The 143,513-nt window shown below is 41.4% G+C and overlaps 6 protein-coding genes and 3 long non-coding RNA genes across 16 annotated transcripts; 3 read left to right on the top strand and 6 right to left on the bottom strand.

The window, feature by feature from the left end:
• Window positions 1-9,043: 9,043 nt before the first annotated feature.
• LOC148394273 (SLAM family member 5-like) lies at window positions 9,044-42,514 on the bottom strand. Of its 3 annotated transcripts, XM_088384006.1 has the most exons (12): window positions 42,372-42,514; window positions 20,511-20,816; window positions 19,949-20,197; window positions 15,731-15,787; window positions 15,150-15,440; window positions 14,607-14,849; window positions 11,281-11,571; window positions 10,877-11,125; window positions 10,676-10,786; window positions 10,504-10,557; window positions 10,253-10,399; window positions 9,044-10,166 (listed from the first exon to the last, which is right to left on the bottom strand). In XM_088384006.1, the coding sequence occupies exons 1-12, from the start codon at window positions 42,421-42,423 to the stop codon at window positions 9,688-9,690; spliced, it is 2,529 nt and encodes an 842-aa protein (XP_088240132.1). In that variant the 5' UTR covers window positions 42,424-42,514; the 3' UTR covers window positions 9,044-9,687. The 3 variants fall into 3 exon arrangements, with proteins under 3 accessions (XP_088240132.1, XP_088240130.1, XP_088240131.1); XM_088384004.1 differs by lacking the exons at window positions 14,607-14,849; window positions 15,150-15,440; window positions 15,731-15,787; ... (1 more) ...; window positions 20,511-20,816; window positions 42,372-42,514 and adding exons at window positions 34,851-35,093; window positions 35,395-35,685; window positions 37,098-37,226; XM_088384005.1 differs by lacking the exons at window positions 14,607-14,849; window positions 15,150-15,440; window positions 15,731-15,787; ... (1 more) ...; window positions 20,511-20,816; window positions 42,372-42,514 and adding an exon at window positions 12,293-12,516.
• LOC148394275 (cell adhesion molecule CEACAM1-like) lies at window positions 13,183-31,322 on the bottom strand. 2 transcript variants are annotated; one of them, XM_088384003.1, is made up of 11 exons: window positions 31,135-31,320; window positions 30,876-30,944; window positions 29,466-29,777; window positions 28,914-29,162; window positions 28,482-28,538; window positions 27,633-27,923; window positions 27,068-27,310; window positions 14,366-14,494; window positions 14,184-14,236; window positions 13,992-14,063; window positions 13,183-13,878 (listed from the first exon to the last, which is right to left on the bottom strand). In XM_088384003.1, exons 1-11 carry the CDS (start codon window positions 31,181-31,183, stop codon window positions 13,807-13,809), a joined length of 1,596 nt encoding a protein of 531 aa, XP_088240129.1. In that variant the 5' UTR covers window positions 31,184-31,320; the 3' UTR covers window positions 13,183-13,806. The 2 variants fall into 2 exon arrangements, with proteins under 2 accessions (XP_088240129.1, XP_088240128.1); XM_088384002.1 differs by lacking the exons at window positions 13,183-13,878; window positions 13,992-14,063; window positions 14,184-14,236; window positions 14,366-14,494 and adding exons at window positions 23,517-25,427; window positions 26,445-26,529; window positions 26,650-26,702; window positions 26,826-26,948 and having other exon boundaries at window positions 31,135-31,322.
• LOC148394274 (uncharacterized) lies at window positions 32,811-34,602 on the bottom strand. The gene is made up of 2 exons (XR_015860128.1): window positions 34,427-34,602; window positions 32,811-34,306 (listed from the first exon to the last, which is right to left on the bottom strand). It is a non-coding gene; the product is annotated as an uncharacterized LOC148394274 (long non-coding RNA).
• Window positions 42,515-43,014: 500 nt separating the features above from the next.
• klhl6 (kelch-like family member 6) lies at window positions 43,015-46,600 on the bottom strand. Its single transcript, XM_088384007.1, has 7 exons — window positions 46,205-46,600; window positions 45,675-45,840; window positions 44,822-45,271; window positions 44,488-44,725; window positions 43,924-44,126; window positions 43,601-43,814; window positions 43,015-43,326 (listed from the first exon to the last, which is right to left on the bottom strand). The coding sequence occupies exons 1-7, from the start codon at window positions 46,444-46,446 to the stop codon at window positions 43,022-43,024; spliced, it is 1,818 nt and encodes a 605-aa protein (XP_088240133.1). The 5' UTR covers window positions 46,447-46,600; the 3' UTR covers window positions 43,015-43,021.
• Window positions 46,601-47,408: 808 nt separating this feature from the next.
• Window positions 47,409-55,003, top strand: LOC148394271 (immunoglobulin superfamily member 2-like). Its single transcript, XM_088384001.1, has 10 exons — window positions 47,409-47,841; window positions 48,584-48,949; window positions 49,023-49,442; window positions 49,935-50,339; window positions 50,834-51,199; window positions 51,406-51,780; window positions 52,672-53,052; window positions 53,122-53,529; window positions 54,061-54,456; window positions 54,547-55,003. The coding sequence occupies exons 1-10, from the start codon at window positions 47,772-47,774 to the stop codon at window positions 54,768-54,770; spliced, it is 3,411 nt and encodes a 1,136-aa protein (XP_088240127.1). The 5' UTR covers window positions 47,409-47,771; the 3' UTR covers window positions 54,771-55,003.
• Window positions 55,004-64,999: 9,996 nt separating this feature from the next.
• On the top strand, window positions 65,000-129,443 carry igsf3 (immunoglobulin superfamily, member 3). 4 transcript variants are annotated; one of them, XM_088383378.1, is made up of 10 exons: window positions 79,563-79,631; window positions 80,852-80,858; window positions 82,923-83,300; window positions 101,964-102,383; window positions 106,624-107,010; window positions 108,106-108,513; window positions 111,151-111,576; window positions 122,171-122,584; window positions 124,709-125,146; window positions 126,080-129,443. In XM_088383378.1, the coding sequence occupies exons 1-10, from the start codon at window positions 79,593-79,595 to the stop codon at window positions 126,328-126,330; spliced, it is 3,168 nt and encodes a 1,055-aa protein (XP_088239504.1). In that variant the 5' UTR covers window positions 79,563-79,592; the 3' UTR covers window positions 126,331-129,443. The 4 variants fall into 4 exon arrangements, with proteins under 4 accessions (XP_088239503.1, XP_088239502.1, XP_088239500.1 ...); XM_088383377.1 differs by lacking the exons at window positions 79,563-79,631; window positions 80,852-80,858; window positions 126,080-129,443 and adding exons at window positions 65,000-65,689; window positions 125,180-125,659 and having other exon boundaries at window positions 82,920-83,300; window positions 124,709-125,090; XM_088383376.1 differs by lacking the exons at window positions 79,563-79,631; window positions 80,852-80,858 and adding an exon at window positions 65,008-65,689.
• On the bottom strand, window positions 77,747-82,823 carry LOC148394270 (uncharacterized). Its single transcript, XR_015859927.1, has 3 exons — window positions 82,788-82,823; window positions 80,543-80,629; window positions 77,747-79,913 (listed from the first exon to the last, which is right to left on the bottom strand). It is a non-coding gene; the product is annotated as an uncharacterized LOC148394270 (long non-coding RNA).
• Window positions 129,444-130,615: 1,172 nt separating the features above from the next.
• On the top strand, window positions 130,616-141,043 carry LOC148394268 (uncharacterized). Of its 2 annotated transcripts, XR_015860078.1 has the most exons (4): window positions 130,616-130,804; window positions 130,893-130,996; window positions 138,144-138,227; window positions 138,304-141,043. It is a non-coding gene; the product is annotated as an uncharacterized LOC148394268 (long non-coding RNA). The 2 variants fall into 2 exon arrangements; XR_015860077.1 differs by having other exon boundaries at window positions 130,616-130,996.
• rpe (ribulose-5-phosphate-3-epimerase) lies at window positions 139,857-141,651 on the bottom strand. Its single transcript, XM_088383775.1, has 6 exons — window positions 141,472-141,651; window positions 141,124-141,203; window positions 140,903-141,042; window positions 140,468-140,602; window positions 140,284-140,370; window positions 139,857-140,209 (listed from the first exon to the last, which is right to left on the bottom strand). The coding sequence occupies exons 1-6, from the start codon at window positions 141,591-141,593 to the stop codon at window positions 140,087-140,089; spliced, it is 687 nt and encodes a 228-aa protein (XP_088239901.1). The 5' UTR covers window positions 141,594-141,651; the 3' UTR covers window positions 139,857-140,086.
• Between the last annotated feature and the right edge of the window lie 1,862 nt (window positions 141,652-143,513).

The raw sequence follows: 143,513 nt of genomic DNA, 5'->3' as shown, positions 1-143,513 counted from the left end.
CCTATACATGGACCAATATGGATTCGTGGATGAGAACTAATTTATTAAAGTAAGCTTTACGTGTTTATTTTGTGTGTTGTGTGATATTAACATTTGAGCAACATTGAGTTATTGATATATTGTTATTGTTTTCACTATTTCGAGTGTTACTATGTATATTGTGATTGCATTAACGTTTGAGCAACGTTGAGTTATTTATTCTATGCGCCTTATAATCCGGTGCGCCTTATGTATGGGCAAAGTTTTAAAATGGGCCATTCATTGAAAGTGCGCCTTATAATCCGGTGCGCCTTATAGTGCGGAAAATACGGTAGATATTTTTTGAATTTTTTTAATTTGTTCAAAATGTCTGTGTCTTTCCATTAAATCTTGTATTTTATTTTTTAACTATGTGAAGCACAGCACACTGTATGAAATGTGCTCGATTAAAAAGAAGCTACCTTGCCTTTTGTGGACATGCACCTTTATGTATTGATTCACGTCTTGACTATTTTAGGACAACTGCTAACAAATGTTGAAATGCTGTGATTGATTATCCGTGATGGCGGTTGCTATGATTGTAGAAGTCACAATAAAGGAAAGTTTGCTGCTGCTTCACACAATAGCTTCTCACAATGTCTTGGAGTCTGTTTGACCAGAAAATAAGGCAAAGTATTATTTTGCAAAACATTTTTATTCATGCAAGTTTTCCCATCAAAACTGTGTGTTGAAACCCACAGACTTTAGTCAAGTTTTTCTTTAGTGTTTGTTCCAAATTCTTTGTGTTCCTTTGCTGTCATCTTTGCGAGCAACTGAGATGGTTCACACTTTGGTTTTGAGGCGCAGAAATGTAGCGTTCAAAAATCTGCTGCTTCACACGAAAGCAACTTTGCGTCATTCCCTAGAGTGTTTCTAGTTGCGGTAAGCGCACATCAAACTTCTTTTCGCGTTACCTTCATGGATTTGTTACGGTCCACGTTCAATTTGCAAGTGTTGAAAACCTCGATGGCTCGCGGCCCGGCTAATATGAGCCGCAAACGCGTATCGTTTGCGTATCGGGAGCACGGCCCTGATCGCTGCCATGTGCCTCTGAAACTGCTGCCTAAAAGTTACCGGGTCTTCCCGTGAGCTCAAAACCCTCCGGCAAGTCTTAGACTTTCCACGTTGATGAAGAAAGAGCAACACATGACCTCATTTCTATCTCCTAGCTTCTACTACATGTAATTTATCATCACTCTTCCAGCCGTCATGTAACTGGATTACCTACAGCCATTATTGAACTATAGCATGTCCTCAAAGTGTCCGATATCCAACCTCGTCATTCAAAACATGCCAGTGTCACACCTTCATGCTTGCACATGTGTGTTCTTGCGCACACGTCATCAGAATATGGAAAATTCTTTTCAGCACTGACCATACACGGCTTTCAACACCGCAGGCATCATAAATGTAGCATTTGCTTTGCACCATTGTATGATGGAAGAAAAATGTTATCCAGCTCTTTGGAGAAGACTTTGTTCTTTGGTATGACAGCGAACAAATTGGCAAAGATGCTAGCAAGTGCCTTGACAATACACACGCTTAAAAAAAAAAAAAAAGTTGAACATAAGGAATTATTCATGTTTGAGTTTTAGTTTCGCAAGTGGGAACTGCAGACTGATCTTAGATATCTTTGGATGGAAAGGAAGATTACAATACCCAGGATTGGTCATCGACCGATCTGTCATAGGGCCACCCACAGAAATATAATATGTTAATTTTGTTTTCCCCTATACATTTTGGCATTTTATCCAAACACAAACTCAATTTGAGTTCTTTGAATAGACTTATTGGATAACTCCAAACAGAGTTTCTTGTGCATAGTTTGGATAAGGGATGATGATGTGTTTTTAACTTGTCTCCTTAAATTACATTTTCTTGTTTTTGTTTCATTTATGTTATTTTATACAAAAGGGCAAACTGACACTAGGCCAGCTTTGTCACATCGTGCTTTGGCACAGTGACTCACTCGCTTTCAAACTTTGCTGCTCTCATCTGTGCTGCAGCACATTTATATTGACAAAGCTGATTTTAGATTATTTTGTTCTCCCACAACATTGACATCAAAACATTTTAAATTTGAAATATTATAATTACTTTGTGACTCTGCATGACTTTATTTTTTCTGGTTTGACTAAAATTGGTGGATGTAGGTCAGACAAATTAATATGAATGTATTAAAATACATTACCTAATGATGGAAAAGCAAAGTAAAGAAAGCAATTATAGCAACAATAACCTGTGTGGGTGACTGAAAATTAAGCCAGCCACTTTGCTCATGTCTGAAACAGTTATAAATCTATTATAATTAGGACATAAAAGGAATTAAAAATGAGTGGAGATGTTTGTAGAAGATTCAGGAAGCGGATATTGCTGACAAGACCATTATGGAGAAGTCCCTACAAATGATCTCTGGTTGTCAAAACAGCTACACTGTTAAGCAGAACTTCAAATTCACACACCAGCACATGGGCGGGGAGCTATTTGGCAAAATAGTGTCGTAAACGTTAGTGTCTCTAGAAGCAACCCCCCTCCAACCCCTTAATTTTACGATCTTCGATGATTCATAAGATTTTGTGGGAGTGCGTGTAATAAAAAGCACCGGCTGATATCCTTTCACCCCCAAAACTTCACTGTATCATGTAAAAAGTCCGAGAACAATGTAGTACTGATTTGTGGAGACTGTTTCAGCAGATTTTTTGAGCATGGTTAAAATCTGGCCCAAGTTTGCATTTGTTCTTTGGCATGGGTCAACCCTCCCCACAGGAACTGGTTGCTGTCATTCCATCAACGGAATGTCCACCGCAATTACTCCATTTCTACCACTACAACAATCAGTTAGCCAGCTAAAACTAGCTATGCTAAAACAATAGCATTCCCTGAAGTGTTGTGTGAATAAATTGTATGGTGTCTCGTGTGACGGTCGGTGGTGAAGCCACATCCGCACAACAGAGACTTCAGTTGTTGTTTTTTCACTCTCCTCTTTTGATATTCTTTTTGCGAGCTCTGAGTGATGATTTTGCTTCCTTTCTAGTAAGGGACCCTATTAGGAGATTTCTGTCATGACTTCTCACCGCAGTGGTTCCTTTTGTGTGGTTGATATGGACCAATTGGGATCTCACTTTGGCTGCACCTACTGTATTTTCTGTACTTTAAGGCCCACCTAAAAACCTCCAATTTTCTCAAAAGCCGACAGTGCGCCTTATAATCCAGTGCGCCTTATATATGGACAAATGTTGAGCCACTACAGCAGGGGTGTCCAAAGTCTGGCCCGTGGGCCAAATGTATATATCTTATATATGGACAAAGTTTTAAAATGGGCCATTCATTGAAGGTGCGCCTTATAATCCGGTGCGCCTTATAGTGCGGAAAATACGGTACTCTCTATTGCAGTTGAGTATGCTCAGTTCTATCCTGGGCCACTATTTGAGCAAATACGGTAGGTTCTCTGTGAGACCTCTTTCTGCCTTGGCAATTGGACAGAGGCCAATGGCTGATGTAGTAAAGAGATTAACAACCTTGGTCACACAGTACATTCACACTAGATGGATGACAGCATTTTATCAGAACATCTGTTCAGCGCCGCAGTCGGACAGTTGGAATTGTGCTCTGTTTGCACGACCAAATAAAGCCATGAACTGTTTCTAACACTGCGCAGTGACTGTCATCCAAAAATACCACATAAAACAAAAATCATTCTAATAAAGATCTGCTGTCCCCAAGGCTGGAGTTGGGGCTTCAGCTCTTATAAAGGGAATACTTAAAACCCCTTTAAGAGATCTGTGGCCTTCAGGTTAGGGTAACAGCTAATTGTTCCGTGTGAGTCCTCGATAAAATCACGCTGAGCTCATGAATCAAGCATGTAACCTATGCATCCAGGCCCATTCGCTCCTTGCAGCACGTGGACGTATGATTTATGGCTGGACAGTGGCCTGAAAAAGGTGTTGGATTCAATCAAATTCATGGGAGAACATCTGGAAAAGCCTATTAGCTCCAAATCCCAGCGTGGACTCGTTTGATAGCAATGGCTGACGCAAACCCTCGTTCGGCACGCTCACCATCTGATTTTGGAACCTGGCTTTTGGGAATTTCTAATGATCCTCCCTTAAAGTGCCAGGTGAGCAAACAAAAGCTTCCAAACAAGTCTCCTCCCAGTGTCCTAATGCTCCACATGGAAGCTAGAGTAACTCCTACCTAGGAAAATGAATAAAAGGCCGTGATAAGACCAAAACTGAGTGATGCTGCCCATGTGACAGTCATTTCTATCCCGAATAATTGGGGGAGAGAGGGCATCGGCAGGGGAGCGTCTGAACAAGATACCGCCGGCTCTCCTCATTTCAGCCCCATAATAAGCACATGGGAAGGTGGGAAAATATAACCCTGTCACTATTCATACTCACCCTGTTGATGCAACAATGACTAGCATGCGGTCTGCTTTTCATTTAATGGAATTACCTTGGGGAGGCCGGCAGACATCTCCTGAGTCGCTCTGTGTGTGTTCCCCCCTCATCCCTGCAGAGCTGTCTCATTAACATGGAGTCCAGCAGCCTTGCTAAGACCTAGTCACAGCTCTGCATCCAGCTTTCTGCAAAGGAGCTGAAACTATAGACTAAGGCATTACAAAGTCATTGTTGCCACCTTGCTGGTTAATGCAGCCACAGAAGATCTCCAAGTCAAATCAATTTACGACAAAGAGCCAGAGAACAAGCGGCAAGGCTGCTGAGTGTTAAGTGAAACAAGAAGGTCTAATCTATGACTTTCACAGGAGAGCTTGTTAAAAGTTTTTGTTTTTGATGACGTTTTCAAAACATGGCGTGACTATTCAGTCATAGGTAGGGTAGCTACTACTTTTAGCACGATCCCATTATTGATTTCTCAGCAACGAAGCAGTTTCTGTGATGCAACGTCATGGGTGTGGTTTTGGGGGAGGAGCAGTAGATGTGTCACCCATCAGGAGCTGTCAGAAGACAGGATCCAGACCCTCGGCCAGGGGAGGCCAGGCCAGCCAGCTGTCACCTCTCTGACACATGGCTGAGACCATCCATCTGGCTGAGAGAGGCCCACCAAGGGTGGAACGCTAGATCCTAAAGTACATGCAGACACAAATGTTCCGTAGCACACCAAGACTCATACTGTAAACATTCAAGCGTGTATAAAATCTCACCTAGGGTTTTTTTTTTTTTTTTTGCGTTGATTGGTGGCCCAGTCCGCATTGCTGTCAACATGAATCACTCACTCACCACCAGAGTGTGGAAACAGAAGTGACAACGCTGTCGAGCTGAGAAGATGCAAACCATTTGGCGGTGTCACCCTCAAACTTTAAGGGGATGGGTTAACGCTTTCAACTAAAAACTGATTCAAACAATGTTTTGGGAGAAAGGACCTGCGTACGATTGAAGACTAACTCAAGATCCACTTGGTATGAATCCAGCTCACCAGTGTCCCTGATGAGGACAAGCAGAAAATGGATGAGTAGGTGGAAAGATGAAAACACGTGCCAATGTTAGCCTGCTATAGGACCTTAACTCCGGACACTCACTCATTAGTATCCTCATTCTCCAATTGGTCTGATGCTTCGTTTTCTTACTGCCTTCATCTTCTCTGCACAAAATTTCTTTCCTCATCTTCAGCAATCAGGTGCATGCCAAGAAATAAAAACAAGATTAGCATTGTTCTCCTCCGTTTTGTTCTTTGCGAGTGTTCCACCAGGAGAGTTAGTTATTATTTTGAAAACCTGGTCTAAGCTGAATGACAAGACAGCTTTAGCAACAAGGATATGTGTCTCTTATCAAAGTGGCATCGCCACCTACTGGTCATGCTTGCATATTACACTGCTTCTGTTTCCTCTGCATGTGTATTGTGAAGACTATCCAGATAGTTTTGACAACACAGCCCTCCATGCGGCTATCTTTTGCCTGTGACATTCCAACCGTATTTTTGTCGTCAAACTCTTAGAGAGGAAATATTTAAGAGCAGCTGTGCTTTCTTCATGAAACACCATTCTAAGTCTTCTGTTGGCAGTAACGCTGAAGTCTTCCGAGATGCTCATCTCTCCGTCTCGGTTCTGCATGCGACCTTCCTGTTGTGATACTGTAAATAAAACGCTCTATCTACCCCAGCCTGTTGAAATCAGAGGGGTCAAGGGAGATGCCAGACATATGGAGAACATTTGGTGGTTCAAACTGAACCACCAGCACAACAGAGTACATCTTGTTTTGGTAACGTTTCGCTTTCATGTTAATGGTGTTGTACATTGTGTTTTGGTAACATTGGATTGGCATGAAAATCTGAAGCAGACACATCTGCATCCTGACTTTAGCGATCTATTTTTGGAAAGTATCATCTTTTTGACGGAAGAACTTGTTTAATGTTTGGACATGTGTTCTTTGACATGATTATGAGATAAAATATCATTTAGGATAAAATCCTTAGTTTCATTCCATTTGGTTCCAGAAGAATCGACATGGCAGTCTAAAAGTAAAACATTAAAGGATTCCCGCTAGCTCGTTACCTTGTCAAATATCCAGCTAGGAGGAGAATGGGCATTTATTTCTTTATTATTTATTTCTGCATTTGGACATGCCTGCTGTAGTGGCTCAATATTGGTCCATATATAAGGCGCACTTGATTATAAGGCGCACTGTCGGCTTTTGAGAAAATTGGAGGTTTTTCGGTGCGCCTTATAGTGCGGAAAATACGGTATATATAACAACTTTGGTGTTATCTTTGTAAAACAAGAACCTTTGACACGGCTCCTTCTATTGGATGTCGTTAAAAACAGTTTCAGTCAAACCATTCTACTTCCTGCACTCGCTTTTTTTCCACCCTGTCGAGATATTCCAATGTTTATGGCAGTGGATGGATTTAATTAATTTGATGACCCGCTGGAAGAGGAAACATCATACAGTACACAATGAGCTGGGTCATAAAAAGTCAACAGCCAGGAGGGGAGACTTAATGCTGTGTTATAATGATGAAAATGACAAACATTTACTGCATTACTCCTGCAGCCCAGGCACATAATGTATTTTAACAGCGCACCTTTATTGACACAGAAAGGGATATTATTCCGTTATATAGTTTCTCCACCTTACTAGTTTGTCCACATAATTACAGTGGGCGCCTTGCGTGCCGTGTCGCATGTTAGTGGGGGCCCCCACGGAAGAACAGTATTCGGTTGTTACTCATTGATTTGTCCGGCCTCCCGAGGCTTCCTCGGTGGAGCAATGCCAAGGCTCCGCCTGAACGTGGCATAAAAATAAATGAGAAGTTAGGCCAAGCATATTGTTCGATTTCACGTTAGCACCCCAGGGGAGGCAATTTAAACGAGGCAGGATGCTAATCAAAATGGTATAAAATAGGCATGGATGGTGGCCCATTTTTCTTCATTTCCTGACACTATATTTGTGCAACAAGGCCATTAAGGACTTCAACTATCAGAAGGGGGAACCTGTAATTGGACCCGCTACATGAAGACTTATTACTTTACCGCCACTACTATATAGCCGCATGATGACGAGAGGCTAATAAGGCTGCTCATTATAACTCAATTTTAATGTCTAAATAATTGCAAGTCAGTAGTTGCATTCCCGCTGTGCTGTTTTAAAGGATTCTTGATTGTAATCATTTTGATTTGTAAACCCATGAATTGTCAGTTAGCAAATAAGTCTAAGCAAGTATAGCAAGTATAAACTACTGTTAGATTACTGTGGTGTGGCCTAAGGATTGCTTGCCCCACATACCTCACTTATTCCTTTTATTTTAAGGACCAAAACCAGTCGTCCTCACTTGACTTTAATAAACCGACTATTAATATTGAGTGACGTGTTTCAATAATGACATTTAGAGATGAAAGGTGTATGGTACCTTAAGTTTATAAGAGAGGACCATGTATGGCCCACAAGTGTCTGCTGTAGGAAGCCATTATTAAATGTACACGTACTTCGTCGTAACATCCATCCATCCATTTTCCGAACCGCTTATCCTCACGAGGGTTGCGGGTGTGCTGCAGCCTATCCCAGCAGTCTCGGCGGGGCACATCCTGAACTGGTTGCCAGGCCAATCTCAGGGCGCAGACTCATAACAGTGTTTTGAAGTTCTTAGAGTGTACTGTACACCAATGTCACCAGACAGTGACGATATATTGGGACAAAAAAAGGTTCTGCTGATGGAATCAGTCCCAACCTTCCTGCTGGGTCTCAGTTGAACCACATTGTGACTCTCAACTGAAGAGCCACAACTAATTCAATCTAATATCTCCGTGGTATTTGTTTTGACCACGGAAACATGATAGTCTTCATTGTGCGCTTGTGCCCTGATCCCTCAGGTCAGCTGGTAGCAGATCACAGACTCCTCGGTGACTCAAAGGTTAAGCTAATCATGCGTGACTTTTCCCACACGGGGCGGGCCTATCTTGAAGAATCTGTAGAGGCTTGTCAGACAGCAGTGTGTGCAACCCAACTGCTTCTTTATTTACAAATACAGATCACATTGTTGATCTGACTTGCACTTACAGTTGAGAAGAGGAGGTAACCTCCCTTCGGACATGATGAAACATGTCAGTGGCACCAAGTACTGTGAGCCAGGGTGCTCTATAGCAATGCTGACTAGATATCACACATTTACAGGCAACTTAACTAGCAATGTTCTTTAACTCCGACTTGTTTATAACTTGAAGTTGATAAAGATTGCCCCCTCTTGATAAAATTTTGGAATTACACTTGTTGGCTCTATTGGAAGATTTTTGGCTCTCAGAAAGCAGAGTACTCATTCAGTATGCCTATATAAGTATATATATATGTATATTTTTAATGTAGCAGGCTTAAAACTCGGAAAATGTCTGCTCACTAAAATGAATTTTATGAGCTCCGGTCATTCTCCAAACAAAAAACATACTGTGGTTAATCAATGACAACGTTGAAACACACAAATTCAGGAAAACATCATTGTTGCCAGAATGCTCACTGGACACAAAATGGATTGAACCGTTTTAAAAATGATTATTTATAAAGTATTGAGCCTCTGATTTCAGTCTCTGTTTTCTTTTATTAGTAATCCACGACCAAGTCACCACCGTTATACTCAGGGGTCAGCGTGCAAATGTCACATGACTACCAAGAGAGGTGTGGCGGTTGTCACCAGAGCCCAAAGGCACGATGATCTCATTTTCAGTCGACAGTGTTAATACGAGCCAAAATGGTCGTCCACATTTGGATGTCCCTGCTTAATTCATATTCCACAAACACAATTCAAATCACAACACTGTGTAAACTAGTGGGGGGTGTCCAGAATATATTATAAAGAAAATGTTTGACTTTCCCTCTAAAATTTAAATGTACAGTATCTGATGCAGCACAAGTGTCAGGTCCTGGCTGGTCAATGACAAAACATTACTCCCACTTGGCAAATATTTTGTAGAAAAATAAGTATTTACAATTCAAAAACGTTGGTATTCAAACGCATTTTTTTTAATGTTAGCAAATTTTACGCAGCTACTTAACATCAGTCCAATGAGGCAGTTTGGATTATTGAGTATGTTAAATTGTATATAAATCTTAATTATATTGCATTTGTTTATGTGATCATCTCTACATTAATATTAGACAGTCAGTTCATTTAGATGATGTTTCTTTTTCCAATTTTACAACCACAAACTTGCTTAAAAAAAAGTTATGAGCCCTGAGTTTCAGTTGTATTTGTGTTCCTATGGTGTGGTGCCTCAGTCAGAGATTGTTGTGGTTCAGTCTCACTCTGTTCCTCATCTGCAATCGTCTCATCTTCACTATCTGACTGTGTTTCGTCCTCAGAGGCCGATGTGCTCGAGTCCCGTTGGTCCTCACCGCCACTCGTCGACTCTCCTTGTGCAATGGCTGAAAATGGCTCCTGCCCATCATCTTCTCTTTCTTCTTGTGAATCTATCTCCTCCCTTGAGGTGGTGGAGTGCTGATCAACTCCAGGTGAGTCAACATCACTCATGCTTTCCACTGAAATGTCACCCGAGACCTGCTGAGATGAGTTATCTTCATGGTCAGTCGTAGTGTTCAGGTCAGAAGAGGTCAACGGGGCATGAGGTGGATTGGAGGAAATGGTGATGGCAGTGGCCGCATCAGACTCCACCCCTTCATCCCCAGTGATCTCCTTGTTAGACCCTAAAAAAATCCAAATCCTCCAAATTAATAGCAGATTAAAACACAAAAACAAGATGGACCGTAAAACAGAGCATGATCATCTTTACCATTAATTGCGTCGTGCTTGTCTTCGTTGCCATAAGCAGAATCGATCCAATCACTTGGAAGAAAAGGCCGCAGCCTCTGATTGGATGGAAGCGTAGGTGAGCCCCCCAGGAAGTACATGGTCTCGTCGCCTTGACTGGACCCCGAAACTTGTAAAGACAACATTAACTTTAACGGATGTGAATCGAAACAACAGCCAATTCGATTAAGTCACTCACAATAATAAAAACAAGTTACAACAGTTCAGTCATACCTTCCGTTGTAGTCCGTCTTTTAAAAACACCTTTCTTCGTATTTTCAAAACATGCTGAAAGAACATAAAAAAAAAATAATTATCACTCTGTCACTACAGAAGCTAAGGTTGTAATTTGAATATACAAGCTTTCTCATGAGATAGTATGTCAGGTTCTGTTTTTTTTTTCTACCTGTACCTCGAAGTTTTCTGCGGAATACACAGGCCAACATGATGAGTAAAATGAAGAGGACAGCAAAAATGACGGGTAGGATGATGGCAAGTCGAGCAGAAGATTTTTGGTCTGCACAGAAATACGTACAAAGATGGTAGAACTCGAATGATGTTCGAACACCATGTGAATATTTCAATTTCACAATTGGATCATAATTACCTAGGAAGCAGTTCTTGGCAGCAAACGTGGCCGTTTCATTGGTCAGAGGGTTGCTCACGTCACAACGGTAAACTCGATCATCGTGTTCATCCTCGAGGGTTATTGTCAAATTGGGACCCGGCTGCTTTTTTCCACCTGAGCTCCACTTAAATTCAACTAAGCGGGGATATTTGGAATCAGTTGAGCACACAAGCGTCGCCAGGTTTGCGTCGGCCATTTTGCAGGATATGCTTGGTTTGGTTACTTTGTCTGGGAACAAATGCATACCGTATTTAGTGAATGAGTACTCACTGCAAAGCGTCAAGGCAGACTTATTATTCTGTTGATCAACTCTAGTACAAACTATTTATTCATCAAGATGGAATGCAAGTGCTCAATATTTGTGTTAAAATGCGCAAACTGACCTATAACCTGCCATTTATAATTTGAACGATGCACCTCCTTGTATATGTCGACTTCCAGTTCATAGTCTCCACTGTCTTCGTATGAGACGTCTTTGATTGTGAGTTCTGCTGAGGCCCAGTCCAGAGTGAGCCTGTTCTCGTAGGGAGGGAACACAAACTCCTCCATGCCGTCAAACAAAACCACTTTCTTGCTGTTGTGTATCCAGAGAATTCCATCAGGTTGTTTGAAAATGGACGGCACCAAGTTGATCGTTTCACCTTGTAGTGCATAATTTGTAATTTGTGCACAAACTGTGAGAAGAGGGGAGGAAATAAATACCAGGATAAAAATATGTACACTCGTGAAAAATCTTTTATCACATTTACATGGCATCTATTTCTTCCTGACCGCTTACTTCCTTTCTTTATTTGAATCTACTTTTCATCATTTCTCCTCTACTTCCACCACACTTGTTTTTATTAGTGCATGTTTATATCATGCTATCATTGCTTAAAATGACTAATTTTCTTTCCAACCGCTTTCTATTCATACAACTTTACATCACACCTGTTTTTTTTTTTTTTACCCACGCATCCATAAATCTATTAATTTACAGAAAACACACACACAAAAAAACCCAACCTACATATTTTAATAATTTCATTTCAGGGTAGGATTTAATGATCTATTTAACTAAGGATTTAGCAGAGGTGTCGTCCATTTTTTCCCAAATATAACTAATGTAAAATATAACTAATGCCAATACCTTTGTCCGATCCTTTATTCAAAACGGTATGGTCAAGTTTGAGCTGTGAAGCCTTGATACTGTCATACAGTGGTAATGAACTTTTGTACTATTACTTTGGACTCCACGTATTACATATTAATGGAGGAAGACAACATTTTGCAAACACCTGACAGTAAAAACAATTGTTTGCACACTCAACAAAATTTCAACACACTACATAGCTAATGCAATACTAACCTGTTATATTTTTCTATTTGATTATCACAAATCACGACGGAACTTACCGAAACTGTAAGCACTCGTGAAAAAGAAATAACCCAGAAGGCGTTGGTGGTCCATGAGTAAACACAAAATGAACTTTCACCGTTCCCTCAAAACTATTCCATTGTAACTCGATGTTTATTTTTTCTTTGTAGGCGCGATCAAAACCATTAAGTGTGTGTTAAAAAAACGCTAAGGTGTATTTCCCCCCCCAAGTTGTGCAGCCCAGGTAATAGGACACCTGAATTCGGGCGCAGTCGATTTTCACAATAAGAGCACCTATCGGAATGTTAATAACTGAAAAACGTCAAATATGATACACAGGTGTGGTATATGAAGGAAATCAAAAAATGGATACTATTTTTGCTTCGTTTAATAATTTCTTAAAGCCTATTTATTAATATACACACCTTAGGCTTATGTTCATGTCAATAGGCAGATAACTACTGCCCCCTACTGACAACAGAATACCACTAGTTTTGGATATTTTGAATGGCATTTCCACAAACAGCAGAAACGTACTTGTCAATTTGAAAGAGTATAAATAGTCGAATAAAATAAAAATCAAGTAAAAGTCATCACTGTTTCATTGTTAATGCCTTTTTTCCCATAATTCAATTAATGGTGCCACGATAAACATAAACAATTAACAAGCACAGTTTAACCTGCTCATCGCTTCACAGGTTACCGTGTAAACTTCCAGTCTTTTTTCTTTTTCTTTTTTATGTAATTGTGCCTAACTTCAAGTCTTTTTTTTTTATGAATAATTGTGCCTAATGTACTAATATGTAATTTTTTTACTGTGTGTAGTTGTTCAAACCGGACCGATTGAAGTGGGATACCTTTGTGATTATCATTTAAACACACCAAAAAATGACATTGCAGTCATATACAAAGCAAAAGAAAAACTGGATTATCATTCACTTCGGACACTTTATTGTTCACTTGTCATACCATATTTGTATTACTGTGCTGAGGTTTGGGGAAATACTTAAAAAACTTTACAACAGCCAATTATCATCCTGCAGAAAAGAGCAACAAGGACTACTCATAAAGTCAACTATTTGAACACAAAAATCCACTTTTCATACAGTCCAAACTATTGAAGTGCACTGACATAGTATCTTCTCAAACAGCTATCATCATGGATAAGGCAAAATCAAAACAACTACCAGAAAATATCCAAAACTTATTTTCGATATAATATAATACAATATAAACAATATATCTATTCATATTTATTTTCTTATTTATTTAAATAAATGAGAATGTTTCTACAAGTAAGTTTGACTTTAAAAAATTTACAAGTGTTTCAAAATACAAAAAAAGTGTTTAAAAAAACAAACAAGCGAATAAATATTATATCTTATATTGCACACATGTGAATTATATGAGATCGTTTTTTGAGATTGATAGTAGGTCACATATTTAGCTTTCCTCTAAGAGTATATAGTCATCCAGTTCTGGACAGTTTCCACAGCATTCTGTAATCTCACTCCGTTTCTTTGCTTGGCCCGACCCCCTCACGTTTTTGGTCTTAAACGTCGCAGTCTTTATTAACTAAATAGTTCTTGCGTCTGGGAGAGTTGTTTATCCCTAGCGTCCTCGCCTGTGGATTAAACACACCAGGAAGCAATGAGGCTAAAGACGCCATCTGTGGCTAGCTTTCATTCATCATCTCATCCTTGCTAGATCCCAAAAACACCAGAATGGTCATTTTACCTTGTCACTGGTGGCATTGGTATTGGGTTGCAGTAAGGGTTTCATTTCTTTGGCCCCACTGGGACTTGCGACCTAAAATGGCAACACAAGAAATAAAAAAAAAGTCGAGAGAAAGAACACTTTGATGGAATTAGGAGTCTGGAGTCCCACATATTAGAATGCAGCTTTACAAACAGGACAGATGAAACATACCTCTGTGTTTTTTTGTCTTTCAAAACGTTTTGTTCGTATAGTTTTAAAACGTACTGCAAAAATGAGAGAAATTGTGAATATATTTTAATGAAAGGTAAAAGGCAGTAAATTGTACTATGATCATTTGAAGTACTAGTCAACATTACTGTGGCCTGTGCCTTTGTGTTTCATGTTTTCTTTACCTGAACATTGAAATTTTCTGCGAAAACTGCATCCTAGAATGAAGCCCAACACAACGCCCATAATGCCAATTACTACTGTTAGTGATGTCATATCAGTAGAGTTTGGAATTTCAGCTTTCGGTATGTTGTCTGCACGGAAAACAAAAATCCATAGCAGTTCACGGTAATGTCAAAATATCATTCCAATTCAATCCAAACACTGCTTGACCATTCTAGTTGCATTTATGTTGATCGTACTTACTAAGGAAGCAGTCCTTAGTGAGGAATGAAGCCGTTTCATTGGTCAAGGGGTTGCTCACATCACAGTGATAAACATCTTTTTCATTGCTGACATTTATTTTCAAAATTGGGCCCATTTGCTCGTATCCCTGTGAGCGCCACTTAAATTTTATTAAAGGATCACTTTTACCCTCTGTTAAGCACTCAAGGAATGCCTGCTTTTGGTTGACCATTTCACAGGATATGTTGGGTTTGGTTACTTTGTCTGCAAACAAACACATCATGTAAAACTTATGAGCTACACATACAAATGTAAAGTTCAGTAAAACTGGCACAGCGCTAGTTCTTCCAAGACAAAATTTTGAACCAAAGGTCACATTTCAAGTTGTGCGTGACTGTGGACAAAAGGACGTTAAAACGAGTTTGGGGATGAAATGCTCGTCCACTACCTGGCTACTTAAAGTCCCCAACTTAAAAGGTGTTGGCCAGAATACACAAAATGTAAGGAAAAAAGTAACAATTCACAGTAACTATCAACCGATTATGAATGCAAAGATTTACTTACCTATAACCTCAACTGGGTACTTTAAGAGATGATCCTCTTTGTTTATGTTCCATCTTAAGATATAACTTCCGCTGTCTTCATATGTGACGTTGTAGATGGTGAGTTCCGCAGTATTGTGATCCAGAATGATCCTGTCCTCGTATGAGGAAAACTTGAATTCACCCTTGTCGTCAAATAATACCACATTTTGTTTATCGTCATGGATCCAGATAATTCGATCAGGTTTTTTGGGGATGCATGGCTTAAGGTTTATCTCATGACCCTTGAGTGCATACTTCAGATCCTGGGATGCTGGATGGATAGACAGAGAAAGACAGGCATTCATGGATTCCTCCCATGAAACGATCAGCCAGTTGCAGGATAGTAAAAAAACAACTAGTATTTATATCTTATTTTGCAAAGAGTGTGTTGATCATTTGGTAATTGAATCTAAGCAGTGATCCTGAGCTGCAGCTTTTTGATGCTCTTTCGAGGGATTTCCATAAGAAAAGTGTTACAATCATCGAATCGACCGTAAATGAACTTCATTGCTACTTGAATGGATGTAGTCATTGTTTTTAACTCTACAACAAGTGACATACCGTCAGGCGTGTAACATTGACTTCTTGGAATCCTTTCTTCTGTATTTTCAAAAGACTCTGCAAGAAACCAGAGACATGTTTTCATTTCTTGGTGGAAAAAATGTTTGTCTTTTTAAAAATATGAATAACTTGTTTTTTTTTCTGTATGTACGTATGTATAGTGTTTCTTTGGCTATCGTTACAAGAGTGCCCAATATAAGTGAAAGTAGAGGTTGAATTATTATTATTATTACTATTATTATTGTTATTATTATCATTATTATTATTATTGTTATTATTATAGATTTGGGGGAGATTTAGGGCTTTACTCCGACGTTACGAGCCCCTTGCAACCACCCAACAGTTCTTTACCTAAATGTTTGGTACAGTTAAGAAATTTAATTTTTAAAATGTAAAATGAATAAATACGAGGTGCCGGCTATGAGTGGACTGTGTTCTGCCCCCAGAAGGGAAGGAGCATGATAGAACAATGGCTAAAAAGTCATTTTGCCATTTATCATTCCTAAGAAATAAATTAAATCAAAGCAAAAATATCGATGAAACAGCAGAGCCACGAAAGATGAAGCGCAATTATAGCGAGGGAACAGTATACGTCCGGAAAGCCAGGACCCTAATGATGATCATGGGGACAATGACATTTCTGATGATGACAACAACTAGTAAAACTCCTGTTTTGCCTTCTCTCTATTATTATTGTTAATCAGTCTCAAAGTTGCGGGGGCGTGCTACTGTGAGCGGATTGTGCGTGAGCTACGATACTTTTTTCTGTCATTAAACACGCATGACCTCTCCGGGCATTTCTGCCTCGCCACCAAGTGCATCTGAAAATTAGGTTTCATAAAGTGGATTAAATTTTAGATGGGATAAGAGTAGGTCTATTTTGCAGCGCAGGTGGTCTAATGTAATGTTGGTATATTTGATCAAATTCATGTCATTCAATCATGGTATTATATTCAGTCATTATAATTTTGATAAAGATCCGGTCACTATTTTCGGCACAATTTTAGAAACACCCCCTTACATAAGTTAAACTGTGCATTTTCGACAATGTTTAGATTATTAACATCGCAAAAGGTTTTATTCTAGTAGAAAACATTGAGAAATAAGAAAACTTACCCAAAACGAAACTGCGGAACAAAAATATCCATAGATATCTGTGATTCATTGTGCCCAATGAACTTTCACCTGGAATGAGTACAAAAAGTTTTCAAAAGTAAAACTTCCCCTTCACTAAACAGGTGATTTCACTCGTAAAATTCAAATCACAGTCTCTTGCAATAAGAAGGGATTTCTTTTATATGTGCGGATTGAGATAAAATCAGGGAATGTCGAGAATAAATGTCAGCTGTGGGCACGTGAAGCCCTTTGAAACTAAATAAACTAAATAAATAGACTTGAGACTTTTCCGTGATTAAGGGCTAAATAAATAGACTTGACTTGATTTAAGAATATCGCACCGGAGAAGTTGTAATCCAACTTCAATCCAACCCAGCGGCGCCTGGAAAGCGGACTTTAAACCGATGATGATGATGATGATGAGAAGTTGTAATACAAATAGAAAACATTAAATAACTGTACTTACCCAAAGTGAGAAAAAGCAAAAAATAAACCTATGGCCAACGGTGAACTATCACATGGGGTGACATCAAGTTCAAAGTTTAACCTGAAATAGAACTGCAATAAACCTTTGCCTCTTATTTATCAGTGCAAGTCTTTATGTCTTTATTATTTTGACGGAGCACAATCTACACCCCTGATGTAATGATTAGCCAGCCATTGTGTGCAAGTGGCCAAACTGGATCAACTTATCAACAACTGAGATGGTTTTTTGATTAGCCCAGAAAAATACCCCAAATACAATGTAATATGACCCATGAAACTCATTTGAACACATTTTGATGATAATCGATCATAGCATGTTGGTAGACCATCTTAGAATATTCAAAAGCGAATCACTGATCAGCTCTTGTCCCTCTTAAAGTATGTGATACAAATGACGTGATGCTCCACTGACAGTGTGACAGCAAACGAGCGAGGGTGTGGTTTGAAAGTGAAAGAATTTCTCGCTGGTGCCTGAGCTTAGATTCTCAAACCATGAGCGGGAGGATATGATTTTCAAAAAACAGTAGATGATTTAAATATGTGTCAATAGCATGTTTATTCCGCTTGACATCGTTTTGTGTCTTAATGTTTACAAAAGGAAGTTTACAACTGTTTTTCTTTTTGTCTTATGAGAGTCAAGCTTGCAAAAAACAAATCAGGTGCATTTCAGCCAGCAGAGCAGGCTTGGGCCCCTTCCAATGAAGACAGATCGGCAAAGACCAGGAAAAGGAGTCACACAACATTCTAGAGGTGTTCTTTTATTTTTTTTTATAATACAGGCGACAACATCTGGGTGATTTGTGTCAACCCTCTCTAGAAACAAGTCGGGGTGAGGGAAGAGCATGTAACACAGTATGGAAAGGACATTGTAGCAAGTATGATTATTTACATTTCAAGCTACTTTTGGACCAGACAGCAACAGTGTTACCTCATAAAATACATGCATTGTGCAAACAAATCCAACTCACGCCTTTGCATGGTAACTTCACACCACCAAGTAGAATTGAAACTATTTTTTCCTGTGCTTCATGTAGAACCTCATGCACAATAGGCGAAACAAGTGAACTGAAATAGCTACACTTTTATTGCTCTCACTGGACTAGTCGTCTGTTTTGTTTTACTTTTTTTTTCTTTTTCCTGATTTCCCTGTTCTGTTGTGATTTGTGGCATCTGCTGTGGTATTTTATTCAGCAACTCATTTCTTAATTTTCCAAACAGTTCTGCTGCTGCCTCTTCATTCTCTAGTTCATTCCATCCATTTTCAGCCATAATGAGCCTGCAGCGCTCATAAACTGGTTCATTTTCGGGGTTCTGTACTTCAGGAATAAACTTCTGCTTGCACCTGTTGACAATCTTTTTCGAGACGAGCCGGAGTTTGTCTTTTGTAGCTTCTTGCGCCAGCTGTGAGTTCCATTCTCTTAAAAGCCTATTCAGCTTATCCTAAATGAAGAGAAAAACTCGATTAAAAAAAATCACATTAATATCAATATGGTAGGTTATTATAATTCAAATATGCAAATGTTCTTTTTAAAAGTCATTTGAAAGTATATCATATTGTCTATCAGGATATGTAAAGCCATCCATTTACCTGGATGGGTTTGAGGAAGCAGAACTTTATGAGCTTCTTGTCCATTTCACTCCCTGTGAAAAGTCCCTTTTCTTTGAGATTTTGGAAAACCTTTGTCCAATTCTCAAAGCTCTTCTCACATAAGATCAGCAACCATGACTCCTTCTGCTCATTGGTCGTGTTACATTCATCAATGTAGTTCTGTTGGTCTTTCTGTTTTCTACGTAAGAAACATTGCACTTTTCTGACGCACGTGTTCTCCGGGTGTGGGTCAGCCAGCAGTTGTTGTGGACATCCTCCAATACCTTTTACAGTGTCTAAGAAGTTGTTGGCAATGACTTCAGGAGCGTTCGAGGCGTTGTCTGCCTTCAACCAAAATATGTGTTGGCTAACTGCATCGATGCAGCCGTGATTTGTGATGCCGTACGGCTTCAGTGCATCACATAAATCCAGATGCCATACAGCGTTTGGACGCTTGATGTTGTCCAGTTGACGTTTCAGGATGTCTTTCACTTTCTGTCGTAAGTTTATGTCTGGTCGCAGCAGTCCTATGAAGAAAGATGAAGCCTATCTGTTAGCGTAATCACAATAATCAAGTCGACTGGAAATGAACTTCGACTCGAACATACCTTCAGACGTAGAACTTTGTCTTCTCAAAACACAGCTCTTTAATCTCTCAAGACGTGCTGCAAGAAACCACAGACAGGTTTTCACTTCTTGGTGAAATAAAAAACATGTTTTAAGACCAGAATATTTTTTTTTATGTTGTTGTTTTTTCTTTCTGTTTGCATATAAGCACCTTTACCTTTCCTTCGCAAACCTACGACCGTAATGATGATCACAGTGATGATGATCAATATGATGATGACGCCAACGAATAAAGCTGTTGTTTTACTTTTGCGGATGTCATATGGACCATCTGATGGCTTATCTGCACAGAAGTACAAAAATTCGAAATATTCCAACATCTCAGCATACATTTGTTCAAAATGTCATTCAAATAAACATTGTTGGAATCTTCCGGTTGCACGAATATTGATGACGATTACCCAGGAAGCAGTCGCCGGCAGTGAAAGTGGCCGTTTCTTTGGTCAGAGGGTTGCTCACGTCACAACGATAAACTCGATCATCATGTTTGCCCCTCACATTTATTTGCAAGTTTGGTCCTGGATGCTCCTTTCCATTTGCCCTCCACTTAAACTCCAATAAGTCGGGATGTTTGGATTCTGTTGAGCAAACTAGCAACACTCTGTTTGGGCTGGTCAGCCTACACGATATGTCCGGTTGGTCTACTTTGTCTGTAAACAAACAAGCAAAGAAGCAACATTTAATGTGACTGTCAAAAGAAAGCACAGTCAGTTCATTGAAGACTCTAAATCGTCCAAAGGTGTGATTGTGAGTATGAATGTTTGTCGATAGTGCCCTCTGATCAACTGATAAGCGGCCTAAGGTCAGTCACCTCTTGCCCAAAATCAAATAAAATAGGCTCAAGCCCATGAAATTTGTGCTTTCCCTATATGTTTGGGGTCATCATCACACAGTAATGAAAGAAATTGAAAGAAAGAAAAATTGCTGCATATTTAGTACACAGAGATGGAAAAATAGACTTACCTATAACCTCAATTCTGTATTTCAAACGATGATGCTGGCCATTTATCATCAACTTTAAGTCGTAGTTTCCGCTGTCTTCATATGTGGCATCTTTGATGGTGAGCCTTGCAGATTCTTGCTCCAGAGTGATCCTGTCCTCGTATGGAGGAAAAACATATTCCTCGAGCAGATCGAACCACACCACATCTATACCATCATGTATCCACCCGACTAGATTGGGTTTTCCGGGGATAGACGGCAGAAAGTTTATCTCTTGGCCCTTGAGCACATATTCCAGATGCCGTGCAGAATCTGGGGAAGGGGTAACTGGAGAGATGGACAGAGATAGATAGATGAAAGTTACTACTGACGGCAAAGAGGACAAATGTAGACTCAAAAAATCTGGTACATGCAGGTAGGATGAAAAAAAAGTACTTCTGTGAGGCGAAATGCACATTTTCTATGTTTGAGGACTGTTCCTATCTCTCTGTCATGAATGTTAATCACCAGGAGTGTCAAAGTTGCGGTCTGCGTTGGCATGCTAATAAGAGGGGAATATTTGCGTGTGAGCTACGATACTTGATTCTGTCATTAGACACCAATGAGCTCATTGGGCATTTCTGCCTCACCACCAAGTGCATCTGGAAATTTGATTTTATGCAGTAGATTAAATTTTAGACAAAATAAAAGGAGGTTTATTTTGCAGCGCAGTTGGTCTAATGTATTTGATCAAGGCGCAGGCAGGGAAATTCATGTCATCCAGTTAGAGTATTTTTTTTTTTTTTACAGAAATATGACACTAACGTGGGACAAATAGAAAACATTAAGAATTATTAGAACTTACTCAAAACAAAACTGCTGAACAAATACATCCATAGATATCTGTGATTCATTCCGTGCGATTAACTTAACCTGATTAACCTAACGAGTGACTAGTGAGCAAAGTTTAAAAGCGAAACCTACCTTTCATTTAACAGTTGATGTCACTGGTAAATTTCCAGACACAATCACTTTCAATAGGAATGGAATTATTTTATATGTGCAAAAGGGTCAGGCATGTTTTCCGAGCCTTTGGTACTAAAGGACATTTCTTGTTTTTTTCTAAAAGATATTTCCATGATTGTCATCTTAGTAGCCAAGCATTCAAACAGCATGTAATACTTCAGAAAGGCCTTGTGTGAACTGGTAGACCAGGGGTCCTCAAGCTACAGGGGCCAAAACACGAAAACTGGATTTTCAGATTGCCTTTTTAGAAATGTTTTAATGCACATTTCTGGGCAACAGGACATCAGTCCCCAAGGATCTCATGAGTAGCTCGTGAGCATGATCTAAAAAACAGCTCACCATTGAAGTTACACAGTGATTTCCTAGGAATGGTGTGGATTAGGTTGAAATTTGTTGAAATGAAGTGTTGAATGTCGATATTTACATTTCCTACTATGTTAAATCATTGTTGAGAATAGAGTCTCTACGCATTTGGGGTACAGAGGTGTGCTAACTTTCGGTCGCTTGGTTAACACACAAAGATAACTAATTTCAAAATCACCTCACTGTCTGCTGGCATGAAATCATGTTCCTTTCAGCGCAAAAAAGACAAGAACTTTTTCAGTTGTCCAAGTTAAAAGTTAAAGTCCCAATGATCGTCACACACACATCTGGGTGTGGTGAAATTTGTCCTCTGCATTTAACCCATCCCCGTGTGATTTTGATCTATCCCCTGGGGGAGAGGGGAGCAGTGAGCAGCAGTGGTGCCGCGCTCGGGAATCATTTGGTGATCAACAAAGCGATCAAAATCTATATGTGATTTTGAGCAGCAGTGGTGCCGCGCTCGGGAATCATTTGGTGATCAACAAAGCGATCAAAATCTATATGTGATTTTGGAGAACATTTGCAGTTTTACAATAATAATGTAAAAAAAGGTAAACATTAAGAAATGACAGAACTTACCCAAAGTGAGGACAAGGAAAAGAAGACTAGCCAAACTATATTGGCGAACCATGATGGGATTTTGAGCTTTCGAGTTGACGTCCAGATCAAGTTTTATCCTTCTTTGCTGGCAAATTTTGGTGAGGCTTTCAACCTGGTCCTTGTGGACTGGCACTGACAGGTGTTCAAGACAACCAGAAATTGAAATGCAATGCTTTCGTTTATGCAGACCGGTAGAACCGGTTGCAATTACAGGACATTTTAAGGTTTCCAGGTTCTAGGTTGCAAATTGTTTTTTTATTATTATTGTTATTATTATTACTTTTTGATATGGGTGGTAGAGAGTGAATCTTGCCGTGAGTAAGACTGGGGGTGCATATCAGTGAAGACCTCTCCTGGACTGCCAACACTGCATCACTGGCGAAGAAAGCTCAGCGCTGCCTGTACTTCCTGCAGAAACTCAGGCGAGCAAGTGCTCCACCGGCCATCATGACCACATTCTACTAAGGGACCATTGAGCTGCACTGAATACAACAGGAAGGCCCTGCAGCGCATAGTGAACACAGTTGGAAGGATTATTGGTGCTTCACTCCCCTCCCTGCAGGACATTTACACCTCCCATCTCAGCCGCAAGGCGACCACGATTGTGAGTGATGTGAGTCACCCCGCTCGCACTTTGTTTGATCTGCTGCCCTCTGGGAAAGGTACAGAAGCCTGCGCTCCTGCACCACCAGACTCACCAACCGCTTCAGATTCCAGGCTGTTAGGATCCTGAACTCTCTCCGCTCTCTCCCCCCTCCACCCTCGGCTACATAACGTCCTGGCCTTTTGGGTCACGATGGTTGCCTTGCACAACCTGACTGTCTGCTGTATGCACGATTGCACCATTTTCAACCAAGTTGCTCTTATACATTCATTGCTCTTATTTATTCATTGTATGTGCCTTCTTATTTTTACTTTTTGTATTGTTTGCTCCAATGTTTTGTTTGTCTGTGGACCAATTGGGTGTAATATGTCTTATCACCGTGGGATATTAGGAAACGCAACATCTTGATGAATTGTGTTTAAAACAAAAGACTTGAACACAAATGTGGCAAAAAATTAAATTCACAACATGAAAAAATATTTTTTTATTTTTAAAGTTGACAGCATTGGATCTGTCACCTACAATTTATCAAAAGCACTTGTTGAAATTCTCAAACCCCTCCTCAGCACCAGAACACCAATTCAAAATAGCTTGCACAAAGACTAGACTATATAACTGTACAGAAAGATGAAATCTTCATTTTTCATGATGTACTTTTATTATTCAGTATATAAAGCCCCCGTTGACGGCATACTACTCATCGTACAGGAACGCCTCAAGGAAAACCGTACCCTCAAGAGACGCACAAACCTGACAGTCAGTGACATCAAAACACTACTAAGCTTTGTTGCCAAATCCACCTATTTTCAATTCAAAGACACAATATAAAGATAGAAAGAAGGCCTTGCAATGGGAGACCCACTATCCTAAATAATGAGCAGTTTTTCCATGGAGTACCTGGAAATCAAAGCCATCCACGCAGCACTCACTCTCTGTCAACCTACACTCTGGAAAACATAAGGCGATGACATCCTAGAAGAAATGAAAACCGGACACACAAGAACTCAATAACCACCTTAACACCATGGACAACACTGGCAACATACAATTCCCACACGAAGAGGAAATAAACTGGACCGTATCTTTCCTGGACTTGATCATCCACCTCAGCGACGACAGCAGGGCAAAGATCACAGTTTACAGAAAACTCACTCACATGAACCATTACCTCCTCTGGAGATCAGAACATCCCACAGCTTACAAACTCTCAGTGGTCAGAACATTATACGAACGGTCCATTATCATAACAGAAGAAAAAGACAAGACAGAAGGAGAAAAGAACATTTAACATGCACTCACACTCTGCCAGTATCCAAGATGGGCCATAAACAAAGAAAAACAACAATACGTAGAAGTTAATTACACCTCAGTGGAAATTACGTTGTCAGAGAGTAGTGGACGTTGGAAGGAGTCACTTTTGACCTCCAATATGCTCACAATTTTTAGTTGATTTTTTTTGTTCTTTTGTTTACATTTGTGCAGTAAATATAATGAATATATCAATAAATATATCAATGAATAAAGTGACACCACACTTGAGGCCAGAGATGACCTCCATCTGCCTGCAATCTCGAACCAGTTCTTAAGAAAAACCAAGAACAGAAGCAACACTTTCAGTGCAAACGGACCGAGACCCACTTTTTCAAGTGGTCTTGGTTTGCTTCCAAACAAACACTGGTGCAGTTCGCTTCAGGTGTGAATACCAACAGTCCCAGTCGGGCTCTGGTTCTCATCCAGCACCCGGGAGTCCTCCTAGAGCAGATAGTGGCCCCCTTCCTCAGCCACCATCTGGTCCACGCACTCCATCAAGTGAACCACTTGCTTTTGGTCCTCCAAAACGCAGTTGTTGACCAGTATGTAGCGCCGCCGGCACTTGTCCAGCACGCATTGCAGCTCTGCGCCCTCACGGTGGATGTAACGCTCAAGCGACATGTTCTGCAGCACATCTGCCCAGGTGAACACCACCAGGACGTGCCGCCACACTCGCTCCCCGAACAGACCCACGTGCTCCTCGATGCGAATGCGGTCCATCACTGTGAACATGCCCACAGGGATTACTAGCAGGAAGGCATGCGGGCCTGGGGGGCACAAGGTGGCGCCACGGGCAATCTCCATCTTGTACAAGAGTGGTGTGTCCTGTGACGAGTACCAGCCGGGCGTGTCCACCACGGTCACTCGGCGCCCCGCCACCACCGTGTGCCGCGTCATGCTAAATCCGGCGCCGCGCTCCAGCCGGAACTCCTCACGGCCCAAGATGGTGTTGGCCGTCAAGCTCTTGCCGGGCCAGCGCCAGCCGAGGACAACCAGGCGCATCGGGGACAGTGTCTGCTCGGGGCCGTAACTCTTGCCGGACGCCGTCGACGCCGCTGAAACATGATAGAACGACTCTCTTTATTTACACAACATTCAGAATCAAGCTAGCATTGTGTGTGTGTTTTGTCACAATATAGGCAAAATCTTATTAGTGAGCAGAGCTTTTTAAGCCGGTGAGGGTGTCAAAAATGGATACATGTCCCCAACCTACCCGAAGATGTTTCTTTAAATTTTCCTGTCATAATGTTTGAATTTAAGTCCTGCTAACTTTGGCGTTTGTAGTTGCCTCGGCGAAAGTACGGTAGCGCTTTTGCTTCTTCCAGCTTCGTGACCTCACTGTCAGAAACACTCACTTCACTCATTATGCATAAAAGTCACACAAGGCAACAGTTAACAAAATGACAACGGCGATAGGGCTCAAATAACATTGCAAAGTTTGACGTTGAAAAGTTAAAACAACGGAAACGGAGTTCAGTGAGGGATTATGCTAAAAGCTCGTTGTAGGGTTAACAATGGTCAATAATATCAAAAGCATTTCTAAGATTAGTGTGGGAAGACACTCGGGGGTCTTGGAAGATTTTCAACATTTTGATAAAAACAAACTCCATTGTCGAAGATATGATCAGAATAATTGACAAAGATAAAGTAAAAAGCCAGAAGGAGTAGTCTGACTAGTCTTTCCGAGCTTGTTGATTAGAGCAATTGATTAGGATAAAATTATTGCTGCATGCTCCCCCATAACACAGTCGGCCTCTCGTACCGAAATACACTAAGATTTTACGAAAAACTTAATTGACGAGAATATCTAAACGAGAAGGGTTACTTTTAGGATTCAATATTTGCCTGCTCACTTCCACATTAAATTTGCTTGCTGTGCTTTCCACAGCATTCTGTAATCTCACTCCATTTCTTTGCTTGGCCCGACCCCCCACACGTTCTTCGTGTTAAAAGTCGTAGTCTTTATTAACTTTTTTGGTGTTCCTTCCTAGCGTCTATACTTGTGGATTAAGCACACCAGGAAGCAATGAGGCTATAGACTCCATCTGTGGCTAAATTACAGTTTAGAGTACCTGAGCCAAGGTTTTGTTTTCTTGTCGGATTGGTGCCGAGTGTCACTAAGGGTGGCATTTCGACGGCCGCACTGGGACTTTCGACCTAAAACAGCAACACAAGAAATATCCAAAAAGTATGGAGAAAGAACACTTTGATGGAATTAGGAGTCTGGAGTCCCACATGTTAGAATGCAGCTTTACAATCAAGACAGGTGAAACATACCTCTGTGGTTTCTTGTCTTTCAAAATGTTTTGCTTGTATAATTTTAAAAAGTTCTGCAAAAATGAGAGAATATATATTTTTATGAAAGGTAAAAGGCAGTAAATTGTACTATGATCATTTGAAATACTAGTCAACATTGCTGTGGCTTGTGCGTTTATGTGTCATATTTTCTTTACCTGAACATGAGAATTTTCTGCAAACAATGTATCCTAGAATGGTTACAAGGCACCCAACGGCTCCAACGATTACATAATATATCCAATCAGTAGAGTTGGGAATTTCAACTTTCAGTATGTTGTCTGCGCAGAAAACAAAAAGTACATTTCCATTGCAGTTCACGGTAATGTCAAAATATCATTCAAATTCAATCCAAACACTGCTTGACCATTCCATTTGCTTTCATGTTGATCATACTTACTACGGAAGCAGTCCTTAGCAAGGAATGACGCCGTTTCATTGGTCAGGGGGTTGCTCACATCACAGTGATAAACATCTTGTTCATCGCTGAGATTTATTTCCAAAATTGAGCCCGTTTGCTCGTATCCCTGTGAGCGCCACTTAAATTTTATCAAAGGATCGCTTTCGCCCTCTGTCAAGCACGCAAGGACTGCCTGGTTTAGGTTGACCATTTCACAGGATATGTTGGGTTTGGTTACTTTGTCTGCAAACATATCATGTAAAACTGATGAGCTACACATACAAATGTAAAGTTTAGTAAAACTGACAGCGCTAGTTCATCCAAGACAAAACTGTGACCCAAGGGTCAAATTTTAAGTCGCGCATGACTGTGGACAAGGGGACGTTCAAACTAGTGTGGGGATGAAATGCTAGTCTACTCCCTGGCCACAATTGATGTACCCTTGAGCAAGGCATCAAAAGTCTCCAACTTAAAAAGTGTTGTCCAGAATACACAAAATGTAATGGAAGAAAAATAACAATTCACAGTAACTATCAACCAAATAGGAATGCAAAGATTTACTTACCTATAACCTCAACTGCGTACTTTAAGTGACATCCCTCATTGTTTATGTTCCACCTTAAGATATAACTTCCACTGTCTTCATATGTGGCGTTGTTGATGGTGAGTTCCGCAGTATTGTGATCCAGAATGATCCTGTCCTTGTATGAGGGAAAATTGAATTCACCCTTGTCGTCAAATAATACCACACCTCGGCCATCATGATAGAACCAGATAATTTGATCAGGTTTTTCGGGGATGGATGGCTTAAAGTTTATCTCTTGACCCTTGAGTACATATTTCAGATCCTGGGATACTGTATGGATAGACAGAGACAGACAGACATTAATGGCAAAGAAGAAAAATGTGCTCCCTCACTTGTTTTTGAGTCTTTGAAGCATTTCTTCAATCGTACATTTGCTAAAACTCAAGTTTTCTGCATTCTATAGTCTAAACAAAACAAAATGGCAGACGGAGCGTGGTTCCTCATCTCCACCACATCTTCTTCCTCTGTCTCCTCTAAATCTCACTTTGCCCTCCCTCCATTGTCCTCCAAACCGAAATCATCCTGTTATTTCTTCTACTCAGTGCAAAGTGATATGAAATGGATTCCTCCCGTGAAAGTGTGGCCAACCAGTTGCAGGATAGTAAAAAAACAAACAAAAAACTATACGTATCTAATTTGCAAAGAGCGTGTTGATCATTTAGAAATTGAATCTAAGCAGTGAACCTGAGCTGCAGCATTTTGATGCTCTTTTGAGGGATTTCCATAAGAAAAGTGTTACAATCATTAACTCGACTGGAAATGAACTTCATTGCTCCTTAAATGGATGCAGACGGTGCTTTTAATTCTTCAAGTGTTGACAGATCATACCGTTAGGGGTGTTACATGGACTTCTTCGAATCCTTTTCTTTGTCTTTTCAAAAGGTTCTGCAAGAAACCAGAGACATGTTTTCATTTCTTGGTGGAAAAAACGTGTTTGTTTGAAAATAAGAATAACTGTTGTTTTGTTTCTTTCTGTATGTATACAGCGGCTCTACACCTAAGAAATTAAACTTTTAAAATGTAAATGAAGAGCAGCGAAAGGTGAAGCGCAATTATAGCGAGGTAACACTTTATATGCATCTTTAAATTTTGTCCGGAAAGCCAGGACCCTAATGATAATCACGAGAACAATGACAATTTTGATGATGACAACAATTAGTAAAACTCCTATTTTGCCTTCATGGGTGTCATTTGGACCACCTGATGGCTTGTCAAAAATCGTTGTAATCTTCCAATTGCATGAATATTGATGATGATTACCTAGGAAGCAGTCGCCAGCAGTGAAATTGGCCGTTTCCTTGGTCAGAGGGTTGCTCACATCACAACGATAAACTCGATCATCATGTTTCCCCCTCACATTTATTTGCAAGTTTGGGCCTGAATGCTCCTTTCCATCTGAGCTCCACTTAAACTCCAATAAATGAGGATGTTTGGAGTCTGTTGAGCAAACGAGTAACGCTCTGTTTGGGCTGGTCAACACACACGATATGTGTGGTTGGTCTACTTTGTCTGTAAACAAACAAGCAAAGAAGCAACATTTAATGTGACCGTAAATGGAAAGCACAGTCAGCTGTTCATTGAAGACGCCAAATAGTCCAAAGGTGTGATTGTGAGTATGAATGTTTGTCGATAGTGCCCTCTGATCAACTGATAAGCGGCCTAAGGTCAGTCACCTCTCTCCTAAAATAGGCTCAAGCCCATGAAATTTGAGCTTTCCTTATATCGCGGTCATCATCACGCAATAATGAAAGAAATTGAAAGGAAGAAAAATTGCTGCATATTTAGTGCACAGCGATGGAAAAATAGACTTACCTATAACCTCAATTCTGTATTTCAAACGATGATGCTGGTCATTTATCATCAACTTTAAGTCATAGTTTCCGCTGTCTTCATATGTGGCATCTTTGATGGTGAGCCTTGCAGATTCTTGCTCCAGAGTGATCCTGTCCTTGTAGGAAGGAGAAACATCCCCTTTGCCTGTCTGCGGATTGAACCACACCACATCTCTACCCTCATGTATCCAACCTACTCGATCGGGTTTTCCGGGGATAGATGGCAAAAAGTTAATCTCTTGACCCTTGAGCACATATTGGGGATCCTGTAAAGAATCTGGGGAAGATGCAACTGGAGAGATGGACAGAGACAGATAGGTGAAAGTTAAGAGGAGCAATGTTGACTAAAAAAAAGTGATACATGCAATTGTGATGAATAAAAAAGCACTTCTGTGAGGTGAGGAGAGATGTACATTTTCTATGTTTGCAGCGTTCTCCTATCTCTCTATCATGATTGTTAATCAGTCTCAGAGTTGCGGTCTGCAGGGGCATGCTAATGTGAGATATTATTATTACCATTATTATTTTTATCATAGATTTGGGGGGGATTTACGGTTGTACTCTGATGTTACGAGCTCCTTGCAGCCCCCAAACACTTATTTTCCTAAATGTTTGGTACACTTAAGAAATTCAACTTTTAAAATGTAAAATGAATAAATACGAGGTGCTATACGAGCTATGAGAGGAACGTGCTCTGGCCCCAGAAGGGGACGAGCGTGACAATGGCTAAAAAGTCATTTTGCCATTCATCATTCCTATGAAATCAATTAAATCAAAGCAAAAATAATTGGTGAAACTGCAGGGCCACGAAATGTGAACCGCAATTATAGCAAGGGAACACTGTACATGCGTCTTTAAATTTTGTCCGGAAAGCCAGGACCCTAATGATGATCACGAGGACAATGACTATTCTGATGATGACAACAATGAGTAAAACTCCTGTTTTGCCTTCTGTTCCTATCCCTCTATCATGATTGTTAATTGTTAATCAGTCTCGTGCTAATGTGAGCAAATCGTGCGTGAGCTACGATACTTATTTCTGTCGTTAAACGCGCATGACCTCACTGGGCATTTTGGCCTCGCCACCAAGTGCATCTGGAAATGAGGTTTCATAAAGTGGATTACATTTTAGATGGGATAAGAGTAGGTCTATTTTGCAGCAGAGGTGGTCTAATGTAATGTTTTTGTATTTGATCGTACAAGCAGGCAGGCAAATTCTTTTCATTCAGTCTTATTCAATCATCATAATTTTGATAAAGCATCCCGTCACTATTTTAGGCTCAATTTTAGAAACACCCACTTAAACTGTCCATTTTAGACAATGTTAAGAATATTAACACCGCAAAAGCTTTCATTCAAGTAGAAAACATTGAGAAATAAGAGAACTTACCCGAAACGAAACTGCTGAATAAAAACATCCATAGATAGCTGTGATTCATTGCGCCCGATGAACTTATACCTGGAATGAGTACACAAGGTGTAGATGGCCTCAACACCCAAGTGTTGAAATTGCAGTTGAAGGAGGACGGCATTTTAGAATCACCCGCTTACAGTACAAACATGACTCACTGGACATTATATAAAGAACATTGACATCCACAGGAGTTGTAATTAAAGAAATAAGAAAAATAACTATAGACCGAACTTACCGAGATCAACATGACCCAATGAATACAGCAACAGGACGACTGACACCATCCAGTATTAGAAGTCAATCTAATGCTTGCCTTTGGTGCCAATAGTTGTAAAACTAAACCTTTGCCTCTTATTTATCAGGGTAAAGTGCAAGTCTTTATTTTTTTATTATTTTGACGGAGCACAATCCACACCCTTGACGTAATGATTAGCCAGCCATTGTGTGGTTTGAAAGTGAAAGAATTTCTCGATGGTGCCCGACCTTGGATTTTCAAACCATGAGCGGGAGGACATAATTTTCAAAAGTCAGTAGATGATCTAAATATGTGTCAATAGCATGTTTATTCCCCTCAGTCTGACTGAGGGGTGTAGCAATGTATGCTGTGCATGGCGCCACCTGTGGGGACAAAGAGTAGGACAAACCTTCATTGAATGAGCCTTTTACGGCCTTTTCTGTAAATTCCAATTTCGGTACAATGTTATTTTGTTTAAAACAAGATGACTTTGAAATGATATTTAAGTGTTTTGGGATCATAGTTTGGGGCATATTTCGATTTGAAACCTTTCATAAAGGCAATACCCCAGAAATGTGTACCACAGGGCTCCGTCCCTGTCCCACATAAATTGCAGTGGTCTAATGTTTACACATAGGCTCAAAACTTGCCAACTAAATAGATGCAATTCTTGAAGCTGACAGCATTGGTGCACTTGGTTTCGATGGGAATTGAGCCTAAAATTGTGAAAATTTCAAATAGGTGGTGATGTTTGGTTTGAGAATGGGCCTGCTTGCTTTCTATGTTTTCTGGTTTTGTGCAAGTTCTGCCACACCATGTTTTATTTGGACCTTACTCTGCATTGGGAACACGAAAGAGCCTTCTTCCTCTGTCTCTAAATCTCACTCCGCCTTCCCTCCATTTTCCTCCATACCGAAATCATACCTGTGCCTGATATTTCTTCTACTCAATGCAAAGTGATATGAAATGGATTCCTCCCGTGAAAGTGTGGTCAGCCAGATGCAGGATAGTAAAAAAACAAACAAATTATATGTATCTAATTTGCAAAGAGCGTGTTGATCATTTTAGAAATTGAATCTAAGCAGTGAACCCGAGCTGGTATATAAAATCAAAACATGGATACTATTTTTGCTTCGTTTAATAATTTCTTAAATCCTATTTATTAATATACACAGGTTAGGCTTATGTTCATGTCAATAGGCAGATAACTACTGCCCCCTACTGACAACAGAATACCACTAGTTTGGGATATTTTGAATGGCATTTCCACAAACAGCAGAAACGTACTTGTCAATTTGAAAGAGTATAAATAGTTGAATAAAACAAAAATCAAGTAAAAGTACTCACCGATTCATTGTTAATGCCTATTTTCCCATAATTCAATTAATGGTGCCACGATGAACATAAGCTATCAACACGCAGAGTTTAACGTGTTCTTCGCTTCACAGGTTACCTTGTAAACTTCCAGTCTTTTCTTTTTCTTTTTTATGTAATTGTGCCTAACTTCAAGTCTTCTTTTTTTTTTATGAATAATTGTGCCTAATGTGCTAATGTCATTTTTTACTGTGTGTAGTTGTTCAAACCGGACCGATTGAAGTGGGATACCTTTGTGATTATCATTTAAACACACCAAAAAATGATATTGCAGTCATATGCAAAGCAAAACAAAAACTGGATTATCATTCACTTCGGACACTTTATTGTTCACTTGTCATACCATATTTGTATTACTGTGCTGAGGTTTGGGGAAATACTTACAAAACTTTACAACAGCCAATTATCATCCTGCAGAAAATAGCAACAAGGACTACTCATAAAGTCAACTATTTGAACACAAAAATCCACTTTTCATACAGTCCAAACTATTGAAATGCACTGACATAGTGTCTTCTCAAACAGCAATCATCATGTATAAGGCGAAATCAAAACAGCTACCAGAAAATATCCAAAACGTATTTTCGATATAATATAATATAAACAATATATGTATTCATATTTATTTTCTTATTTATTTAAATAAAAGAGAATGCTTCTGCAAGTAAGTTTGACTTTAAAAAATTTACAAAAGTGTTTCAAAATACAAAAAAAGTGTTTAAAAAAAAACAAAAAAGCGAATAAATATAAATATATCTTATATTGCACACATGTGAATTATAGGAGATAGTTTTTTGAGATTGATAGTAGGTCACATATTTAGCTTTCCTCTAAGAGTATATAGTCATCCAGTTCTGGACAGTTTCCACAGCATTCTGTAATCTCACTCCGTTTCTTTGCTTGGCCCGACCCCCTCACGTTCTTACTGTTAAAAGTCGTAGTCTTTATTAACTATTGAGTTCTCGTGTCTGGGAGAGGTGTTCATCACTAGTCCTCGCCTGTGGATTAAGCACACCGGTAAGCAATGAGGCTAAAGACGCCATCTGTATCTAGCTTTCATTCATCATCTCATCCTTGCTAGATCCCCCTTGCCTTTCTCCTTCAGATGCCTTTTTCAACAAAATTACACAGACAACTCGGAGCCAATAAATGTTGACTCTCTTCACTCAACTATCGGAGGCCCCACAAGCTATTGTATGTCAAATTAGGTGCAGCAACACCTTGCCTATCTCCTTCAGATGCCTTTTTTTCAACAAAACTCCCCATTTGACCCCTAGACGCATTGGTTGATAGCAAATCTAGCGCAGTTGTATCACTTCTTTGGTTTGTTTCACAAAAATGGTTGCAAATCTATTTCATCAATGTTTGTTAGAAAATCTGACTCTGCTGACGTGAGGTTAGAATGACCCATTATATTTATTTTTTACAAAACACAACGGAAGCAACACGGAATAGTAAAACGTAAACTCAAACTACAGGACGGACCCCACTAACTATTGAATGTCAAATTAGATACACCAACATCCGTTGAATGTCAAATTAGATACACTAACATCCGGCTGCCATAATACAGGCCCCATACATGCCCTTACATGTCCCCATCTAAAATGGCGCCAGCAAACCAAAATGGCATCAGCCAAAGATAAACATCGAAGGTTTATACATTGTTATATTGTTGTCTGGTGGCATTGGTGGCATTGGTGGCATTGGTGGTGAGGTTCACTAAGGTGGCATTGGTGGCATTGGTGGTGAGTTTCACTAAGGGTATCATTTCTTTGGGCGCACTGGGACTTGCGACCTAAAACGGCAACACAAGAAATTTAAAAAAAGTATAGAGAAAGAACACTTTAATGGAATTAGGAGTCTGGAGTCCCACATGTTAGAATGCAGCTTTACAATCAAGACAGGTGAAACATACCTCTGTGGTGTCTTATCTTTCAAAACGTTTTGCTCGTATAATTTTAAAACGTTCTGCAAAAATGAGAGAAATTGTGAATATATTTTCATGAAAGGTAAAAGGCAGTAATTTGTACTATGATCATTTGAAGTACTAGTACACATTGCTGTGGCTTGTGCCTTTATGTGTCATGTTTTCTTTACCTGAACATCGGGATTTTCTGCAAACAATGTATCTTAGAATGAATACAAGGTACCCAACGGATAAAACGATTACGTAATTTATCCAATCGGTAGAGTTGGGAATTTCAACTTTCGCTCTGTTGTCTGCACAGAAAACAAAAAGCACATTTCCATTGCAGTTCGCGGTAATGTCAACATATCATTCAAATTCAATCCAAACACTGCTTGACCATTCCATTTGCATTCATGTTGATCATGCTTACTACGGAAGCAGTCCTTAGCGAGGAATGACGCCGTTTCATTGGTCAGGGGGTTGCTCACATCACAGTGATAAACATCTTTTTCATCGCTGAGATTTATTTTCAAAATTGGACCCGTTTGCTCAGTTCCCTGTGAGCGCCACTTAAATTTTATTAAAGGATCACTTTTGCCCTCTGTTAAGCACACAAGGAATGCCTGCTTTTGGTTGACCATTTCACAGGATATGTTGGGTTTGGTTACTTTGTCTGCAAACAAACACATCATGTAAAACTTATGAGCTACACATACAAATGGAAAGTTCAGTAAAACTGGCACAACGCTAGTTCTTCCAAGACAAAATTGTGAACCAAAGGTCACATTTCAAGTTGTGCATGACTGTGGACAAAAGGACGTTAAAACTAGTTTGGGGATGAAATGCTAGTCTACTACCTGGCCTCTAAAAGTCCCCAATTTAAAAGGTGTTGGCCAGAATACACAAAATGTAATGAAAAAAATTAACAATTCACAGTAACTATCAACCGATTATGAATGCAAAGATTTACTTACCTATAACCTCAACTGGGTACTTTAAGCGATAATCCTCATTGTTTATGTTGCAGGATAATATATAATTTCCACTGTCTTCATATTTGGCATTGTTGATGGTGAGTTCCGCAGTATTGTGATCCAGAATGATCCTGTCCTCGTATGAGGAAAACTTGAATTCACCCTTGTCGTCAAATAATACCACATTTTGTTTATCGTCATGGATCCAGATAATTCGATCAGGTTTTTTGGGGATGCATGGCTTAAAGTTTATCTCATGACCCTTGAGTGCATACTTCAAATCCTGGGATGCTGGATGGAAAGACAGAGAAAGACAGGCATTAATGGATTCCTCCCGTGAAACGACCAGCCAGTTGCAGGATAGTGAAAAAACAACAACTAGTATTTATACCTTATTTTGCAAAGAGTGTGTTGATCATTTGGTAATTGAATCTAAGCAGTGAATCTGAGCTGCACCTTTTTAATGCTCTTTCGAAGGATTTCCATAAGAAAAGTGTTACAATCATCAACTGGACTGGAAATGAACTTCATTGCTATTCATTGCTGGATGCAGTCATTGCTTTTAACTCTACAAGTGTTGACAGATCATACCATCAGGTGTGTTACATGGACTTCTTGGAATCCTTTTTTCTGTATTTTCAAAAGATTCTGCAAGAAACCAGAGACATAGTTTCATTTCTTGGTGGAAAAATGCGTTTGTATTAAGATAATAACTGTTGTTTTGTTTCTTTCTTTATGTATACAGTGTTCCTTTGACTATTGTGGGGATTACGTTTCAAAACGTGCCCAATATAAGTGAAAGTAGAGTTGACTTTGATACTATTATTACTATTATTATTTTTATTATAGGTTTGGGGAGGGATTTACGGTTGTACTCCGATGTTACGAGCTCCTTGCAGCCCCCAAACACTTATTTTCCTAAATGTTTGGTACATTTAAGAAATTCAACTTTTAAAATGTAAAATGAATAAATACGAGGTGCTATACGAGCTATGAGAGGAGCGTGCTCTGGCCCCAGAAGGAGATGAGCATGACAATGGCTAAAAAGTAATTTTGCCATTCATCATTCCTATGAAATCAATTAAATCAAAGCAAAAAAATTGGTGAAACAGCAGGGCCACGAGATGTGAACCGCAATTATAGCAAGGGAACACTGTACATGCGTCTTTAAATTTTCTCCGGAAAGCCAGGACCCTAATGATGATCACGAGGACAATGACCATTCTGATGACGACAACAATTAGTAAAACTCCTGTTTTGCCTTTTGTTCCTATCCCTCTATCATGATTGTTAATCGTTAATCAGTCTCGTGCTAATGTGAGCAAATCGTGCGTGAGCTACGACACTTATTTCTGTCGTTAAACACGCATGACCTCACTGGGCATTTTGGCCTCGCCACCAAGTGCATCCGGAAATGAGGTTTCATAAAGTGGATTACATTTTAGATGGGATAAGAGTAGGTCTATTTTGCAGCAGAGGTGGTCTAATGTAATGTTTTTGTATTTGATCGTAGAAGCAGGCAGGCAAATTCTTTTCATCCAGTCTTATTCAGTCATCCTAATTGTGATAAAGCATCCCGTCACTATTTTAGGCTCAATTTTAGAAACACCCACTTAAACTGTCCATTTTAGACAATGTTAAGAATATTAACACCGCAAAAGCTTTCATTCAAGTAGAAAACATTGAGAAATAAGAGAACTTACCCGAAACAAAACTGCTGAATAAAAACATCCATAGAAATTTGTGATTCATTGCGCCCGATGAACTTATACCTGGAATGAGTACACAGAGTGTTCATGCCCTCAACACGCAAGTGTTCATACTTCATACTTTCATATATGCAGACCGGTTGGACTTGTTTTTCTGACTGCAATTATTTTCTGGTTTCTTGTTGTGTTTCAATTGATGAACGCACACAAAAAAAGATGCGAGGCCCATCTTGGGTCTCATTATTGCATTTTTTATGGCAACTCTTAATTGAGATGCTCATTCCTGACCAAGATTACAAAATTTTTCTACAACATGATGGTTCCTTGCCCAGTGGGACATAATTCTCGACATTGACTTTCAAAAACAACACAACAGGAAGTTGTTCATGAAGGAGGACATCATTTTAGAATCACCCGCTTACACTGGCACCTTCCAGTATTAGAAGTCAATCTAATGTTTGCCTTTGGCACCATCCAGTAGTAGATATGAAACTAAACCTGTGCCTCTTATTTATCAGTGCAAGTCTTTATGTCTTTATTATTTTGACGGAGCACAATCCACACCCCTGATGTAATGATTAGCCAGCCATTGTGTGGAAGTGGCCAAACTGGATCAACTTATCAACAACTGAGATGGCTTTTTGATTAGCCCAGAGAAATACCCCAAATACAATGTATTATGGCCCATGAATCTTATTTGAACACATTTTGATGATAATCGATCATAGCATGTTGGTAGACCATCTTAGAATATTCAAAAGCGAATCACCGATCAGCTCTTGTCCCTCTTAAAGTATGTGATACAAATGACGTGTTGCTCCTCTGACAGTGTGACAGCAAACGACCGAGGGTGTGGTTTGAAAGTGAAAGAATTTCTCGCTGGTGCCCGAGCTTAGATTTTCAAACCATGAGCGGGAGGACATAATTTTCAAAAGTCAGTAGATGAGCTAAATATGTGTCAATAGCATGTTTATTCCCCTTGACATCGTTTTGTGTCTTAATGTTTACAACGGGAAGCTTGCAACTGTTTTTCTTTTTGCCTTATGAGAGTCAAGCTTGCAAAAAACAAAACAGGTGCATTTCAGCCAGCAGAGCAGGCTTGGGCTCCTTTCAATGAAGACAGATCAGCAAAGACCAGGAAAAGGAGTCACACAACATTCTCGAGGTTTTCTTTTATTTTTTTTTTTCATAATTCCGGCCATTACCAGTGGAATTATTTACGTTTCAAGCTGCTTTTGGACCAGACGGCAACAGTGTTACCTCATACAATACATGCATTGTAGTCACAAATCCAACTCACGGCTTTACACGGTAACTTTACGCAACCAAGTAGAAATTAGACTATTTTTACTTGTGGTTATTCTTAACATCATAGGCTGCAAAACATGTCAGTCCTAAAACTAACATTTAGTGACAATGAAATAAATATACATGCAAATACAAAATCCTTCATATTAATTTAACACTGTTGAAGCAGAGCAGCACAATCATGTTCGGGTAACTAAAGAAAGAAAATAGGAAAATCAGCAGCATCCTGCACCTCACCAGAAGGCGCTCAAGCAGCGATTTCCAAAGAAGTCTTTTGCTGCTCTCATACTTTAATAATATCCAAAGACTGCTTTGCCTTCATGGTGACCTAATTTCTTTTCCCTCCAAATAATGTCAAATGAATCTTTGTCCAATCATTTTCATGCCTTGAGAGATCATCGGGATGGTGCAGGAAATGTATCACATTTCACATATAATTTAAGCAAAAGTTATTTCATAGTTAGCATAATACGTCCCACCTGTTACTATTTATAAAAGAATGTAGAACTACTAGTCAGGCTAAACAAGCTCATACTTCAAACGTGAGTGACTTTGTTTGTGTTCTGACTAGTTGCCTGTGTTTTGTTTTCCTTCTCCCCCTGTGCTCTTGCCTTCCCTATTCTATTGTCAGCGTGCACGTCTCTGGCTTCAAATGTTTCTGTTTGCATCTCAATTTTCATTTTTTTATACAATTTTGCTGCTGCCCCTTCATTCTCTGGTTCATTCCATCCATTTTCAGCCATAATGAGTCTGCAGCGCTCATAAGATGGTTCATTATTGGGGTTCTGTGCTTTAAAATGATACTTCTCCTTGCACAGGTTGGCAGCCTTTCTTGAGACATTCAGGAGTTTGTGTTTTGCAGCTTCTAGCATCCGCTGTGAGTTCCAGTCTCTTAAAAGCCCATTCAGCTTATCCTAAATGAAAAGAAAAACAATCATATACAATATAAATATGATAGGTTATTATAATTCAAATATGCGAATGTTCTTTTTAAAAGTAAATAAAAGTCATTTGAAAATATCATGTCTATCATATTTGAATGATGACAGGATATGTAAAGCCATCCATTTACCTGGATGGGTTTGAGGAAGCAGAACTGTACGAGCTCCTTGTCCGTGTCACTCCCTGTGAAATGTCCATTTTCTTTGAGATTTTGGAAAACCTTTGTCCAATTCTCAACACTTTGCTCACATAGGATCAGCAACCATGAGTCCATCTGTTCATTGGTTGTGTTACATTTGTCAATGTAGTTCTGTTTCCCACGCAAGAAACGTTTCACTTCTCTGATGTATATGTTCTCCGAGTGTGGGTCAGCCAGCGGCTGTTGTGGACACCCCTCAATAACTTTGACAGTATCTAAGACATGGTTGGCAATGACTTCAGGAGCATTGGAGGCGCTGTCTGCCTTCAGCCAAAATACAAGTTGAGTAAGTACATCGATGCAGCCGTGAATTATGATGCCGTATGGCTTCAGTGCATCACATAAATCCAGATCCCATAAAGCGTTTGGACGCTTGATGTTTTCATCTGAATCCAGCAGTCCTATGAAGAAAGATGAAACTTATTTGTTAGCGTAATCACAATAATCAAGTCGATTGGAAATGAACTTCGACTCGAACATACCTTCAGACGTAGAACTTTTTCTTCTCAAAACACAGCTCTTTAATCTCTCAAGACGTGCTGCAAGAAACCACAGACAGGTTTTCACTTCTTGGTGAAATAAAAAACATAGTTTAAGACCAGAATATTTTTTTTGTGTTGTTTTTTTTTCTGTTTGCATATAAGCACCTTTACCTTTTTTTCGCAAACCTACGACCGTAATGACGATCACAATGATGATGATCAATATGATGATGACGCCAATGAATAAAGCTGTTGTTTTACTTTTGAGGATGTCATTTGGACCATCTGATGGCTTATCTGCACAGAAGTACAAAGATTCGAAATATTCCAACATCTCAGCATACATTCGTTCAAAATGGCATTCAAATAAACATTGTTGGAATCTTCCGGTTGCACGAATATTGATGATGATTACCCAGGAAGCAGTCGCCGGCAGTGAAAGTGGCCGTTTCCTTGGTCAGAGGGTTGCTCACGTCACAACGATAAACTCGATCATCATGTTTGCCCCTCACATTTATTTGCAAGTTTGGTCCTGGATGCTCCTTTCCATTTGCGCTCCACTTAAACTCCAATAAATCAGGATGTTTGGAGTCTGTTGAGCAAACGAGCAACACTCTGTTTGGGCTGGTCAACACACACGATATGTGTGGTTGGTCTACTTTGTCTGTAATCAAACAAGCAAAGAAGCAACGTTTAATGTGATCGTAAATGGAAAGCATAGTCAGCTCTTCATTGAAGACACTAAATCGTCTATAGGTGTGATTGTGAGTATGAATGTTTGGCGATAGTTCCCTCTGATCAACTGACAAGTCAGCTAAAGTAGGCAAGCCCATGCAATTTGAGCTTCCCTTATATTGGGGTCATCATCACACAATAATGAAAGAAATTGAAAGAAAGAAATTTCTGCATATTTTGTGCACACAGATGTAAAAATAGACTTACCTATAACCTCAATTCTGTATTTCAAACGATGATGCTGGTCATTTATCATCAACTTTAAGTCATAGTTTCCGCTGTCTTCATATGTGGCATCTTTGATGGTGAGCCTTGCAGATTCTTGCTCCAGAGTGATCCTGTCCTCGTAGGGAGGAAAAACATCTTTGCCCATCTGCAGATCGAACCACACCACATCTCTACCATCATGTATCCACCCGAGTAGATCAGGTTTCCCGGGGATAGACGGCAGAAAGTTTATCTCTTGGCCCTTGAGCACATATTCCAGATGCCGTGCAGAATCTGGGGAAGGGGCAACTGGAGAGATGGACAGAGATAGGTAGATGAAAGTTACTACTGATGGCAAAGAGGACAAATGTAGACTCAAAAACTCTAGTACATGCAGGTACGATGAAAAAAAAGTACTTCTGTGAGGCGAAATGCACATTTTCTATGTTTGAGGACTGTTCCTATCTCTCTATCATGAATGTTAATCACCAGGAGTGTCAAAGTTGCGGTTTGCGTTGGCATGCTAATAAGAGGGGAACATTCGTGTGTGAGCTACAAAACTTGATTCTGTCATTAGACACCAATGAGCTCATTGGGCGTTTCTACCTCACCTCCAAGTGCATCTGGAAATTTGATTTTATACAGTAGATTCAATTTTAGACAGAATAAAAGGAGGTCTATTTTGTAGCGCAGTTGGTCTAATGTATTTGATCAAGGCGCAGGCAGGGAAGTTCATGTCATCCAGTTGTAGTATATATATTTTTTTTACAGAAATATGACACTAACGTGGGACAAATAGAAAACACTGAGAATTATTAGAACTTACTCAAAACAAAACTGCTGAACAAATACATCCATAGATATCTGTGATTCATTCCATGTGATTAACTTAACCTGATTAACCTGACATCAAATTAGTGAGCAGAGTTTAAAAGTGAAACCTACCCTTCACTTAACAGGTGATGTCACTGATAAACAATCACTTGCAATAGGAATGGAATTTGGTTGGGGATGTTTACCGAGCCTTTGGCGGTAAAGGACATTTCTTGATTTCTTCTAAAGGATATTTCCATGATTGTCATCAAGCATTCAAACATGTAATACTTCAGAAAGACCTTGTGTGAACTGGTAGACCAGGGGTCCCCAAGCTACAGGGGCCAAAACACAAAAACTGGATTTTCAGATTGCCTTTTTAGAAATGTTTTAATGCACATTTTTTTTAAATGTTTTGTAAATCATTTTAAATTATTTGCTAGGTTAATACATAAAGATAACAAATTTAATAATACCCCGTCTGCTGGTATGACATCATGTCGATGACACAAGGACTGTTTCAGTTGTCCAAGTATCAACAAAGCGATCAAAAAGTAAACATTAAGAAATGACAGAACTTACCCAAAGCGAGAAGATGGTACAAAAGACTAACCAAACTATATTGTTTAACCATAACGGGTAAAGATTTTGAGCTTTCGAGTTTTTTGGTGAGCCTTTCAACCTGCTCCTTGTGGAGTGGCACTGAATGGTTGAGGCACCTAGAACTGAACTCTAACACTTGTTTTCGCAGACTGGTTGGACCAGTTGCAATTATAGAACATTTCCTGGTTTCTTCTTTGTTTTTTTTCTTCGGACAGACACGCAAAAACACATCTGCATCTTGGGTATACTTATTGCAACAGGTTACTGGGATCAGAACAAACAAAATTAATGTCCACAAACCATAGTCAGATTCAGTTCACCATTTTCCAAAGAGCATGTTGTCATTCACGAACAACAATATAAGTGCTTGTTTGGGTAAAATTAGCAAAAGTTTCTTTTCGTCTTAATAATTCATAATCCACAAATTAATATTAATCAGAAGACAACCGTGTTTCGACCAAAACATGTCAGTGAAAAGAAACGTTTTGACTTCAATTGAAGTCCATAGGCCAGGTATCGAGATGATGATATCCGTGCAAGGAGTTTTCCAACAATAGCTGAATCAGAGGAGTTCAGGAGCTCCAAGATTTTGTCTCGCTGGGCTAAAGGGACACCCAATGTCATTCGTTTTAAGTTCTTTGGTGGTCAGACACAGGTGCCACTCTGTGCATGTGTGTGTAGGACTTCAGGAGAGTGACACTGCCGTGGTGTGACACGCCCACGGGCAAAGCACATTCTTCTGTCAAGACTCCTTCACCCACATCCCAGCACATGACTGTGGAGATGACATGGTTCTTGTTATCGCGGCCTCCTGTGATGAAGAGTTTGTTGTTGCAGGCAGCGATGGCGCAGCTAGCCCTATCGCCTAGACCTGTCACAACAGACCAGGAGTCTGACTGAGGGGTGTAGCAATATATGCTGTGCATGGCGCCACCTGTGGGGACAAAGAGTAGGACAAACCTTCATTGAATGAGCGCATTGCCTTTTACGGCCTTTTCTGTAAACTTCAATTTTGGTACAATGTTATTTTGGTTAAAACAACATGACTTTGAAATGATATTTAAGTGTTTTGGGATCATAGTTTGGGGCATATTTAGATTTTAAACCTTTCATAAAGGCAATACCCCAAAAATGTGTACCACAGGGCTCCGTCCCGGTCCCACATGAATTGCAGTGGTCTAATGTTTACATATAGGCTCAAAACTTGCCAACTACATAGATGCAATTCTTGAAGCTGACAGCATTGGTGCACTTGGTTTCGATGGGAATCGGCGCCCGCCGCTCCCAAATGTCCGTTCCGGGTTCCCAACGTTGAACCAAATCAGTCGCCAGCTTTCCGTTGGGCCCGCCACCAATCACGTAGATCCACCTGTCGAAGCTCGCAGCAGCAAAGGAGCTCACACCCACTGCGAGTGGTGCCACCTGCGCAGATAGGAAAGCTATATTTTTTTGTCTTTAGATACATGGACCACGATTGTTTAACTTTACCTCCTTCAGGCCACTATGACAGTGAAATTGAGTGCCTGCTTACCTGCGTCCAACGGTTGTGAAAAGGGTCGTAGGCCTCGACGGAATCGAGCCTACGCACGCCATCGAACCCGCCTAGTGCGTACACCCTCCCGCCTTGGACGGCCATTTTGTGCCTCCATCGGCCTGTTGTCAGAGGCTCGATTGGAATCCACTTGTCCAGAGCACCGTTGTATTTCCAAACATCTGTCTGGGTCTCTTTACCTCCTACAGGAGCAATCAAGAAACATTTCACTTACGTACCTCACATGGCAATTTTTGTCCATTCGCCCAGAGTGAAATTTGATGTTTGGTTTGAGAATGGGCCTGCTTGCTTTCTATTTTTTCTGGTTTTGTGCAAGTCCTGCCACACCATGTTTTATTTGGACCTTACTCTGAATTGGGAACACAAAAGAGCCTTCCCCAAAACGTTTTTTTTTTTTTTAAAGTTGGAAGCTGATTTTTTTTTTTTAAATGTCGAATAATTCTAGAAAACATCTCCTGACAGTTTTCTGGGGGCTGTCCTGTCTCTTGAAAATCAACAGTTTCTGGTGGCAGTGGTTAAAACATATACAAACTACCGTCTCACCAGATATATAGAGTTCATTGCGAAAGGTGGTGTAAGCAAACTCCACCCATTTCCTGTTCTGAGCCTCCTCCTCCATGCCTGTTCCCGGTAGCCTAGCAACCTCGAGCCTGCTGCGTCTGAGTGGGTCCAAACATGTGACGGTAGAAATGAAGCGGTCATCTTTGGTGCAGCCTCCAATGATGAGGAACACCTCTGACAGGAAGTGGCGCATGCGCGGTTTGGTTCGTTCAGAAACCACCTAAAGCAAGAAATTTTATGATCACATACAATTCCTTTGCAGCCCTGGAAGAAAAAGTTTGCACACCCCTGCTTTCGTCCATATGCTGATACTAACCTCCCTCCCAGACAGGTGAAACATGCGGGCCTCCTGCAGCAGAGGAAAGCTTTCGCTGCAGCTGCGGATGAGTTCATCACCCTCCACTTTGTCCACAAAGTACGCCGGCTCCAACAAGGGCAGCCGCACGAACGAAAGCAACCCGACCAGTAAGTGGCGCCGCTCGTCCCGCTCGGCTCTCACCCAGCGCATGAGGCCCTCGAAAACACACTCCTCGTACTTCACATCCAGATCGTCCCTCTGCAGGATGTTCCCAAGTGACTCGGCCGTCACTTCCACAAATTCCTGCTGCTCGACCACCTGGGAGAACTGAGAGGCGACGTAGTCCAGAGCCTTGGTCTTCAGAGTGCGAAGGTCGTAGCGATCCGCCAGATTGAGGATGCCAATGCAAGTATCCGCTTGCAAGGATCTGCTCAGGTAGCCAACACATGCATCCACCACACGCAAAAACTACGAGAAACAACACAAACAAATACATAACAGCAATTTTAGGAAGGATAATGAAAAAAAAATGCCCTAACTTAACCTGTTTTGTTACACAACTATGAAACTCTTACTTCCTTTTTTCTATTGCAAACATGATCTTGCATAACCAGTTGGGAACCGAGTGATAGATCAGAATTACGGCATTGCTTGAAATATATTGTTTTAGCCAGAAAGGAAATACATTTTCACAGCTGTAGTATTTTGTAAATCTTGTCATAATATACAAACAATGTTTTCATCAACATATTTCCATTTATTAACTGCCATAAGTTTAGAGAAGTTATTCATCGTATCGCACTGCTGACCTGAACAACTACAATATCGTTTGCAATACTGTCTTCCAGTGGTGCTTTTAGGTATTGCTCACCTGAAACTGACTGGCTGCTTCCAGTACACTCTGCACATTTGAGTGAGTGAGGAGGGCCCGACTGGTGTAAGTATATTGCAGAAGAGTCCGCATTGTCTCGCTGTCCAGTCCTTTCATCTCCACCCTTTCCTCTTGACTCTCTCTCAAACCACTGCAGAACATGGCCCTGAACACAGCAAAACCCATCAAGTCATTGCCGACTGAGCCTTGCTATGTCCTCGAAGTTTTTTTTTTTTTTTTTGAGCAGATAAATTGCACTTTTGAGGCCTTTCCCATACTCAGAATTGCAGCAGTTTGCAGTCATGTCCATCCATGGAATTGGTCCTAGAATTCTCCTTAAATTCCACTTCGACAGTTTCACTTATATAAATGTGAAGTATGCTAAGCAGGCCAATCAGAAGCAGATCTTAGAGAATTGACCTCGTTTCGTGATCATTTCAATGATTCACCATGAAAACAGTGTAAGGGCCTTCAGCTTTTATTCTTATACACCCCCCCAACCCTGTTTTTTTTTCTTCTTCTTCTTTTACCTGAAGTACTGACTGGCCGCAGCAAGGATGGCTCTGTGGCAAGGGAAGTCACGTCCTTGTACACACACGACCACATCAGTCAACTCGAGGTTTACTCGCAAGTCCTCCATGCCTCTCTGCAGTGCCGCGGGCAGACCTCCATCTTCCCAGCGATACTCTGTGCCGCACTCCTTATCTGGACCCGAGTCCTCCTCGGCGAGAGACAAGGGACACTCTGTCATCCTCTCTAGTGAGTCGCTCATCTTTCCTTTGAAGCTCCTGCACAAAACTTTTCTTCGGGTGTGCACCTGCACTGCTTGAAAAAATGCACAAAATATACCGCTGTGGTTTTCTTGTAAGTGTGCTGCTCTTTCTTGCAGCTGCTTTGCAAAGTTCCTATTTCTGTTGTTACCAACTTAGTTATGTAGCGTTTGTCTTTAGACACTTCCTCTATTTAGGTTGAGAAAATTCCCCCTATGTATAACACACGGGGACAAATCATTAGAGACACTATAGAGGACTTTAAAAAAGTATATTACAAAAGCCTGGATTATATATTTTAAAATTGTGTGTCACATGCGATTAGTACCAGATTTTATTTTTATTATTCTATGGTCCACATAATTATCTATATTTCTTTTGTCTTGATAATATAGGCAAATCTATTGTATTAAATGTTTAAATGAATTAATTTAACAATATCTAATGATGAATAAAAGTAAAATAAATACTTGATGCTGTTGTAATATAAAGCATACTATAGAAAAGTAAAATTACAAAAGCAGACTATTCTTTTTATGCAGTAATAAACGTGACAAATAATGTGACAAACAAATACTGTATTTTATTTAATGGTAAAAATGATTAAATGTTGATGAATATGTTACATAACCTCGCTTTTTTTAACTTTGTTGACCATAGAATGTTTACATTATTTAGAGAAAAAATAACATAATTTCCTGCTCCAGTTACAAAGGTTATTGTCACATCATCCATTTCAATTTTTTATTATAAAGTACATATTGCTTTTGTAACTGTGATTTCTGAATATCGTATAACTGCGATTGACTTCCTTGCCCACTAAGTGCCACTGTTGTCATTACAAACAGCCTGCAAATCATTTATTTATTTATTATTATCATTCATTAAGTATATCGTTGCAGCATTTGCTGAAAATGTCCCGTTTAAATTTTCAAGAGTCATTTGATGAGTCTTCACTCCAGATTATGACATTTATTATATATTTTTATGTATGTATTTATGTGTTTTCTGCCTCAGCCACCTCAGCATTGAGGCAATGAAGGAAACCTTTTACAAAAAAATAATTTAGAAAATCCAACCTAATGCTGATGACAACTGTTTTTTTTTGTACATTATTAGAATAACCCCTCACATCCTGCAAAGGGAGATTTAGTTGTGAGTGACAATCAGACTTACGTATTGTTGTGGTCAGTTTGTGGCTTTGTGCAGGATATATCTGAGACTTCCTGTAAGATGCTAACAGGAAGCAGAAGCCACTTAAAATGATGCAGGAACGCATACAGGCACAATATGTTATGTATTGACACAGTCAACAAGCTGATTCAGGATGTTGCACTTGATTTTCTACTCATGGACTCCTTGTTTGCTCCTGTGTATGGCAACACTTTTGCACCACGGTATGTACTTCATTTCATCCCTGAAGTTGAAAAAGACTCTAGTGAGGAATTGTGTTGATAACTCTGAAGGTTATTTAAAGTGTGAGCATATAAATAAATGAATAATAATAAATATAATTATTTTTAGTTTTTAAATAAAACATTTATATAGAACTCTTATATACATATTACTGAAACAAAGCTATGTCCAATTCTGATTTTGTTTTTTTTAAACTTAAATTTTTTTTAAATTAATTTTTTGTCAATTATTTTTTCAAAGGGCTCAAAAACTGAATTTCTGCTAACTGATTGTTCATTGAAATACCTTTATCAACTCCAGGATTTGATTAATCATAATGAGATATGATTTATATTTGTATGCCCTATTTATCTTTTACATGAGTGTTTTGTCAAAAAAATGTAGTTTTCTTATAATTGTTATTATAATAATTATTATTATTACTTGTTTTTATTACTTGTTTAATATAGGTGGTAGAGAGTGAATCTATCTATCTATCTATCTATCTATCTATCTATCTATCTATCTATCTATCTATCTATCTATCTATCTATCTATCTATCTATCTATCTATCTATCTATCTATCTATCTATCTATCTATCTATCTATCTATCTATCTATCTATCTATCTATCTATCTATCTATCTATCTATCTATCTATCTATCTATCTATCTATCTATCTATCTCTCTATCTCGCTATCTATATATTTAAATTTCACTTTCTTTTCTGTGTTCCACTCAGGAAATGCCAGAGTGCTGACTGAGATCCAGGCAGGACCCCTGTACCGTGTGGCGGGCTCTCTGCTCTCCATATCCTGCAACACGAGCGGATTCACCAATGTCAACTCCAGGAAGGAATTTGAATTCCGCATGACCAAGCCTGCGAATACAATGGTCCTGAACATCATTAGCACTGAAAACCCAAGCTTTAGTTACAGTATATACCGCGACAGAGGCAACGACATCACTTTGACACATGTATCATCCAACTCTGTCCTCTTTGAGATAAAAAGTCTTCAGAAAGACGATGAAGGGGAGTACGACTGTGCGGTGATCAACCCGGAATATATTTATGATGGAATCTACAGCGTACAAACCATTGTTAAAGGTAATCAGTCACCATCCATCTAATACTGTCATTGTTAGAATGATGAGGCTTCAATAATTTCATGTATCCGCAGTGATTGACGACTCCCTGAGCGTTTCGTCTGCCACCTCCACCTCGCTGAGCTATAACCAGGATGAAACGCTCACTTTAACGTGCCAAGCTTCCAGCAACACCATCCAGCATACCCATCTGTCTGTAGCCTGGTATCTCCGCAAGGAAGGTGCCGATGACGATGCAAAGCTCATCATCTCCCTGGACAGAGACTTTACATTAAGGCCTGGCCCAGAATTTCAACAGCGCTACAAAGCCGGCTTCATAAGATTGGATAAAGTCGGAGAGGCCACCTACAGGCTGACAATCGACCGTTTGGAACCATCAGATTCGGGCCGAATCTACTGCGAAGCTCAAGAGTGGATCGAGGATCCAGACCTGTCCTGGTACTCGCTTACTCAGAAGACTGCAGAGGAGACTACACTAGCTGTCAAAAGCAGAGGTACCGAAACATCCATCCTTTTATTTTCCATAGCACTTCGTATCTCGTGTTGCAGGTGAGCTGAAATCAATCCCAGCTGTTTTTGAGCAAGCACTCGCCAACACCGCCAACAATCATTCACAAATGTACAACTGACGATATCGTATAAAGGCTTCAATTAACCGAGCATGTCTGTTTAGCAGATACGACATCCATCGTTATAAAATTTCATTACTTAACTAGTCCATATTTATTTGAGAGTATCAGAAACAAGTTAAAGATACATTACATAAAAATCGTACACACGCGTTTAGAACACGTTGCTTTATGTAAATGCTGAATAGAAATGGATCTGGGACGGATCTGTGAGGAACGCCTTTAAGTTCGACACCTGTTCGACATGCTGTATGAGTTGACATCTATATTTTTGCTCTTCTTCTACATTGGCTTGACAGGATGTGTGGTGTTGTTCATGACGCTATGTTCATTTTTTTTCCTCTTTTTTTGCGGCAGAAACAGAGCCGGTAACAGACAAGGTCTCTGTGGTGGTGAGACTGTCGGCTCAGCAGACATCTCTGCAGGAGGGACAGGAGCTGCTGCTTACATGCAGTGTTGACACAGAGAAGCTGGAGAGGTTTTTCTCTGTAGCTTGGCTGCGGGCAGGTGTCGAGCTGGCCCGAATAGGCCCCACGGGCGTTCTATCTGTGAACACTGAGTACGGTCTGCGAGAGAAGCAAGGAGAACTCAGGGCCAGCAGGATCGGGGACAGAGATTACCGTCTTGTTTTACAGCCTGTCAACACTGAAGACCAGGGAGGGTACATGTGCAGAGTGTGGCCCCAAGAAAGACAACATGGCGGCTTTGTGCAAGGCGAAGCCCAAGACTCCAACTCCCTTCATGTTAGCATCTCGGCTTCAGGTAATGTTTTTATTTCCAGAATAAAGGCTGGGCCCATGCTGTTTCTTTGGCTTTGCCACAAATATCCTGGACATCAAGACGTCCAATTTGAATATCTTGAATAAGAGTGTGGCAGCCAATCAAAATATTCTCAAAATGCAACTACCGTATTTTCCGCACTATGAGGCGCACCGGATTATAAAGCGCACCTTCAATGAATGGCCCATTTTAAAATGTTGTCCATATATAAGGCGCACCGGATTATAAGGCGCACCTTCAATGAATGGCCCATTTTAAAACTTTGTCCATTTATAAGATATATACATTTGGCCCGCGGGCCGGACTTTGGACACGCCTGCTGTCGCGGCTCAATATTGGTCCATATATAAGGCACACCCGATTATAAGGCGCACTGTCGGCTTTTGAGAAAATTGGAGGGTTTTAGGTGCGCCTTATAGTGCGGAAAATACGGTACAGTGGATTCACACCGTATAGTAAATGTCTTTCCATTGCAGCCAGTGGACTCTCGGTCGAAATGCAAAACACCGTGAATGTCAACGAAGGCAACACGGTGACCCTGACTTGCAAAGTGCACGGCTTCAAGGACCAGCTCTCTGTCACTTGGCAGCGCAAAGTAGCGTCGATGTCTACGTTGGCCAACATTATCGGTCTGAGTCAGGAGGGCGTCGCGGAGACGCCTGCTGTCGCGCTCTCGAATCTAGTCAGAGTTACGCGACCTGCGGTGGACATCTTTGTCTTGGAGCTGGATGAAATCACGCCTGAGGATTCGGGTGTGTACCACTGTGTGGTTTCTGAATGGAACAGTCACAGCAGGACTAACAGCCAATCAGCGAGGACCATGTTGACGGTGACCCCCATGTGTAAGTACACACGCAAGTCCAGGACAACCTGTACAATATGCTTGGTTAATTTATGAATGTCAACTACTTGTCGTATTGGCACCCCGCTGGCATGATACATCATCAAGATGGTTGGTGCAGTCTTGGTTTACACCAAGGTTTTCATAGACTGCAGATCATGAAGCCTGTCTCTTCATTCTTACCAACGCCGACATTTTGTGTTCTAGATTCTTTTATGGGTGTGAATCTGATCAGCCGCAATAGCGTTGCGACTGTTGGAGACAACGTGGAATTGATGTGCCGTGTCAAAGGGCCACCACGTCTCACCATGACGCTCTCTTGGAGCGTGCAGCGGAACACCTCAACCTTAGATAACATCCTGAGCGTATACTACGACGGTACCATTAGCTGGTCTGGGGAGCAGCAACGTTACCACCTTAAGGTTGACAACAAACCCAGTGAGAGGATTTACTACCTTCTCATCAATGGTGCCAGCCACAGGGAGGCGGGGAGCTACCAGTGTCGGGTGTCCGTTTTCCAGAAGAACGTGTTCAAGAAGCTGCCACCATCCAACCTACTCACAGTCAAGGTGCAGAACCCAGGTAAGTAAACTCTCTTAAGCGAATCCATGTCGATATGACTAAGGCAGATCGATTAAAAAGACCACGTGAATAACTCAAATGATGATTTTCGACTTTGTTGAATGAGTGAAATGTCAGTCGAGAAGAAAATACTAATTACCATGCCGACGTTTGATTCAAAGTAGACCTGGTGGAAATTCAGATATAGTTAACACAATCATTGAGGGAATGTCTGAATAATTGACTTTTCTGTTGCTCAGATTAATGGCACACACATGCTCTTTTTGACAGCGAAAAGCAGAGCACACTATCATCTACTAGCAGGCTAGCCATTATCTTATGATGAATTACTCAAGGACAACCCAACCAACCATTTTATGCACTGCTGGGAGAAAATGTCTTCCACAGATGGTGGGACTTGATATTGTCCTAATCATTTTGAAGGCTTAATTGATTAATATAGTATCTCTGAATGTGAGGCTTTGGTAAAAATGGGGAAAAAAAAGAAGCAACTTATTCCATTGAACACAACGAGGACTGTGATTACTGGTATTTCCAAGCAGTGCAAATTCCCACAATGCTTAAGCATGTGGTGAGCCCAGAATGAGGAGAAGTTGTGCAAATATTACCTGGCGGTCTCAGCTGCAAGGAGGAAGAGCGTAGGGACTTTTTTTTTTTTTCTGGAAATCATGCGACGGCTTTCGCCTAGCCCACATCGATGCTGTCCTGATTAACATGTTCAACATGAAAACTGATGAATGAGCTCAGCTACATATGAATTATTCTACAGCATTCTTTACTCTTGTGATTTTTCAAATTACATTAAAAAGTATCAATGATGTCAATTTGACAATGGTGATGAAAAAAATTCATTTTGGACAAAACCTCTTCGTTCTCTCCCCTTTCTCGCAGCGAGTGACCTCATTCTGACGCCCACCCCTGCTTTAACAAGAAATATCAACAGTGACATCACCATCAAATGCTTAGTCACTTCATCTCGCTCTGGATCTTCCCGCTACGGCGTCACCTGGATTCTACAGCAACAGACCCAAAGTGTGACCATCTTGAGCTTGGATCGAAACTCCCAAGTAACATCGACCGTGGACCAAAACCAGCGGATCAGCAGCCAGCAAACCAACGGTCCTAGTTTTGAGCTGTCCATTCGGGATTCTCGTACTTCAGACCAAGGTGTCTATGTGTGTGAGGTCATAGAGTGGCTGCAAGATCCTCGTGGTGAATGGTACCATCTCCCCCCAGTCTCTGGAACCGTTCAGCTGACACTCATTGAGCCTGGTGAGATCTTTTGTTTCATGCACCCACATTATTTTGTTCCGAATTAACGAGGGTTCCTCCTTCTTCCAGCCAATGATCTCCTTTTGGATCGCAAAGAGCAGCAGGTTCTTGTGAAAGAAGGAGACAGAGTCCATCTCAAATGTGAGCTGGTCTCAGGTGCATCCAGTGATTCCTGTTTCTACAAAGTCACTTGGTTCTACACCGGACTCGGATCTTCTGCGGTATCGCTTTTGGAGCTCGATCATACGGGCCTAATGAGATATCCGGAAAGAACGGGTCTTCACGGCCTGCAGCGAAGGCTTCGTCTTTCCAGACCCAAACGGAGCAGCTTCGATCTTGAAATTCAAAGCATACACGAGGGGGATAGTGGCACCTACCGTTGTCAGGTGGAGCAGTTTCAACTTGGGCATGAAGGCCACTGGGAGCAGAAGGCTTCGGCTGACGGTGGTCCCATCATATTGTCTGTGAACATTGCAGGTATGATCATAATGTCGTATTTTCCAGACTATAAGGCGCACCTTCAATGAATGGCCCATTTTCATACTTTGTCCTTACATAAAGCGCACCAGACTATAAGGCACACCATTAATGCATCATGTCAGATTTTTAATCCAAATCAAATCATTCTCCATTTTATCTTTTTTATTTCAACTTCATACGCAACAAATTACTTTATAATCACAAAATGATCCATAGTTTTTTTTTATTCATGATTCATAGTCTTCAGCGGGCCACTTATGATTGATTTCATGACACAATGCTTTGGGTCAGTTTGAATTTAGGAATTTGGTCCATATATAAGGCGCACCGGACTATAAGGCGCACTGTCGGCTTTTGAGAAAATGTTAGGTTTGTAGGTGCGCCTTATAGTCCGGAAAATACAGTATGTCTTTATTCCTGCTTTGAATTATTTCAGACCAAATAAATGATAAACTTTATCCCAGCAGATTTACCGTGAATCTCCATTTAGTTTAACCGTCTTTCATCATTCCTGCTACCTTTTGACAGAAAACAACCTGTCCATCATGAAGGAAGAGTTGGCCTTAAACGTGAGCACATCGCAGGATTTTACCATTCATTGTTACATCACCAAACAATCCAGCCTGGAATCCAAGTTCCAGGTCACCTGGTTTTGGCAGGAGAAGAGAGAGACCGAACGTCACGCGGTATTCACATCGTATAGAAATTCGACTTTAAAAGACTTTTGGTTCAAGAGGCGAGAGCAACTGAGATTCGGTCACGCTTTGCCCAACCAATTCAGCCTCACCGTGTTGAAGCCCACTCTTTCGGATCGTGGTCTTTATTACTGCGAGGTGGAAGAGTGGCTTCCTTCTCTCTCCCACGGCTGGAGGAGAGCTGGAGTAGAGCGTTCCGGTTACTCCAATGTCAGCGTCTATTTGCAAGGTAACTTCACTTGATATCATGAGTCATAATTGTGAGAAACAAAAAAATCTGGGAATATAAGGGAGTCATGTGACTTTACTGTCTCTGCAGGAGAACATGAAGCTGGCTCAGCATGTCCTTCACGCATGTGGATCGGCCTTACTGTGGCTGTTGTACTCTGCTCACTGTTGGTCATATTTGTGCTGGTGCTCAAGATGCGTCGGGCCAAGACCTGTGAAAAGAAACCAGATCAGTCTTTGTGGATGGAGCAGCAGCAACTGAAGACAAAACCCTGTGTAGAGGATTGTGAAGTCAAATTGCAAGAGATAGAATAAATACTATAATCTTAATAGTCATATTTGTATAGCACATTGAATGCATAATGGATAGAAATTTTTTTTTGGATTGGAATTGTTTTATTTTTTTATTCTACAAAATGTAAAGAAATGGGCCCAATGCAAACGTGACCAAATCTATACAGTATTTTTAAAGAAATCTACTCAAATGAGCAGTAATAATGCAATAATATTTCATATTAAAAAAAAATGTGCCAAATGACAAAATATCACATTCTGTTGTCGAAACCTTCCAAAAAATCAGATGCGTATTTATGTGCGTGAACTATAAAAGCAGACTCCTTGCTCATCTGTTGGGTGCGAAAAAGCGTCTGCGATCTAAATGAAATATTGCTCTCAGTGAAGGGAGTGACGTGCATCTGTCGCGTGCGCGAGTGCAAAACATTTGGTCAGACGGCGTTTCGACACATGACCCGAAATGCGGTTAACAACACACACCGGAAAAGGAGAACTGCCGCGTTTTTTTTTTTTCTTTCCATTTCAACTCTAAAAACCAAAGTTGCACTTTGAGATTTGTGTGCGTGAGAGCGTGCGAGTGCTTTCCTAGTAAAATGTATTTTCTGTTACGGCTGTCTGCAACAGTCGACTTCAGAAATGAAACAAGAAGTGTGAGATTAAATGCCCGCCTGAAGGATTTCCACTCGGGTAAACAATCTTAGCCCACTTTTATTCGACATCCTCAAACTGTCGAATGACTCGGCAGGTTATTTTCTTCAAACGAGCCACGGGGAAATGGATGGGCACAGGGAAGTTTTTGGACTTTGCCTGCATCTGTTACTTTCAATTTTTATTAGTTTTGCAGGCAATGTGGAAAGCCACATATTCTTAATTGCCATCTATCATTTACTGAAAACTATCAAAATTACACTGAATTCAACGTAGTATTTTTTTTAAAAAAAACGCAACAGATTTTTGCATCTTGATAAATTGTGTTTAAAACAGAACACTGTGAACACAAATGTGGCAAAAAATAATATTCACAATATGACAAAATAACTTGGTTTTTTTTGAAATGCAAAAATGTCCCCCTCAAAAGCATATAATGTATATTTTCTACTATAATTTTCATATCATATTTCATAAAGGACATGCTCATTTAGTTCCATCATAGCAGATGTTCACATTTGATGGAATTGGATGAGTTTAAGAAAAATATAGTGGTCTTAGTTTTTCCTTGCATCAGCTTTATCAAAGTTTAATGCCCCATCTGTGTGTGAGACTAGAATAGAAGCTATTTATTTTGTTTGAGGAAACGGGCCAAGCCTTGAAATGACTTTCATACAGAGAACAGCTCTCCTCTGATGACTCTGTATGATTCACCTCAAGGTACACACACAAAAATGAAGGGGAAAAAAAATCCTCATCTTTTGAAATATATCTCGGAATATGGAGTCTGCCAGTCCAGTGTGAATCATCTCAGCTTTTCAAGTGGCTTCCTCACAGTCAGACTCATTTCTAAGTTGACCAGAGGAATTGTTGCCATGGTGATGCCTGTCAATGTCACTTTATAGAGGCTAAATGAATGTGTGTGGCTTTTCACCAATAATCACCTGACAGTTGAATGCATAAAGAAAATACTGGATGTGTGATAATAATAATAATAATATTCTTCTGTATATAATGTTTGATAGCTCTGCAGAAAAAAAGCATGAACTTGACTTGTAGCACTCGTGGAGCCAAAATAAAAATAATTTGGGTGCAAAATATTGCATTTGAATAGTAAAACACAGTTTTATGCAGCAAATGATCATAATGTGGTAAAATATATGTTTTGGGCGCTATGATGGGTATTTATGTTTTCAAATATATTATCTTTTAATGGTTATCTTCGTACAATGTAAGCTACAACGTGGTTGGGCCACTTTGCATATATTTTAAAAAGCACCAATGCTTACAGTCAAAGCATTTGGAGAAAAATACAAGCCCAAATTCATTGAGATTGCCTCGTCCCCACATATCCACTCAGACTGCATGCAACTCTCTAAACTAGTTAGAGCAGTTTGTCTTCTCTTGTCCAGCCTGCATTATTGTTATTCTCCCCAGAGACACCCCAGCAGCTGCTGGCTGAAGCTGGTGAGTACAAAATAAAAACAACTTAAATGGCGTAATATTAAGTAATAGCCCGCTCTGCTCTTTGTCAAGTCAGCTCTCGACAAGCTTGCACCGGCCCATGATCCTTGCAACAAGAACAATTGGTCCACAGTGCCCCCTTGGGGACCAGCTTCAGCAGTGTTTCAGAGTAGAACTTGTCTACTTATCATATCCCTGTCACCACTGTCACCATGTAGAATCTCTCACGCATGTCCGAACAGTAGTGTGACTTTCTGGCCGTGCTGTTGCGGTGGATGTGAAGTGTCCCTGATAACAGTAAGCTGCTTCCGCCCTGTCCTGTCCCCCGTGAAAAATGCACGTTATCTTCATGTTGATAATGACAGGCAGTGCAAACAGATATCTTTCTTGTGCCAGAAGAACACTGCACTACTTATCACAAATGCAAACAGCATCTTTTTAGCTAGTGTCATCCATGTATTGGTATTTTTATTCCCCTAACACCCCAAATAATCTGTGTTAAACTCAAGGCCCAGGGACCAGATACGGCCTGCCACATCATTTTATTTGCCCCACAAAGACAAATTGTGCATCGACTTAATGTGTCGATATTAAAATTATAAATTGTCTTCACTTTAAAAAAAAAGAAATACTTTGCAATTTTTATGACCTTTCTTCTTTTTAAAACAGTTTTTGATCGTGTCTGATTTCAAAACTAGTTATGCATCAGTTTGTTGAGTAGCCTATACTATATATAATACAAGGCGCTGACAGTCATATTGGCCCTACGTTGTGGCCCGCGACAAAAACGAGTTTGACACCCCTGCCCTAAATCATGAATGGTGTAAAGGTTTGACACACTGTTCCTTGCAGTATGATGATAACGATGCCGTAGCTCCTCTTTATCCTGGCTTCAGTTTCAACATTGCATTCTACCCAGTCCTGTTTTTTTTTTGTTTTTGTACCTATTCAACCACATCAGCTATTGTATGGGTGATATTTCTTCTCGTGTTGCAGCCCCCCCCCCCCCCCCCCCCCGCACCCCCACCCCCCGCCCTCTCTATTTCCTGTTACCTTCAAGTTGCCATGGCAACATCATGAGAAGTGGAAAAGAAATAATACAAACTTTGAAATACCTGCCACTCAGCTCCAGCCTGTCAGGGGATTGCTTATATTTGCCTGCATAATCTAAATATGCAGGAGCACACAGTAGGAAGGACCAAGTTATATCAAATAGATCCATGCAGCAAACATAGACAGTTTGATAGTGTTTACCGGCTTCTTTAGTGTACTTCTGCACATTTGACGAGCTGTACGCTTCCACCAGGATGCCATCTTTGATGCCGCATGAAGGTGATGGAGTGTCAACAGTTTTTTTTTTTCTGTGTGATTTCCACACAGGCTTGCGACAATTCCCCCAGCCCTGTCAAATGACTTTATTGCACTCTTTATTCCCTTGCTTTGTATTAATGCAGAAATGTCTTCATCACGTGTAGTTTAGGTGCTCCTCTTTCTCCATATTACTAGCCACAAGGCTCCTGTGAGCCCATCAAGTGCCGCCAGCGTTTGTTTGTGTGCATGCGTGTGCATCACAGATGCTGTACCGCTGATGCATGTCGCTAATTAGCTGACAAACACCGCACACTTCAACCCATGGTGATATATTTACAGCACTTGATTTACAAACTAGATTTCCCCCTCTACTCTGTAAGTGCGGAGTAACTATCCATACCAAATCTTGATCAGATTTATTGATATTGATTTTTTTAGATCATTTGATGTGAGCTGGTGGCTCAGTCAGACAGACTGAGTCAGACTGTCGTGACGCACATCGGGCTCCTCCAGTGTGAGACGGTCAGCTCCGCTCGGACTTGTACCGTTGAAGTGGTGGAAATGAAAGATATGCTCCATTTTCTTTTAATCATGAGGTGCCAAACTCAGACTAATTGCATACAGCACAGCATGTAACCGCTACTGATGTAGTAACTTTTTCATCCAATTTATGTTTTTCACATCGGTTCAAATGGTCAGAGGAAACGTACCCAGTGTTGTGAAGGTTGGCAGTAATTTGCAACGTGAGGGCTGGTGTTTGCGAGATTATTTAGAGGCACTTTCTAATTGGTGAAGCTTGAGGACAGCAAGAAAACGGAGCAGGCATCAAGGTGGAGGAATGTAATAAATAGTGCAGCTTCCAAAGCCATAGCACAGTAACAGGGTAAGACAACATGAGTAGGGTTACATTTACCATAACTAATTTTCCAGAGGAGACCGTGGGCAACAAAATGGAGACTCTGGAATTTGTCCTCAAATGTTATACGAAAAAATTTGTCCCACAACTGACCAGTCATAGTGGTTTACCCCACATGCTACCAGGTCAAAATGATTTATAATGAAAAATTCAAAGCTTATACAAATCTAGTAAATAGCCACTTGAAATAGTGGTAGTAATGGATAGTTCCGAGGTTTACCAAAAGCAAAGAGTTAATTATGTTGAGCCGAGAAGGCGACATTCCGTGTTAAACAGGCAGCTCGAACATCAGCTATGCAAACCACTAATAGTATTCGTTAGCCGACGAAGAACCCTCAACACAAATGTAGCAACGAGCCTCCCACAGCTTAAAAAAAAAAAAAAAAAAAGCCTCCCGCACATCTTGATCATGATGTTTGACCCTTGCGCAGATAAAAGCAGGTCAGCCCATTAGCAGTTCTCTAAAATGCTTTGAGTCATCAAAATTGGCGGTTGAGTTTTCTCGAAAAGGCAAAGAAAACTGTTGCCCCCTTTTTGATGTGCTAATAGGCTGTTTTGGATTTGTGTATGGAAAGCATATATCGCCGAACGGTTTTCCCAACAGCGATGACATCAATTAATGCTTCTCATTTTTATTTATTTCTTGATGCTCAAAGGTCTGCCTGGCTCTCTCTCTTGCGCGCGCGAGCTTCTGAAGACCAAGCAAAACAGAGGCGGGAGTCATTAAGGATATATTTACTTTACTACACTCATAGTGTAAATAAAGTAAGGCTAGGAGGCATGCAATATAGGTCAATACAACTGACATGCTAACGTGTTTATTTGCAGGGATGGAAGTTAATTGCAGCATGTAATTAACGACAATTTGTAGGATTTTGCTCACAAAAAAAGCAGCACCTGCATTATTTTAGTGGTCCAGAGAAAATGTCTGGAATACTCCACAAAATGTTAAGATCTGATTCTAATGTTATGGCAAAAAAAATAAAAAATACAAACTAGAATTGTAAATAAAAGCTTAACTGTATCCAAAAGTTATGTAAATCCTTCATAAGTGACCTTAAATTAGTTCATTTTCATTTTTTAATTATATTTAAGGTTTAAAAAAACAAAAATTTTACTGCAACAATAAAATATGGAAAATCAATCCGACAAGCAGTATTATTTCAGTCTTGAGGATGAATGACGAGTCCGTAAGCAAAAAAGTGTTGTCATGCTTTGCTTTCTGAGTCAGCCAGCGTGGAAATTCAAAGTTTGCCGCATTAAGCCAAGGTCAGCATGTCTGTGCGTGTTGGTTGTTCTTTCTCCAAACTTGGACTTTGATTGATAGCATGGAAGAACAGCACAGAGCAGATGTTGAGTGTACACACCATTCACCATGTGGTTACTTAAAAGAGAAGCATTGGGGCCCAAAGTGAGATATTTTTTTCACCGTGCCCCCGATCCCTTTCCAAAATAAACGTGTGGATTCAGGCTGCATTTGATAGATAGCATCTGCTTTGTTGGTCTTAGCCAAAAGCCAAAGACAAGACTGGACCTGCCGGTGACATTGTCATCATTCAGCATGAGTGTATGTGTGTGTGCGCGTGTGTGTGTGTAATGTCCTCCGTCCTTTTCTGTAACTACCTTTTAGTCTGCCGCTCTCCGTTATTGCAATAAGTCAGTAAGATGCACATGCATAATGGATGACAGTCAACGTGATTCGTACGTCGAGGCAACATCCACATGATGAAGATGAAGACGGAAGATGATCACAGATAGTGAGGCAGATGAAAGTGTAGATGGAAACAGGACGCTTATTTGGATGTTTTTCTTAGTGGCGGCATAGTGGTGCACTGGTTGGCATGTTTTAAGGTTTTTTACTTTTTTTTGCTAATTGCAAACCAAAATATTAGCATTGAGTGAGCTGCATATGCTGCCGCTCTAAGATTTTATATTTATTAAACATAACAAAAGGTTGAAGGCAGGTACGGGCAAGAGCACAGGCACAGGAGAGGCGGGCAAACCAAAGCACTCAGTCTGATTGAATTGTGAGAGCATGACAAAGTAAGGGAGTGAAGAAGTCAATCAAAAGGTGAAAAATGGGGAAAAAAAGACGGTAAGTGAAAAAAGAAGTGCTTGATGGTAATTTCAATATTAATATTCTGCATTAGGAGCCTTTATGATGAATAATTCATTGGATGGAAAATGCATGCTAATGCATTGTCAGATAGGGTCCAGCCAAAGTAACTTTGTTGTGTGCAGCAGGTTGAAGCTTTGATTGCGCTGGCTTCTCTTTAAAATAACCACACGGCAAACACATCCTTGCATGACAGCCAAATTACATCTTTGATGGCAGCGGCCTCAGCTGTGCACAATCACAGGTTAGCGCCGATTGGGTGTAATCTGCTGTGCTGATGTGAAGTGTGCCACCAGTAATTGGACTGTTTCACCGTGTCGAAGACTCAGATTACTTTAAATCCAACGTTGAGGGTTGCCGAGGTGCTCTTTGGTGGAGCACGAAACACATAGCGAATTTTACCATCTTCGATGATTTATAAAACACGGTGAGGAATCGATGTGTGTGCTTTATTGGGCCTTCACTGTGTGTACATGAGATTACTAACACAGGACAAGATAAAAAAAAAAAAAAAAACATCTCTACCAACGATTGGGAATCCGCACCAAATGTTGGTCGTAGTACTGTGACTGACCTGTAAGAGGCAGGATGTAAAGTATTTACCTGAGTAACTGTGATGTCATTTTGAATCAACAGCAAGTGGCAAAATGGATTATTCATATTTCACAAATTAATCAGAATGCCATGTTTGGCGCATAAAACATATTGGAAAGAAAATTTTGTGGTGTCATAAACAGGTCAGAAACAAAGAAGGGTATAATCAACGCATCCACTGGCCAACAGTGTGATGTGCCAGTAGAGTAACTTAACATCTCAGTATAAACAATTTTTAATTGATTGCTTATCGGCCATTGGATTTGAAAAAAAAAATGGCCGATGCAATTATGTGCCAAAATCGGATATCGGCCCTGATAATTGGTACGGACGATAATGGGTCTATCACTGTAAAGTAGTAATTAATGTCAAAATTTTATTGATTAATTAAATAAAAAAAATACATTACAAGTTTAAAAAAATACATTTTAATTTTCTTGCACTTTTACCATCCGTCTTATTTTCTTGTAAGTTGGAGAAAAGATGTTTCCCCGCTTTATGCATTTCTCACGAACACTTGTGTAACTCACCTTTGCATCTCACCTGACATTTGCACATGAATTCAACATCATTCATGACTCAAATTCTCCTTTTCTTTCATTCCACGCAGTCCTCCCTCTGTCCGCCTGCATTGCATTGCCCGCCTGCGCTCAACAAATAGCGATGTAGGCCACTGAAATATTCATATTTTCAAAGAAATTAAATGGTCTGCACACGTTTCACACAGTAGCAGGACCCTAGTATGAAGCGCAGCCTCCTCTGTTTCCATGGAGACATCATAGGACCCCCCACCCCCCCACCCCCCACTGCACCCATTCGCAAACATTCTTCAGAGAGTGTTTCCCCTGTGAGGAAACGTTATTGAAGCTACTTTCCGAGGTTTGGCCTTGTAGTCAAAGGTGATCTGATCGAAATAACGACGTCCGCTCCAAGCCGGTTGGCCGCATGTGCAAAATGTGTCATCGCACAGCCGTGCAATGAGGAGTCTGTGGAGAGTGCGGCTAAATTTAGGTGCAGCAATATGTAGACCAGGTGTAATGAACCTAGCCAGCTGGATTCAGCACTATAGGAGCTGCTTGAGAAGAAACATGTAACAAATGTCGGCATCATTTATTTTTTTACATTTCTTCTGAGAAAAGAAGAGCAAAACCCCTCAACGTTATGCATTTCAAACAACTTAACAACTTTGCCTGAAGAACAGGCCGCGAATGTAATGCTATTTTATAATGGAAAACGCCTTGACATGCTAACAGTTAGTCGAGGACTGCATTTCTTAAGCACTGAATTTTGTATCTAGACACTTATTGAATAAATAAATAAAATCTACATATTTTAACAAAATTAAGCCTGCTGACTAACCAAAAATGAAGCCTTTTTCTTTTTCAAAATTTTGTATTTGTGATTTGAATATTTCATTCTACTACATTGTGATGTTGATTTGAATTCGATTAAGGCCTATAAAAATAGAAACTGTAACGTGTCCTATAATTATTCATCTTTGGGGAATTTTGATGAAAGCATGTCGCTTTTTTTTTTTTTGCCTTGAAGACACCCGGGAATTGTTTTGAATTGTAAAAACAATATATACACGAATACTTAAAAGTTACTCAAAACATTGCCTGTACACTTGAACTTTGGTTTTAATGATGGGAATAGTTGACTCGGGAATAAATAATTTCTTTTGCCACCATGTATTTACTATGTATTAAATCAACCCAACATGGATTGTATTCAAGCTTGAAAGCTTCCATTGTAGAAGGGAGAGCTCATTAAATAACTGTATTGGCTTCCCAAAACAATTTCACTGGTTGTTAAGGAAGTTTGAATTGAAGACCGCAAAGCAAACAGGCTTTTTGCTTCTAATAAAAATGAAAAATGTAAACAAGATATTTTTGTCACAGTCAAGACCTGTTTGAAACTTTCAATCTACAAGTTAAGTCCTGCTTGTTTATTTATAAGGGGGGGTTCATGACACTTTCTACTTCTTGGATTCTATATTTTTGAGGCGTTCTCACCAACTCCCGATCCATTTTCTCTTTCCCAGCATACGTTCACTCATTCTGTTTTAATTCGAGATCATCCCTAACGGTGCTGCAGATTTGTACGAATCAATAGGCACCATGTGATTATCATCTTGATTGGGAGGCTCTCCAAAGTTTTTCAGCTCAAGAACCAAAATTAGAGACATTGTTATGCCCTGGATTCAAATTTATTCAAGATATATCACGTAGATGGGAGTTGACAGTTTTAAGTCTCACTGATGCAGGCACAAACATTTGCAGTGGCTGCATGTTAATTTTTGTTCCTTTTTTTATCTTCCTGTTTATTGTGTGGCGTTGTGCATAAGGCCACAGCAAGCTTTGTTGTTTTAATTAATTTTTTTTTTTTTTGCAGATGGATATGAAGGGAAATTAAGAACACATTTTCAATTCAATAAATTTTTCACAACCGTCTTCTTGACATAAGGCAACAAATGGGATTGAAATTAATTTACCAAGCTGATTTCCATGAATGAGCAGTGTCAAGTAAATAAATATCTCTTGACAGAATTAAGATAAATATGCATCTTTTAATTAAAACAATTATTAAATTAAAAGTGTCAGAAATGCTCACCGCAACAAAAATGGAATGGTTGTGAATTTTTGGTTTGGAATAGCTGTGTTTTTACAGTGCCCTCCAAAAGTATTAGAACAGCAAGGTAAATTCCCCTGTTTTTCTAATGAGCAAAAGTATTGGAACAGAAGTTTGATGAATGTTTGTAGTTGCTCAAGTTCTGTCTTTTAGATGGATGCCTTAAACAGTCAATTGTGCCTGTTTTTGTGTTTTGTGTTTCAGTTGTGGAAACTGCATTTGGTGTTAAGCAAACACAAAGAGCAGAGAACCATCCTACATCACCCACATATTTTTAGGGTTGGGTATTGTTGATTGTTGTGGATGATCAAACTTGGCCCTCCATGTGCTACTGGCCTACATTTGCTACTGACACATGCAAATCGTGACCTCTCCCACAGTGGGTGGGTGTCTGGTGGTGTCCCACACGGCTGAGGGGGAGGGTACAGCATGCTGATTAAGTTTTCAAGGAAAAGTGTAGTTTCTTGAACAGGAAAACTAACTTGCTCAGACTTTTTTTTTTTTCCAAAGATGAAATGAGATGCAGAAAAAGCTTGATCAAGTTTGGGTGTCAGAAGAGGTGGCCAGTGTGTTTAAATTCATATGGGCTACTCATTGATTAATTAGATGCGTTGAGCCACAGCACAAAGCCGTGCCTGCTTCCTCCACAGTGCCCGCCCATTTGGCTTTTACGTGGGCCGATAGTGGGAGATTGATTACGTCTCCAGGATTTGCCGTGCAGGCAGCACACGGACTGAGATTTGCTCTCTTATCAGCGGTACAAAAAAAAGCGTGGAGAAAAAAAACAACGGACCTAAAAACACCCAACAGGGACTTAATCAAGCCTTTTTTCAGTTATCATTTGGGCTTTTTTGCGCGTCCCGTGGAGTGCGCTCTGCCCAAAAAGAGTCGTGCGGGACTTGGAAGTGTTGTGTGAGCCGGAGGTCCTCCGCAGTCCGTGGATGTGTGGCGGTTGTACGCCGGGGAGTGGGTTGGGTCGCCCGGGTGCCTGGCGCACGTCCTCGGCAATAAGGTGATCGGAAGAAAGGACTCCCAATTCTTTTGGGCTACTGGTTCCTGCAGGACGCCGAGGTGGAGCGTAGAAGCACCTTGCGTGGAATTGTCTCGCCAAGCAGCAGGATTCACCTTCCGATCTTTTTCCGGGTCTGAGGAGCCGCTGATCGTTTGTTCATCCAGAAGGGGCGACACATCGTCGGGGTGGCTGAGCCGGCCGAGGCGCGATGGCAACCGGTGTGCTCCTCGTCTCCTTCGCTCTATTCGGTAAGTCAGTCAAGACACATTTAAGTCTCCTTGCACTGATTTTTCACTTGCCGTTTCTTTCTTGCATCCGCTGAGGGTTAGTCTTAACCAAATGCATCTGATTTAGGAATTGACAGTCAGGTGGAGATTACGGTGCACCAAATACAGTTAGTACTGTACTACGGAGCCACTCATGTCAAATCATGTCCCCCAAGGGACACCGCATGTACTACAAATAATAATTTTAAAAAATCCTCACAAAATATATTTACTACGATAATAAAATACACATTCTATCAGAATCCTTGAAAAGCATTTAAAAATAAATTTTAAAACTACAGACCTGTCACCAAGGCAACTGAAACCTTTCCAGGGCTTAAGCGCACAGGTTGGTTACCAAGGTGTTAAAGTCAAGTGTCAAGGGTACAAAAGGCATCGTGACTGCTTTGATGAGCTGCACTTTATAAAGGTGCAATGACTTGTTTTTCTCTTTTAATTTAATATGCAGTTGCAGTGTGTCCATTTCTTTCAAAGTAGAGGGGACACTAAAGGGCTAATTATAACGGCTGCTGTTTGCACATACAAAGACTAAATGCGAATCCCTGAACAAACTATAAAGATCAACGGTACCAAATCACTGAGGTTGCAATTACTTAAATCATAAGCCAAATATGCAATGATACTCCAGTGATAGAGATTTCACAGAAATTAGTGTCACTGCAATAACATGAGCAGCTGTGCATGTGCATTGAACTAGGTTAATGTCATATTTAGACCTTAGTCACAGATTAACCCTATAGATCAGGGGTGTCATTTTTTTTGCGGGCTGCATTGTAGTCATAGCTTCTTTTGGAGGGCCATTATGACTGTCAACCCAAATAAATGTATGAGCACCTCATATTATATACAGTAAAAGCTACAAATAAAACTGACAAATAACTCGTTTTCAAATCAGACGAGTAAAAACTGGTCAAATATTTAAAAAAAAAAAGATGATTAAAAGTGAAGACAATTTGCAATTCTAGTAATGACACACGAATTTGATGCACAATTTGTCTTCGCGGGCCACATAAAATGATGTGGCGGGCCGTATCTGGCCCCCGGGCCTTAAGTTTGACACCTGTGCTATAGATGCTCACTGTCCGGTGTGGTTTGCTGACTATTAACACACGTCACTGACGCACACCTGGATGATGCACCTCAGGATATGACGTCACTAAGCTTCGTCATGCACTCAGACGTCCTTTTACAAGTTTGTGGTTTACATCCCATTTGTCACCCAAGTTCCACTGTATTAGGTGTCTCACAAGCTATGACACACTGTGACTGGTCGGAGCAAACATTTCGTAAACGCAAGCTTGCTGGCACTAACGCACACCCTCAAACAAACACCAGATGGCTTTTGCGCCTTCTTGAATATGAGGGGGGGGGGGGCTACGGCCCCACGGCCCCTACTCGGCCAAGAGGATTACCGTTTGCGCTTGGCTGCATCTTGCCGTCCCATTTTAGGCACTTTCACTAGGGCAGGAGTGGTTTTCCAATTGATAACTGCCAAAGATTTTATCTACAGTAAAGGCTGGGAAGGTGCTGGTTTTGCTATTACATAATAAAATGAATCACACAGTGAAATTGGAAGCTGTTTGTGCGTGTGGGTAGGTGTGTGTCGGTGTGTGTGCATCATAGTTCAAGGAGCTTCATGATAGTCTCACGAGGTGACATGTTGCTTGTATTACACTGGATATTGATTCTGCAATAAGCGACGTGATGCTGAAGTTGTTTACTTGTCAGTAGCAGCAAACAAGGTAATGGGTAATGCTTACTTTTGTGTTATGTAATTACAATTGTGTGCTGCACAAATGACAAATGGCCTAATTTGAGGACCATTTAGGATTCTACATTTTTGGAAGAAAATAAATACATTGAGCAAAACTTGAGAATTTGAATAAATCTTGAAGGCTCATGAAAGTCACTCCGAGTAAATAATTGACACCCCCCTCGAATTTATAGACGCGACAAGACTGTCTAAAGGAAGCTCCTCAATTCACTTCATAATTTCCTTTTCACCAAGATGCCACAAGATGATGTTGTTGCTTTTGCCTGAGCACAAAAACAGTAAATACAGCTGGAGATTTAATTTAACGGCCGGTGACAGGGTGACCCTGGAAAAGATTCTTTTTTTATTTCCATTATTTCCTGTGGGATAAAGCTTTCTTCAAATTGGAGGTCAACCAACATCCCGACTGGATTGTGTCCGACCTTACTGTAATTTGGAGCTGTACATCTTTCTTCTCTCCCAACCCGTTGAGCCAAAAACGAGCTAGTGCCAAATTGCGCTCCCGGCAAAATTCCAACCAGGCAATCGCAATACATTTTCACCCCAACAGAAAAAAAAAGCCGAGCCATCCACAGTCACCGTGTTCCTTCACTTTCCATCTTGCATCAGGGCCTGTTTATCTTTTTTGCTGAGTTTGCAACCAGATGTGTGTTAACGTGCGAGATTATTTGTGTGAAGTAAACCCGACAAAGAGAGGCGCCCCAAGGCTTGCATGCTTGTTAGCTTTTCAAACATGGAATGAGTAGCTCCAATGTGTGTGTGTGTTTTAATTTGAAAGGTGCGTGTCTGCGTGTGTAAAGAGGGTATGGAAAAAAAGGAACCAGCCCTTCTACCAAACCCATAAATTGCAAGACTCTTATAGCAAGGTTAGGGTGAACTTGAATAAAATTTTTGAAAAATCTGATATAACAGGCATTGAATTGGGATTGGACTCTTGGATCTGTGGTTGCCACAAATTTGTAGCTACATAATTGTACTCTAATCATTCAAGTGTTGACTGCATTACTCACACCACAGCCAAACCTTGGATAATAGCTAAATAATTGAATGGAATTAAGGAACTGTTAACAATCAACCACATTAAAATGTTTTTTTTTTTAAAAAGAGAATTGGTTAAAATAGTTCTCACACTGAATAATTCCCATTGAGACGCTGATGTATTTTGACACCCTCTGAGAGGAGACACTGTAAAGCTGAAAACATTTAAACAATGTGTGCCCCCCATCTTGAGTGCGACCCCAAGGCATTTCAAACTGTCCGAGGATTTCAACTTTGCAATGCCACTCCCTGACGTCCAACTTTGTTGCTAATGCGGTCCAACAGCTGATGTCCCAAACGCTGTATGGCAGAGATTTTAACGTGCGTGTGTATGTGCTCACACAGTGAGTATCATGAGTCAGCTGTTACTCCACTTGGAATGTCGCCCACGTGTCAGCTGACACGAGGGCGAGCGCTGTTGGGATTATAGGGAAAAATTCCATAACTCGCTCTTGTGTAGCCTTCCGCAAATACACAACTTTTTCAACGTCCCCCTCAACCTTGAAACCTGCCAATTTTCACAAGTGAACAAGTCGAATCGTGCACCAGCCTGCCTTTCTACCCCCCTTTGCCCCCCCCCCCTTGTTATTCTTCCGCGCCTGCTATATTTTGTAGTCGCGTGCGTCCTCATTTGCGCCGTAAGCTCATCTTTGCGTGCGCTCGTGACAGCACGCCTTTTGTTCCGTTGTTTGCGTGGCATCATAACAATGTCGACTCAAGTGGCATGAAAAAAACCAACAACAAGCAGCAGATGAGGTGGAAGACAATCAGCTTGTCAGTCACCCAGCACCTCTGCGATAGTTTTCTGTAAATAACGATGAAAGCTCAGGTGGGTATTGAAAACACGCGTCCGTTTGCTGCGGGCTGAGATGTCTCTTTGTTGACGATCAGTTGCGCTCACAACGGCGCGTTGTCTGTTTGCGTTGGCTCTTGCGTCAGATAAGGCCCCCCCTTCTCGCACGGCAAGTTGTAACACTGCTTTGTACATGGCAATCTTTTGGCCTGTAATAGAGACTTGACAGCCACCTATGGAAGCTCACACCAAACCACCATGTTTTACTTCCACTGGCCTGTCAGGCGGAAATTTGTGTGCTTCCCCTGTCGACAAGTCTCGACTCACTATTGACGAATTTCTGTTCGCAAAAACAGCTACTACAAGCTACCGTGCGTACTAAGTACCTCGTCAGCTATTATACATTATTTGTGGCTTTTTTGAACTAACACACCAATAAAGTCACATGCTAACTCTTGATACTCTCTCGTCTCCACTTTGCTGCTGGGCCAGCAAAGGCCTTCCCTACTGGTCCAACTTTTGCCTTCAGCTGTTTCCCAGTTTCCCACGCTATATTTCCAAATGGGAAATAAAATGCCACAAGCTTAAATGAAGTTAGTTGTGGGTAATCCTACCGATAATAGTTCTCACGCAGTATTTGGAAAAGACAGTCGTACCAATCGTTTGACTCCTAACGTGATGTCTCTCCAGTTCATATACAAAGATAAGGGAGTGTGTGAAATGAATCGCTTTGTTGAGGGAGGCTTCCTGTCTGTTGCAGTGATTCAGTAGAGAATGGTGGAAGCTTAAGATAACTCACAGGACTCCTCCACGTTCCAACTTCCTGATAGTTTTTTTGCATGGCCTTTCCTCCCATATCTCATATTTTGGCAAAGTGACCTAAAAAAAAAAACCCTTTGGTGTTTCTGTTGAAGCACTTCACTGTGTTCTTCTCAACTGAATGAGTGGCCCTCCAGCTGCTGCCTCCTCCTCCTACTGTGAGTAGCCCCTGACCTCCTCCCCCACTCCAATTCCAAACAGTGCACTGCCCAGCCCAGCTCCTCTTCAAACAAATCCAATTAGAATCTGCCCCCACCTGAAGGAGGATCCAAAAAAAGATTTCCAACCCCCCTTCTGACCACACATTTTCTTTTTATCAATATTTTATAAGCAAACAATCTCCACCTTTGTTTTTTTCTTTATCACTCTCGAGAAATCTCTATCCCCTGTATGTTGGCTATAAAGCAATGAACGATTGTGACGAGTGCGTTTACTCCACTGGACAATTGCTTCTTCTTGCACGTGTAGGCGGGAGCAAGGTAATAAAAAGAAGATTGTAACTACACCAATGCTGTCATCATAGACAACTAGGTTGGCCACGCCGGTAATTCATTATCCCTGTTGGTACATGTCCACGTTGGCTTGTTTACCTTTGGAAATATGTTGGCTGGGAAGGACATAGTGAATGTGGGAATGCTTGAGCCAGAGTGCTGCATGAAAGTGGAGACCTCCAAGGACAAGCAATTGGATATGTTTGAATGTATCAACGCACCGATGCAGATACCCGCCTCTTGTTAATGACTTAACATTCATACGCAAAGAAATTTTTTTTGTAAATTAACTTGCAGTACAATAAGACCCAATGGGACAAATATTTGTTCGGATTTTGCTTCTTTAGGGGACATCGGGCATTTATAATGAAGTTGTCCAATCATTCATGAGAATGAGAATTGTTTTGCCACTGTGGTCAAATGTGCGGAAAATATTTTAAAAAAAAACATTGTCTTTTGTCAAATGTTGTCGTCTAAGCGTACCCCTGAATCAGGCTTGGTTTACACTGGAGCCCCTGGTAAATATCTAACGAAGAGGTGGCAAAATTGATTAATTCACAAATCCAGTATCAAATTAATCGCCTCATATTTTAATAAACGAGTAATCGTGTAGAGCCATTATTAACAAAGATCAGATCTAATTTCAGGATCTCAAAAGTAATAATTCCTTGATTTCTCTCATCCCTCGTGAAGGCACACTGATTTATATTTTTGTGTTTAATCCAAATAAGACATTTGTAAACATCTATTATTTTAGAAACCAATGACCATTAATTCTTTTTGTGATATTGCTTAGCTGTTGTTTTTAACAACTAAATAAAATCAAATACAACAATAATTGGTTAATAATTAGTAATCAGGCAATAAATATGACAGTGTTAGGATTAATGAATGGGAAACTCCATCACATCAATGTTTGTTAGCGGGCGAATCTTCCTGTATTTAACAGCTGAAGCCACCTTGGACTCTTGACAAGCACTTCCACTGCTTTGCCAAAGAGACCAACTTAGACCCATCCCCCCTTTGGGATTTTGTCTGCTCCGCCCCGCTTGCTGTCAGGCTTTGAAAGTGATAATGAAGGGCCAGCCGGAGGCTTCCGCTTTACTTCTTCATACACACTTGGACACTAAAACACACACACACACACACGGATCCCACATCACAAGATGCTGCTATCATTCATTGTAGCCTAGCCAGACTTCTGGGATTCTCATCAGGTCTTGTAACTATGGCGACCACTCCCCACCTGCAAAGAGATGATCCATATTCAGTAGCTCACACTCCCGATGTGCGTGACTAATTGTCTGCATAGTTTTTTTTTTATTATTATTATTTTAAAAGTACATTTTTGTTCCTATAAAGAGCCTTTCGCCCAGACTGGCATTCTCCAGCAAGAACCAAAGAGTTGTGTGTGTTTGTGTGTCTAATTGCTTATGCATAAATGCATGAATTCACAAGCACATGTCTTTTGCTGCCTCAAAGGCAAAATGACTGACAATGGCAGGAAAGTCTGTTTGAAGCACACTAATTAATAGTTAATTAGTTTTTTTCCCCCAACAATCTGCAGCTTAATTCGCAAACCTGCAAACTGATAGAGAGGTGCCAGTCACACAAAATCTCGCCAGCGTACATGAAGTAGACGCGGCCGTCACAATCGTGTATGAGCACAAGATGAATAATTAGAGACGACGGTGCAGTTTTTCGGGGGAGGATTCGTTTTTACTAATTAACACTCAGTGATTGCGCTTGAACATGACACAATATTAGCTGTTGTTGTTTTTTGTGCATGTTCATGATTTGCTATTTGATTTGTTTCAGAGTGAAGTCTTTGTCTGTTGGATAAATGAGGCCTGGGTGGGGGGTTGGGATGTCGGGACGAGTGGGGGAGCAGGTGTTCATAGGGACTTAATGGTTTTGGCAATAGCGTCTCTTTAACGGAGGAGGTGTGTGTGTGTGTGTGGGGGGGGATTAAACCAGTTTTACAACTTACCCTTAGCACAATTTGTGAATGCATGTCCACCGCAGTTAAACAATAACTGAAAGCTTAACAACCACATCAGTGCTGGGTTTCAACACTGACAGCTATGTATTATGCACTTTCCCCATAAGAATGAATTGGTCTGTCAATGGCGCGCTACACAGTGCAAAAAGGCTTTTTCTTTTTAAATGCCGACAATTATTTTTTGTACTCTTGATTTTGCAGGCGTATCCAATGTCATGGTCCCGGTGTGTAGATTGTTGAGATGATCACAAGCACAAATTTGCCGTACCTTTGTGATCAGAGACAGGAGAAGCACTCGTGCCACCCTGCTGCTGCTTGAATTATTTATTCCGAATAAGGTTAGCAGAGAACAATTTTCAAACAAAACCAATTTTCCTGGCACGTCAAAATGTTGACACCGCTGTGCCTTAAGTGAATCTAATGCCGTTTTGGCACAGCCCGCGACAGCAATGTGGACCTGAATGTCTACAGTTTGAAATTAATGTTGCATCTCGAGTATTTGTTTCATGATGCGTGACACGCCAATAAAAGGTATGCAATATTTGGCCTCAGCAGGGTTGAATCGATGGCCCTTGAGATCTGGTTTATGAGCAGAATAATTGATTAATCGGTCATTTCAAATTTTGTTGATCATGAGGAGTAAAAATAATAACATAAGATATGATAAGTTTTGCTACATTCCTGCTATGATGCAGCTCCATGTAAGACTCAAAATTGAAAGTATATATTTGAAACACATTTTCAAGTGGCTTTTGTTTTGATTTTGAGAGAAAAGTTGTTTTGGGTATCGCGTGCCCAAACTTGGCAACCGGCAGCATCCTGTGATGCGGAGTGCAGAGGGCAACTTTTTGAAGCATTTATCTTAGCAGGAGCTCCGAAGATGATTGCATTTGGATTGAAGGATTTTTCAAAATGGGGAAAAAAAGATAATGGCAACACGCCAACTTTGCTACTGAAGTGTAAAACACACTACTTCAATGTTTTGTCACTATAAAACTCACAAAGATGGGTAAGCTATATTAACTTCACAGTTTAGCTAGTAGAATACTAAATACTAGAATCTTTTTTTTACCCACTGAAAAAACATGGAAACTCACTAGCCCAAGAACAGATACCAAGTACAAAGTAGCTAATGTCCAAGTATGCTGTCAGTGAGCAAACTTGTTTGAAATCCAGTAAGAAAATAATTCTCAAAGAATAAAAATGTATCCATTCATGGATTGTTTACAAAGTACATTTCAGTGTAATGTCCAGGCCCGCCTTCTGCTGACCTTTAGTCAACCCCGTCAAGATGACTACAGTCTACATCGAAGAAGTTCCAGCGAGACGTAATACGATTTAAGTAACGTTGGCTTTCCTGCATGAGCAGATGCAAAACCAAATTGGGTGCCACTGATGGGAATATTAAACTGGAAATCTTTGAAACTGTCATTTAAACACTTCCAAAGATTCGCTGAATGCTGATTATCCATTTCAAACAACGCTAAAAAAAAGGATCATCCACATCATGGTCCAACTGAGAGGCAAATCAGCTGTGGGAGTGGGCGGAAGAAAGGAGTCTCTTCAGCAGAGAGCCATGGAATCTTCGTCTTTCAGCATTCACTTAACTAATCACTGCGAGCACTTGCAAAATGCTCAGTGTGTAGTCAGAAATGTTCATTTTTACACATTTGCAGCTGAAAAAGAGTTGGGTTAGCTTCCATTCATTTGTTGTCCATAGCGCTTGTCCTTGTTTTAGGGTCACGAGTGATCAAGAAGAGCAGCGTCAACCTTGGATTGGTTGCCAGCCAATCCCAGGGCACAATCATTTGCTCCTGTGAACACATTAACATCTTTAAGAAATGCAAGTTTTCTCCTTATGGGAGGAAATCACTGCACCCGGAAAAAGCACATTCAAGCTTGTAGCTACTGGACGGTACAATTACTGTAATTGCAGTACGATTCTGCTGAAACTGTGCTTTCCATTATGCCCGCATTAGATTCAGCAAACCTAAGCATGTTGTAATTTTACCTCTATTCAACCAGGTGAACTCTGTGCTTGGTAAAACAAAGCAGCAGTATGTAAAATACATAAACATGGAACACGCATCAAAAATTTAAAAAGGAACCGTCAACAAATATCAGTGATTAAACCTGTCCAGAAAGATTTTTGGTGTAGTTAAAATATTTCTATCACTATGAGTATGAAGAACTTTGCTTTTCTTATCAACCTAGCATGCATGTTTTTGGAACTTGGGAAAAAGGCACGATTTGAGATTTGAGTACTGAACCTCTTAACTGTGATATACAAGATAACAGCTAGGCGCCCTTTGGAACAAATTCTTTTGCTCATACAAAATCTTCAATTCATTTTGATAGTGTGTGTAGATTTAGTTTTCATAGTAGTCACTTGAGGAAACTGACTCATGGCCCTGTAACAAACAGGAGAATGATGTTGAGTGCACATCTTGCACAGCCGTTTCAGTGTGTTGCATGCACACCCTTCCTCAGTGCACAGAAGCGACACACTTAGAAGTTGGAATCAGGCGTAAAAAAAGCCCCCGCTGCTCCCGTCCTGCTCTCACCAGCTGTTATGTGCAGCCACACAGGTGGGGTCATGGCGCCTTTAGCCCAGGGGAGCCATAATTCAACAATAGTTAGCCTAGCACAAGAGGTGGGTGGATGACTCGAAGCACGTGTAACAGAAAGCAGGGGTCCGATTTCAAGCTTTTTGATATGCCATAGAAAAGGCCTTTTGTCATGACCTCCAAACTTTTTTACCTCTGTTTTCTGTTCGTAGGAATGAGGAAACGGTCTGTTTGCTACCTTAAGCCTGTTATGTATGTGTACCTAATGATGTGGCAAGTGTAGATTATTTCTATAGTGAAGACCAAACACGATTTGCTTTCACATTTGGCATTTTCAGTAGCGATGTATTGTAAAGCATTTTCAGGACAAGGTAGTGGAGACAATGTTTGCAGTATATCAGCAACAACTGGCATTTTACTGCCTCTGCCAAGAAAGCTTGGTGTATAAATGGAGCATGGTCCATGAAGCAGCCCGTTTAATTATTTTTACATTGCAAAAAATTGTCTTTATATTAACTTTGGCACTCTGAGCTTCCATAATTTAATGGTGTGCCTCTGACTCCGACTCGGGCCATATTATGGTCGTGCCTTTTGCTGTTCCAATGTCCTCTGAGTCTTAAACATAACAGCAGTGAATAAACTACAATTAAACGATCTGTAGTGGTTGCTGTGACATTTATTAACGGCACAAACAAAGTAGCAGCCGTTCATAAATATTGCTCAAGAGTAACAGAATGAAAACAAGTCTGTGCCGTTGTGCATTCACATCTCATATTCTGTTGTTTTGCACAAAATAAAAACGAGTTGGTTTTGTTCAAAATGACCCAGAAAGTTGGGTCGAATCCACCATTAAAACTGAAACCAACAGTGGGGCTTGTTAATGTACTAGAAACATAGACCTCAAATGCAATCAAAATATTTGTTGGACTCGTGGAGGCTGCAGAGCTGAAAAGGCAAATAAAGGATTTTATGAGGGAATAAATAAAATGTATTTTCAAACTAGTCAATTCCAGGTTATTGTCACTGCCAATGTAAATAATAATATCGACACCGTCGAATCGTGCTCTCGCCAAAGTCACATCTTTGTACGAGTTCCATTATTTACCTCAATTCTTGTAGAAATGAATAATAGATTGCATCATATTGACCAGGATGTTTTCTGTGCACAGAACTATGTCTCTTTACAGACAAACAAACAAACAGAGCATCTGCCAATTGTTGAGCTGTTTGGAAAAGTCTCTCTTGGCCAAACCGAACATAGATTGCTTCATCAAACTGCTGGTTTTATAGAGCCTCCCTCCATAAATGATTTTCCCAGCATGTAAATCTTGTAATCCCCGCACCATGCGCACCACCTGGCTGCCTCGTTTTACTTGAAATTCCACGCGAGCAGGAAATGCTGACCTATAATGGAATCCACTTCATCTTCCCATTGTCGGCAATGTCTCTGCCTCCATTGAGGCCCTAATGGCCAGTTGCTCTAAGTGTTTGTCAGCTGTTGACCGGCCCGTCTAATGGAAGCTGAAGACTCGCCCCCTCGTCCTCGATTTGTTTCTCCATGTCATGATCACCTGTCCTGTGGCTAGCAGGCATCCATAGCCTTTGGTATTTTCACTGGGAAATCAAGCTGTTTCTTCAAAAAAAACTAAAAAAAAAAACAGCAGGTATTAAAATATTTAATAAAGATTGGGATTTTGTGACTATTCTAACTCAGGGAGTTGGTCAGTAGTTTAAGCCCGATCTGCAACGTTGATCTATGCCATTTATTGCTGTGGGTGATTATCACCCCGGGAAGGACATGGCGTCGTAACTGGGAGGGCACAGCCTGAATTGTAATATGAGATGCTGCAGGGAGCTCATCAATCAAAGGTTCAAGAATCTCAGATTGCTTGTGGGGGCAAATATGAAAGGGCAAATGTGTCTTGGGTTACCTTCTTGTCCTTGCATATTAAATGCATGTAAAATTTGATTGCTTTGTTCCAAATCATTTGATTGGTTGGTATCCTTACAGGGACGAGGTTTGGTTTTTAGATGAGTGAGTGAAGAACTGCAGTAAAATCGTCCTTGCTGGATAACGGATAATCCAGATGCACTTTAAGGGTCTTGAGCAAATGCTCCTCCTTGACTTTGTGCAATCAGATGACATTCCAACCGCATAAATGCTAAAGTGCGACTGTTTTTCAGGGTGAAATCAGATTTGTTGAACTGCTCATTGTATCAAGGTCAAAATAATTTCTTAGCAGAAAATTGACGTGTGTTACATTTGTTCGAAAGCCTTCAAGCCTCGGGCTGCTCAGAAATCTCCAGCCAGTTGGTTTGCTTCGTACTCAAGTACAGATTTGATTTATTTGTTTTCGTTCACACATGACAAAAGTGAAATATTGTTTTTTATTTAAATATACTGCTTTGTTAAAACATAACGGTTTAAAATGAAATGTTTGCTTTCCACACACCGCTCAGAAACCAGCATAGAAGCGACAGTAGTGTCTCTCTGTCGTATCAGGATTGATCTTGCTATATATAGACACCAGCAGACTAATTTTGTCAGGCTCGAATGACTCTCTTATACCTTAATGAGGACATTTTGGATGCTTGCGTTTCTCAATCTCTTTTCAAGGAATGGCCATTTTGTCTCTTAAGGTTGATCATTGCAATCTACCAAACTGTTTTCACTCTCCACATTGCTTTCTTTTGCACCATGCCAATAATGCTAACAGTCTTAATGCAGCTGAGCCCTGCAAAGAGAAGAACCTCTTCTGAAAATGCCATGCTCCTGATCTTTCCCTTTGTGTCTCACATGTACGGCACATGAGGCGGTTGTACGCTTCAAGATTCTCTCTGTTCAGCACCCTGGAGGCGGCTGTCGTTCTCTCGCCGGCTTTCACCCCTTTTCCTTACTTTCATATGCTCCTGACACATTACTTCTTTTCCTCACTTCATTCCTACCTCGCTGTCTGAGAAGTTTCATAGGGTCTTAGATCTTGGAGATGAGTCTGAAGCTCTCTCGGGAAGGTGGGACATTGACTTCATTCGGCATGTTCGGAGTTAATTCAAACATTATTGGTCAAAGTTTAGTCTGCTCCATGTCACTGCCAAAAGTTTTTATTGTAAAAGTTAATGGATGTGGGGGAGAGAGGAATATGGAGGCATCTGTTCTTTCACACAATAGGAGGCAGGCTAGATTCAGAAATCTAATAACAACCTCGTCTTTCTGCTACTGTTTTCTGTGACAAGTGTTATTTTTGTAACAAAAGCATTCAGCAAGTTTGAGATTACTTTCCTTTAGAATTAATAATTAATGGCTGATAATATAACACTTGGAGCTTATTACCAGTTTTAGATCTGAAAAACGATCATCTCAAATGTAGGACAGCAGTTTGGCCAATCATGCACATTTGGGCCGATTATACAAGATAACATGTTTGTATCACCACCCAATCTCTTCAAAATACACACATCAATTAACTGACACATTTTTTAGAATTCGACCCCATTCCTTCATAACAATTTCTGACATTTTGACATGGCCTATATATAATGTCAGTCCAAGAAAGGACAGGATCTGATTCACCCTTTCAAAGTCCAGAACAGAAAGTTGTTTTGTTGCCCATTCAGTATGGAATGAAACGGATCTATAAAAGTCTTCTAGTGTTATTTTTTTAAATTCCATCTTTTGGTTTCTGGATCCCAACGCTTGAAAATGCACTTAGTCTTTGTCAGCGCTGCTGCGTGCACGTTGACTTTGACGAGAATCAAGAGTGTCTTTGCAATTACTCAAACGCACGCATCATATGCATCACACCGCGTGCGTGTCGACTCTGAAATAGCGAGGCGGCAGCAGCCGAGTCAGACCGTGACAGTGCAGCCTTCCTCTTCTCCAAAATACAAATGACGTGACGGAGAACGTCACTGTCAATGATCTAAACTCAAAATCGCTTAAGTTGAAAATTTTACCTCAGAGTCGGCACGACATGCTCAATAATGGCATCGGAGTTATCACCACGGAGCTCTAAATTCTCATATTAGTGCATCTGCTCATGTGCTCTCAGAGACCTCTATACCACTTACGCCCTGCGGGACTTTTATTATACACCTTCCTAGGTGTGTAATTATCACATGTCCTGGAAGAGTGATGCGAGTAGGCTTGAGTGCTAGTTGCCTTGAAACCCACTGAGAATAAGACAGAGGCCACAAATGATTGGATTAGTGCGCCCCCCCACCCTTTAATCCTCTTTTGTTGCATCCTAAACGTGTGTGGATGTGTGTGTGTTTGTGTCGGAGTCATCTGTCTCCGTCTCCTGTCGGCTGGTGTACAGTGAGGTCGTGCTCGGGGGTTCGCCTTCGGAGATGAAGCGGCATCCTGCACGGAACGCATGCTTGATGCTCAGTGTGGGATGCGGCTATGACACACCGGAGGCAGTGAAGGCAGGAGGAGAGCGATGGAGATGCGTGTTAATAATAGACAAATGTGAGGCCTTATCGAGCAAATATGGCCGCTCCGGGATTGACTCGAGCGTTGCCAGAGCTGAAGAACCGTGAGTGGCGGTGAAGGGGGGTAGAGATGGATTATTACGGTTGCGAGGTAGCGGAATTCAGCGATCAGTTTGAAGGTCTTCCGGGTTCGCTCTGTCATTGTCAACCTCTAAACAGCCCACAGAGCGACAGACACTTTGAAGTCTGGTAGAGCTGTTTAAATCCTGCCTGAAAAGACACACAAGCGCAAGGCAAAGAGAGGAGACGTTCGAGGAGGCTTGTAGGGCTGAGCTGTAGAAGCAGGGATTGAAACACAGAGGAACCGGGTTCAAATATAATCACAAGTGAGAAAGCAACTTTGCCTCAGCAGATGCCACGCATGGGGTAATGCTGGAAGTTCTGCAACATGAGAAGCGCCGATGCAGACGGGCGCGACGATGAGTCGAAGCTAGTGTCGGCAGATTAGCGCTCTGACATTACAGTAAAACGGGAATGGGGTCTGAGTCAGAATAGCCGGCGGATCCTTTTACCCGATGCGCGGCCGTGTTTATATTTACATTGTCTCAGAGGCTTACTAAACTTTCAGACAGAGTCGGAAACTCTAAAGCAAACACCCTTAGAGTCAAAGCACTGTGTCGTCGTGCCTTTAGCAGTACGATGGCTCATCCACACATGCAATTTGTTTTTATCCTGTTTCTCTTCTGCCTAATGCAGGCCTCAAAGAACTTGAAATGAGATCAGTGATCTTGAAGTGATACCATAAAGGCAAAAGGGGGACCTTGCTTAGTCTCAAATGGTCAGTTTTCATAGGAAGATTCTTGCAATCTCTGGCTCCTGAAAAGTTCTTCAGTTCTTACCCCAGTCTTGTGAGTTCTTCATTCGTTAGGAAAGACGAATGACGCTGCATTCAAGTTCTGAGCTGGTATTTTTTCTGCGTCGAAATTCTAAAAAAGATAAAAGCTGAGATAAGAAAAAAGATAAAAAAGATTTCTGATGTGCTAAAAAAAGATTTTTTGTTGCATCCTTCAGCCATGCTCATGTTTTTCACTTCTTTGGCGTCTTCTCTGAGCATCTAAGTGTCATTAAACTTTTACAAATACTCGAATTGTACTTTCAATCTCTTGTGGCCTGGTAAAGGCGTGTAAACATGAATCAAGTGCTTAAAGGCAAATGGTTCTTACATTGTGTGCTCGACAGTCTTTATTTTCATTTTCAATGCGGCGAATCGATGATTCCTGTCCAATGCATTTGTTTCCTTTTTCTCATTTATTTGTAAAAAAAACAAAACTCATGTGGATTATGCCAATATAAGACTTTATGGCGCACAGCAGAGATCATCAATTTGTGACTTAATTGAGAAGAAACAATCATTTCAGTGTAAATACATTTTTGGGGGATTTTGTTTTGCTTTGTGTGCAGTTATTTTCTGTCCTGTAAAATGGGTGTTTTGGCTCTACAAAGTTTGAAAAACACTAAATTAATGTACATTGTACTTGAAGGACCCAAACATAGAACTCCTTATATAGTTATATTGTTGTGAGTAAAGAAAATCCTTATATTATCTATTATGATCAATTCCTGCTCATTATCGTTGTGTTCGGAACGGTACATTTTCCAGCTGGGCCGTAATGTACAAATGAGCAGTTCTAATAAGGAGCACGATACAATTACAAAGCACTTAGCTTCTCATTATCTTAAGCCTTTAATAATTTGCACTCTTTTATTCCCTGGAGCTTCATCTGTCAATATTGTATACCTGCGTAAGTGTGAGTTTTAGCCCTCTTCCATTAATGTGTTATTTTAAGAAATCGCTTCAATGCAGCTGATGTGTGCAGATTATTTTTTTTTATCCTCTGGCCAGATTCAGATTTTTTGACTTCTTCTCAGTTTGTAATTTTTACATTTTAAAGACTAGCCTGTTAAGTCCAGTGGGGGTCTTTTTCAGAAAAATAACCATACGTCATAATTACCGTCACCATTCTTATTTTTTTGTTTTGTTTTTGGCTTTGGGTTATCATGGCAGCTCAATTTAAATCCTATTCAAGGACTCTTAAAGGAAATACAAGATTTGTGGATTTAAGCTGCACATGAGCTGAATGGACCTCAAATGTAGTTGACAGAAGACCTGACGTTTTAAGCACAAAAAAGAAAATGATAAATGAGCTAACCGGGCAAATTTGCATGACGCACACCGCACATGGACTTGTGAAAGTCGGTCTGCACACACAGCAAAAACACTTCCATTTCCCTCGGTTGTGCTCACTGAATCGGCAAATGTGCAATGGTGTCGTCCTTTTCCAGCGAGATACGCCAGAATTGAAGCGAAATGCACTGCGAACAGACACAATGCATGATCACACACGCACACACACACACACTAATGACACAGAATAAAAAACAGGGCTGCATAAGTGTAAGGGAAAGTTACTATGAGTGGGATAGCAGGCTGGAGAAGATAAAAAGCTGTCTGGTGAATTATTAATGGCCAAGCATTGTGTCCACTGCCTCTTTAAAGACACACACACACACACACACACACAGCTGCAAATCCCAGTTGTTTGTGCAGACAGGAAACGACATACTTGTCGCTCTGTCTGGATTTTGGGCATGTGTAACTGCTCTGTTGTGTCCGGACCCCAAAAGAGGAGAGGGGTGGGGGTGTTTGTAGCTGTTGGCTGAATGGAGAATGTTGTGTGCGAGCATGTCGGCGTGCAAGCGGGTGCGTGCGCGGATGAGGCAACATTCACACACCGTGTGCCAGCAAACAGTCCAACAATGTAGCGAAAAGTCATTAACAGCTTTCATTTATGCAGTTTGCTATTATCATTTGAGCATTTTTTAATCATTCATGATTAAATGAAAACATGATTTATTCAGGTTGGAGCTTAAATGTGTAAATGTGTCTTTAAAAGAAGACGTTTATCGCCCAAAAAAATGCATATTTATTACGTTCCGCTCACAGTTTACACTCGGTGCATCCGTTTAGCTGTAGAGTGATGAGTAGGTTTGGATAGCAGCTGTTGAAAAGACTAAGTGAATAATTCAAGCATTGAAAAACAGTGTGGACGCGTACACCTCAAGCTCACTCCCGAGGACGTGTACCTGCAGATGTTCCTTTATTTCCTGCGAGAGCTGCGATGCGCAAACACAGCCAGCGCTAAATATTTCAAAGTGCCGTTTTGTAACCCGTGTTCTTGCTTTCCTCCTTATCTCCGCCCCCCTCCCTCTCCTTAGCAGGTGCCGCCGTGGCTCAGAGAGTGGTGACGGTGCAAAGCGGTCCGCTGATCCGGACCGAGGGCTCCCACGTGACAATCTGGTGTAACGTGACGGGCTACAAGGAAGGCGTGGAGCAGGATTTCGAGTGGTCCATGTACCTCCCGACCGCACCTGACCGGGAGATCCGCATCGTGAGCACGGCCCAGCCCAACTACGCCTACTCCGTCTACGCCCAGAGGGTGAACAGCAAGGACATCTACGTGGAGAGGCTGAGCCGTGACTCGGCCATGCTGCACATCACCAAAGTGCAGGCCAAGGATCAGGGCCTGTTTGAGTGTTACACGCCCAACACCGATGGTCGCTACCTTGGCTCCTACAGTGCACGCACCAACCTCACTGGTGAGTCTCACAAGCACATAAATACAGAACGTGGAATATTAGCAAACATTTTCGCTCATATCAAGTCAATTCAGGTCTCATTTGCGCTCCTTTCCGAAGTAGTTCTTTTGGGAACCCTGAAACTCTAAATTAAAGTTGTATCTCAGATGAAGCACTTGAATTCACCTCAAAAATGCCCTCAAAGCGCTTCTCAAGCACAAACGCTCAAAGGTGCAGGCTGTCCTATAATGGTTCCCACTTTGGGAAACTGCTTCATTTCTTTTTTCATGGGATTACAGTAATAGCTCTAGCATCGAGGCACATTTAGATGATTGGGCGCCTTTTATGGTATTGTGCGGCCACACCGGGATACATCCTGTGTGTCCATGTGCGGTCAAGCATTTGGCAGACACTCTAAACATATGCGAGAGGCAGAGTGTGTTTGCCGGAATGGAATCTCATCAACTGTTAAAACTTTGTTCAACTCGTCTTGGTTGCGGTGACAGGATGTGATGCACTGCGGGGTGTCACCTGTTCACCGGGTTTTCCCCACAACACACACACACACATGCACACACACACAAACACAAATATTGCGCGTCTGTCCAACAGGCCCACACAAGTGAGGACAGCTGCCATAGTTGGAAACTCCCTCCCATTCACGGCGGCGTAATGAATGCAGACTTTTGCTGACCTTCCTCTCAGGGTCAAAGAGCAAATTAACCAACTAAATCGCCTCAGTAGTCACCGAAAAACTGTGAAATCCCCGTCACATTGAACGCATCGGTCCATATTAGACACGCAAGCGAATGGAACCAAGGCCCAAATGTTACTTCCTTTTTTGTGATTTCAAAGTTAATGTAGAAATGAGCATTCCAAAAAATGTAAACACTTGCAGAGCTTTCTAGAAGTATCACTTCCTATTGATATTCTTGTTCAGTCATTAATAATTACGATGAGAATTCATGAGAATGATCAGTGTCTTTAGCTAGATCACGTGAATTATGACGGTTACGGCAGTTTATCTCAGAACTTTGTCAGTTTGCCGTGTGTTTTGTGAATGTAGGCTGACGCCTGATAGCGCACATTATTTATAGACGCTAGCTGTTGTGGGACTTTATCTCTCTCTTTTTCCGTACCCATAACCTCTTAACCTGCTTTTGGAAGTCGGGGCCATCGGGTCTCGTGGTTTTCTGTGGCTGGGCTCTGCTGTTCTTTTGTGATCCAAAAACAGCTGCTCGTCTTCTTCAAGCTTTGTGGGCAAATGAGACCTTGACAACACCCCCGCGTCTGTTTTGGCCCTGCCCCCCGCTGTTTCGGCTACATTCATCAGTCCTTGACTTTTCTTCTAATGCGCTTAGGTTCTTTTGATATTTCCGCCGTTTTATGAAGGGACTGCATTACAAAGACCACCGCGTACTGAGAACCAACAAGGACAGGGGCACCTTGATGTCATAAAATTTGAAATCAAACCAAAATTATCCCCAAATTGACACGGACAAAAGACAGCACGAGCTAAAAGGCTGCATCTTTTGGAGTTTTTTTTGTGACACCTTTTTCCCCATAAGGATCAGCTTCATTGTGAAGTGTTGGCAAAGACAAACATGTGAAGAAAGAGCATGTGTGACGCAAGTGTCACCTTGTCACTTATCAACAGCCATTTTCCCTTTCCTTTTCCTGGGTTGCAATTGACAGAACGGGATGTTAACCAAGCAATTTTCTAGCTTTGGAGATAGCAACAGTATTTTTATTTTAAGCTCAACAATGGTTTGAGAAGTATCTCAAATTGAAATGTGTGCGAGCATCGGAGGTTTCAGTATACTAGAAATGAGCAGGAAATCTTCCCAATCCAGTGATTTGAGCTTTAAGTCTCCCTGGTTTCCATGGCTTTGTTTGCAAAGCTAATTACCTGCATTGTGTGTTCTAGAGTGAGCACGCTATCCACGCGAGCAATCCACGTGTCTAAACTTAGATCAATCAAATAAAAATGGAACTGTGTTGTGGCCCCGTGCTTGCTGCCTTAGGGGCGGCGTTAGTAATAATATGCATGAGATTGTTGTAATTGGCTATCACGGCACAAATGCACGATTATTTCCACTGAATTGGGGACATCACCTTTCCGTAATGCTGGAAAAGGTTACGTTTCACTATTCATTTTGGATTTAGCCCTTGAAAATGTTACCTTAATGTTATTTTTGTAAACATTTTTGTGGTTTCTATTGATTAAGATTAAAGATTACAGAGTGATGAGTTTGAGGGTATGCGCCGATATTATGTACACAAGCTAATAAAAGGGCTGAACCAAAGATCCTTCACAATAATCCTCAGTTTTGACCTACACTGTGTAAGAGATAGATTTTCATTATTGTGGTGGTATGAAACAAATTACGGTAGGGGTACCAAAATATTAGAAACACTTATCATGCAGTAGCATTGTGTAGGTTTTTAGGTTTGTTTATCGTCTGCATGTAGTTAGCTTGACACGATTGTTTATGGATTTGTTTTGTCATCATAGGCAATAAATATCAATGGAACATTATGTTTGTCGGATATAGTGCAGGCCTGCCGTCAGAGCACGCTAGTATCTCTGGAAAGCAGAATCTGGATAGCAGACTTAAAAACTGGTAATAGAATATTTTGGTGCTTTGAATTTGTAAGAGTGTCTCACAAAATGTAATGCAAGGCACTGATTTTGTCTGCTATGCCCCATTTCCGTACCATATAATACTTTGGGTGTTTTTACTTTCTGACTAAAATAAATAAATTAAGTTCCACTCCATTCAGTAAACCATACCTGCTGCCCTCGACACGGTTTCAAAATCTGACTCAAAAAACAAATTGTTTTTGGGATAATACAGGCCTTGTTCTAAATTAAATCAGGTTTGAGTAAAAAGTAGATTTTCGCCTGAAAATAGTTTTCATCATAAATTTTAGCAGCTCAGGGGTCGTCTAGTATATCACTGTCAGTACACCACTTCTCAGTTTAAATGTGTTATAGCTCAAGCTGTGTTTTCAGTCCATCGGTGGAGAAATGTGAGAATTCAAGTAGGGTCTGCAAGGCGAGAGGTCGCTTGTACTTCTATGTACACACCTCCAATTTTCAGATCTTATGAGCGTTTGTGTCCCCCCCACAAGACTGACTAAGCACCATCTGTTCTATTCCGTTTGCGCTTAAGTCTGTTGGACCTCCTCCTACACGTCAGATTGGCGTAGAAAAGGACAACAGGCTGACATGGTCGTCATGGCCGTCCTTATCCTACGCACCAGCCTGTGTGCGAGCAAATCCAACAAAGAGTGGGATGACCGAGTAGGACGCTCTTCCTGTTCTCAGAAGCCTTGTTTCATTCCTCGCCTACAAAATGAAACTGCACATACCAGTGTTGAGGAAAGTTTTCTCTCATTCAGGAAAGCCTAATTGGACAGAGAAAGGGTGTCCATCTTCGGAACATGTATTTGCGGAAATAGTGGTATACAGAATAAACGCTGAATGGGAGGAAAAGGAAGCGGGGAGGCAGAAGTAGCAGTAGTGCTTGGTGGGCCAATACTGAGTCGCGTGTGACCAATAAATGATGAGCTCTTCAGCTCAAGTGTGGTGTGATTGGTTACGCCTCCCCCAGGCATTATCCGCCATGCAACCGGCACCATATGGGTGCATTTTAAATAGTCACTGCCTGATGTGATTGCTAACGTGGTGACTTTCCCACCCGTACGGTTTCCAATTGCCATTCGCCTGCACAAATTGAGAGGAAGACAAAGTAGATGGAAAGGTTGGGAATTTCAATGGAGGTGCACCAAAGCTGGTGGGCATTTTTTTTTTAAACCTGGCTGCCAGGCTTCCTGTAAAATGCCACATTTTTTGAGTCGCACAATTGATTTTCTCCAAATTTATGGCCTGAACACACTCATGCACGCAATTCTCTCTGGAACAAATGAATTTATTCACATGCAGAAATGTGACCCTGTTATAAGCAAAGCAATGCATTCCCAAAGATTAGCATGTGCTTTATGCTCCTCCTCAAAATGCTCCAGTTTCATTCAGGATGTTTTTTTTACCCCTCCAGGTTCTAAATATCTGCCCTGGACAAACCTTTCAGTACTCAGCAATAATCGAGTACTGTTTTGTAACAGTTTTGAAACAGGCTAACATGAGATTTAATTGGTTGTTTGAGTTTGTATCTGATCGCTTGGCAGACATTTTGACAAGACATCAGATTTTTCGTTAAAAAAAATGATAAAAAGTCATTTTTCCATGGATGGCTGGAAAGTATGCTTGCCGACTAAAGTCCCCCTCAAATATCAAGACTTAAGCTGGTCACTGACAATGCAACCCTATCTCCCAATTTCCCAGCTGTGTCCCTGTATCTGACTCCTGCTCTCTCCATCAATCCAAATCTCTCGAATCAATTTAGCTCGGGGCCATGCCTCAGCCTTAAGCTGGCGCTGGCCAGGTCGGCGTCCAAGTTTGTCAATAGAGCTGATTGAAGCACTTCATACTGCAGGGTGATGGAGGGAACCAGTGATTGAATAGACATGATGGTGGAAGAAGGATTGTGATGGAAAAATGCTGATAAGCATCTTTGGAGAGACTCGTAGGAAACCTAATGTTGACAAGTGGAGAAATAGTGGGATCGGTAAAAGCAGACGAGTGGATTGAGAATGGAAAGTAGAGATGAATAGACAAGGAAAGTTGTATTTCTGAGTCTGTTGCTATTGATTGGGACTCCATGCCCGTGTTACAGCGGAGCATTTTATCTCTCGGCTCTCCTTGGAGGGACAGTGCCAGCTTTTCACTCTGGCCTCACCCTCACCTCTCGGTTTCATTTCCCCGCTCGGCTTCTTGTTGAAAACTCTAAGCTGCGCGCCAGGCAGGAGTCCAAATGGAAATAGATTCTTATCGCCGTTGCCTGGCTCGACTTTTCCTCGCTCATCCCATCTACTTTAGCGGCCAGGCGCTGCGACATTACTGTCACTGTGTCGTGCCATACACGAGAGGCTTGCACAAACACACACACATGCCTCATTGTCACACTGCGGTTAGCTGTCAGTCAGCGGACAGCTGTCGTCCCCCTCCCCACAACTGAGTCTGAGACTGTGCAGTCGTCCTCTCTTTGGATCTCTGCTGTGCTTTCTCGGATGTGGGCCATAAAAATCTTGTGCATCTTAGTCGAGCTGCTGAATATGTTAGGAACACGGTGTGAAAAGTAACCATTGAACATTTTAACAAATCACACTCCACACTTTCCAATCCCAACACGACCAGCTGTGCTTTTACCACATTTGTAAGGAAATTGAAATTAGCTTTAAATTAGTATGCTAATACACTACTCCCCATGAAGCTTGCTCTATAGAAAATCACATGCTATAATGGTATGCGTGTATCTCACTAGAAAATGCTAATTCACATCTATTTCAGGTGTTGCTCAGGTAGCTTTCAAAGATTGCCAAGTTCTCACCACTTTGCACCTTGATATTCATGCAATTACAGAAATATAGTATATGAAAAAAATTCCCAACTCTCTGCTCCAAATATTGCTGCAGTGAAGCAATCAAGGTGTAATATGAGTGTTAAGCGTATTTTACCTCTCAAATTTTTTTTCAACGACACCCTGATCTCATTTAGCTTTGTCCAATAGCCACCCACCCAACTGGGTAAGAGCTTTGAGAGGATGAAAGGGGATTTTGTGTTTTCCTATATGTTGGTGTGTGTTCTCCATCGTCTATATGTTTATTAATGTTTATATAATTGGCTAAAGATGCAGCTCTGTTCCTGCAGTTGATTCGATTAGTTAAGCTAAGCACCAACCCTCCAGGGCCTGCTGCCTCTTCTCTGTGAGATTACCAGAGCACAGCCACAGTTTGAATATGAATACAACATGAATATGGATGTGCTAACGACTATTTGTGTTCGAGTCTTTAAAACGTGCACAAGTGAAGTGCGGAACTTGCTGCATAATTGCCTCCAGGAAACGTACGGTTGGGCGTCTCGTTGAGATGGGCCACTTGCGTATTCTCCGACGCTTTGAAGCCTTATCTATGCCACGGCGGGGTCAGCGAGTCTTTCTCTGTTTGTGTTCGACAACATATCTGCAAAACGTACATGCGAAAGAGAGACGGGTTATTCAAACACTTGACACATTGCGAATGCCGCCAGATAAATATCCTCAGGGATGTTCAATCATGTGTTAGAGGAGAGAAGACTGGATTTGTTCAACAGTAATCTTTGCTTGGATAACACTGCAATGTCAAGTCATGGTTAGTTGAGCCTCAAAAGAGCATTTTTTACCGAGACGTAAAGTGCGAGTAAGTCAGCAGGTGCCATAATATGAATTCCCTGGCTTGTATTGTAAAAGTAGTTTGGGAATTGTTTTTTTCTGTTTTTTTTGCTATACCACAAGAAGAAACATTTGACTCCAGAAGAGACTGAAAGCTGCAAGAAAATATGTGAATCGCCAACTTCCAGAGGAAGACACAATAGGGTAGTGTAAGCATGAGTGTTTATTTTTGTCCATTATAATCGCACGTCCTCAAATCTCAACCAATGAGGAACCACCTGTGATTATGGTATCGGTGCGACACACAAAACATCAATCGAAAAAGGAGAACCCGAAGAAAAGGTCAATCTTGATTTCACAGTTAATGGCAAACGAGTTCCCCTTCTACCATTTTTTTTCAGTTTAGGCCCTTCAGAGCTGCTTGTATTGGTTTATAGATTAGCAAAGCAGCCACCTCATTAGCAGTCGAATCTAGTCACAATCTCATTGTTTGCAGAGGTCGCGTTAGAAAGGCTGATGTAAAAGTGGAAATGATGTAAGGGCTTTGTGTGGAGCTTAGGCTGTTGTCCCTTGCTGCTTGTTCGGTTTTCCCCCTAAAATTAAGCTCTGGACAAATGTACAATTGACATCATTTCCCACCAGTTAACTCATGATCTCATTTGAAAACAATCGAAATGGGAAGCCGGCTAATGCCGGCACTTACTGAAACAGTGACTTGTTTGCCTTGTTTGACTTGTGAGTTGGTAGAAAGAGAGGTGTGTTTTTACAAGTGAGGGTGGAGTGATGATCTGTTTATCCCTCCCAGAAAGTCTGGCAGCGCAGATTGGCAGTGGCTCATTTGCCTCACCTGCTGTTTTGCTGGATGGCAGCCGGTTGACTGACTGAGCAAAGAACCATTTCCCTTTTCAGACACAATTCCATCTCTAGATTGCTCCTGGTCTGAGCTGAGGGTTGACCTCTTGACCATGTGGCATTCAGACTAACCATTGTGCTTACCAAGTAGTGCTGACTTTTGCTATTTCTCGTCATCTTTCCACTAAGTGGTGCAGTTCTGCGTGCTTTATGCTGCAGCTCCGATTCATTTCCATTGTTTCCGGCTGTTGACAGATTAGCCTAGCAGATATATGCATAACCTCCATTTATTGGATCGGAAATCATTTTGTTCTGCCCTTGTCGTCTTGGTTTAAAATGGAGGTGGCAGGGAGCTTGTATGCTACCTTCCCCTTTATTTAGAGAGGAGGTTTGTAGAACTGGCAGAATGACAAGGCTGTGTACACTGATTAAAACACAGCGGTATGATTTATAAGGTTTATTAACTCACCCAGACACGCACACATGAGTATGCACAGGAAAATGGTCAGATGGCCGCGACTATAACCGGTTCTGTCCTCCGGGAAGTCTTTAATTGGTCACAGCGCTTTGCCATCTGGGGTTGGTGTGACGTACGGAGGGAGGGATGTAGGGATGCGGGATCCCGGCAAAGAAATCAAGAAGAGGAAAGGCAGCGCAGCGCAGGGATGAAACCTATTAGGAGTTTAATACCGGCACCCCGTCTACAGTGGGAATCATGATATGCTTGATCAATGCTGTTTATAATGTCACAGCATACCACTGCACATGGAGTACCCGTGTGCATCGGTGCAAGCCTTTGGGTAGATTAGGTAATTGCTCTCGTGGGATTTGTCTGGGGTTTTTTTTTCTTCTTTTCTGTATGTCAGGGTGAGGTTTTATTTGGATGTTGGCAGTCTTTGGCAAATCCCACGTGTCCCCACAACCTCTGTTCCTGCAGGGACGTGGAAGACAAACAGTCAGTGGCTGTCTGATGGAAAAAAGTTGCAGCTGGGAAAGATGGCAGGGAGGAAAAACAGGGCGGGCGATGCTAAACGGAGGGGTATTTTGCGCATGTTTTAGGCACGGGGAATAAATCTTTGATGTTATGAAGGATTTTAGTCAACGATAGCTTTGCGCACAGCTCGTCTCAAACACTCTCAGAAAGATTTGTCTTTCATACTCCCACCTCTCTTCAGACTACCCCTCCTCATGCCTTACCATTTAATCTCCGCTTATTCTCCATCTTCCCAACACACTTACTCAGCCTCATTTCCTGGCGGGGCCTCAGTTAGAGGTAATGTCATAATTGTTTATATACCTGTGCGCGCGCGTGCGTGCGTGTTGTGCACGCATCTCGTTAAATCCTCCTCTTGTGCCTTTGTATAAACAGAGTCTCATATTTGAGTCTTCTCACCGCGAATCCCTGTCTTATCACAGCACTCAGCCTTATAAATCCACGTCACCATTCAGCCTCTACAATAACAAAAGGCAAACCGCTTCATTCTTTGCCCAGCGCGCATTTCACTCCTCTCCCACTTTATGCCTTTGTTACGCCGCCGGATTGTGCGGTTCAATTAGAAAAATGGACGTATGCGAGGTTTCAGACATGAAACTGGCTCAAACTTGTGGGATGACCGAAGAGTGCACCACTTAAAGCCAGGCATATAGCCAAGTCTTTGCTTGACTTTTTTTTTTTTTTTTGTAAAACCTCCTATTAAACTATACAAAAAAAAAATCTGCAATATTTTTCTCTCGGCCGAAAATCGCTTTACTATATTCCGTCAATAAACGTTTTGCAGAACAAATTATAAATACTTTTACACATCTTCATTGGCAGCCTCACAAGGCTACAAAATTCAAAACTGCCATCAGGCTGTATATCTCCATGGGATTATCTGGCACAATACAAAGCCAATGTGCCCGTTGAAGTCTCCATCAAGCGCTTAGTGGGCTTACCATCAGGCCACCTATGGAATCAATCTGTATTACATTAATGAGGAAAGCATAAGCCCCTCACATATACGCAAATAACAATTATGCAGTTACGCTATGCTGGATAAACCCGCATGTGCGTAGAAGTTCTTGGGGCTATTACACCAGCTTTGTTAAGTACTATGTCAACAAGCATAACGACTAATAATTTCACTTCTTGGTGAACAAGCCTGCTGGTCTACTCCCACCTGATCTGCCTTAAAGCATTTAAAAGCTAAAAATAGTGACCGTGCAATGAAGACTGCCAGCAACCTCAAATGCTAGCGCATTTTTATCAAGGATCTAACAACAGACATATTTGAGGTGTCACGTTTCCGCCGCTGCTCAGTTCATCTTGACACAATAGGAATTAGATTGGAGAATCTTGATTTCTTTTCTGCATTTAAATATGAGGCGTGTAGGCGAGATGGTGATAGCTGCATCAGCCACGTAAAATATACGACATCATGGCAACGCAATGAAAATCAACCCACCAAAGAATTTGACAAAAAAGGAATGTGACACTGTAAACAATGGATAACATTGGAAGACATGCGGCATTTTGTCTTCTCATTCTTGGTGTGCCACTGTTTATTTGAAGAGGAAGACAAGCTATATTTGAGAAGAGGCGCTTAGTGTCGGTTCAAATTATTCACATTGTCGCATGGAGGGAAAAGTCTGTCAAGAAGTCAAAGGGCTGATTATTTGACTCCTTATTTTAGGTAAAGTGACTGAGCCCTTGAAATGAGCTAAAGGTATCTTTCTGGGCATGATGGTGGACCCTACGTGAATCCAATAGATTAAAAAAAAATCTTACTGATGAGAATCAGAAGGACAGCAGATAAGATGTCATCAGAGGAGTCCAATAAAGAGCACTTGAGTGCTGAAGATGCAAGCTGTGCCCACAGTCAAGTGTTTGATTATTAAATGGAAAATGCTAACCGAGAGATCTGACACATCTTTAACGAATACTGACTTGTAGACAACCCCAGATGGGAGAAAACAGTTAATTTCGAGGTTGAGCTAAGACCCTGTAAAGATTTCAGTTCAAGTGGACTTTGGAACGGCTGTGTACTTGTTAACCCCCCCCCGGAGTCTAACACATTTCCGCAAGAGCAGCAAAAAATGCATCTTAGGATATTTTCCTAGCCAGGCCAATCGATGCATTCTTGATTCAAGATAGCAAGAACAACAATCGGGGTAATCAGTGCATTCTTGATATATACTTTCAATTGGAACAGTACTTGATCACAAGAAGAGTCCATTTACTATTTCTCTGGCATATTCGTTTGACTTTAGACCTGAGACCCCTTCAAATCCTTCAGTATGGAATATTATTGTATTAGTCATTTCCATTTAAAAGCAAACATTCTCAATTTCAAAGCACTGCATCATTCATACATACAACACGATGGGTTGCTGAATTTTTGGACATGAAAGCATTGTGTGTTTGGGTGGGAGGGGGTCACCTGCTAGGTTGTGACGCACCTTTCCTGTTATACATCTGCAGGTATAATGAGCTGGAATAGCCACAGGAGGTCGAGCTTTGTGTTTCCTCCCTATACAGATGCTACTTTCTTTGTAAGTTTTATGACTCACCCCAAATAAAAAAGAATCAAGGAGGCATTAAACGATTACTTAGTGAGTGTCCTGGAATTCAATAAAAACTTCTCACGCTGTGTTCGAAGAAAGTCTTTTAAGAGGACACGCTGATGGAGGAAGTAGACAAAGAAATATGTGATAATTGGGTGCAGACAAGCTAGTAGGCGAGGAAAGGAAGGGTACAGGGGACTAGGCGGGGGTGCGCAGACAGACAAAGAAAGCTCCAGTGAGGAGAAAATGGGGCAGAGCCTAAAGAGGGATGACTCTTTGGTGACACCAGAAAGAAAGCTAGCGAGACCCCTTTTTATTAAATTAAAAACCTTCTCCCTTTTCCTCATCGACCTCTGAGCTGTTGCACGGGACTCAACCACCCCCCCCCCTCCCACTTCAGTGCTGTTCCATAACTGAAAATCTCATAACAGCTTCTGTAGGATTGCTCATATCCAACCACTTTTTGGGATTTCATCCTGCTTCACATTTGCCAAATATTAGATATGTTCCGAGACCTCATTAATCAGAGTTTGCTTCATGCGTACGAGACTTTTAGCTCACAGCGCCTCATCTGTTAAGCAGAGTCGGGAATCCATTTGTTTTCATTTAGGACGTTTGGCTTATAAAACGTCCAAATTGGCCAAGTTTGCATTATGGAATATTTCCTTCCACAGCCCGAGGTCTTTATAGGCAAAGTGTTAATGCATTGTTATTGCAATATTGTAGAAAGAAGCCTTTGATTTCCATAAACTGAGCTGAGAAGTCACTGCTACTTATGGTGTAGCATATTTCTCACCCGACTTCCTCTGCTCAAATAATTTCAGCAATATGAAGCTCTTTACTGCCTCAAAAGAAATCGGCAATGTCAACATCGAATGTTTGAACGGTGTTTGTGCACATCCGTGAGCAAGCTAATAAATCCGCAGTTATGGTTCTCTACACATTCACTGTTGACCCAATTATATGCAAGGGTTATTAATGGCCTCATTGTTTCCCCCCCCCCGACACTGATATTTTTCACTAAAATCACTGATATGAATTATGAACATTAGAAAGCAATTAACTTATTTGTTTGGGAAAGCTTAAACCACTTTGTTCAGGAACAGCTTGACTTGGATTTACATCTGCGCGACATACTAAGTACATCATTAAAAATAAAATTAGTGTGAGAAAATGTCAACAAATTCCGAAAGGCCTGCTGAGTGAAACCAGCATTGATTTACAATAGAATATAGTGTAACTTCTCCTTTCTGGACCAGTAGCTTTGATGGATGCTGGCATTTTGCCGGCAAGACGCTGGAAAGAGAGCATCATAAATTCACAAGAGAATATCACACGCAGCATTTTGGCAGCAGCGCCCACCAATCATACACGATACATAATATGGCTACACTGGATTGCATTAAAATATTACATGGGCAGCACGCTTTTGAGGCCGTGTCTGATAATTGTGTGACACAAGATTTGAGAAGGACACTTAAAAGCGGTGAAAGCCATGAAGCGATGCGCTTCATCTAGGTTCCACTAAGTTGCTCGGGCTCCTCTGATCATGCTCGTGTGTTGTATTATGGATGGAACCCCTGCCGAGGCCCTCGATCATGCTCTGCAGCCTCCAACTTTTTGACACAAAAACCCCCTGACCCTTACCCATCACCCCCTCTCTTCCCTGCTGCTGATTTCTCATTTGGCATGGCTCCTTATTGGGCTTACTACTCGTTTGTCAAAGTTGGTGTTTGGTTTGATGACCTGTTGGATTTGTTATTTTGTGAGGAAATATCTTGGCATGAGGCTACAAAGAGAATGCAATATACCCCATCCATTGCAGGACTTGCATTCCAGATCATCCTAACAATATTTGAAAACCACAATATAAAAATACCTTATTTAAATCGTCCACAGCAATGTTTTTATAGCATTTACAGCATTAAATGCATCTTAAAGACATGTGTGTGCACCGAGACTATAATCTTCAAAAAGCATTTTAAAGTATTTTTTAAAATAATTAAATGTGTCGGTTATTTGGCAAATGATTAGTCATCAAAAAAAATCGTAATCTAGTAATTTTAATAGTTCAGGTCCTCTGAATTTCACCCTCTCTACAATAACAAGTCTCAAATTTCTGTCAGTCTCCATGAAAGCAGACTAATTATATTTGTGTTGAACCAAAATAAAACATTTCCAAGTGGCTGTTTTTGCTTTGGAAAATAAGGATCAACATTTTGCCTATTTTACGAAAACATTACAGATCAACCAGTAACTGAATCTTTTAATTTGTTTGTGTGTTTTCTGCACCGTCAATTTGAAATCATGAATAAATTAATCAATTATTTAAGAAATCGTTAGCTGTTGCCCTAGTCTAAAATATGTGAGAAGGATCAAACAGATGTGTGGTCTGGAACGTATCTCCAACGAAAAACGGGATGTTCGCTGTAATCAGACATTATTTTCTGCTATTGTTAGCTCAATGCCTTGAGTTTGACAAAATTTGTTTTGCTCCTCACCTTTGTCCTCCCATTTAAACCCCAATTATTCTATCTCCCCATTGTACCTCCTCATCGGCCAATCGAGCGACTCGACAGCAATCTCAAAGATGGAGAATTTGAAGCACGATGGATAACGAGGATGTTGGTGACAGGTGTAGGAGAAGCCGTTGGCGTATCCATCCCTAATTGTATTGCGTCCTGACCCGATACACCCGCTTGAGTCGCCGCCATCTTGCCTCGGTGATTTGCAGCGGAGGATCGCCTCCCCCGCGCTCTGTCGTCCTCTCAGCACTTTTATCTGTTTCACCAAGAAATTAACATTAATTGCCCTGCTGGCTTTGCCAAGCGGCCGTTTGAGTTGCACCAACAAGCCGACACTTAACACGCTGCCACGCTACCTAAATCGGTACCTACTTCAACTGTGTCTGAACATCTGCTGCACTTGGCCCCCCTGTGAAATGCTTCTCTTGCCAAGATAGACTCATTAGTCATTTGCATTGATATTTTAAATGAGATCAAACATTAAACTTGCTTAATACTCCATGTTAAGGGCCACATAAAGTTGGAATACAGAGACGCTGGTCAACTTCGGATTCAGAATTTCCCCCTGCTGGATAGGCCTATATTTTAAATTGATCCATTATAGGATCCAACTGTCACCATCATAAAATCTTTTTGAACTTTACAGACCACGTACAAAGTAGCAATTTAATTCCAAGGGTGTAAAACCCATTTTCACCACCGACCCCCATTAATTATGTTTACCCTCAGGGGGGTCTTTTCTAGCAGTACTCCCAAAATCAGTTAGGTGTGTACCTTGATTTTAAGGTCACAGGCTAATTTAGGTACCTTGCTTCTCGGCCCATACCAGCTTAGATATGCCCCAACCTTTTTGGCGTCATGACCTAGATCATACAAGTACATACTAGAGAGTACTTCAACAGTGGATGTATTGCTAGTTAGTGTCTAAACTGATAATGGGAAGTCTAACAAAAATCATGCGTGACATGGCAGCCACCATGTCCTAATGAGACGCCCACTCTGTTGCTTGTTGACATCAATATGTTATGCACACCAATGGAGCAGAAAAGAAATCTATTTTTATATGTCAAACTAAAAAACGAGTACACGCAGCATGCAATTTTAAAATAAGCATTGAACAAAGTGTGAGGAAAGAAGTTTGGATGCATGGAATATACAGGTCACATCGGATAAATCATCTCTTCTCAACCCGTCTCATCTTTGCCAAAGTCTGCTTTTCCACTGTTTTTGTGTCTTCCCTCCCCTCCTACTTGCACATCCTCATGCTTGGACTTAAAAGGGCAGCTTGAGCAATGACGAGCGTCGCTCACTTCAGAGGTTTGACGGAAGGAGAAGATGGGCTAGGAGGGAAGATTAAAGCCAAAAAAAAAATGTAAATGAGGTAGACTGGGAGGGAAGAGTTATGGGGGACTGAAAGCCTCTGTGCTTGTCAAAAAGACAAAATAATAAACATTTTTTATTCTTTGACTTCACTCACCAAACCGAAAATGTGAAGGATGATCAGTTAAATTCAATATTAAAAACGGAATCCAGGGAGAAAAATACTGAACCTCTTCAATAAGTTTTTGGGGTTTTTTTTTCAGTTGGACCTTAAAAGGCTAGGAACCACATTTAGCATAAAAAAAATAAAAAGCTCTGCATAACTCACTATAAGGCAGTAGAAAAGCCACATGAGTTCACCCAGCCAATCTGCAAAGAATACCAGTATTATACAATTTTAATGTGCAATTTATTTAGTGGGCCACATCTTAGATGAATCGTTAGCATGTCTGAGCTACAGTTTGATTTTCAGCTCCAGCCTTCTTTTGTAAAAATATTATTAATTTTTTTTTACATTTAATGACATCAATGTTTTGATTCAAGCCATTTAATCGATTCAGTCTTGAATAATACCTACCTAGAATAATTAAAAATAATAATAAATCCAGATTGCTACATAAAATAAACTGTTGCCAGAATAAATGAATGTATTAGACAACCAAAAAAAAAAAAAACTCTTGGAAGAGGTGTTTCAAGGAGACATTTGCAAGACAAGGAAATCTCATTTGGCTTCGTTTTAAGTGAAAGGAGACACCACCAGTAGAACAATGTAATTTCTCAATACAAAAAGGGAATTATACTGGAAACGTAATGAGTATTTTATTTTCAGTGTGGATTGATCGTCAAGAGCCACATTTGCCCCAACAATCATGCTTCAGGTTGACATGCACTATTTATGACATCATTTAACCGCAAAAGTTGAGGTAGTTTAAGTCACTCCTATGTTGTCTCAAGTGACAGGATAACGTCTGTGTTTGTGCCCAGAAATGCCATTTCATTCTGTTCCTAATCCGCTCCCAGATTGAGGTCAGTGGGGCCACTACAAAATCTCCACAACCTCAGAAATGTTGAGATTGGGTGACGCTCACTGATTGGTCTGCTATCCCTGACTGATCTATCTCTAAATCTGATTGGTCTCCTGGACTGAGGACTTGTCCCAATGTTAAATGTCTCCATAAGAAGTGAGGCTATGAGCCGTGAAGCATCAACTCGTTGAATTCTTTCAGTCCAACGGGACTTATAGAGGGGTTCACAAAAGATATTGGAAGGATGCAAGGGGCACGAGGTTATCCCAGTGACGCTTGAGCTGTTCTCAGAAGCCCTAAGCATCATTTGGGAGGGTTGCTATGGCGATGGTAGGTTGTAGTGTAGGTGTGTTGTTGTGGTAACAGTCTCGTGCGGCTGCCGCTCAGGCTCTGATTGCGAGGCATTCAGGCTCTCCATGCGTGGAACAGCAATTGACAATTTAAGTAGAACCGTTGTACTCACGCAGTAATAAATATTTAATAACATCCTTAGAAACTACAATGGCTCTCTGTTATCTGTGTAGACCACTGCCAAAGCCTATGAAATCATTGTCAATGATTTATAGAAATATCAAATGATAGGGCAAAGGGATAAACTGTTTTTTTTTCCAAATGTAACACTTTCCGTAGATCAAGTTATTTTTACTGTAGTATTTTTGAATAGATATTTTCATGTTAGTATTAAAACAAAATACTAAAAAAATTATAAAAATATAGTTAGCCAAATCTTTCCTTTAAATGCCACTGTTAGATTTTTTTGGGGTTTATCTTTAATCATTTTGTGCTGATCCAATAAATCAAAAATGACCATTATGTTCTAATCTGTCCTAATCTGGCTAACTAACCCCCATGCACCCCCCCAAAAAAAGTGATTAAAAACCTAATCCTATCTCACTCACTTATTTTAGGATTTTTGGTACCCTTTATTGCTCGGGGTCCCTAATTTGGAAGACACTAATTTGCGGGACAACAACAGGATTAAATCATGTCAATACGGTTCCAGTGAAATCCGCTTGCCCAGCGGTAAAACCCATTAAGAGAGTGAGGTTGCCCAGCCAGAAAGCATTATAAACAGAAGCTCTCACTATAAACACAGGCAACGGCCTACTTACGGTCCCATATTAGTAATTGTATCATACAAACAACAAAGGCATATATCAGCAGAAAAGCTTTATTGCACCCATGCCTAATATTGCCATAATAACTCACTTGAGGTGAGCGAGAAGTGAATGCGAAGATTGTACCGAGTCAAAGAAGTGCAGCAAATTGCTCCTTCACGTGCGGGTATACAGTAGCAGCAAAATGTAGCACCTCATTAGAGGCCTGCTGACTTTGACCCTCCCTTATTGGCCACTTTGTTTTCCTGCGACATCTATTTCTCACTTGAGCTAACCACAGTATTTTATTCGCCCCCCTCTTGTCGATCTTCTTCTCTGTGATCTGTCTGACTTTGGCCTAGTTTTGCTTTGCCTCTTTCTGGCGGGCCCTGCTATTATGGTAGCTCCTGTTTTTACACGCAATCAACATGAGCCCAGTTATATGTATTAATGGTTTTGCTCTTGCATCTATCCGTCTTGAAATATTTTGAAAAATTGTATTGCGGGTGCCATTAAAGTATGGAATATAATATCTTCACATGGCTGCCTCGCCAGAAGTAAACGCTAATACTTGTGAGGCAATTAATCACTAAATGCGTCGAAAAGACAAAACTGTTTGAATTCATGAAGACAGCAGTTCACTTTGTAGCGTATGGACATGTGACCTCATATTAATATGTCATATAATCAATTAAAAAGTCAAATTTCCATAGTACAGAAAAAGGCTGCCAAAATAGATTACATCTGTATATTTTATTAGTGTTCAGCCTAATGGACTATAACGTACATCTATCAAAATGCTAAACGACTGACAAGGTTGACAGCCATGTAAATTACTGGCCCCTCACTAGAGAAAGTGCATTAGAATGCCGCTCAACGTTCTGGATTGTGTAAAAAAAAGTATTTGACATATTCCGTGTACTTTCATCAGTTGAGAAAATAAACAATCTAGGCACCCCGATTCAATTTGAGTTTTGGGCGCTTCAGCCGAGCAGCTCGTCCACAGAATCGGTGTGTGGTTTCCATGCCAATAACAAAAAGACAATTTCACATTATCCCATGCCAACGAAGCATCACGGTGACGTGGAAGCGTTTATTTTGAGCACAAATTACAGTGTACTGTATCTTGAGCTCTGGTGAGATCCACCACACGCATCATTTGCTCAATTAACTTGATGTCACGCTGTCTTAACGTAATGTGCATTGAGAATATTCCAAGGCACCGTGCCTTATATGTGCATAACATACGAAGACATTTAACCTCACGATTGTGAAGCATTCGATTAAAATAGACGTTCCTTTCTCTATGTCCTTCAGCATGCACTGATTTTTTTTTTTTTTCCGTGACCTTCTACTGTATGCTTATTTGTATATTCATGCAATTCTCTGGAGGGCTGTGCTGCGGTGATGTGTCAGCACACTATGGCATGTTAAAGTTGAACATACAAAAGGATACTGGTGATGCTCGTGTCAGAGAGAGAAAAATATTTTCCTTCCTCCGCTTGCTTGCAAATCAGATTAGGAGGCACTTTTAGATTATATCTATATGTCTATTTACTTTCACTACGAAGAGACATAAACCCAAATTGTCTGCTGTAGTCAAGGCGGTCCTGCACGTTTCACAGCAACCTGCTGTTTCTTTATGGACTGAGACAGAACACTTAAAATAATGGATCATTCTAACCCGAAATGGCCTCTACAGCACATTTATTTTGACGTTAAACACTTCCTACCTGTGCATTCCCCTTAAATGGATTTTCACATTGTATATGCTCGAACCCTTTGTTGCGAGTAAACAGGAACACAGGAAAAAAATACAATGAAAGAAAAATATTTGTATCGGGCTGCAGCAAGTCATATAGAAAATAATCAATAGATGGCTAATGGATAGTATTGCACTGTTTTCTTTGATTTTTACTCCACTGACTCTCTATTCCATCACTGAGCCAGATTCCTGATTGTCAGCTCATTCATTAGATGCATTCTGTTCATCTCATCCATATGACATTTTCCCCCACCTCTGATTGAGATTTTCATTTTCTCCTTGCAGTTATTGCTGACTCACTGACAGTATCAGCTCCAGCCCAGACTCTGTCCAAAGTGGAAGGAGATACGCTCCAACTGACCTGTGAAGTTTCCCGGACCACGATGCAACACACTCACTTGTCAGTGGGCTGGTACCTGAAAGCGCCCGATGACGCATCGGCCCCGCCTCAGGAGCTGCTCACCCTGTCGAAGGACTTTGTTCTGCGCTCCGGGGGTCCGTACCGCCAGAGAATGGCGGCGGGGGACCTCAGACTGGACAAAACCAGCGCCACATCCTACCGACTGACCATCCACAAGCTGCAGCCGGTGGATCAGGGACTGCTCTACTGCCAAGCTGCCGAGTGGATCCAGGACGCGGACGGCAGCTGGTTTGCGATGACCCGCAAACAGAGCGACAAGACCCCGCTCCGAATTCAGCCCACCGGTGAGTGAAGTCAGGGATTCAGATTGCATTTTCAAAGTGAGCAGATGTACATCGCACATGTGGGCCGGCTTCCTCTGATTGCTGATCAGCCTCTGTCACTAAGCTCATTAACTCACTAAAAAGGGCTTATTCAACCTCCACAGACCTCCCACTGATGCATTTGTGTCGCTTTGGCGAACAACATTAAAAGCAGTCGGTGATAATGTGACTAGCTTTAAACGGTGCGAGTGAGTGTAACAGGTGTCAACACTGTGGACAGTCTCCTCCTTGACAAAAGATTAGAACAGTCGATATACAACACCAATTACTACTTTCCTATTTGCCATGACTTTGGTTGTATCTTGTCTTGATCTACGCATTACCAAAAAAAAAACAGAAAAATTGTGCATAGGTGCATTTTGAAGCAAACAGCTAAATATCGGTTCCACAAAAATATTAACGGGTTCTTTTTTGAATAGTGAAGTAGGCAGGGTTTCACCTTGAGATGTCATAATACAATGTTTTTAGAATCGGTTATTTTATCGGTTCGTCAATCAAATGATCGGATACAATTTTATTTGCATTAAAGCGTATGAAAAAAGTTTTCCCCCGATTGCTGTTAATGAACAGTTTTTGCATTATTAAAAAAACAGCTGAACATCACTTTAGCATGTTTAATTCAAAACATAATTTTCAACTATTACTTGATTATTAAAATATGAGGCAATTAGTTCCACAATCAATTTGTTGTCGATTAATCGATTAATTTTGACACCTTTAGCTTCACTGTTTTGTAGCTTTGCGGTCGGGAAACCATTGCAAATTTTTGCCAGTTGTGGTTTTTCCTGAGTACATTAGCGCGAGCAACCGTGCCATCGGCAACTCAAATCGTTCGGTCGGTCGATTGTCTAATGGAGATGACAAAGTGGGGGAGGAGGATGATGAGGCAGAAAGGAGGCAGGACATCAGGTCAAGTAACACCATAGCGTGGCTGTCGGTGGACGACGCCTCATGATAATTGTCTCATAAGTAGTCAACCCCCGGGCTTGATGGATCAGACACAAAGACAGCTTTATGGCTCGTCACCGCACCTCCCACCCGACTCGACCTCCTCACCCTATCACTCGAGCTGTGCCGTCACCCACTCGGAAGAAGTCCTTCTTTGTGGGTCTACTGGAAAGGCCCTTATGTCTGGCTGGTAAACAGCGACCACATTAATGCCTTTATCCGAGCACAACGGCTACAAGCGAATCTCTTCAAATTAAACTCATTTTTTGGTAGCCTTTCCCAATAAAGTCTCACATCCGCTCCGGAACTGTACACGTCGATGGCGCCCCAGATAGCGTCGGCTGGTGGGAAGAAAGATGTGAAACACGCTTGTCAGACGACTCCCTACTTCTTCACGGAGGAAACAAAAGGCACAAAGAGTTTCCATCTCTGAACCTTTTGTCACTCTCCGTCTTCCCTGTAATCTATAATAGATGGAGGTGTTGTTGCATGACGACAAACACAGCGGAGGTGTGCTTATGTTAGCGTGCAAACTTGATGTGTGTGATTTTTGGATGGCTTTGTGTTTCCTTACTGCCAGGCGAGGATGAAGCTTGCAGAAGTTTTTGGGGCGAATTCGTCAAGTTGTGCATATTTGACAGCGAGAGGAGGAGGATGTTGTAGGAGCTTGGGCACAGCACCTCCATTAAGCTCCCCATCATAAAAGATGGAGTGGAAGACAGCCCCATCACTAACTAATCAGCCACAGCTAGCATCAAAGAACGAGCCTTGGACGGAATCTTATTTTAACTCCCTGTTTTTAAAAAACTTTTCTTTTTACCCCCTCTATTATTTTTTAAAATCAACTTTCTCTTTGGTCCACTTAAGAACTTTTTTTTTCTGGTTTTAGATTTCCTGCCTCACAGTTGAGAGGTTAAAATCTCCAAAACTCAATAAGTGCAATGAATGCCCAAAAAAATCCTGAATGTTTTTTTTTTTCTTGTCCAGTGCCACCTGCCTCCACAACTGTGCACATTTAAGCACAAAAAAAGTTTGCTTTTTTTCACCCGGTTATTAACTTGACATTTTACGTCATATTTTTTTCACACCTTATTTTCAAATTCTGTATGCACAGCAAAAGAGCAATAAATTATATTCCCTCACATTTGAAGCCTTGGACCAAACAATGTGGGATTTGAACTGTCACTTCTATTAGGTTTTATTAATGACATGAATCCAAACTTGATTGTCCTCATCAGGAAGGCAGAGCACAAAGTGCCAAGATGAATAGTGAGCTGTCATCATTTCTTACATGTCGTATCAGTACACATCACCCCCTCTTGATGAGTGTCTACACAAAAAGATTTGGGTCCGATGAGATGGGCCCTGACATCTTAATATATGCGGACGATTATTGTTATTTATTCGCGTTGAACAATCAATCTGCGAGCAGCGTGTGAGATCATGGCTGCTTATGCTGCAGCACATCACACATTGAATTTATTATACCACACACTGTGATGCGAGGCGACAAAAAAACATAACGGGAGAACAATGTTTGGTTTGTTACATTTATATTTTATGTTGCAATTATGACGGTCGTGTGCTACACCGCCCACCGTATTTGTTATAGCTTGTTCGATAGCGATGTTGATTTATTGATCTTCAAGAATTGTTTTAAGACCAGTGATAAACAGTCAATAATGAAAACAACCATATATTGCCTTGATTTGTGATTGTTGGGATGAGTTTTTACAGAGTAACCCACGCTTACGCTGCAATAGTTATAATCATACAAAAAAAATATGAAAATAATTCTAGTCCGTAATTTAAAAACAAATGAAAAACACTTCCTTGCTTTTGGCAAAATTTCAGCCACTATGCCAACTGACTAGCTCATTTGTAAACTTGAATCGTTTTTCATAAACAGACTACCCCTGACCCTTTCAATTATTTCTTTCTTTTCCAGTATCAAGGAAATAGTCAAATGCATATTCCAAGCACACCAATGCGGTGAAAGCACATTAATTAAGAAGGACTCAAAAGTCCACCCCTGAGAGCTTTGTCCATATCCCAAACAAGTCCTCATCGCCTCTAGCTGAAGGCTAGATATTGGCAAACACTGGAAGACTGTGCCTAGTCACAGTTTTGGGTGCAGAGGCTGAATACTAAAATGAGGAGGCGAGAATATTAAAGGGATTCTTGGGGCACTGAAATGGTGTCAGTTGCAACCACAGAGAAGACGCCAAGAGAATAGGAAAGAGGAAAGGTTGAGGTCACGCCATGCGGATAAAATAAGAAGAAGAAAGAAAAAAAAACGCTGATTTGTCAGAGTGCTCCGCTCGCCCTCCCCTCTTCTTCACTTTCACCTCGGCAATAAAAAATAAACCTAATTAGAATTCTCGCTTGCAGTGTGACAGGGAGTCAAGCGCTCTCTTCCACCTGCACATACACAGCAAAGTTGGTGGTGCTCACTCCGCTTCCACTTATCCAAATTACGCTCACTTTCTATGTGTGCCTATGTGGTAGTGTGTGTGTGTGTGTGTGTGTGGGGGGGGGGGGGGTTATTTACTGTATTAATTTGCTGATGATGAGTGCGGTAGGGTAACGGCTGCTTTTCCTCTCAGCGTTGGCGCTAGCCTCGAGGTGTAATTACAACGACTAACGCACTTCCTGACAAACACTCTGGTGTGGAAATGTTGGAAGCCTTCTCCTCTGTATTTGGCACCAAGGTTAATAGTGACATGTAGCCAGTCATTATGTACTGCACATTATGTACTCTATGGATTAGAGTATTGGGACATGCATCACAATCAATTAATTAGTCATGGGTAGGACTTCTTGCTTGAGTTTACCCTGACAAGACAATTTGTATGGGGAAGAGCACAAAGCAAGGCATGATTGCATAAGTTTGGTGTAAAATCAATATGGAAAGTGTTTTAATGCTTTGTGCATTGATGAAAAGACTGAACCGATGTGCCGTAATGGCAGTGAAGGGAAAATGAAGCTTCATGAACCAGTTGTTGTATTATTTGGCAATGTTGGTTTAAAGTGAGGGTTTTAAGAAATGGCAAGTCGGTGGGCTTTCAGTTCTTCGGTGAACAGAGTGCCATAAACACAACAATGGGTTCATGAATCATCTTGAAGCTTCATTTGCCCATCATTAGTGCCATTATTATAGTCATGGGATGCAAAAATATGGGCAAAATAAAGTTGAGTCTGAGAGAGTATGTCTGGATTAATACTAAAAAGTGGGATTGTGGTTTCTCTTTAGATCGTGACTTCAGCATCCAGGTGAGCACGGAGCGACGGTCCTTCACGGCCGGTGAGCCGCTGGAGCTCCGCTGCACCATTGAGGCGCAGAACGTCCCCGAGCGATTCTTCTCGGTGTCGTGGGTCTTCAGCAGCTCACCGGTGGCCGTGGTGGGCCCCAGTGCCGTGCCCGTCCTGGGCCCCGACTACATGGCCCGCGAAGCCGCCGGCCATATGACGGTGCGCAAGGAAAGCCCCAACGTGCACCTGCTCAAGCTGCAGCACCTACGACCCGACGACGCCGGCAAATACATCTGCCGCGTGACGGAGCGGGAAAAGACACCCACGGGAGACTTCATCGACCGAAGCAAGCGGTCCCGCAACGTTCAGATCACAGTGCAGCCGCTCAGTGAGTCATAATCCGGTCACGAGGCCACTGGCTTAGTTGTTCTGTCCTTACTTGTCAATTACACTAAGAATCATGAGCTATTCATAAGAGCAGTTTTAGTGGTATTGAATGTCCCCACCTCCCTCCCTGTGCCTTGACAGATAGCCTCTATTGTTAGCTGTGAGTAAGTAGCGATCAGATAATGCTCCTCTTATTCCTAATGTATTTTCCCTTTGAGTGGATTACTAAGGAATTGTAATGTAGAATTATGGCGCTTCCCATAAAGAGGGTTGGAAGGGGGGGGGCAGTATAATGGAAAGCTGCAGAGTCTAGACTTACAGAGGTTGAACTAACAGCCATGAAATAAGACGACAAAGAAATAAAAAGACGCAAAGAAAGACGCACCAGAGGTTCCCTAGGCTGGATGAAGAGCGTTGGTTGATCACTGTAAATTTACTCTCGAGCGTTTAAAAAAAATATCTATATTGTGTCGTATCGCCGTGATCAATCTGTTTTTGTGGCGTCATCTCAGGTATGAAAGTCTTGGAATGAATGTGAAAAAATAGGATTTCTAGGTTTGAGTGTGATAGAAGATGAGAGGCTAACGCAATCCATATTCATACACTTCTCGCGGCTTTATTAGGAAGGAAGAACAGAGTTTGGCCTGAGGGGAGAAAAAAGGGGAGGGTTGGGGGAGCTTCTGTGACATCACTTTAGTTTTTGGGTTAACTGGAGCTTTGTGATGTTTTTGAAGTGATGAGGTTGTGGTGAAAGCAAGCAAGAGAGCCTGGAAGGACTTCTTACCCTCCTCTTCATCTGCCTCTTGTGATCTTCTTAGCTCAGTGAATTATCTACCGCAGGTTCCGAAAGACTAACAGCGCTATCCCCTCCCTGTACAAACCCAAACCCGCCACGGACTGCTCTCGAGCAGTCACTCTGATGCGCCTGGGGCCGCAAACGACCCGGCGATATCAACCACTCATTGCCCCTGGGCTTGTGTTCTTTCGAATACTCAAAATGGGATTCCTCTTGTTTCTTGGATTCAGTTTGGGAGAGCATTTTTAAAAATGGACTTCATCTCATCACTTGCTGACCTTTATTGTGTTTTCCTTCCAGAGAGCAACATGACCGTCATGTTGTCGAGCAACTCGTCTGAGGTTCTGGAGGGCAACGTGATGCAGTTGACCTGCTTGGTGCAGTCCACCACAGGCCTTCTGTCTGTCGTCTGGCAGTGGACGGACAAGGAGGGCAACGAACCCGCCCAGAGGTTGGCCTCTCTGGACAGAGACGGCACGGTTCGGCACAGCGATGCCTACAGGGAGCGCTCCACCTATGGCGAGATTCGAGTTGAAAGGTCGAGGGCTGACACCTTCTTACTCTCCATCTACAACGTCTTGCCAGAGGATGAGGGGCAGTACAGCTGCACTGCAACTGAGTGGTTTCAAAGCGGCGCTGAAGCGGAACTCAGCTGGGTGCAGATTGGAGAGACGTCAGACACGAAGATGGTCACCGTCAAAACTGTCGGTAAGTTTTTTTTTTTTCTTTCTCCAATGTGCGGAACTAGACACACTGGCTGAGAGAGCATATACTCAACCCGTGGAGGAATTGGAGACTGACAAAATGTGGCATCACAACAGAAAGATGAATCAAACTCATTATTTGTTTACGGATAAAATCAGCATCCATCAATCATGTTCTGAGCTAGAACAGAGATTGTGAGCTGGGGGTTGAAAGATTTATGAAAGTCTTGGAGAAAGTCTTCCCAAAAGAGTGCAAGCTGTTCCACCTGCACATTTTCATCCACTGTAGGTGTAATGGCCACGTGTCCCATTACTTATGTCCGTGGCGACTCGAAGAATACCCCATGGTTTATTCATGTTCTGCCTGGGGGTAAAGAACTATTAGGATACATTCTCACACCACCTGCCACACGTCAAGTGCTGCGTGCTGCGGTGACAATCATTATGCACACACTCGCGAGCGCACACTCACACACACACACATACATAGATTAGTTGGATTTATTAGAATGGAAATTCAGCAGCGATGTGTTTCACAGTGTATGGGTCTGCCCTCAGTCAGTGCAGAGTTAAGCAGAACATTCTGAGTACAGGCTGAGAAAACCACTGGAGCGGAGCAATGAGGAGTTGGCAGGTCAAGAGCAGGGGCGGCTCTCACACACACACACACACACACACACACACACACACACGGATTATCTTGCAACAAAGAGGAGATGTCCGTTTTTAAGTGGCTATTTGTTAGTTTCAGGCAGACACATTAGTTTGAGAAACAAGAGGCGTGTTATGGAGATTGGAGCAAACAAGTTCAGAGGTTCTTGTCTCTCCCCGCTCTTCTCTTCTGTGTAGATGAAGGTTGCGTGCTGTTTTGCGGCCGTCATTTTGAGTTGAACTTTATCTTCTATTGATTTTGGTGTGTGGGTGTCTCATTTTTTCTTCCCAAAAAGTATTATAGGACTCATATCCCTTTTGTATAGACATGTTATTTTCTTTCCTATTTTGTGATAAGGCTTGCTGGTTTTGTCTAAAAAAAAAAAAAAAACTAATTTCCTCTGGTGGCCCACTGGGCACAAGATGGGTTCTACTGTGACCTGCCCTCTGAATCGATAGGCAGCCTAATGCTCCATATATTACATACGGTCACTGTAACCTAATTGAATTCATAGCCTCCTAATGGACTCCCGCTGCCTGCTAACAAAACCCTGGAGGGCATCCTAGAAAGACATCCACTGGGAAACTTATTCTTTTCATTTGTTTGCCACAGTCAAGAGTAGGCATCATGGCACAGTAGCTCGCTTTCTGGCTGATTAGTTTCAAATGTAAGATTTTTTTTTTTCAATGGAAATAATTGGACTCAGGTTACGTGTTTAATTAAGTTTTTCTATTAAGCTAGTACAAATGTACAGTTCGGTACATAGCCCTCTCAATGTATCGTATTGCTTAGGCTTACTGTGGCTTGTACAGTAGTTGTTACGTTCTAATGTTACATGCGAAAAAACACCCATTAAAAATTTGCTGACATCAATCGACAAGCAGTTCAGGTCGATTGATTCATAGTTCAGTTATCTCAAAGAATAAACTTGTTGAAATTGTATTTTTGATTGGAATTGTCCAAACAAAAAACAGCAAGACATTCATTAAAAATAAAAGAAAAATCGCAGGCCTTGGGGAGAATCTTAAATATCACGTACCTTTGTCAAACAAGTGGACAAGTTAAATGTTGTAAAACACTAAATTCATAAAACGAAACAAAACACATAAACCAGCCACCTTATTTATATTATGCTGTGAAATTCTTCCTTATGTGTGAAAATAGCAGCCCAGGTTTTTTTGTTTTTTGTTTTTTTTTGTCAGTGAGAAAATGAAGACCCCCAGGCAGCTTCTACCGCGGTGGTTAAGTGAACCGAACTGCAGAATACCATTGATTACACTCTCTCCCCAGAAGGACATGTCAGAAAAACAAGACCAGGGAGAAATCATAGCCCAAATAAATCGTCGTATCTCCTCAAATTTCGGTTTTGTTTTTTACCTTCCGCTTCATATTTGACACAAACATCACAACAGATCATTTCAGGATCTTTATCTTACGCCTCCCAAAGGTGTATTTTGACCACAATGTATGATGATGATACAACATTTTTGCCTAATGAGGACAGTTTCCACTTGGCGGCGAGATGGGCGGAGATTGAACACGGGTGCTTAAAAAGAATCTCTCCCTTGTGTTTTCTTTGTATCGCTGTTAATTTTGAGGCACGCTCTCGCTGTTGAACGAGGCGCTCGCGCAGATGCTGACACACGTGCCAAAATGTGCAATATGTCTTATCGCAGTTTTTGTACATTCTGCACTTATCACAATCCTAGAGAACATGTTGATGGTGGATGAATTAGCGCTGTGGTTTGCACTGATTTTCTTCTGGTGGATATGTATGTTCATGTCTGCATCTATATGGATACATAGTATCTTATTTTGCAATGCTACTTTACTATATTTCTAATTTCTCATGTACCTGTGGTTAAAAAAAGTGAAGTGTGGAGAGTCTCTGTTGTACAAATGAGTTTCGGTTGCAGAAATGCACGGGATGAAATATGTAGTTTTTTACGTTGTCTTTAATCATCATGTCTTCTCCTCTCTCGCCACTAGAGTCCTCCTTCATGGTTTCTGCCTCATCACGGACACCATCTGTGACCTACGGGGACTCCTTTGACCTTCTGTGCTTGGTCAAGCCCCGTCACAACCCTCGCGTCCCCACCTCGGTCACCTGGCGCTTCATGCCGGCTGGCACGGAGGCCTCCGACGAGGACGAGGGCGAGTTCAAGGACCTGGTGACTTTCACCCGCGAAGGCACGTTGCAGTGGGGGGAACAGCTGCTCGGTTTGGGCACCCGCACCACCGTGGACCGCTCGCACTCCAACACCAACTTCCGGCTGTCTGTGACGCGGGCGGGGCGTCGCGAGGAGGGCAAGTACCAGTGCACCGCCGTTCTGTGGAGGAAAAACTACGACAACAGCTGGAGCCGAGTGGCCAACCGCACATCTAACCTGCTCGGAATCAGCGTCCTCCAACCAGGTAAAACGCTGAAGACATTCTTGCCACCCTAACTGGCGGACACATCACAACACACACACACACACTGAGAGGATGAGCTTAGAGGATGTCCGCTTTCTAATTGCTCTTGGTCTCCAGTTTAGCAACTAATTGGAGTGTGTGTGTGCAGACGTGGGCATTTTCTGCACGCGTCGGGGTGCGGTCTCCTAATGGAGCTAGGCGAATGGATGGCTAAAGATCCCACAGGAAGAAAGAACAAAGTGGAAAGAAGGCAGGAAGACGGGAAGCAAAGAAGCCAGACAGTCGGGGTCAGAGTGGGAAAGTGTGATAAAGAGAGCGAGCCTTCTCTCCTTGAACTTGTTTTTTCTCAGCGGAGGCATTAAACTGTCCATGCTACCTGTCCTGGACCTCTGTGCCACAAACACACACTCACAGACACACACTCCCAATTAGTGGCTAAAGTCCAACAACAAATTGGCACACTGATACACACTGGGCCAATTTAACACAGTCCTGTATGGCTCAACAGCGTAATACATTATTCATAATGCAGGTAAGGAAAAAGGCCCTGTGGTACCTGAAGAACCAATTTGGAGCAAATATGATTGAGTCATGTGGTTTGCTGTTATGTATTATGATCAGCAATCATCTGAAAGGCAAATTGCTGGCATGGAATGCATCGCGTTCTCACCAGAAATATGAATGAAATTGCACAAAAAAGGCCACCGCTCTATTATGTTGATGATTACCCAGCACATCTTGTCATAACATCGGCAACAGGCACAGCTTGCATAAAATGCCACCTTTTGAGGCAATGTAAGAGCTACGGTCTCCAACCTCTGGTCTGCGGACCCAAAAAAAAAAAATGGTAGCAGGTGGGATGGTTCTAACGTTGATTGAAGCAAATATGTCTCAATCAGATACCCCATCTGATAAAAAAATTATGTTCACAAACTTAGATTATGAGCATGCACGGACTTTTCCTCGTGTCCTTTAGCGTGTCTACAGGCAACAATTGTGCTAACAAAGACACACTCGGATGATCAATAAGTCTTTCGCAGCGAGACAGAGGAATGTGAGCAGACTCGACCGTCTCTCATTGCGCAATATCGATCCCCATACACATGCACGCAGAAATAAGGAGGCACATACACACATGCCGGAGAAGGACATTGCACGATAGCGCCGCGTCTGTGTTGTGACCTTAGCCATCCACACCGAAGACGCTGCGCCGACGAGCCCTTCAGGACGTATTTGGAAATCGCCTCATCATTCTGAAAGCTCATTTACTTTCCCCCGGTGGGCACTTTACTTTTGCTGTAACCCGCACTGTCTGCAGGGGGATTCATTCAAGGTCCTTTTTTTTTTTTTTCCTTTTGGGCTAAAGTGTTCAACCACCCTGCTATTCCATCCGTGACCATGATTATGTGATAAGTTGTCAAGTGGAAGTCAGTCAGCAAGTGTGACAAAGCAATCATTGTGTACTTTGTGCGGCAAATTCCTTCAGTCCTCACCACGTCCGGGGACCTTCATTCACACACATGATTTGTTTCCATTTCCTCTCTATTTTTCCCCGAGCGCAAGCCAATCAGACCCGAGTCTTCCGTCCCTCACAAAGGCCTCGTGTGAAATGAGCTGTGAGCAAACACAGCGACTGACCAGATAGATAATTGAGCGACTCTAAATCGCTCTTCTCCCGGTAGCTGCTTAATATGCATGAGGTGCCCGGCTCGCGTGGCGTGCACGTCGACATGTGCTTGTATACATCGGCGTGCTGGCACGCTGGCGTGTCTTCCTCGCAGCGTGCCTGGGAAAGCTTTTTCTCCGCTTGCTTTGCATATTCGCAGCAAACCCGGCTCACCCTCGATTCCCAGCGACGCAGAGGTGGAATTAAATCTGTCGGCTTCTTGATGCTCCATTCCGCCAATGTCCTCAATTTAAAGGGGACGTTTTATTGAGGAAATTCTACGTTTTGATATTTCATGCAAATTACTTTGGTTACCTAGCCAGATGACAACACTTGATCTGACTGCAAATGTTGTGCCGTCTTGTTATTCTCAAGAAGCAGTCTTGTTTCTTTGTACTTTTTTGTACTCAACACCCAGAGGTAAAATGGCATCTATATTTCTACTTGTTGAAATCCACTAGACTCTACGTTTTTCTTCATCTCTTTTTCATGCAGTCCTTTTCATAGTATTCTCTAGCGTTCAGGCTGAGATGCCACAAAATGACATCACAGTGCCTACAGGCTCAGCTTGCGAAATTCACATGACCAGGTGAGGCGGCCCCTACCTGAGCCCTGCAAGTGACAAAATGGCCACCCGTTGAGATGGATCAAAGCAAGTCGATTTTACAGTTTAATTAATATCCCACAAACGCATCGTTAATCAAAATGCCACGTTTCGACTTATGCAAGTGCATAGAACATATTATTGTAATGTAAAAAAATATACTTGATTACCACTTGATGATCTTGTCAGGGTAAAACCAAGCAGATTTTTATTTTGGGTAGGGATCTTCTGCAGGTGTCCCAATATTTTTGTCTTTGTGTACATTCCTTCGAATTATAATATGCCGTTAGTCACGTGGCCTCACATCCAGCGTTTACACGCGTGTGCGTACTTCATTTCTTGAATTATCCAGCACAGGCGGGTGGTCTGTTGCTTAGCACCATCAATCCAATGTGTGCACGCAACATGCAAACACAGCAGGGAGGGGGCCTGACCTCCCACGGCCCATGTTTAATTTTCTTAGAGGATCTCCCCCAGTGTAATCCCCCAAAAAGACTTTAGAAGATGCGATCCACTTTTGCATCTACTGCGGCTGTCTCATCACATTTCACCTGATTGGGTTTTCGCTATTGTGTCTCGCTGCAGCACAATAATGGCAAACATATGTTGAGCATGGCGGCACGCCGGGGAAGCCTTCATCCCCTGATACAATCTCATATCATCATGATACAAACTACACACATACACACTCTAATATGCATACAGAAAACACGCACAAATAATTATGCGGAATATTCAATAATGGAAGTGGAGTTTAGATTAATGATGGTTTGAGAAGTTCAATCATTTTTTCTCATCATTTTAGCCGGCGCGTGTCTAGCATGTGGAGTAGGACATTAAGAGGTTATTGTCCGGGCCGGGCCAGAAGGATGATGGGGATATCGCCTGGGGGAGGATAGAGGGGGAGCAGAAAGGGGCTGTCCCACTTTGGCTCGTACCACCGATGAACTTTTGACTACATTTCCATGCTCGACCATGAGGAAAATGAACAGTAAATTGGTTCATTCTCAATTTTAGGACATATATATGATTTTGATATACTGTGGATATAAAATCTACACATCCCTTTTTAAAAATGCCAGATTTTTTAAATACCGTATGGAGATTTTCGTATTGCTGGGGATGTGTTTGCGTTCACAATTAACCACTCACGTTTCACCTCGTGTCAAATTGGGGTCACACACGCCTGACAATTTAAAGTGCATCCGATTAACCTGAAATGAAGTCAAGATGTTCTTGTGTTGGTTCTAACAGCAGCCTGAAGGTTTTGTGCAAACATTTACAGTTTTTCTGAACGGTTGGTAATCCCCTCCACCTTGACTAAACCCAGATGAAGAAAAACAGCCCCCCTAGCGTGATGCCGTCACAACTGAGCTTCACTGTCGCTATGCTTTTCTTTTGGGTGGTTAGTTTGTGTCAAGTATAACATTTAGAATTACGGACACAAAGTTCAACCTGGATCATATCATTATTGCCTCAATGTGTAAATTTCAGGTGTGTGGTTTTTTTTTTGCATCCCTGGCCACTTAACCCTCAAAATAACCCAAGTTTTTTGGGTTATTTTTTTTTAACCTGAAGAGTTTGCTCAAAGAAATAACTCACTGAACCCCAACCAAATGTGCACAAACACATCACCTCACAATTAATGTATAACAAATGTGCTCATACGCCCATCCCGACTGCTCACACCTTTCCGCTCGCTTGACTACCTTTCATTCTTCTCCTCATTATTTCTTATCTAGCTCCCTTGTTGTGTTATCTTGTCGCCACGCTTCGAGTTTGAGGATTTATGTCGTCGACTCCTCGCAACTTTATCACGCCCTGCTCCCTTTCTCTAATAGTTCTCAGGGGTTATCCTCGTTTTTTTAATATGGGATGGCTTGAGCGGATGCCACACGTGTTCGCCCCTTTTCATCGCGGTGAAGTACTTGCCACCGAGCTGTTATTGATAGCGACTGCAGCGATCAGAGGTTCTCGCTTATCGGGCCATGAATAGAAGCTGTCCGTCTTCATTACGGCCCGCCCTCTCCTTAGCCGCTCCATCTCCGTCTTCATGCGTTTTTCTTCTCGCTCCGCTCATAAGTCTCTTTTAATGTCCTCACTGGTCCCCGTGCTCTCACTTAGCAGCATGTTTTTCCTCAGTGCGCCCTCCTCCACCTCCCCTCGGCGGCAGCTTCTTTTGCACGCTTGTGATTTTTCAATATTTTATAATTCCCCGATTCCCTCCTCCTCCTCGTAATTCTCTCCATTATGTTTACATTTGTCTTCAAGCAGCTTCCTCGCCGGTGTTTCATGAATAATAACGCCACGGTGTTGTGTTTGCTGTTATGGCGAGGTTATTGCCACTGACATGGTGGTAAATCTCCTTCTTTGTTTTTCGGCTGCTATACTTTGCTTTGCCCGTGAGCTCACCTGAGGCGGCACTCTGCGCCCAGGCTGCATTCATGCCACTCTTGCATTTTTTTTTATTTTCCTACCGCCTGTTTACAAACACACAACCCGCCGATGCACAGGGGTCATAACGGGTGGCGAGAGACGAGTCTTCCGGGCGTGCATCGAACCAGAAACTAATTTTGTGAGAGCCTTTTAATTCGTCACGCTGGTTTCAGGTCGCTCCAGGTCAAGTTCGTTATTGACGTCGTGGCAAAAGCAAACCTGTGTGGTGGCTAAGACACGCAAATGCTATCCGATTTTCTCTTCCATGTTGTCTTTCCATCTCTCTTCTGCACGCTTCTTTTTGCAGACCGCTACCGCAGCCGTAATTGAAGTCGTAAGTCAGCGCTAGCTACAGAAATGCACAGCAGTAGCTGAGCAGCAGAGCAGAGCGGGTCGAGCCTCGGCCAGCTCGCATGACCGCTTTCCGCTTAATGAGCGCAGGTTTTATGCTTATCGGAAGAACCTTTTCCTATACAAACATGCCTGCGGTTCAGTTTGATGAGTCTTTTTTGCTCTCTGCATCTTGGGGCCCATTCATCTCTTGTGCATCAGATTCCCATCAGGCCAAATAACTTCCGCTCTGGTGTTGGTGAATTCCAAAAATGGACAAAGGATACAAAAGTCTTTTGCAAATGATTTATTGCAAAGGGGAATTTCTTTTCATCCCAACTTAAATGGTAATTTTTTTTCACTTCTAAGCAGAATGATGGATGAGTCCAACTGCATAGGAGGGTACCAACGTATAATATTTTCAAGTTACAAACAATGCGCGGATTGCCCTTTGATTGTTTTATATTTATGGCCTAGGAGTTCCCGAGCTACCGACAAATATTGACTGTTTTTATGATTTTACTGCTGTGTCAGCGTCGGTGAGCAATAGACTACGGCGCAATCTGATTTACATACAAATCCAGTTTTGCACTGTAGGAATGGAATTCCTTTGTTTATTGGACTTTGTTCTGCTTATTGGTCAATGTGAACTTCTTAACTGTAACAAACCTAAAAAAATATGTTGATATCGAAGAACCCAAAAGCAAGCTCATATACAGAAGGTCTTCAGCAGCACAAGAATAGAACATCCCTCTGACACAATGGGATCATCAATGTATTGTTGTCATTAGCACCGAAATTAGTCTCCCAATTCATCAGGGAGTTTGAGCGGGGGCTGTTTGACATTCCTCATTTTCCTTTCCAAGTGGTGTGGCCAGCTTACTGCGTTTGGGATGAGGTGGCTTTGGCAAGGGGCAGCCAGCCAAAATAAGATGTTGCGCAGGGGATCAAGTCATGTCATACTCGTCCCGACTCCCGGCCACGGATTAACCCCAGCTCGTGCGAATGCTAATGCTAAAGGTTGAGCAGGCTGCCATTAAGACTCAGTAAGTCTTGTGGAGTGGAGCTGTAGAGGCCGTCTGCCGCTTTTCAAAATCCTTCCGCCGCCCCTAGAGTATTTTATCTTATTCTCACGTTTACTACATCTTCTCCATCCTCCTTTAAGTGAAAGCCACTTCACTGTGTGCTTGAAGATCAGGAAGAGCGAAAATCAAGGATATTTCCATTTTAAGTCAGATTCCCCATTTTTCTCACACTGTAGGAATGAGTGGGGAAAGACTGTAATTTTCTCTGGGGATTGCAACATGCCACACCACACACCAGCGACACTTGACATACGATCAAATCATCCAGACAGCTTCATGCAAGCACAAACGACATAAAAAAAGTGATTACTTTTTATCTTCCACAGTTTGATCCTTCAACACATCGCTGACCATAACTAAGCGGGCAACTCATAGCAGACTTAAAGTTGGCCATAAACTTTACTTTGACAAGCTGCCATACATTTCATAGGCTGCTGCGGTTTCCAGGGCAACCTGGGTGAACATCATGACATGGCCAAGATAACTTAAATAAGACCACAGGGATTTGATCTTCTACTGAGAAAGCACGGCAACGATTAAGCAAAATTTAATTAAAAGTGTGATTGTTGCTCTGCGAATTGTATTAAAACGTGTCATAGGGCCAAAATGGAGATCTAACGATATGGGCCGTATCCCATTTGTGCCTCCTGCGGTCTAACAGCTCCACTACCTCAGCACTTTTCTTGGACACGTGCTGTCATTACAGTTTACACAGGGCACACACAAATCCGCACATTGCAGCATCTAATTGGCTCATTGAACCCTTATTTCAACCCCGTCCCATGTGGGCCCAATTTGTCTCCTTTAATGGCAGCTAAAATCTTCTCTTTTTCCTCCCTACGTATTATTTATTTTTTATTTTTTGCACTAAGGCTCCAGCTCAGTTTTGATAAGTAAGCAGGATAGCAAATTGGACCCCCAAAAGCAACACTGTACAACACTTGTTTTTGAGGCTGCACAACAACAGGAGGAATCCGCAGGGAGAGGGTGAGGATAACTATCAATCATGAAAAATGTTCTGCTCACTTCAAAGAAATAGCAAAATTGGAAGGGGCAAATGTTGGGAAGCAGTGGATGCAGCCCGACTCTTCAAATGAGAAAGGGCTAGAGCTCGTTTCCAATCCCCGTCTCTACTCCATGTGGAGTCTTTTAATACCGGATAGGCTTATCTCCTATTTCCCCCTTTCGTCAAAACACTTTTGACCAGCCATCACCTTCCCGCTTTCTGGCTGTTACTATGATTTATGTGTCTCCTGATCAAGTTCTGTCTAATCACCTGACAGCAGCTTCATGAATATTCCAGAAGCCTCACCTGTGCTCATGAATATGGATGGCACCTAAAGTACTCTTCCAGAGGTGCCGGTAGGTCTCCCGTGAACGCTTCGGCTCTTATTTAGATATACTCGCCTAATATGGATTTAATGACCGCTGAGCTGCAAAACTTTCCAGTGGGCCGCAGAAAAGAGCGGGCGATGTGTGTGAACGTTTATTTTTGCATTGCACAGGATGAGAGAAGAGCAGCGGCGTTAGTAATCAGCAATGCTTATTTCGATGGTATACGTATTTAACAGGGGTGTCCAAACTTCGGCCCGTGGGCCACAATTGGACCATGGGCCGAAGTTTGGACACCCCTGGTGTAATTTTTTGAATTTGGATAAAGTGGAAGTTCTTTTTTTAAGTGTTTGTGTGTGTAATTCTAAGCTAAACGACAAACCAACCTCAATGAGAACACAAGCCCCTTGGCGTAGGTGATAAAACAGGTGAGCGCAAGAACCCGTACTTGAAGTTTGAATGCCGACTTCAAGCGTAACAGAGGAAATGTTGACAATCCCATTTTGATGACATCCCCCGGAGCCTCATTAAGTGAACGCCGCCGATGCAAACTCCACTCTCTGCCGAGGGAAGGCATGAAGATGACGCCTGGCTTGTTACTTTGTGATTGAACTGGCTCTTTGCTCTTTACCCACCCACAAACTGCTCCGGTCCTAATCAATGGCACATTCACTTCCATTTACTGTACTCGGATCGTATGGATCGCCTTAGTGTGTTTTCCCGTGCAACATAAAGTGTGATGCAGAAGGAAGGCAGAAACGTGGCGATCTCTGTGGGAATGGACGAGACTAGCGGCTGCTCTGTGAAGTTGCTGCTCGCTTAATGTCGCATTTCACTGCCAGACTATTCTAGGGGGAGACGTGAAGGTTGTTTTGCAACGGGAGAGAGCCACGTCTTTGCTTTATTGCGTTTCTCGCTCACCCCGGCTTGTTTGTGGCTCTTCTGTCCCGCCTCTGCTTGAGCGAATGCTTAATTATAACAACTTGTAATAGCCGGTCACGCTTCTTAATAGGGCTTGAATAATTAGCATATTTTGTCTTTGAAAAGACATTTCTGTAAACACTGCTATACAGCTCATGTGTTTCAATCTCCTTTTCTCCTGGCTATGGATTCAAACTTGAAAACTTTTTTTTTCTCCCCCCCCCCACTCTTGTGCCAACTCAATCTTGCATGGCTCTCCTTTTGAAGGTTCGGAGGTAATTCTCCTTGCAAAAGAAATGATTGCCAGGATTCTTCAGGGTTCTTGCAATCATTTCTGTGGAGATGAGGTTTCCTATCTAGGACGCATGCAGATGCCATGGCAATGAAGACGAATGCAGGATCCCATCCTTAATTAGGATTTCTTGTTAAAACTTTGCGTATCTTGCTAAACGCATTCACTGTCATGGATGTTTATATTCAACTGGAATCTAAATGATCAATATATTATTTAGTATGTTTTTCAATGATTAGGCATGGAAAGCTTGCCTGCAAAATTTTGGTTAGCAAACTAACAAAAATTCATAATTTCCAGAAATCATTTTTATTTGTGACTTTACAAGAGACGTATTGTTTGGCTTTCTTATTGTGGTTGTAATTTTTATTGCGGTGCAGAGCAGCCCTGCATCATACTGAGCTGTGCAAAGCTAAATCAGGTAACAGCAATATTCGCGCAAGTCTTAAGCACTGGCACAACGGTAATTAGTCGTATTAAAATCATTTGTCTCTGCTGCGATGATTGGCTAATTGCATCCATCTTATTATCTTTGCATTAATGCAAGATAAATATATACAGAGGGTTCTAAAATTGGTATACAGTTGGAAGAGTCATACAGAGTAAGCCTACTTCATTGTTTATCCTTTTTATCTATTTAGTTTTTAAATAACCATGGCAGATAAATTAAATAACCAAAGTGGCTAATTAAAGAATATGGAAAAACGGAACACTAAAATGCTTTGATTTAAAAGGCTGAAATGAATTGCCTCATCTGTTCATTGTTAGTGTACTTGATGGAAGTGGTTTTTTTAGCCTTTTTGTGTCAAACCTTTTAAGCATTCTGTCTTCTACTACTGTGTGATTAGCCTCCTCCGGTGGTTGATTGGCTTGCCACGGTTAGGTGAAGAAAACATTCAAAAGGTTAGAAGAAAGCTTTTCAGTGGCAGCAAGAATTCTGTCCATCTCCAGGTACCCCGTTGTCAGATGACAGCTGTTGCCAACAGGGGAGTTGTTTTGTGCCCCCTAGTGGAAAGAAAACCTACAGCCACAACTCACACACATTATTGATCAATATGTCTACTCAGAGGCTCGATAATATCGGCCAATCATTTGGAGCATGCTTGAACAAGTATTTAACTTTAATACCATATTGATGATGGCTACACATTGCACAATGTTGGACTACTGGTTGTATTTTGTATTTATTTCATGCACAATAATATTACGTACATCTCATTCCAATGAGATCCAAAACAAGAGGAGATGCTTGGCTTTGATTGACAAGTACTGCCGGAGGTTTTGATTTGAATAATATGCATCGTAAGGTATCTGCAGCTTATTCCATCCCGTTGCTAATATTACTGTGACCAATCATGTCACAACATTGACATGGTGTCCTTTCTCCCAGCCTCCCTCCCACCCAATGAATGTTTGACACTTTGACAGACAGCCTGGCCTCGCTCCTTGTCTAAATCATGCCTGCGTTCACTCCTCTTACAAAAGCTTCACCACCTTTGCACTCAAGTGCCTTTTGTCACATTTTTCTTTCTATCTTTCTACCTTGACTTCAGCAGCCTCGGGAACTTTGACATGTCTCGTGTTCTCTTCCTCGCGGCGTCGGCGTGTCACCTCCCCGCCATCGCGTAGAAAACTCGGCAGCAGGCTGTTTTGAATTTGTTTATAATAACTTGCGGCGAAGGAGGTCATCCTTTTCAGCAGTGTTTATTAGTGGCTAAGATTAAAGAATAACATGACATTTCAGACTGTGGAGGCGTAAGAAGCTGTTAAATATTGCCGCTGAGCAAGGATGTTTTTTTGCAAGATGGGATCTTGATGTTCTTCAATTTGTTTGTGCACAGTGTAAATAAATGTGTGGGTGGGGCCAGAGTGAACACCACCTCAACCCCAAATCAATTCTTAATTCCTTTTTTCGATTTGTTTTACAGATAGCAAGCTCCAAGTGCAAAAGAAGAACCAGTCTCTGGTCAACCTGGAGGACAGTCGAGTCCGGATCAATTGCTCCATCACCTCGCAGACCAGTCCGGACTCCCACCACGCCGTTCTGTGGTACGTGAGACGCGCCGCAGCGGGATCAGAAGCCGACGAGCTCCTGCTGCGAATCGAGCGATCTGGCGCCCTGGAGTACGGCACGTACGCCGACGAGGAGAGGCTGCGACGCCGCGTGCAAGCCGAGAGGCTTTCCCCTCGCAACTACGCGCTGACCCTGAACAGAGCGGAGAGTGGCGACTCGGGGACGTACTACTGTCTGGTGGAGGAGTGGCTGAGTGACCCAGATGGCGCCTGGTACCGTCTCTCGCGGGACAAGTCCGGGTTCACCGAGGTTCTGGTTAGACAGCCAGGTCAGTGTCTTTAACAAGGTGCTTCTTTTAGGAGGAGGAAACCAGCTGTCACCTTGCTGGCCTTTATCATACTTAATATTTTTAGAGTCATTTCCATTCCATGGGAGATATATCTAATTCAAAGTCATCCAGCCTCCAAATTTTTGTGCACAGAACACAAGTTAGTTTTATTTGGTTACACTGAATGTGTGTTTCGAACAGAACTCAGGGTGGGCCAAAAGTCCACTTTCTTCTATTATGATGCTTTTTTCCTTTTCATGGATTCAGTGTCATGTAAATGAAAGGGTTCAGTTTTTTATTTCTGTTATGTACCCCAAAAACTTCATATTTTAACCAGAATAGGCCGAATTCTGCAAATTGGTTATTTTTCCAAGCATGCTAGTCTGCCCAGAAGGCAATTATTTTGGGTCCCAAAAAAAAAAAAGCGATTCAAAGAGGGCCTTCTTTTTTTTTCTCGTGGTGAACATGTCTACAATATTGCAGGCAGCAGTAGAGTACAAATAACACCAATACCAAATGTATTGTAAAATGAATACCTCTTGGACAGTTAATCAAAACTGAGCATATTACTTTTTGAAGGCAGGCGTGCCCTAATGAAATGTCCAGTGAGTGCATGCTGGGTCAACTCGGGTCCTGCCAGAGGCTTTGAGATTTGAAAGACCTCAATACATTTGTTTTTGGAAAATTTACTTCACGTCATTTATACATTATCGAATGTAACCAATTCACAGACAGATCAAGATCCATACTTTAAATGCACTGAATCAAAGAACTGTGCCACCATAGCAAACCCGCCCAACCTTTGCCGCCTACCTACCTTTCACTCCAATTTGGACCTCCTTGCAATGCACAGTACAAAAAGGCCTCATCTCATTTCCTGCTCTTGCCTGGATGCTAATAGCCGCCGGCCAGTAGCGTTGATAACAAGCAGCTCAATATCCTGACAGCAGTCAAATCCGCAGAAGAGATCAGCTGGCACCAAATGGTTTGAAACCACAACAGCTGTCAGGCACCACACAGAAGCTTTCTCATCAGGTCACAAGAAATGTCCAAAAGCACTCAAAGGCGTCGTGCATTCATGCATTGCCAACCCCAAAGTAAGATGTAGTCCCTCAGGGAAATCTGTAAGGTTTGTGTTGAGAGAAAAAAAAAAACTTTACTGCCCCTTTCTTTGCTTATTACCAAAGAAAAACCTCCAAATAACCTCTGTTGCCGCCAAATAAACAAGATGTTCAAATAACCCATTTTCTTGTCTGACGAGATTCCAAGATTTTTTATTTGGCCTCTCAGAACTTTTATCTCTAGATGTCCTGTTTATAACATTAAGTGCAATCATCAATGCAGCATTAGTTCAAGGAAGTGAAGACAGCGAAGGGGAAAAAAAAAACTGGTCACCCAACAAAAAAGTGATTTATGTGAAGCTGCTACAACTAATTGGGCTCCAGCAGCAAGACGAATCTCACCCTACGAGAATATATTGCGGTATAGGCGACCTTATATTTGGTGTCTATGTGTTTCTCCCATTCATTTATTAACATTTAATTAAAAATGCGTACACGCATGTCGATGGTCATTTATTCATGATGCAAAAATCATAGATCTTTAATGATCAATTAACATCACATGAAGTCAATCGTGTGATAAACATTTTGGATTTGTCAGCTTTGATCTTGTAGTGCTTGTTGGTTGCTTGGTTTATCACTAATGAGTAGACATAATAAAATAAATAGCATCTACTTTATTCATTATCAGAAGGAGAAGTTCTCAGATGGATTTAAGCAATTTTCTCCCGGCAAATAATGGGTTTGATGAATTTGCATGTGCTGAGCTTGAGCGACTTCTCAAGAAGTTCCTCTTCTATGATGTTGTGTTATGTGGTCTTGCGTGATGCTTTTGTGAAATCTTCTTTTTAGTCTGTTTCCAAATTTTGCAACTCTACAGTTGTTATTCAAACTTAATCTCGTCATGTGTTGCCCCTGAAAAGTGAAAGTTTTTCTAAATACATTTCATATAATTGTCTTTATTTTTTTTATTTAACACTCAAACATCAACGTTGCAAATGCAACAACTGATCAATATCCAAAAAGGCAGAAAGTCGACAACTGATCCTGTGTATCGTTTCAGAGGCCCGACTTCAGGTCGAGGAGACGGAGTCAAACGTGACCGTCCCAGAGTCCGGCTCAATCCGCCTGGGCTGCAACATCCCCTCGCAGTCCTCCCGATACTCCCGCTTCTCCGTGTCCTGGTACGTGGAGCGACCCGAGGACGACAACGACGAGCTGTCGACGGTAGAAGAGCGGGAATGCGTGTTCTCCATCGGCCACGACGCCATCTTCGGGAACGGCAACTGCAGCCCCAGAGAGGAGGCGGGGCCTAACTCCCGCCTGCAGTTTGAGAGGAGTGCTTCGGACCAGTACAGCCTGACCATTCAGGGAGCCCGGCCGACCGACAGGGGGCGCTACTACTGCCACGTAGAGGAGTGGCTGCTCAACCCTCGCAACGCTTGGTACCGCCTGGCCACCAACAACTCTGGCTTCATTACGGTCAATGTACTCCAACAAGGTGACTTTCTTTGTCTCTATGTCCCCTTTCTAGAAAGAATCTGGATCATTCCCAACACACATTGCAATCATCCTAGTGCTTCAATCATCTCTGGGGTCTGTTGCAAATGAGCCACCCATCCAAAGCGTCCTTCAAACTGGGCACGCACAGATGGCCTCGTACCCCACTTGTGACACCATTTGTCACCGAGTCCTAGGTTGAAAATCTCCGACCATGAGACCCGAGAGACGTTTAGTGTGCTCCTCCTCCATCACAGATGGCACCGGCCCAAACAGTATTTTAGATAATAGTTAATATTTGTCCAGTTGGCGTAATGTACAGTATTTAAATAAAATGATCCGCATTTTTGTTGAATGGAAGGACGGACAAGGCTGCATCAAAATGCATCTTCTGGTTTGCCAGCTTCTTACAACCTACATCAAACATTAAATGGAGCTTGTGTTCGTGCACTTTCCTTTTGATCTGCGGTATTCATGCTCGGCATATATAGCTTGACTTCTAAGGCTGGCTCTATGTACACTCCATGGTTCAATTGAGAAAATCCTACTTTTCCAGATGGTGTCAATAGAGAGGCATAGAACTGGACATCTTTTGATGTGGTTCTGACCTTTTCTGTTATACGAGAGACACTGAAAATGTGCTCGTTATTGAAGCAATGGTTGTTTTACTAAACTTCCATGGTCCATGTCAAGGGCAAAGCGGGGCTGTCGCTCTGGAATATTTTTACAATTGATGATTTAATTGATTAATCCATCAATTAATCGAATAATCGGATACGATTTTATTTTGCATAAAAGTGTATTACAAAACCCTTTTCCTCCTTTACTCTCAATTATTTGGAAAACAAGCAAAATAACAGAATAGTATATATAGATATATTAAAATAGTTGCCGAATGAAATGACCTCATGTTGCCATGTGTTTCTGTCCACAGAGTCCACCGTCAAGTCGGTGGTGTGCGCCAACGACGCGCTTTTTTACTTTGTCTTCTTCTACCCGTTCCCCATCTTCGGCATCCTCCTCATCGCCCTGCTCCTGGTGCGCTTCAAGAGCCGCAACAACAGCAAGAGCCAGGAGGGCAAGAACGGCGCCCCCCTCCTGTGGATCAAGGAACCGCACCTCAGTTACTCGCCCACCTGCCTGGACCCACCCGCACTCAGCCTGCACCCCGGCTCCGTGGATTAGAGCTCCAGTCGCCGCATCGGCCGTCACACGAGGGGAGCAGATCAGGACGTCGCTTCCGGGATTCCCTGTTGTTCACTGCTGTCTTGATCCATCAGTAGATCAGCTGCCTCTTTTTTTTTTCCCCTCTGTGTGTGTTTGAGTGTTTGAGTGAGCGGCGTTGTCATTTTTCGTGTGTCTCAGTGCTGCGTTTGATTCAGTTATCCTAAATAGTGGTCTCATTTTCAAAAAGGAGAACAAAAAAATCAGCACACCTAAGAGAGGGAACTCTAAGCATTGATTGGATGGCTCCCCAACCCGAAAAGAAAAAAAAAAACTCTCGACGGTCCCGATCCAAGACCAGGCTGGCCTACTAAGTTGGTTGCCATGGCGATGCTCCGAACCCACTGACTCCATAGCTGGTGATTTGGCAGCCTCGCGGAGAGACAAAGGAAAGGTCCACCTGGCCCTGCTAAGAATTTGGCCCACAAGCAAGTCCCGGCGCACCACTTTTCTACTTCCACACTGCCACACGCACACTGCGAGCAAACAAGCATCTCCTACTCTACGTCCTGCTGAGGATCTTCTGCATCGTTTGCCAAGACCTTATTCCCACTCTTGTGGTGTAAAAAGCTGATTGGTCCTAAGGCGGCTAGTAAACGTGTTCGCTTACCTCCTGCTGTGGATGTTTTTAGGCTCCTTTCAATTGAAAATTACTCGGTGGGATTGAGAGACTGAAATGAAGATCTAGCATATTTCCTTTCAATTCGTTCCATACTTTTGTCTTCAAAAGATATGTGAAAACTGACTTTTTACATTGATAGAAAAGAAAGAAAAAAAAGCTCGCATCTGTCTGAATGGAAGTAGTGTGTAGATATTGTAACACACAAATACGTGGGTGGTGAGATATGTGTTTGTTTTAAAGAGTTTTCTATTTATTGTTTTATACCTTGTTTGCATAGCTGTTTTTTGTTTTTTTTTGCTTTGAGAATCTCGGCTGCTTCAGTTGCCTGGCAACTGATGCCAGTAGGCTTGTTTGATGGCGACCATGTGCTCAAAGCTGCTCCATTTCGCACCAAATGAATTGAGAGTGAGTCAGTGTTACAACACAATGCAGCGAGGACAAAAATGACTTGTGGCTTTAAGTGTACATTCAGAAAAGAATAACAAAAAAAACGCTTCTTGCTCACTTCCAAGTTTTTTTTGTGATGCTTCGCCTCAGAATGATTTTTTTTGCCTGTATTTTTTTTCCCCTACAAGGTGGCTCAACGGGCATGAGGCAGAAGGGGGGGGGAAATCACCGTCCCTAGAAGAGACGGAAACAAACAGAGACTCGAACCTTTTCACTGCCAGACTGGACCTAAAACGAAGAAGGGGGGGTAGAAATAGAACCCCCCCTCCTTTCTCCAACTTTGTCGTCTCAGTCGTGTCAACATGTATATTGCATGACAAAACCGCAGGAGACATTTTAGATGTTTTGTAAACTTGGAACTCTCCTGAGCGTCGTGTTTGTGTGACAGAGCGCCGCCCCAAATTCCCAGTGGACTTCTTGAGCCCTGTCATTTAACAAGCACCCCCTTTCCACTACCCCCACCACCACCACACCATGTAATATTTCTTAATACAGGGGGTCCTCTTTATATGACGGGCCAGGCAAAATGTGTTTTATATTTATGGCCTAGAAGTATTTTTCATACAAACATTGATTATAATTAAAACACTGCATTATAGCTTAGGGTTGTTTTTTTGTTTTTTTTTAGAACTGTCATAAACTGAGGATCCCCTGTATATTGACGCTGTCCAACTAAAGGTATGTACATCCAAATGTGATTTGTATGAAGAAATCTACCATTTGGGGATAACGGCTCACAATCCTGTACAGTGTTGTGTCACAAGAATTTAGTAGGAAATGGTACGACAAGTTGGCTCTGTGGAATCCTAGCAATGATAACGGACAGCTCTCGGCAACAAGCCGACGCGGCCCCACGCCAGTCGCTGACTCAAACCAGACCAAGCAACTGTATTTCTTATCGAACCACTAAATCACGGTGCGGTTGTCAAGGAAGGAACGGAATACGACAAAGAGGGAAAGAAGAGAGTGGTTATGGCAATGAACGATCGCACTGTATTCACTGACTGCATTTCAGCAACAGAGACTCTCCGCGCTTTGCTTTGTAGACGCAGAAATTGTAAGTATAGTTCAGTATTGTAAAACAATTTGACTGTATATACTGTGTTGGTACAGCTTGGCAGTGCGGTGGCAGCTGGATCTTGCTTACACATACTACTCAGTACTTAGGTATACTATATATATATTTTTAAGCTGCATCATGTTCGTACCAAATCCTACTAAATTGGAACATCTTATTCTTTTTTACATTTGTTGATTTTTAGCGCAGGATATATTATCATTGACGTGGATATAATGCTGCGTTCATGCAAGCCTCCCACATCGGCAGCTTCACATCCAATTAGAAAATCCCATTAGAACAATGTTACTGTTCCACATAGCCTCCATTTTCATGAAACCAAAGTACTTTTTTTTTTACGCGCACACATCCAGTATGTATATTATCATACAAAACTGGAACACACACTGCTTTTCCTTGTTGGTGTGCATGTAAGCTGCCGTGTGGAGATTTGCAAGGTGCTTTGTAACATCGCCTTATTAAATTTCAATGACTTTTTTTTTTTGGCGTGTACTCCTGCTCCCCAACCACCTGCATTTCACATTCCCCCATATTGTCCCCGTGGCCGGGAAGCGAAGGACCCCCACTGTTGCTGGAGCTGTAAAGACGCGTGTTCTGACTGGTGTTTTTGTAGTAATAATCCTATTAATAACAATGACGATAATAACGAGTACCATCCCTTGGGGTCCCTTTGAGACGGTGTCGTAGCTGCCTTTGTGAGGGCTGCATGTGTCGACTGTTTGCTGGCTCCACATTTAGCTATCCAAAATAGTTTGTGGTGATGTTTTCAGTTCAGCCCGTGATGCTCGGTGATGTATTTTTATATCACTATTGTTCGTTTTTTTATTTATTTCTTTTTTCTGTTCATCTGTCCAATAGTTGCCATTGTGACCTTTAAAGAGGCACTTTGCTATTGTCGGTTTATTGCAATAAAAATACTTACAGAGACGATTGATTTCTTGCAAGTACAAAACAAAAATCTATTTTTTTCCCTCACAAGTGGTATGCTGTGTATAAATGAGTAGTTTAAAATTGTATTTAAAATCCAAATATTTATGGAAATAATTTGAAATTTATTTTCATTTGAATACAAATTAAATCTATAAAATTAGAATATAAACAGTAATAGATTCAGTACAGTACAAGTATAGAGGGATTGAAAATGAAACCATGATAAAATAACATTGACTTTTTCCTGAAGTAAGGTTAATTAAATGGCCAATAAATAATGTGAAATATTAAAATTTCATTAACTGTTAAAGATCTGAGTAATTAAAAGCTCTGCAGGCTTAGTGTGTTGCATTTACACCTTTGTCATATCTTTGTGGAATGATGACCTTTGGACCCTGAAATGACACCAGAGTTGAGTTTGAGTTGCACACAGGGAGAAAGAAAATGTTTGCAAGGTAAATAATCTCTTAATTGTTCAGAACACGCGAACAATATATATATATACAATATGGGTTAGGGTTACGGTTAGGGTTAGGGTTATTTTATTTATTTATTTTTCCAGAATAGCTCATACTGAAGAACTGAAGCCCAGAGCAAACGTGCGCTACCTGTTCATACATCTCAGTGGCAGGAAGGGAAAGTAGCACACGCGGGAACATCAATCATACGTATATATTTCTCTATATCAGAGCATGTAGGGTTGAGACTCTGCTGGAGATTTGGCACAGCTCCTGACAAAAATCTCTCTGGATTGAAAGGAAGCTGCACATTTCGAGCTAGCGGGCACATTTAAGGCTTGTTGTATTGTGAGCTGGCGCCAGCTTGCAACCCTAGGATGGGAAGAAAAAAACATTTTCCCTTTGAGCACTTTCTTTGTCTTTTTTGTCCCACTTTTCTCCCTTGGTGTCTTAAGCAGACTCAAAGAGAGTGATTCAGTTTGCAATAGTGACCATAACTATAGCCACCATCTGCAGTATTGTATAAAAATGCCTCAATCACCTTGTATGAAAGCACCTCTTCTCAAATAAGTACCTGTCAAGCATTGGTTTGCATTGAAGTTGTCTAAAAATTTCAATTTTTGACTGACATTACAGAAAGTGATGTGTTCTGCAAGCTTTGACGCCCTGTTGAACCTTTGTAAGAAAGCACGGCGCTTTGTGAGAGCTATGAGTCACATCGTGATGCAAGCGTGAGTCAATGCGATGAAGAAATTCTGTTCAGTCCAAGTTATGTGTTCACGGGAGCATCAGTGGCTCGCTTTCCCAAATGAAGCGCTCAAAAGAGGCAAAAGGAAAAATGTGCTATTGACGCAACATCAAGCTCACCGGCGCCCGAAGGGAATCAATAGAATCACAATGGTGAACGTCGCTGGGAATAGTTTGCACGTTATATCGGTCTGGAAACAAAAGATGTAACGATTTACACATACTGGCTCTCGTTTTTCAGAGACGGCACGAAAGTTGCTCACAAATCAATTTGCTAGCAAAGCAAACACAACACTTTTGAAAAAGGGAAGCTTCAAATGTCACAAGGTGTTTGACAAACATCCTGTAAGTAAGCCTTTTTTTTTTCCCACATAAATTGCAACTTTGTTCTGGTACAGTGACTTTGATATCATATATTTAAACATTCAAACCTTATTTTGAACTTGTAGTTATAGCGTGATCCAACATAATAGCAACATCTGCCTATCAGGACCACCAAAGCATAGCTATCAATTTTCACAAGGCTTCTTCTACCGAGGTCAAGCCATTCTCCGCATCTCCACTTATTGCATCAACCAAATCTCCCGCATCACGTCCTCCACATATTTGTCCATTTGCAACCTCATACTTACAGTTTGAAAATGTCCAAAATGTTTACTTTCAGTCTGATCCCCAGTTGAGCGCGTTTTTGTCAGACCCTGGCTTTCAGCCGCATCTGACATTCAAATAACAAAAACATCAATGGTCCCGCAGCATGTATTATGCATTCAAAACATGCACAAACATGCAACATTTACCAACAAACGGAAATACCCTCGCCACATTCATAATTGATATGACAAAATTTTGTTAGTGTGTCAAAGAGGGATTAACCTGCAAAGGTTAGTCTCCGCTGCTCCCCCCCGCCCCTGTTCCCAAAAGTCATACGATTAAGCTGTAGAGCTAATTAACTTTCAAGCTTTGATTGTTCTTTTTGCCTTGAGAACGCACTTGAGTCCGTACCAGCTATTAGACAGAATTACCTCAGAGAGAGGTGCGTAATTTATTTAGACGAGGGCTGTTTTTTCTGTCTTTACCCTTGGCGTCGTCACTTGATAAATAAGCAGAGAAAAGAAGCTGAAGATGAATGTTTCATGTGGGCGTCGAGAATCACTTTTCATTCATTTGAGTGAGGTTTTGCCATTACGGTGCACTTGCATCATGGCCAATCGAAGCATCTGGCGACCAATTGCGATGCGAGGCATTGCTCCGAGCACATTGCTGTTTTGGTTAGCAAACTAATTAAAGTGTCTATTTTTGTCATTATTGGAGGCAATAGAAAGATGAATATTTACGAGCCTCGTGAATGTTATCACTTTAATTTGAAAGTAACATTTAAGTGTACTCGTTTAGCAACCTTTAACTTTTTGTTTCTGCAGGCGTTTGTTTGTATTATAACGTTGATGCCGCCATGATTATTTGAGAAATGACAAAGATAATGCCTATTAATCAGTTAGTTGACCGATTTTAATCGGTCAATATTAGCTCTTTTAAAATTGGCAAAATTCTTCTGATTTATTTTCTATTTTAAGCAGATGAATACATCTAACCAATAATCGGCCCAAAAGAAACTATTATGGCCAATTTTTCTCTCTGATATAAAGTTAAGCTATATTAAAGGCCAAAATATTGTAAAGCAGTCCAATCTGCATGTAATTCATATCTTTATCGACGTAAGCTTCCAGGGCCCAAATACAAGTTATTTTATTTATGTATATTAAAAAAATAAAATAATTGCTCTATTAATCGGTTATCAGAATTTTTTCTATCAAATATCGTAATCAGTATTAGCGTTTAAAGAAAAATCCATAACAGTCAGGCTTATTATAAAGAAATATATTCCGGTTGCCAAGTGTAGTTCAGTACCAGCTTGAGAAGTTTCATGACTATTTATACATACAACAGTTTACAGTTTCATAAAGTTTGAATGCCGCTTATGTGATCCGTAGAATGAACATCATCGTTTACATCGTTTACACAGCACACCGCCGCGGGGAAAAACAAGGGAGTCTTTTGTTATGAATTTTAAGCATGTGCTATTTTGATTGTTAATATGCTCATGCACACTCAATCACAAGCGAGAGAGGCATCAACAACGGCGGCAGCGAGCTCATCATCTCCTATGGGAGGCCAAGTAATTATGACGGAGAAAGCGGAGGCAAAGATGCGCCTAATGTTCTTTTTGTGCTGAAGGAGAGAAGGAGGAGGCAGGGGGAGAGATATTTAATATAATGCTCGAATTGAATGAAGAAGGGTGAAAGGGAATGAATACAACGGGGGATAGATGCAAAAAAAGTGGCAGAATATAGTGTTGGCTGATGAGTGAACGATTCCTTCAAATGAACGAATCTTTTCAGTGAATGAGAGTGAACGAATAACTTGCTAAAGTGATTCGTTCTTTTTTCAGGTCATATGACTTCAACCAGTAGGTGTCGGTGATGCGCATTGAAGCTGGTGCCACCTCGCGGTAAAACAAAACGAAGAAGAAATGACGTAACTTCCCGTTTATGAACGAGTCGCGAATTGCATTTCCCGTTCACCATCTGAATCGATCCGTGAGTGAACGAGTCAGTGAGTGATTTGCATTTCATCGCGAGAACGGATCAGTGAGGGCACGAATCCTGAGTTTCCCGTTCGTGAACGAGTCAATGGGTGAACTGCCTTCCTTCCTGTGCATCAGTGAACGTGTCGCGTCTCCCTCCTGGCGTGAACTATGTAAGGCAGAATGTAGATTTACGATTTGCCAAGGAAAGAAAGAACCACTCACTGAAACACCACTTCTTTTATGCACGTTTTCTCCGAGCTAACGGCTAACTTTATTGCATGAAGGAATGCGCCGTTATGCAACAACGGGGAGATTATGCTTCTCTTTGGGTAATCTTGATTTTACAACACTTACAGTAGTTTTTAAATGACGCGTATGCATATATACGCCTAAATATTGTTATCCAATATAACTACTGCAATTTCACATTAGCTTGCTGGTTTGACATTTACTTTTATTATTATTATTATTATTATTTTAATAAACATTTATGTTCAAACTTGTCTGGTGTTTTATTCCTTGTTTTTATATTCGCCAATTAAAACATAAAAATCATACATTTGGTTAACTGCTTTATATGACAATATGTATGTGTTTTACGTTGTTATATGAGTTGGTGTCCCCCAAAATAACAAATGTTGGCATAACGGGTTTTTTTTCAACCTTTTATTCAAACACAAACACATTCGGTATATTAACACCATGAACTACAATCCAACAAATATAAAATTAAAACATCAATGTCGCCATAAGGTGAGCTGCTACAAAGGGTAACATAGTGTAGTGGTTAGAGCTTTGGACTCTCAACCATCTGACCCGTGTTCAAATCTCAGGGGGGCCACCAAGTGTTTTACCATGGAAAAATTTGCAACATAGGGTGAGGGCCTCACTTTCAGTTAAGCTTTGATTATGATTTTTCCCTAATGAAGTGGCCTGCTATTAGGAACACCTCAAAATGATGGTGTGAAGGTGTACCTAATGGAGTGTCCGAGTGATGTCACAGATCAAACAGCCAATCAGAAAGTGGGGGTGAGGGCGGGTGTGGCACTTTTCACTTAAACCAGGAGTGTCGACCTCCACTCCTCGAGGGGCCGCGTTCCAATATGTTTTCCAAGTTACCCTCGTTAAACACACCTGCGTGAAAAGTTTTAGCTCCTTTCACGTTCCGCAGGAGCTAAAACTTTTCACGCAGGTGCGCTTAACGAGGGAATCACACGGACACTCCATTAGGTACACCACCATCTTCAAGTGTACCTCATAACAGGCCACTTTATTAGGGAAATATCATGGTCAAAGGTCACAGTTGTCAAGCTCTAGTCCTCTGGGCCACGTTCCAACATGTTTAACAAGTGACCCTCGTTAAGCGCACCTGCGTGAAAAGATTTTGGTCATTTTCACGTTCTACAGGAGCTAAAACTTTTCACGCAGGTGCGCTTAACGAGGGAATCACACGGACACTCCATTAGGTACACCACCATTTTCAAGTGTACCTAATAACAGGCCACTTTATTAGGGAAATATCATGGTCAAAGGTCACAGTTGTCAAGCTCTAGTCCTTGGGGCCACGTTCCAACATGTTTTCCAAGTGACCCTCGTTAAGCGCACCTGCGTGAAAAGTTTTAGCTCCTTTCACGTTCTGCAGGAGCTAAAACTTTTCCCGCAGGTGCGCTTAACGAGGGAATCACACGGACACTCCATTAGGTACGCCACCATTTTTAACTGTACCTAATAACAGGCCACTTTATTAGGGAAATATCATGGTCAAAGGTCACAGTTGTCAAGCTCTAGTCCTTGGGGCCACGTTCCAACATGTTTTCCACGTGACCCTCGTTAAGCGCACCTGCGTGAAAAGATTTTGGTCACTTTCACGTTCTACAGGAGCTAAAACTTTTCACGCAGGTGCGCTTAACGAGGGAATCACACGGACACTCCATTAGGTACACCACCATTTTCAAGTGTACCTCATAACAGGCCACTTTATTAGGGAAATGTCATGGTCAAAGGTCACAGTTGTCAAGTTCTAGTCCTTGGGGCCACGTTCCAATATGTTTTCCAAGTGACCCTCGTTAAGCGCACCTGCGTGAAAAGTTTTAGCTCCTTTCACGTTCTGCAGGAGCTAAAACTTTTCCCGCAGGTGCGCTTAACGAGGGAATCACACGGACACTCCATTAGGTACACCACCATTTTTAAGTGTACCTAATAACAGGCCACTTTATTAGGGAAATATCATGGTCAAAGGTCACAGTTGTCAAGCTCTAGTCCTTGGGGCCACGTTCCAACATGTTTTCCAAGTGACCCTCGTTAAGCGCACCTGCGTGAAAAGATTTTGGTCACTTTCACGTTCTACAGGAGCTAAAACTTTTCACGCAGGTGCGCTTAACGAGGGAATCACACGGACACTCCATTAGGTACACCACCATTTTCAAGTGTACCTAATAACAGGCCACTTTATTAGGGAAATATCATGGTCAAAGGTCACAGTTGTCAAGTTCTAGTCCTTGGGGCCACGTTCCAATATGTTTTCCAAGTGACCCTCGTTAAGCGCACCTGCGTGAAAAGTTTTAGCTCCTTTCACGTTCTGCAGGAGCTAAAACTTTTCACGCAGGTGCGCTTAACGAGGGAATCACACAGACACTCCATTAGGTACACCGCTATTTTCAAGTGGTGTACCTAATGGTGGTGTACCATTTCAAAAGATTTTGTTCATTTTCACGTTCTGCAGGAGCTAAAACTTTTCACGCAGGTGCACAAAAACTACAAAGGAGTCAGACGGTCAAGGGTTACCAGGTGTGACTATCTTACTGGTTAATGACACGGTATACAATCAAAGCAAGGTTCCAGTTCTAAAAGCACAATTAGGTATGTGCTCCCACTTGGGATCGAACCAAGCTCTTACCAAGCAAGAACCCGTGTCACTAACCAGTCAGCTATTTTGACCCGGCAACCCTCAGCCGTCTGCACTCTTTTGTACTAGTGATGTGTATTCCAGTTCTTTGAACGATTCGTTTAAACGAATCTTTTGAGTGAACTGATTCTAAAGATTCAGTTCACTTAAAAGAACTGGAATGCACATCACTAGCAGAGCGAGCAAAGAGCGGAAAGACGCAGTAAGTCTCGCCTCCTGGGAGGTGGCGCTACTTCAAACAGCCTCTTTTCATTAGTTCACTGTATATATTATGACTTGACATAGTTGCTACAGTCCTCATGTGAATTTGGTGATACTCAGTCTGGTTTCATAGCGCAGGTTAACTGCACACATAGGTTTGTTTTATTTTATTGTTTTGTTTTATATTGTTTCATAGGAGTGTTTGTTTTTCGGGGGTCGCAAGAAGAGATTTTGGCTGCAACTGATTTATAATTCATATTCTTGATGTAAGAGGGCACAACACAGTGTTATTTCAGAGAACATCATATCCTGAGGGACCGAATGAAACACGAGTGGCATCATATATTGTTTGGCACGAGATAACGAGTGCGATAAAAAAAAAAAAAAAACTTTGAAAATAAATGTTGAGTTTCGAAAGTAAAATACATGAAACAAAGTAACTCAATGTAAGAATAAATAAAATATTTTTTTGATGACTGTAAGGATTTTTTTGTATTTTTTTTAAAAAAAAAAGACTAAGGCTTTTGTGTTGAATGAACCTGTATCATAAGGCTTTTCTTTGTAAAAAAAAAAAAAAAAATGACCATGTATAGTAAGTCTTTTTTTTGTAATGAATGACCATGTGGTTTATTCGTTTACTGTTATTTTGCTATAATTGGTTTTGATTGTTTGATGTTATTTTGTTGTATTTTAAAGTTAATAATTAGTAATTCTGTTTAACATAAATTCAAATACAATATTTAATTTGCATTGATTATTTTTTAACTAATTGTCCTTTATCATACTTTTGTCAGATCCAGATTTGATTAACAAAGTAGTACCAAAAATGTTGTCCATGTGACTATTTTTTGGGAGTATACAATAAAATATAAATGATAAGGATTTAACAAAAATAAAGTGATGAAAGTGAGTGAGGTGGTATAACTCATGAAGAATCAATACTTGTCTCTGGCCTGAGGCACATTCCTTTCCAGTAAAGGCACTCTGACTGAGTCATTCGAGTAATATCATACATAATATAATCGCACCAAGCAGAGAGAGTCATTAGCAAACTTTTAGCGTGTCTCTTGTCAAACTTGGTGTGGCAGCTCTTTGTGTGTGCAGGATCTAGAAGGGAGACTTTTTAAGGTAAAACTCATTACTCAGGGAATCCATTAAGTGACACGCACTGAGACGTGACACCAAATCCATCCATCTGTCCGTCCATCCATCGGCTGACATTAGTGGCATGGCTTGTGACGGAAGAAGGCACCTACTTAAAATGAGCGTGCTCTTTGTGGGAGAGAAGCTTTTTGGAGCTGACTTTCACAGACTTTCGCCAAGGCCCAAACTGTGAAACAAACATTTGTGAGGTGTGACGTTAGCAGGCAACTTCCAGGTTGACTAACAACAGGAAACTTACATTTCCAGTTATGCAACTGTATCCAGATCTGCACTAAAATCTGGGTATTTTCAGCTACCCCTTTGTAAACATTCTTCTTTCCCTGCTAAGTGTCTTTCATTTTATATAATGGAATCCGCAACCTCGGCACTGTGAAAGGAACGTGCCAACCACTCAACCGCCGTCGAAAGCAGTAACATCCTTCCTATAATATTACAAATATTTTATTAGTATTATTGTTTGAAGGTGAAGGGGTCCTTCCTTTTTTTTTTCCATTCTTAATGGCACATTCAACATTTCACCTTTCCATCGTTCCCATTTGAAATTCACATCATTCAGCTCATTCAATTCACATTGAGGCGGATTTTCAACATTACCAAAATTGCCACGTTTTAAAAATTCCACATTTTCCCCTTTATAGGAGACATATGGATAATCCTAACTTGGAGTCCACACCACAGCCAAGGGCCTCTGTGGTGCCTACAACAAAGTGATTGTGGGGAAGGTACTGGATTATTGCTTTTGATCTTGCTACTAAACATTTTCTCACGCACATAAAAACTGGTTCGTGTCCTACTTAGATGCTGGCGGCTGTAGGTGAAATGTGGCACCCGCAGGACTTTGTGTGTGCAGCGTGTCAGACGGAGCTAAGCACCACAGGCTACTTCCGGAGGGACGGACGGCCAATGAACATGAGCACAAAGACTGAAGAGAAAAAATCTAGTATCTCTTATTGCTTGAAAAAGTCTAACAATATGCTATCCCAGACTAAGATAAAATGAATGAAGCCAATCCAAGCTAAGATAAACAAAGCTAAATTAGACCTATAACAGGCAACTATGGACACTTGACATTTTATTATACTCTCAATGTTACTTTTGATTATATGCCCTTATTTCTTTTTTTGCCTTCAAGCTGTATTCCTGTACATTTTCTTCTAGTAAGCTAGGAGTTTCCCTGCAGTATTTCCACTTCATTCCCATCTTTGTTAGAATGATGTCTTTATTGCACAATATTGAGCTATGGGCAAAATAAGAGTGCTGGTTGTGTGTGCAAAGTACTACCTGTGGATATGGTTGCCATGGCAGCTGAGGAGCAGGAAGTTTTTCTCTCTCTCGCTCCCTCCCCGGTGACTCCAAGATACAAGTTGGTCGCATGTACCTGCGACTTGCTTGGGCTGCTGACATTTGCATGCACGTCAACCAGCTGCATAGAGGAAGAAATGAAGCAGTAACAGGAGACATACAGTACTGTAAGATGGAACACGTTTGTGTAGGCGCTGACAGCCGCTTTTCCTGTCAGCGACACAAGGCGTGTGCTTTCAGAACATACATTTGCCCCGCAATCGCTCACTTGGGGATGCTAGTTTAAATATTCACAAATGTAACATACAAATATGTAATGACGCAGCAAGCTTAGAGCCGGTGGCATATGACGTTTGTGGGGAAAAAAAAAAGATTTAAGCATCAATAATTGAACGGTCTGTGATTTGCCTCACAGACACGTTGCTGCATTATTGAGCGCGAGTTTGAAGCGTGTCGCCAGTGATTCTCATCGACAGCGGGGACTCGTCTACTGCGCGAGACACGGGGATCCTTGCCGTCAAGCTTCTTCGCCCACAATTCCAGTCAGGTACGAGATTACGTATCGATCGCATGCGACCTTCAATCAACTTCTGCAAAGAAGCAAAATGTTGAGTGATGAGCTCAAGGCGTCCATATAGTATGTCGTTGTTTGACCTTCAGCTAATTTGAATTCATGTTAATGCTGCACTGGCTCGAGAAGAAGGATGACATCACTGACAAGTTTTTGCTGGGTGCATTATGTCAGTAATTATCATAAGTATTTTGACAAAAATACTTTTTGAATGGTCCAACTTTGTCCGTGAAAATTGACAATTTTTTGTACAAGAAATTGTAGTTATATTTCATAATATTTTAAAATTTTAACTTTTTTAATAATGCTACTTAGTGTTATGTGTTAAGTTAAACACAACTGAACAGTTGCTTCGCCCAATTTACTATGTCTTGTGTGCAAATGGTAATGTGTTTTTGTTGAAATGGCTTATTTGCTGTGGATTTCACACACTGACCACTGTGAAATTCCACCAGAAAAATAACTCCACACTTAAAAATGGCATTGAAGGCTTTTTAATTAACAAAACCAACTCCCCACAGATTTTGCCAGAAATGCGTGTATATACACAGTATATAGAAAAAGTTTTTTTGGGATCATTTCACTTCTCAGTAGGTATAAAACTATTTCCAGGAATGTTTTACGATCTGGCTTCTTTCACATAATCGTGACGGTCGGTCCTGCCTGGCCTCACCCACCACATTCACCAGAGGTCATCAAAAGGTCATGCTAGCGGTCCAACGAGCGCTTCTGGATGGCTTCCACCACAGCTGTGCGTAGGAGGGCGATGACAGAGCGAGGGTCGTCGCTGCCAACCACGGCGCTGCCTGACACAATCATGTTGGCGCCGGCCTACAAGTGACAGGAGAATGCTAAATGTTAAGCAACGGCCGACGGGATTCTTGGGGTGGTGTATCCTTACTCACCTCAGCACACTTGTAAATAGAGTCAGGGCCTACGCCACCATCGACCTCGATGTCAAGCGAGGGGAACTGACGCCTCAGAAAGCTCACCTGCGCCCCCCCCAAACACACACGGGGAAAAAAATTATTATATAGTTACAATTTATGCATCATTAACATTCACCTATTCCTGTGTTGGTGACAGTACCTTAGGCATCATGTCCTCCATGAACTTCTGTCCTCCAAAGCCAGGTTCAACAGTCATGACCAGAGCCATGTCAATCTGGTTAGCCCAGGGTGCCAGCATTTCAACAGTTGTCGCAGGCTTTATGGCCAAACCCACCTGCACACAGTCACCACCACAGATTAAGTTATAGTAACTGCGGTAGGATTTATATGTAGTAAAAGCAGTGATTTAGCAAAATGCTGAAATCTTTTGACGCGATGCATGTGCTTACAACCTGCAAATAGCTTGCTGAGGCTACCCTGCTTATTTTATTTATTTTTTTGAGTTTGTGGCTTCTTGGTGTGAAGGAATTACAATATCACACTGGATTAAAATAAATTGCATTGAAAAAAAAAATACAAATGTGACATTGTATTGCATCTTTTTCATCATGTGTGATGCACTGGTGCGCCTTACCTTCATGCCACTCTCACGGATCTCTTTGATGAGGTTCCCAGGGTTGCTCGTGGCCTCCAAATGGAATGTGTACTGGTTGGCTCCGGCTGCAGCCATGGGCTTCACCCACTGCTCTGGCCTTGACACCATCATGTGCATGTCTGCAACAGCCACACAATTATGATAATACACATGGACGTTTTCGATGTGAGCTTTAATATATTGCTTGAACATATTCTCACCAAAGAAAGGGTCTTTGCCTATTGACTTTCGCAGGCACTCCACCATGGGATGGCCAAATGTGATATTGGGGACAAAATGGCTACAAAAGAGAGAGAGAGAGACCTTAATATTGCAGATTTGGATAGATGGATCGATATATAGAAAACTATTCAAGTGTGCAAGAAACAAAACAAATAGCCATGAGAATAATTTCAAATAATGAAATGCTTTCTTAAATTGATTTCTGCAATTTGGCAGAAAAGAAATGCGTTTACTCTTCAGCATCCCCTGTTGCCCACGCGCACGAGACTTGAGGCTAACCATTAGCATGCTAACTCGATTGGCTGCAAAGTAGTGACAAAGCTGACCCATCCATGACGTCGAGGTGCAAATAGTCTGCCCCACACTCCATCATCCGCACACACTCGCTGCCCAGACATGACAGGTCGCTGCTCAGGATCGACGGGCCGATTTTAGCACTGTACGACATGATCTTCACTCCAAGTCCTCGCAGCGACAAAAGTTAGCGTGGTAATGTTTACCAGTAGACAACTATGAGCAACTTCCGGTAAAGGCTGTCAAACGTTTTGTCGAGGTTTTTATTTCTTTGAATATCCTTCATATGTATCCTTTTTGTACTATATCACCTCGTCCTAGTATGTATTTTTTGTTGTTCTTTAACTGTGGGAAAATAAAACTGATTTAAAGCAGATTGGTTTTGTGTTTTATTTAGTTTAAAGGGACATGCTCCCCAAACAGGAAATAAAGCGTAGTGTCAGCAGGTGACTTGATAGATGAAAAACGAACCAGGCCAGTGCTCTACTTCCGCCTGGAAAATAAGAGAGTAACACTTCCTCGACGCTTGATGGCGCGTTACTCCTGAGGAAAGAATACAATATATTCTAAATCTAGGGTTAGGGTTTCAAAGTAGGGTTTCATACTAGAGTTGGGGTTTCAAAGTAGGGTTTAAAGCTAGGGTTAAGGTTTCAAAAATGGTTTAAAGCTAGGGTTACAGTTTCAAAGTAGGGTTTAAAGATAGGGTTAGGGTTTCGAACTAGGGTTCATATTAGAGTTAGGGTTTCAAACTAGGGTTTAAATCACATGTGTCAAACTCAAGGTGTGGATCAAATTCGTGTGGCATTACTAGAATTGCAAATTGTCTTCACTTTTAATAATATCTTTTTTTTAAAATATTTGACCAAGAGAGAGAGAGAGAGAGAGAGAGAGAGAGAGCTCCATTTTTGAGTGAGCCTTTTCTTGTTTTGTTTTAGGTTTTTAGAAAGTTTTCGTATGTCTTCCCAGGCTGGGTAAACACAATCTGACATTTATGAGTTTTGCCCGCTTTTTGCATTACCGCCACAGTGATGGAAACACATGGTGGCATGCGAGAGATGATCTTTGAAACATAGAAAGCGCAGATTTGGAATAGGTTGGCAACACAAGAGGGGCCCCAAGAGTCTGCTGGTCTGCTTGGGGGAGAGGCCGAGGGGTTATGGGGGTGTTCACATGAAACAAAGGGCCCCTCAGTTGAGTGGTGCAAAAATGTACTGGATTGCATGCAAAGGTGATGCATTGCAAGCCTTTTATCGGAACACATTCCCCATCTTGTACAGTAAACATCTGCAATCTCATTCACTCTTTCATATATTTGCCTTTATTCTCCCTACCACAGCACACAATTTTTTTCTCCCCTACCATTATTCTTATCATCATCATCATCATCATCACAAAAAAAGAAAGTTAGAGCGGGACACCAAGTGCAGTTTGCAGGATGCAGACAGCCTGATCTTTATTGCTCATTTTTAACTGCTGTTTCCTGAAGAGACTGATATGATTTCTTAAAGAAATGTGATTGAAAGTTTAAACACATGTAATAAACTTTAAAGTGAACAATATACATGCACACATAATTCAAGTCGCCAATGGTGTGAATTACAAATTAGAGTTGTGAAATGAGATATTTGCAATAAAAAAGCACAGGAGACTTAAGAGGTCAAGCAAGCCCAGCACAAATGTACTATCTGGATTTATTTGCTTCATTAAGGTGCACAGGAGTTTAATGTTGGGTATAAATTCTCCTGTTCACGCTTTGTAAACTATAAATACATTCTGAATGATCTTAATGAGCCAACGGATGAAAGAGTTCTCGTGAAACTTGTTCCTGCTCCTTGGGCATCTGTAAGCATTGTAGTATTTTCAATTTGACACACATGCTAACTGGCTAGTGCTTTTCATTTCTTTTTTTAAAAAAAATATTATTTGATGAAGTGAAACATATTGCAGCAACCCAATGGAACATGTGCATATTATTTTGGATTAGGGTCAAACTAAAAGAATTAACCGAATTAAACTGTGGTACAGCAACTTAAACGTGACCCAACTTACAAGAAGAGAAAGTTCCCTGCTGTTG

The sequence above is a fragment of the Syngnathus floridae genome, chromosome 8 (genome assembly GCF_059516105.1).
Source record: "Syngnathus floridae isolate MCC-2025c chromosome 8, RoL_Sflo_1.0, whole genome shotgun sequence".
NCBI classification, from domain to species: domain Eukaryota; kingdom Metazoa; phylum Chordata; class Actinopteri; order Syngnathiformes; family Syngnathidae; genus Syngnathus; species Syngnathus floridae.
This window is presented reverse-complemented; position numbering and strand designations above follow the sequence as displayed.

Bases quoted from the DNA above. Each gene is read 5' to 3' on its own strand.
- LOC148394275 (XM_088384002.1), bottom strand. From the start codon at position 31,183: ATGGTGTCAGTCGTCCTGTTGCTGTATTCATTGGGTCATGTTGATCTC. The intron at 29,163-29,465 runs GTAAGTCTATTT...GTTTGTTTACAG, and splicing joins ATACAGAATTGAGGTTATAG to ACAAAGTAGACCAACCACAC. The intron at 26,530-26,649 runs GTATGTTTCACC...TTGCTGTTTTAG, and splicing joins AAAGACAAGAAACCACAGAG to GTCGAAAGTCCCAGTGCGGC.
- LOC148394273 (XM_088384006.1), bottom strand. From the start codon at position 42,423: ATGGTTAAACAATATAGTTTGGTTAGTCTTTTGTACCATCTTCTCGCT. The intron at 10,558-10,675 runs GTAGAAAAAAAA...ATGTTCTTTCAG, and splicing joins CAGAAAACTTCGAGGTACAG to CATGTTTTGAAAATACGAAG. The intron at 10,167-10,252 runs GTAAAGATGATC...GGATTTTTTTAG, and splicing joins CAAGCACGACGCAATTAATG to GGTCTAACAAGGAGATCACT.
- klhl6 (XM_088384007.1), bottom strand. From the start codon at position 46,446: ATGAGCGACTCACTAGAGAGGATGACAGAGTGTCCCTTGTCTCTCGCC. The intron at 45,841-46,204 runs GTAAAAGAAGAA...TGCTGTGTTCAG, and splicing joins GCGGCCAGTCAGTACTTCAG to GGCCATGTTCTGCAGTGGTT. The intron at 43,815-43,923 runs GTAAGCAGGCAC...CTATCTGCGCAG, and splicing joins TTCACAACCGTTGGACGCAG to GTGGCACCACTCGCAGTGGG.
- LOC148394271 (XM_088384001.1), top strand. From the start codon at position 47,772: ATGTTGCACTTGATTTTCTACTCATGGACTCCTTGTTTGCTCCTGTGT. The intron at 50,340-50,833 runs GTAATGTTTTTA...TTTCCATTGCAG, and splicing joins TGTTAGCATCTCGGCTTCAG to CCAGTGGACTCTCGGTCGAA. The intron at 53,530-54,060 runs GTATGATCATAA...ACCTTTTGACAG, and splicing joins ATTGTCTGTGAACATTGCAG to AAAACAACCTGTCCATCATG.
- igsf3 (XM_088383378.1), top strand. From the start codon at position 79,593: ATGCTCAGTGTGGGATGCGGCTATGACACACCGGAGGCA. The intron at 83,301-101,963 runs GTGAGTCTCACA...TTCTCCTTGCAG, and splicing joins TGCACGCACCAACCTCACTG to TTATTGCTGACTCACTGACA. The intron at 125,147-126,079 runs GTGACTTTCTTT...TTCTGTCCACAG, and splicing joins GGTCAATGTACTCCAACAAG to AGTCCACCGTCAAGTCGGTG.
- rpe (XM_088383775.1), bottom strand. From the start codon at position 141,593: ATGTCGTACAGTGCTAAAATCGGCCCGTCGATCCTGAGCAGCGACCTG. The intron at 141,204-141,471 runs GTCAGCTTTGTC...TCTCTTTTGTAG, and splicing joins CACCTCGACGTCATGGATGG to CCATTTTGTCCCCAATATCA. The intron at 141,043-141,123 runs GTGAGAATATGT...TGGCTGTTGCAG, and splicing joins AGGCAAAGACCCTTTCTTTG to ACATGCACATGATGGTGTCA.